Source organism: Syngnathus scovelli, chromosome 1 (assembly GCF_024217435.2).
Source record: "Syngnathus scovelli strain Florida chromosome 1, RoL_Ssco_1.2, whole genome shotgun sequence".
Classification (NCBI taxonomy): Eukaryota; Metazoa; Chordata; class Actinopteri; order Syngnathiformes; family Syngnathidae; genus Syngnathus; species Syngnathus scovelli.
Genome location: NC_090847.1, coordinates 1,350,861 through 1,492,887, shown reverse-complemented (window position 1 = coordinate 1,492,887; position 142,027 = coordinate 1,350,861). Strand labels below are relative to the sequence as shown.

The following is a 142,027-nucleotide window of genomic DNA, read 5'->3' as shown; positions in this document are numbered from 1 at the left end:
GCACTCCGACAGTTAAGTGCAAAATCTACATATAAGGAGTTAGAATTAATAATATAAAGTGCATTAATTTTCTTCTTAAATGCTATTATTGTCACACTTTTATTAATTCGATTCTCTTTCGAATAAAAAAGTTGGTCGGCTCGCTGCATGAGCGACCAAGTGGAACGGACCCATATCAACATTTACTTCGGCAAAACTAGTGCTTGGGTGCGCTATACAAACGAATCCCTGAGGTCTTAACAAAGACATCTAAAAATATCCGTAACATAATAAGAACTTCAAACATTAGCGGGGAGCCATCAATACGATGCGGTCACTTCGAAGTCTTGCCTCGAATTGAGTTACTCGGCTCGAGCTTCGGGTGACTTGAGAGGGATTGGCGTCGTACAGAAATTAGATTGATTCCGGTGGAGTTAATTTAACTCGGGTGGTTAGATTACGGACGAATCTCCGAACCCGGCTAAGACAAACCCGTGACCGGGTAGCCGGGGGCACCTTATGGAAAGAGGTGCATTTGACACATCTTATCAGCGTGATTGGGGTGCAATGACTTCATAAGTGCCACCTTAATTTATTTGGCTTCATACTGTCCGCTTCATACATTGTAAGGTACAGTAAACACACCGGTGTCTTTCCTCGTCTCCCATCGTAGTCACACTGAAGCCGAGCGCTACGTACGCTTCGTCATAGTATTGCCTTGCCTTAGCTTTCGTGTGACTCTCAATTCTCGTATCTCCGTCTCTTTCTGCCGTTTTTTTCAACCCTCTTAAATATTTTTCCATGGTGTCCCACTGCACTTTTTATCACCTGCTTTGTGCTGTGAGTGCTTATGTTCCAAGCACTCTACGTGCGCTCTACACTGTCGAGCAGTGGTCACCAACATGGTGCCCACGGGCACCAGGTCGCCCGTGAGGACCGCATGAGTCGCCCGCAGGACTGCTCTAAAATGATCTCAAATAGCAACACTTGTCAGTGAACTGCATCTATTTATTTTACAATCAAACCTCGGTTTTCGAACGTCCCGGTTCTCGAACAAATCGGAATTCGAAAAAAAAAAAAATTGAGATTCTTTTGCTTCGGTTGTCGAAAAAAATTCGGAGGTCGAACCTCGCGAGATGAGCCGGGAGGACCCGAGAAAACTCGACCGTGTGGCCCGGATGCCGACTGACTTCGTTGTTATTGTATTTTCGTTACTTTGAGTAATATATAACCCCTAATCATGCCTCCAAAGAAAGCAAGTGGGAGCGGTAAAGCCATCCTAAAACACAAAGACGCTCTTAAAGCAACGCGACAGCGAGCGCCTGGCGCGCTGCGGTTGCGCGATTGGACCAAATTAAGCTCCCTGCGCACTGAGGTCCACTTAAATTTTGGAAAGTCCATCAGAACTTCAAAAATATTTTCTAAATTTCAGCGACGGCTCTGTCACATTATTGCAACAAGCGCGGTGCAGTTGCGCGGTGGGCGACGCTCTACGGTTGCGCCTTCGGCGGTGCGTTGCAGTTGCGCGATCAGACAAATATGCGCAAATGAAAAAATGCTTTAAACAAAGGCGTGGGTTTTTGTCTTGAAACGAAATTTATTTTTTTCCATTATTTTTAATGGGAAAAATAGATTCGGAATTTGACCGATTCGCTATTCGAACCGCCTTCTGGAACGGATTGTTGTCAAAAACCAAGGTTTGACTGTATTTTTGCTATTCTTGTTAAAATCACACTTACATGTGAACTGGAAATGACAATAATAACACATGGTGAAAGCCAAATTGAACAAATTGGCTATTTCAGAAGTGTGCTTCAAACTGGTAGCCCTTTGCCATAATCAGTACCCAGGAAGTAGCTCTCGGTTTAAGAAAGGCTGGTGACCCCTGCGCTAGGCCAACGAGCCACGTAGTAAATTAGCTGACTCCGTTACATTCCGATTGGTAGCGAATATGACATGGACCTGAGGACTGCATTTTAGTGATTAATGAATTCAGATTGATATAGCCAGTTTGGGCGTGTCCTTTCAGGATCATAATTTTGTGTCTACCGCTGCCTCGTGGAAGACAGGCCTAAAAAAAGATGGGAACACTTGCGGGAGTTTCACCAAGATGAATTTGGACGAACTTTATGAAATAATGTTGATGTTAAAACATAGGTGGACGTGTCTGGAAGTCTGTGTTCAACAGAAGGCTGTTTGGCAACAGTGAACAACGGACAAATTCAGCAAGGTAATTTACTTACGCCATGACCCAGATTCGTTCCAGTGATGCTACGGCCACAACGCTATACGATCATGACCAATATGCAATCGCATACAATAAGTTTAGGGTCTTTTCTTTAGGATCTTCAGCCAAGACACCCAGGCAGACCATGAAAGAATGTTGATGTTAAAATGTTGGTGGAACTATTCAACTGTGCAGATCCGATGATCCCAAAGATTTGGGGTGAGACAACATTGAAAAAACGTTTTTCTTTGTTTACAGTGTCACTTATTTTGTGGCTTACCTTTTCTTCATTACACAGCCAAAGTATCGTATCATTTTACCTTGCGGCATATACTACACCGTACATACCATATCATGTCGCCTATTCAACTCATGCATGAGATGCGATGGCTGAGATATTTAGGCGATGGGTTGCTACTCCATTGTGCTCTCCACTCATCATTTCATATCACATCCTCGTCGGATTTTCACAAGCTTCACATCCAAAGTATCTTGGCACAACGTACGTAACATGACTTGTCAACACAAGATGAGGTGGCTGAGAGGTTAAGGTGATGGATTGCTAATCCATTGTGCTCTGCACGCATGGGTTCAAATCCCATTCTCATCGAAGGTTTGCTTTAAATTGTTTTGGAGTGGTACAACTGTTTTCCAACATCCCGGTTCTCGAACAAATCGTTATTTGAACAAAAAATTCCGGAATTTTTTGCTTCGGATGTGGGACAAAATTCGGTTGTCGAACCTCGCGAGATGAACCGAGAGGACCCGCATGCCAAGATTCAAGATTCAAGAGTTTTTTATTCGCCATGTTTGAGCGTGCCAAACAAGGAATTTGACTTCGGTAAATCACAGCCTCTGTTCAACATTTGGATGACTAACAACAACACTCAGGACATGTGAAGAACGAAAGATATTCTCAAACACCAACTGATCTTAAACTCCCAAGAGGGCAAGGAAAAACTCAAAACTCCAGCTAGGGGAAATGAGAAACCTTGAGAAGAGACCACCGATGGGAGGGTCCCTCATCTAGGATGACCAGGCTGCAATGGATGCAGAGAGGACACATAGTACAAACAGTGTAGACAAAAAAAGTGTGGCAAGCGGGATGTTATTGCACAGTAATGACTCTGACACTCTAAGAGTGGTGTGAGTTCATCAGAGCGACAGCCTGGGGGAAGAAGCTGTCTCTGTGTCTGCTGGTTTTAGTGTACAGAGCTCTATAACGGCGTCCGGAGGGGAGTAGTTCAAACAGGCTGCAACCTGGGTGCGAAGGGTCTGTTGAGATGTTACTTGCACGTTTCCTGGTCCTGGACAGGTACAAGTCTTGGATAGATGGGAGGTTGATTCCAATTATCTTTTCTGCAGAATTGACTCAGTTTGTTATTAACGTATTTGCTGGTGTATAAGTCGACTCGGTGAATAAGTCGACCCCCTAAAATTCGACGGAAATTTACGATTTTATGATATATCCTTTGTATAAGTCGAGCTCAATTGTTGCATTATATTAAACTTCAAAATTCAATCAGAAATATGCGAAATTTATTGACGAAATGTGTTCAAATTTGCGAGTTTGTAGCGAGCGATCTATACGCCATTTTAAATTTACTTCATGACCCTGTGATTTTACGCGCCGAGAGAGACTAACAACAATGAACACTCTTAGAAACTGTTTTATTTTTAGTTAAGAAACAACAAATTATAATTATAAAGTGATTGCCGGTACATCGAGTTCAAAATTCGTCTTCATCGTCGCTATTTCCGAAAAGCTCGTTCCATTCGTTTTCGTTTAGTTTGTCGTCATAAAGGGCATCTTCTTGGTCTTCTCTATCCTCAGTTTCCTCCTCCTCCTCCCAGATAAGGTCGTCTTCTGTCCCATCGAGAGCGTTTGGCGAATATTTTCTAAGTGCCAACGGCTCTTGCGCCATAAAGAGTTCGCCTCGGCTGGTTCCCCATGTCGGCCAGAACAAGTGAAAATTCGGCCTCTTCCCCTGGAAGTCTGGCCAAGTTTGGCAAATATTTTCAAAGTGCGAACGACTCAACCGCCTTAAAGTGTCCGCCTCGGCTGGTTCCCCGTGTCGGCCACCACAAGTGAAAATTTGGCCTCTTCCCCTGCAAGTCCGGCCAAGTTTGGCGAATATTTTCAAAGTGCGAACGACTCAACCGCCGTAAAGTGTCCGTCTCGGCTGGTCCCCCGTGTCGGCCACCACAAGTGAAAATTCGGCCTCTTCCCCTGGAAGTCCGGCCAAGTTTGGCGAATATTTTCTAAGTGCCAACGACTCAACCGCCGTAAAGTGTCCGCCTCGGCTGGTTCCCCGTGTCGGCCACCACAAGTGAAAATTTGGCCTCTTCCCCTGCAAGTCCGGCCAAGTTTGGCGAATATTTTCAAAGTGCGAACGACTCAACCGCCGTAAAGTGTCCGTCTCGGCTGGTCCCCCGTGTCGGCCACCACAAGTGAAAATTCGGCCTCTTCCCCTGGAAGTCCGGCCAAGTTTGGCGAATATTTTCTAAGTGCCAACGACTCAACCGCCGTAAAGTGTCCGCCTCGGCTGGTTCCCCATGTCGGCCACCACAAGTGAAAATTCGGCCTCTTCCCCTGGAAGTCTGGCCAAGTTTGGCAAATATTTTCAAAGTGCGAACGACTCAACCGCCGTAAAGTGTCCGCCTCGGCTGGTTCCCTGTGTCGGCCACCACAAGTGAAAATTCGGCCTCTTCCCCTGCAAGTCCGGCCAAGTTTGGCGAATATTTTCTAAGTGCCAACGACTCAACCGCCGTAATGTGTCCGCCTCGGCTGGTTCCTCCGGTCGGCCAGAACAAGTGAAAATTCGGTCTCTTCCCCTGGAAGTCTGGCCAAGTTTGCCGAATATTTTCAAAGTGCCAATGACATTCATTTAGACATGGCGATTGAATGTTTACGTACCGGTAGTTATTGTCGTTGCTTGACGCGCGATGACTCGCACATTCGCTCAATACCCAGTACTTCCCCCTAGCAGTCATCGTCGCTGCCTGGCTTTCGATGTCCATTATTGAGGTGAGAATATTTGAAATTGTTGCTGAGGATGCGTGTTAATGCAACAAACGCTTTATAATGATTCAGTTTCTCGCTGTTTGATGAGCCTGACGGACGCACACCCACGCACAATGAGATGCATGAGAAACGGCCTTGGTTACCATCACATTTGAAGTGATGAATACGAAGTTAAATTTTATGACTCGGTGTATAAGTCGAGGTCGATTTTTTTCAGTCGATTTTGGATCGAAAAAGGTCGACTAATACACCGGCAAATACGGTACATTCTCGTTACTCTGAGGATTGCATCAACTCTAATCATGCCTCCAAAGGAAGCAAGTGGGAGCAGTAAAAACATCCCAAAACACAAAGACGCTCCTAAAGCAATGCGACAGTGAGCGCCCGGTGAGTTGCAGTTGCGCGATCCGACCAAATTAAGCTCCCTGCGCACTGAGGTCCACTTAAATTTTGGAAAGTACATCAGGACTTTCAAACTATATTCTAAATTTTAGTGACAGCTCTGTCACAATAATGCGACCATCAGTTGTGCAGTCGGCGACACGCTGCAGTTACGTGATCGGACAAAAATGTGCGAATGAAAAAATGCTTAAAAAGGGCGTTTTTTTTTTTTTTCTTGGAATGGATTTTTGTTTTTTTCATTATTTGTAATGAGAGAACATGATTCGGAATTCGAACGATTCACTTCTCGAACAGCCTTCTGGAACGGATTGTGCTCGAAAACCAAGGCTCCCCTGTATCTGTAATCTGGTTTGTATTTGACTCAATATAGTAATATTTATATTCTTTGGCGGCTCGTTGGTGAATTGGTTAGCATATCCGCTTCACAGTTAAGAAAGTGCGGGTTCGATTCCACCAACGGCTGTTGCGTGTTGATGATGTCCGTTGTTGGGTCAGGAAAACTAAGATGTGGGGTAACGGTTGGTTCTTTATTGGCAAATCTTGGGTTGTTTAATGGCGGTCAGTACACATGGAACTTCAGCAGATGTAACTCACCCCCATCTCCAGGTCAGAAGGTTTTATACTGTCCGGAAAAGGCGGGAAAGCGTCACCTGATCATTTGGTATCGATGTGTATTGGAGAGTCACTGCTGTGTGTGTGTGTGTGTGTGTGTGTGTGTGTGTGTGTGTGTGTGTGTGTTTGTGTGTGTATTTGTGTGCGTGTATGCGTGTACGTGTGTGTACGTGTGTGTACGTGTGTATGTGTATGCGTATGTGTGTGTCGTTGTAAGGCGGACGTAGTTGAGAGCGTGGGCGTGGATTGTATATATAAAACACGCGCCCTATGATGCGGTGCGCCCTATGTGTGTTAAACCCAGTCATGGCACACATAACTGAGACTGCGCCTTTCATTACGGTGCACGTTTTAATCGTGAAAATGCGGTAACTCGTCAGCGTTGGTTTACTGCAATTTGACGACAAACCGCAAAACTATTGGGCATGGAAAGTATCATTTATTGGCGCAACTAAAGACTTAAATTTATCAGAAACAGAGGAGTTCGACCTACTAACAAGGTGGCTAGGTCCAAGATCTGCAGAACAGACAAAAAGGGTTCATGCACTACCCGCTGGAGGCGTAAAGATGATTTGGGAACGGTTTGAAGAGTGTCACCGTTTCTCAGAAGCAATTGAGGACACACTGCTAAACAAAATAGAGGAGTTTCCAAGGCTAACAAACAAAGATACGAGCCAGCTAAGAGACATCTTGTAGGAGCTATTGTGGGAGCTAAGTCAGATGATTGATTGATTGATTGATTGATTGATTCTTTCGTTCATTGGTTGATTCATTGATTGATTCATTGATTGATTCATTGATTGATTGATTCATTCATTGATTCATTGAAACTATAGATCCCGGGGGTGGGGATATTCAGGCCCCAGCAATATTCATACCACAGAGCGGGTATATAAAAGACACAAAGATGACATGAGCGCAACTCAATAGGCTCCTATAAGGCTGCCACACAACGGCGCCACAAAGAAAGCCAGTAAGTGCGAAAGTTAAAAGCCATCAAAGCAAAGCAACAAGACAAAGGAAAAAAATAACAGCGGCTGTTAGGTTCAGATTCAGCAAAAGGATCAGCAGACAAAACCAGTGAGACAGAATGTTGAGTCTTTTCTCGCGAGGAGTGCATCCAGACTTACAGCAATCCAAAATACACTAAAGGTCTTGTTTACACTCCTCTCTTTTTATTTAGGAATGCCCTACCTACAATGTGAGACTAGCCCCTGATAGGTGGGGGGGAAAGCGTGGGCTTTGTCTCATGAGAGAAGAAACGAGATTCTATGTGAAACTAGAAGTCGCAGACAGGATCCCATGAGAAACGAAAAGTGTGCAAGGACAAAATACAATGGGAAACAAAGTAGTCATGTGAAAAGAGTGCATAAACAAAATGACATGTGCAGACATCAACAACTTTCTTGGAGAAGGTCAGGAAGCTCCAGACAGCATCGTTTGACTTGTTGTGGACTGGGTGATGTCTGCAAGAAGAAACAGCAAGCATTCTGCGCAATAACTTTATTAATAAGTACTCATTAGGGAACGCATGATAACATATATATACAATTTATCTAACAATTCCCCCCTGTCTTATCATAAGTACCCGGAGAACAACCCATCACCCATATGGCCACTTCAAAAAGATTTTCAGCCAAGGGATCACATTTCGCAAGAACTAACTTACACTCAGGAGGAAACTGAGTCATAATCGGCAAAGCTAGGGTCAAGAAACAAACCGGACAGGTTTACCACAATAGAGTCGCCGACCGGGTCGTCACTAGAGAAGGAACCCGCGTCGATCGAAAGGTCATCCCTTTGGAGCAATGGGAAAGTCTCAGCTGGTGGAGAGATAGCAGTTGTAATTAGTCTGTTAATTAGGGATCGGAGACAAGGGATGCAACAACATCCACACAAGGTCAAAATGGCAGAGAAAACGGCTATGGAGATGTCATGTAACATGGGGGTAGAGATGGTGCAAATGGTAGAATATGGATTGTTCACAGGAATAAATTGGCAGAGCTGAAATTCCAAATTTGTCCAAAAGATGGCGCCAGACCAAAACGTGAGACCAAAAGAGGGCCCAGAATAAGCTGAACCGGTTAAAATAGATATAAAAAAGGAACACGGTGTCAGAGTGTGAGTCACGCATGGAAGCACAAATGTGATTTTTATTTATTTTTTTATTTCCTTGCTTGGCTAAAAATTTATTCTGTAACCGCTTTAAGCAATATTATTTGTCAATTCGATCAAGAGACCCGTCACTATGAGAATAGGGGCGTGACATAAATTGTTTGGAGAAGCACAAATGTGATTTTTATTTTTTTATTTCTTTGCTTGGCTAAAAATGTATTCTGTAACCGCTTTAAACAATATTATTTGTCAATTCGATCAAGAAACCCGTCACTATGAGAATAGTGGCGTGACTTAAATTGTTTAGAAAAGTAGGTCAAGGGTTTGGATTTTTATTTCAGAGTTAATTGAAGCGTAACTTTAAAAAGTTATTTTCATGTAACAGAAAGAGAAGAAAAGGGGAAGTGAAAGGTTTTACCACTAGCTGTGCATTTGGTGGAAAGTACTGCGTGGTCAGGGCGGAAACAGCTGCTGAAGGCCACAGATAACCAAGCGTGGGGAAACTGGCCAGTTCCCTCTATGGGCGTGGGAAAACTGGCCAGTTCCCTCTATAGGCGTGAGAAAGCTTGCCAGTCCCTTCTATAGGCGTGGGAAAACTGGGCAGTCTTACCCTATAGGGAAAGTACAGGAGAAAAGAAAGGGGAGGGGGGGGACGGAGAGGTCTATAAAAGGTCCTGCAGGAGCAGCTTCAGGGCTTTTTCCCCCAAAAGAGCGCTCATACGTGAAGAGGCCCGGAGGAGTTTCAAGATTTTTTTTCCAAAGTCCCAAAGATCTTTGTGTGAGACGCAGGATCGCTGGACTGAAATTAACTTGGATTTACTCCCAAAAATTGGACTGGACAACTTTAAACGAGGAATTAGGTGAGGATGACCGTTTTTATGTATTTTAGCGAGAGGGGGGAATAGTCATCGGGCCGCCGGCTTCCTCGTGGCCAGCCTGTTTCTCTAATTTGGATTTTAGAAGCAAGATCGAACTGATCACTCGACTTTGCTTCCACCAAAAATAGCACGCAGCTGGTATTTACCTCTTCCCTTTTTTATGAACTGTGTTTTGCAATCGAATTGTTCTGGGATTGAATGATTTTATTAACACGGGTATCAGTGAGTGAAATTGTTCAGTTTCTGGAGTAATTGAGATTTGTAATTCTATTCCATGTTTCTACAATAAATGTGTTTTGTATATTACTTACTTCGTTGTGCGCGGATTTGTACTGAATATGCAACCGAAGGCTCAGGCCCGCTTCCCCTTTTAGACGGGCCGCGTAAAAAGGAACTCCGAACAAGTTAGAGACTTAAATAACTTCCGTAGTTATCTGAGCCACAAGTGAATTTCGATCCGTTCGAAAGTTGTTTCGTCTGAATAAATTAAAGGAAGTGTTTAAATCAGATTATTGGTTTTGTGTAGAACGGAAAGTTATTTAACTATTTGAAAGGCTCAGGCCCGCTTCCCCTTTTAGACGGGCCGCGTAAAAAGTAACTCCGAGCAAGTTAGAGGATTAAATAACTTTCGGAAGAGTGGATTTCGTTAAAAGTAAATTCGGTTGAAAATTCATTTTTTTTTTTTTTAAATAACATAACGACGACGGTTAAAATAAATCATTGGAGTTGGAGGAGGATAAAAGTATTTGGATTGTCCGTCGGGCGCGGCCCAGTTCCTAAATTTGTCGGACCGCGTCAAAAAGTTAAACGGGACACGATCAAAAAATAGACTTGCCTTCTAAAGTAATTATTGGGCAAATCTAAATAGAGCACGACATTTTTATCCGGTTTAAGAAAGTTGTTATTCTTTTTAAAGCAATTAAGAGGGGTGAAGAACTCCGACGGTTAAGTGCTAGATCTACGTGTACGAAGTTAGAATTAATCATATAAAGTGCATTAATTTTCTTCTTAAATGCTATTATTGTCACACTTTTATTAATTCGATTCTCTTTCGAATAAAAAAGTTGGTCGGCTCGCTGCATGAGCGACCAAGTGGAACGGACCCGTATCAACATTTACTTCGGCAAAACTAGTGCTTGGGTGCGCTATACAAACGAATCCCTGAGGTCTTAACAAAGACATCTAAAAAATATCCGTAACGAATAAGAACTTCAAACATTAGCGGGGAGCCATCAATACGATGCGGTCACTTCGAAGTCCTGCCTCGAATTGAGTTACTCGGCACGAGCTTCGGGTGACTTGAGAGGGATTGGCGTCGTACAGAAATTAGATTGATTCCGGTGGAGTTAATTTAACTCGGGTGGTTAGATTACGGACGACTCTCCGAACCCGGCTAAAACAAACCCGTTACCGGGAAGCCGGGGGCACCTTAATCCGAGAGGTGCGTTTGACATTTTGGCGCCCAACGAGTAGGAGGGGGGTTGTGATTAAAAGTTTAGAAAAAAAATAAAAATAAGACAATAGAAGAACATTTATTTTTTTGTTTTGCTCACAGCTCCAAAACGAACCTGTGTGGAGTTTTTCAGTTTTTTCTTCCCAGAAACTGTCTTAATTCCGCTCACTGATACAAATAAATGTCAGAACGGCCTTGAGTGACATAAGTACAGTCTCTTTAAGGAATAGAGTTTCCTAGAAAAGAACCTTGATAGCACGGGAGGATTAGAACTGTATTGTGTCATGGTAAACGGTGACCGTCACCCCTCAGCACATTACTTTAAGCATGAGTAAGGAGGAGATCCTTCACAGCTTGTACTTGTATGGGGTGCTAAAAGTAATGTTTGTAGTATATGCAGAGTATGCGGCAGAACTTGCAAAAGAAAGAGGGGCCGGTACATGGGCACGGATATTGGGTATAAATAAAGAAGATGAACCAGTCGACGAGGAGCCTGCAAATGTTTTAGATTTCATGCCAAAACCAAGGCCAAAGAGAAGGCAACCAATTAGGAGACCGACTGAAGAGAGGCCTTTTTATTTTGAAAGATAAAAAGAGAAGACTTGTCTCCCCTCTTCCTTTTCCTTTTTCTTTCTCAATTTAACTTTATAATAAACCTTCATTTCTCCCTTGCAAGATTTCGTTGTCCCTGGACACATTGTGTGGATTACAATTTTTTTTTGTTGTTGTTCCCGGACACCTGTGTGGATTACAAATTTTTTGTTCCCGAACACCTGTGTGGATTACAATTTTTTTGTTCCCGGACACTTGTGTGGATTACAAATTTTTTGTTCCCGGACACCTGTGTGGATTACAAATTTTTTGTTCCCGGACACCTGTGTGGATTACAATTTTTTTTCCCGGACACCTGTGTGGATTACAAATTCTCTTGTTCCCGGACACCTGTGTGGATTACAAATTTTTTGTTCCCGGACACTTGTGTGGATTACAAATTTTTTGTTCCCGGACACCTGTGTGGATTACAAATTTTTTTTTTGTTGTTGTTCCCGGACACCTGTGTGGATTACAAATTTTTTGTTCCCGGACACCTGTGTGGATTACAATTTTTTTTCCCGGACACCTGTGTGGATTACAAATTCTCTTGTTCCCGGACACCTGTGTGGATTACAATTTTTTTGTTCCCGGATGTTAGAGATTTGCTCACTCCAACTTATTTTGCAAGAACCAAACAGGAGACAAGCAAGTTCTTTTAGACACCTGCAGGTGGAGAGTCCATTCGTCGCTGTCTGAACAGCGATTATCGAATGAAGTCTGAAAAGTCTCCTTCCTGCAAGGGCATATTTATTAGGAGGAATAGAGTGGGGGTGAGAGTGGACAGGTTTGGTGAACCCCCGGCCTCTGGTAAAATCAGAGCAGGGGGTGTTTTACGATGTTGTGGGAAACAGAACAACTTTGATTGCTTCCTCTGCAGCTGGTCACTCAAGCAGAGGAAGCAACCACTTTACTTTACTACGTTGTGAGAGCAAGACAAGATTGGTTAATCATTATAGTCTACATTCCAACATAATCCTACGATAAAGATAACCTGGAAAACCCTAACACCGGACACCTGTGTGGATTACAAATTTTTTGTTCCCGGACACCTGTGTGGATTACAAATTTTTTGTTCCCGAACACCTGTGTGGATTACAAATTTTTTGTTCCCGGACACTTGTGTGGATTACAATTTTTTTGTTCCCGGACACCTGTGTGGATTACAATTTTTTTTTTTGTTGTTCCCGGACACCTGTGTGGATTACAAATTTTTTGTTCCCGGACACCTGTGTGGATTACAATTTTTTTTCCCGGACACCTGTGTGGATTACAAATTCTCTTGTTCCCGGACACCTGTGTGGATTACAAATTTTTTGTTCCCGGACACCTATGTGGATTACAAATTTTTTGTTCCCGGACACCTGTGTGGATTACAAATTTTTTGTTCCCGGACACCTGTGTGGATTACAAATTCTCTTGTTCCCGGACACCTGTGTGGATTACAAAGATTTTTGTTCCCGGACGCATCAGAGGATTACAGATTTTTGACCGCTGAACTCACAAAAGGATTTTTCTTCTTTCTGCCCTTTTCTCTTTTTTTTTTTTTTTTTTCCTGCTGTTGAAGACTACAATAAAGGCTGACCAGGAGTAGTAACTGTACTTACTCTCCAGGCAGAAGAAAAACAGCCAAGATAATTCTTCTAAGGCTTGTATGGTACATGATTCTTAACTGTTGGAGACCTTCTGTGACTTACAGGTTCCCAAGAATTGAAAGGCTGAGTGGCTTCGGGCTGATGATTAGTCGTCATTTCCTGTTCGCTACAATAACGTTTGAATTAGAATTTGCAATTGAATGTACCCTTGTTAGAATTTCCTGTCAGTAGAAAACCTGGTGGGGAAAAAAGAAAAAGAAAAAGAAGTGCATCCCGCCGTTGAGAGCATCAATAAGCGAGGCAAAAGTTCTCATATTGGTGTTCTGAGTAGAGGCGACGCAAAGGGTGCCGCTGAGTAACTAAGAGCTGAATCGACCCTGTTCCGAGTGCACACGGAAAGGCTTCGAAAGGAGACAGCTCGACCCTACAACTAGAGAAACTGCTATTCATTGAAAAGATGGCTAGCGGTGGAAGGAGATCGGATCCCGAACCTGGAAATCCTATGAAAGGAACCGGAAAGGAGGGGTCTAATCCAGACTCTCCAAGACGACATGAAGAACCAGCATGTGTAATATTGTATGGAGGAGGCTTAGAGAAGTGGCCTCAGAAATGGACTGAGTACATAGTGGGATCAAACCCGTCGATAGAGGCGGGATGCCTCTCGACGCGGATGAAAGAAGCCATCGAAAGGGATGGAAGATTTTTTGCCGAGCAACCAGGAGAAGATGGACTATCAATAATAGTGTCAGCCCACCCTGAAAGGGGCTACACTCGAAGAGAAGCACCTGACTGGTGTGAATGGGGGGCAAAAATGGTGGAGGAATGTAATATGAGAAAATTAATAAGCACAAGTACAGATTTGGACTCAATAGTGAAAATGCTGACCAACGAAGCTGGCATCGAGAGCGAGCTTGCAACCCCATTACCTGGAGAAGTGAAGGCAGTGCCTCGCTATTACGAGTGCCTGCAGCACCTGGCGAAGATGAGAAGTATTTTGGAGAAAAAGACTGATCAACCGGTATTCTCCAGTGAAGAAGAAGAGGAAGTGCCTAACGGAGAAGAAGGACTTGGCACTAGCAAGGACACAGAGGAGGTGTGGGAGGCCAAGGACACCAGGCGCGGAGGCGCCCTTGCACCGAAGCTTAATCTCCTCTTTAGAAAAGACCCCCTACCGTCTTTGCCGGAAGAATCAACCAAGAAAGTGATTGTGGGTAATGGAGTGTGGATGTGCCAGTTTGTCGGAGATATTTGGTCACTGACAGGAGACGCCCTCATTGTTTTCACCAACGACAAATTCCGTGCATGGAACCAGACCTTTGATTCACGACTGAGATTGATGGCCGGTGAAAAATATATTGAGGACCTACAGGATGCAAGACGACAAATGGAGCATGACCCGGAGGATCTTACTTTCATCTTCACAAGTGGGGGAAGATCAAAATACCACATGATAATACATGCCGTCGTGCAAAAGTGGAGGGCAGACCTGGACCAGCAGGACTATCTGAAGATGATGACAAGAATTCTGGAGAAAGCGGTGGATGCTGCCATCGAAAGAGGAGCCAGAAGAATAGTTACGGAAGTGAATGGCGTCAGATCTGGACGGATGTCATGGAAAATTGCAGAAACAGCAATTGCAGGGGCTTATAAGCTGCAGATAGCCACCCCGATCACAGCAGTGGAAGGGCTGGAGTTTGTGTTGGCAATATCAGCCTCTCAAAGAAGAGAGAGGGAATTAGTAGCTCTGGAAGCCACATATGACCAAGCGCTACTGGTGGCTCGGAAAGAGCAGAATATGGAACAGCAAACACAACAGAAGTTGACAGTCCTGCCCCATCCATCGGTCAAAGCAATTCGAACAGAAGAGGAAAAAGTGGCAGCCTCAAGTTCTACTCCAGTATTGCAAGTGAGGACCGTACGGTCAAGGACACCATCCCCAACAACAGGGGATGAGGACGAGACCGTGGCCAACGAAATCAACCCAGAGATAACCAAACCAGGGGGGCCGGATCCGGCACCAACCGAGGTCCCGGCTCCAGGGAAACCACCTCAGGAAAGAGGGAGAAGAATTGAAAGGGAGAGGAGAGTGGTTTTAAAATCAAACCGAGAAGTGGCTGGTACCTCTTACCGAGCACGCCTGACGTCTACTCCCAAAATTAGACCCTCCACAGTTCAGGGCCCACGTCAACAAATAGAATCAAGGAACACCGAAGTTGGGGCCACTGAACATGCTCATACATCCAACGAGGAAGAGGGTGATAATGATGAAGAGGGAGAAGACAGGGAGGCGGCCACCTCAAGTGATGACGTGGTTTCCGAAGAGGAAAATCAGGCTTCGGTGATGTCGGCAGTGGTCCCTCCTGATCTTAATGACCCCCCACCGAGAGTTGTGCTAGGAGCAACCCGGAAAGGAGCCAAGAAGCAACAGCCAGTGCTAAGCATCTTCCGGGCTTCGGAAAGGCTGGCAAGGGAAGTTCAATTAGGATGGGTGGAAACCAAGGATGGAAGGAAAACTTACATCCCAGAAGTCAGACAGAAAGAATACCCTTTCCCGCCAGCCTGGTGGGAAAAAATAGAAAGAAATATAGATATCCCGGTGAAACTAACTTACAGGGAGGCAATGAATGTGTTAAACACACCAGCCTACCACACCCTGGTAAGTTACACAGATTTGACAAAAAATTTTAGGGAAGGCTTTGTGACCGTAATGTATGACGTATTGTTGCGGAGGATGATGCAGGGTGTGTATGATGCCGCTCAAGCAGAACTGAGAGCGTGTGAAGATTTGGACACACACACTGTTAATCCCGCAATGTCCACACAAACCAACATAATTGGAAACTTCACCCAACAAGCTCAGCCGAGCACCACGCAACTGGGAGCGACTTATCTGGAAAATACAGGGATGCCCGGAAATGACCTGGAAAGAGAGACACGAGCCTTTAAAACTCTAAAAGGAATGGTACGCGTAAAGTACCAAAAGGAAAGCATCAAAGAATATTTATTGGCAACCTGGCTGGTAATCAAAGACAGTCCGGGCGGATAGTTGTCAAAGAAGTTGTGGCTGCAATATATTACAGCCGAGCCCATTGGAAGGGATGAGACAGCCCAGGATGCCTACCAGAGGTGGGTGGATGATGAAGAAGATGACGAAGATGCACATATAACCAGAGCTAAAGAAGCATTAAAGCAGGGTCTCACCTTGCTGAATGTGTGGCATAAGTTGAAGCAAGTGATAAGCCCGAACAGATACGTGCGAGTATTGAGAGCAGTTACCGAGGACAAGGACACCACTTTTGTGAAGCTGGGTGCGGAGGCAACTCTGGCACGAATCGAAGAATCCATAAAGAAATGGGACAGAGTAACAAAACACTACATGGAGAGACAAAAGCCGAATCCATCGGGCAGCACTCGCACTCGCACAGAAGATACACAAGCAGGTCGGAAACCACCACCACGACCAACTTATGAGAAGGGGCAAAAATCTAATGAAAATAAGAGACAAAACACCCAAGATAATCCCAAACCACTTTATGGCAAAGTGAATTCAACTGGTTATGTGGCAAAAGATGTGTATGACAAAATGTCACCAGAAGAAAGAAAGGCCCTGGCAGAGGCTCGCAAGGCTGCGGCCCCTGCTGGGCCCAGAAAATAAGTAAAAAGGAGGCGCGGGTCACCCTGTCGGGCGTGTACAGAGAGGGAGACAATCTCTACACTGATATTGATGGAGCTCCGTATTTAGTAGATACCGGAGCCGAGGTGTCGATGACCCGCAAAGCCTTGAAAGTGATAGGACTGTTATGATGGCAGATGGATCAGTGACCAGCATGCCGATTGGAGTCTGGAAAAGAATCGTTTGGGTGAAAGGGCCCCGCAATTTACTGACATTGAGAGACGCCGAAGATCTGACAAAACCAGCACATCAGCGTCAGCCAGTAAAAGCAAGATTGGAAAACATCAAAGCAAAAACAGTCCGAGTGGGTCCAACTAAAACCATGCCACTGAATGAATGGTACAAACCTGTGGATGTGGATTCCGTCCGGATCCAATTGGTCCAAAACAGCGACCTGTCTCCAGATGGGAAGCAGAAACTGACCGCTATATTGGAGAAGGCAACTGTGGCGCATTTCAAGAACGACTGTGGTGACCTTGGATCAAAATACATCCACACAATTGAAGGAGGAGTGCATCCACCGGTGAGACAATATCCCTTGAATCCCGAGGCAGTGGCTGAAATGGAAACAATCGTGAAGGAACTTCTACAGCTTGGCATCATTCGGGAAGAATCAAATCCAGTGACCAACAGCCCAATTCAGGCAGTGAAAAAACCAGAGGCGTCTGGGGGAGGATGGAGGCCAGTTATAAACTTTAAAGCTCTTAACCGCCGGACGGTGGCTAATCGAGCGAGCCTCATGAATCCCCAGGCATCCCTAAAGACTCTAAGAGTGAAGAAATACAAATCATGCATTGATTTAGCAAACGGGTTCTTTTCACTACGACTGGCCAAAACATCACAAGGAAAAACAGCATTCACGCACAAAGGGAAATCATACGTGTGGCAAAGATTGCCACAAGGATACAAAAACTCCCCAAATGTGTTTCAATCAGCGGTTTTACAAGTTCTGAGTGGTTTGGATGTTACGGTGTACATCGATGATGTGTTTGTTTCAAATGACGAAGAGGAGGAACATTTGGACTTGCTGCAGAAAGTGGTGGAACGAGTCTCCGCTGCCGGTCTCAAGCTGAATCTCAAGAAATGCCAACTAGCCCGATTCTAAGTGGATTACTTGGGATTCCAAGTGACTGAGAACTTAGGAATCTCAGAAGGATTTCGACAGAAAATCGAACAGATCTCGCCCCCGAGATCAGAAACAGAGTTGCAGCGAATACTTGGACAGTGCAATTATGTGCGGGATCATGTTCCTCACTATCAGAAGCATGCAAGGCCACTGTACGGCCGCTTGAAGAAAACTCCGGAGGGCCAAAAACCAACCAAGTGGCAGTGGTCAGACAGTGACAATCAGAACTTGAATAATTTGAAACAGGCCGTCCGAGAAGCCGTGCGGCTTGAGCCACGAAGTTTGACAGTAAGACTGGTCGCAAAGGTGCAGTGCGAAGAAAATGATGCAATGGTGTCGGTCAGCAACGAAGGTGCCGGTTTGGTGGCCTTGTGGACCTACACCCTGTCCAGCGTCGAGAAAAAATTCCCCCAGGAGGAGAAAGAACTTGCAGTGTTGGCAAGGTACTGGAGTAATTTAAAAGACCTGGCCCAAGGACAAGGTATCAAAGTCCAGACGGGAAGTAACGTGCATCGTTTTCTAAGAAAGACTACAATCGAGAGCACTAAAGCGACCAACATTCGATGGGGCAGATGGGAAGACATCCTACTGGACCCCGACTTGGAAATTGGACCAACTACAACCTCCACAAAGAAGCCGATACTCAAAAAGAGTATGGATGAAGAGAAGCCCTACGAATGGACTCTATACACCGATGGGTCAAAAAAGGAAGGAGAGCAGAATGCCCACTGGGGTTTTATTCTGAAGCAAAATGGAGTGGAGCGTTGCCGCCGCAAAGGAAAGACACCCGGCAGCGCGCAAGCAGGAGAGGCCACGGCAGTGCTGGAAGGACTGTTAGAAGCGGAAAAAAGTCACGCTGGACGCGTAAGACTTATAACTGACAGTCATTATTGCACGCAAGCTCTCAAATTCGACCTAGCCATTTGGGAAGAGAATGGCTTTGAGGGCGCGAAAGGAAAACTAGTGGCCCACTATGAAGTGTGGAAAAAGATAGCCGAGTTACGGCTAAATTTGAGTCTGGATGTGGTTCACCAGAAATCTCATGTGAAGGAAGGAGCTCATTGGAGAGGTAATAACGAAGTTGATCGATACGTCCAGGAAAGAAGAATAATAGTTGTAGGAGCAGAAAAATGGGACAAGACCCCACGCGGAAAAGTGGTCCCAGATGAGAGCGTGAGGCAAGTCGTGTCGGCAGTGCATGAAGCACTAGGCCACGCGGTTCCACTGCCTACGCGAAAAAAGTTAGAGATGCTGGAACTCTGGGTCCCTGACCGGACGATTCGTGCGGTCCTGCGGGATTGTAATCCGTGCAACAAATACAACGCAGGGCGAAGAGGACGATGCACGGATGGATTGACGATTAGGAGTACTGTGCCGTGGGGCTCGGTTTGTATGGACGTGGCTGGCCCCATGGGAATAAGTGGCGCAAAGGGTGAGAAATACCTGGTTGTGCTGGTAGACTCGATGTCAGGACACGTCGGGCTGAAAGCAGTGAGAAAAGCCAATGCAAACAGTGTGATCAAGACACTGGAAGATGGGTGCATGTGGCTAGGAATCCCAAAAGAGTTGAGAACAGACAATGGAACACATTTCAAAAACGCCCAGGTGGACGAATGGTGTCGTAGGTGGGGAATAGTCAGAGTCTATTCGCCTCCTTATACACCACAAGCAAATGGGGTGGCAGAAAGAACTATTGGTCTGGTCAAAACCTGGTTGGGAAAAAATGCTAACGGAAAAGAGTGGAGTACTAAACTGCTTGATTTGGTTGCGGACCTGAACGGGAGGAGCAGAAGCAGCCGGCCCTCCCCGTCCGAAGAGCTGAACCAACGACTCTTTGTGTCACAAGAAGTGGGCAGAACCCAAGACGGCTCGTCCCAGAATAAGGAGAAGTGTCGGTTCAGCGTTGGACAGAAGGTGTGGATCAAGTCGAGGGACCTGAACAGCAACACGGCAGTGAAGGCCAAGTACGACTGCTCGGACATCGTTAGTGAAGTTTTGGATAGAAACACAGTACGACTAAAGAAGAAAGGTATCCAAGGAGTTGAACAGCTGAAGCCGTTATCGGCTGACCCGAATCAAGCCAAGAAGTAATTCAAATAACATATGGCAACGGACCACGGAACAATCCCGGCCTTCGTGCGCATGGCCGCACACAAAGGTGCGGTCATCGTAAGAAGAACACTAAATGGGATCCAGACCGGAAGGGCCCTAAATCTGGTGAGATTGGCCAAGCGGGGTTGCACACCCAGTGGACCAGAACATTTTCACTGGACATGGGTCGACGAAGCTTGTGTCATTTGTTTGACACCCAACCTGTTGCCTACTATGTGGTCGGGAGTAGGCTTCATGATGCCATCTGTACTGACCACCGAAGTAAGAGAGCTGGAATTTGCCCAGAGAAATGAGGACAAGCTTCCAGTCAAAGTATTGGATGCCATGGTGTGCCACCAGTGTCGAATTACCATTTTGACACGAATGGTGTTCTTTTCACAATGGGAGATCGGACCAACCATGGATGTACGGGCTGGACAAATTAGCTCGTGCACGTGTGTTTGGGACGGGAGTGAGCGCTCCTCATCGCTTTCTCTCGGCTGACTTTTACACGCACCCAAACGCAGGATATGGATTACACCGACCTATGGAGATGCCCAGCGAGGCCCCTGTGGGGCTTGTCCGGCCTGCGCGTCGGGGAGGAGGACGGTGTGTTGGACATTGGACCCTGGATGGGTCTTACGTCCGGTGCAGAGAGCCATGCGAGGGTTGCATGGGGCGTCGGGATCCAGACGGCAGCCGTGCGTATGGAGGGCCTGGCTACAATGACGATCCTCCCCTCGACTCACCCATCAGCCCCGTACGGCTGATAAGCCCGCTGGATGTGGATGCAGCTCCTTCTGAGTCTGAGGACGACGATGAGGCTCGAGACGGAGGACGCAGGAGCGAGGCTGAAAATGAGGATGCAGATGTCAAGAGTGTGGCCACAGGGGGTTCAACACCACCGGAGCTGAGAGCCCTCGCCGTGGAGAACCACGCTGACGACGACAACGCTGCTGGTCGGTTGTCGCGCCTGATCAACGCCCTCGCAGAGATCGCCCGACAGGGAGACATGGCAGCGGCCTGCCCTACTTCAACGACCGCTGAGGTTGTGAATATCTCAGACGAAGACGACGACATGGCTGTGTCGCTCTTGGGGATCAGGGATAATTTATACCTGTTTTCAATCCAAAGAGGGGGTGTCATGTAACATGGGGGTAGAGATGGTGCAAATGGTAGAATATGGATTGTTCACAGGAATAAATTGGCAGAGCTGAAATTCCAAATTTGTCCAAAAGATGGCGCCAGACCAAAACGTGAGCCCAAAAGAGGGGCCAGAATAAGCTGAACCGGTTAAAATAGATATAAAAAAGGAACACGGTGTCAGAGTGTGAGTCACGCATGGAAGCACAAATGTGATTTTTATTTTTTTTTTATTTCCTTGCTTGGCTAAAAATTTATTCTGTAACCGCTTTAAGCAATATTATTTGTCAATTCGATCAAGAGACCCGTCACTATGAGAATAGGGGCGTGACATAAATTGTTTGGAGAAGCACAAATGTGATTCTTATTTTTTTATTTCTTTGCTTGGCTAAAAATGTATTCTGTAACCGCTTTAAGCAATATTATTTGTCAATTCGATCAAGAAACCCGTCACTATGAGAATAGTGGCGTGACATAAATTGTTTAGAAAAGTAGGTCAAGGGTTTGGATTTTTATTTCAGAGTTAATTGAAGCGTAACTTTAAAAAGTTATTTTCATGTAACAGAAAGAGAAGAAAAGGGGAAGTGAAAGGTTTTACCACTAGCTGTGCATTTGGTGGAAAGTACTGCGTGGTCAGGGCGGAAACAGCTGCTGAAGGCCACAGATAACCAAGCGTGGGGAAACTGGCCAGTTCCCTCTATGGGCGTGGGAAAACTGGCCAGTTCCCTCTATAGGCGTGAGAAAGCTGGCCAGTCCCTTCTATAGGCGTGGGAAAACTGGGCAGTCTTACCCTATAGGGAAAGTACAGGAGAAAAGAAAGGGGAGGGGGGGGACGGAGAGGTCTATAAAAGGTCCTGCAGGAGCAGCTTCAGGGCTTTTTCCCCCAAAAGAGCGCTCATACGTGAAGAGGCCCGGAGGAGTTTCAAGATTTTTTTTCCAAAGTCCCAAAGATCTTTGTGTGAGACGCAGGATCGCTGGACTGAAATTAACTTGGATTTACTCCCAAAAATTGGACTGGACAACTTTATAGGAGAAATCGGTGAGGATGACCGTTTTTATGTATTTTAGCGAGAGGGGGGAATAGTCATCGGGCCGCCGGCTTCCTCGTGGCCAGCCTGTTTCTCTAATTTGGATTTTAGAAGCAAGATCGAACTGATCACTCGATTTTGCTTCCACCAAAAATAGCACGCAGCTGGTATTTACCTCTTCCCTTTTTTATGAACTGTGTTTTGCAATCGAATTGTTCTGGGATTGAATGATTTTATTAACACGGGTATCAGTGAGTGAAATTGTTCAGTTTCTGGAGTAATTGAGATTTGTAATTCTATTCCATGTTACTACAATAAATGTGTTTTGTATATTACTTACTTCGTTGTGCGCGGATTTGTACTGAATATGCAACCGAAGGCTCAGGCCCGCTTCCCCTTTTAGACGGGCCGCGTAAAAAGGAACTCCGAACAAGTTAGAGACTTAAATAACTTCCGTAGTTATCTGAGCCACGAGTGAATTTCGATCCGTTCGAAAGTTGTTTCGACTGAATAAATTAAAGGAAGTGTTTAAATCAGATTGAATGATTTTATTAACACGGGTATCAGTGGGTGAAATTGTTCGGTTTCTGGAGTGATTAAGATTTGTAATTCTATTTCATGTTTCTTCAATAAATGTGTTGTGTATATTCATCTACTTTGTTGTGCGCTGATTTGTACTGAATGTACAATCGATGGTTCGGGGTTGATTTGACAATTTGATTAATGTGCGGGGGGTTATTATGGTATAACATAGGACCGTAATAAATAAAAGTAACATCAGACAATTTTAGAGAATTGAATAACTTTCGTAGTTATTTGAGACACGAGTGAATTTCAATCCGTTTGAAAGTTTGCTTCGTCTGAATAAATTAACGGAAGTGTTTGAATCGGATTATTGGTTTGGTGTAGAACTGAAAGTAATTTAATTATTTGAAGGGCGCAGGCCCGTTTCCCCTTTTGACGGGCCGCGTAAAAAGTAACTCCGAACATGTTAGAGAATTAAATAACTTTCGTAGATATTTAAGGGAAGAGTGAATTTCGTCAAAAGTGAATTCGTTTGAAAATTTACTTCCTCTAAATAAAATAACGACGATGGTTAAAATAGATCATTTGAGTTGGTGAAGGATAAAAGTATTTCGATTGTCCGTCGGGCGCGGCCCAGTTCTTAATTTTGTCGGGCCGCGTCAAAAGTTAAACAGGACACGATCGAAAAATAGACTTGCCTTCCAAATTAATTACTGGGCAAATCTAAATAGAGTAAGACATTTTTATTCGTTTTAAGAAAGTTGTTATTCTTTTTAAAGCAATCAAGTGGGGTGAAGCACTCCGACAGTTAAGTGCTAGATCTACATATAAGAAGTTAGAATTAATAACGTAAAGTGCATTCATTTTCTCCTTAAATGCTATTATTGTCAGACTTTTATTAATTCGATTCTCTTTCGAATAAACAAGTTGGTCGGCTCGCTGCTTGAGCGACCAAGTAGAACGGACCCATATCAACATTTACTTCGGCAAAACTAGTGCTAGGGTGCGCTATACAAACGAATCCCTGAGGTCTTAACAAAGACATCTAAAAATATCCGTAACATAATAAGAACTTCAAACATTAGCGGGGAGCCATCAATACGATGCGGTCACTTCGAAGTCTTGCCTCGAATTGAGTTACTCGGCTAAGACAAACCCGTTACCGGGAAGCCGGGGGCACCTTATTGAAAGAGGTGCGTTTGACACTACCATCAGCTTTTCTCTGGTCTGAAAGGAGGAGGAGGGAGGCTCCTCCTCCTCCTTTCAGACCAGAGAACACCCGAGGCTGGGTGAGAACGGGGAGGCTGCGACCCGGCCGGGGGTTGCGGGAAGGGGCGCCACCTTGATCTCCTTCTCGGCGTCGTAGTCCCCTCCGCTGGTCTGGGCTAGCAGAGCGTAGGCTCGTTGCAGCGCTTGATATTCTTGCGTCAGCTGGCGGTAGCGAAGCTCCGCCTCCTCATGCACACACCAATGCAACACAGCACTAGTACCAGAATCAGTCAGACCGGCGACAAAGCACCCGCGACGCAAAGACGAGTCCGATTCCAGGCTGAAGAGGAATGTTTGGCGCCAATACGCTGGCAGAAATGGCGGGCTACCTCTTCGGGTTCCGTGTCGGGGGTTCTGTCGGTGTGAAAAGACAAGGACGATCCGTCCGAGTCCACCAACACGTCTTCGTCGTAGCCGTAAAATGTTTCGATGACCTGCGGGCGCGGAAGCAAACATCTCTCTGAACAAACTGAAGCGACACCTCACGATGAATCGACGAGAGGAACGATAGCGAGAAAAAGGCCATTTCATCTTGCGCAACACCAAGCAGCCGCAAACAAACAGACTCACCTTGCAGGACCTCACGCTTTGTTCCTCCTCAGAGATTCTCGACGTCGGTATCGTAGCAGCAAATCTCTCTCCTGTCGACACAAATAATCCGCCTTTGAGATTCTTTGGATGCAAAGGGAACGAACGGCTCCGGCGCAGAAACAAACGCGACTCACGATGACATTTCTGACATGAGCTCCTGTCTCCAGAGCCTGAAAAACCCGTCACCGGCGATGATTGGAGGGACGCTCGTCTTTTCCAAAAGTGACAACTACAGGGTGTGTCAGGGTTTTCCAGATTATCTTTATCGTACGATTATGTTGCTTTGACTTTGACTGCAACCTGTAATAAATAATATTATTTATCCCTTATTTATCCCTATCGCTTATCCCTTCCTACACAAAGTCGTAAAACATCCCTTGCTATGTTTTGACTAGAGGTCAAGGGCTTTCTCTATTCAATCCACTCTTACACCCACCCTGTTTCTCTTAATAAAAATGCTCGTGCAGGAGCCGAGAGTCAGACTTCATTCGTACAACGGATGGACTCTCCACCTGCAGGTGTCCAAAAGAACTTACTTGTCTCCCGTGTGGTTCTTGCAAAATAAGTTGGAGCGAGCGCAACTCTAACAGGGTGCATTTTGCCACTAGCTGCTTACGGACAATGACGTCGCGCTCGCGGCTCATGGTTGACGGGCTGAGCAGCCGGGCGAGTCCGTCGTTTTCAGCGCACAGCGAGTGGCAAAGGCGCTGACAAAACGGGAGCTTTGAGCTGCTGAAAACGGCAAAACAAGTCTAAAGCGTGTTCAAACGCGTGCGCACAATGCTCCTGCTTGAAAGGTCGGAATTTAAGGGGCCAATCTTTTGGATGGCGGCCGCCGGCCAAGCTTTGGACGGAAAAGGTTTCCTGGCGACAGCGAGCGAGCGCGGCGCTGCCGTACGTGCACCGAGTCACCTGCCTGAAGACCTTGGACAAGTCGTCGATGATGTGCCGCTGCTCCACAACTTGAAGGAACTCCATTTCACCGTCCTGCTGGCCGCAACCGCGCTCCAGGTCATTGAGCAAACTAGGCCTTCTCTGTGGAACACAAATGCAGTGGACTCTGTTGGCACGCCGCCGTTGTCCGCGTCGACTTACCAAGCTTGCCATCTCCTCGTTCTCCTGGGTGACAAAGCGCACTTTGTTTTCAAGGCGACACAGCACCAGTGAGAGTTCTTCATTCTTCCTGCTCAGGCGTTTGTTTTTGTACAGGAGTGGCAGAAACTGGCTTTCTGTTTCTCTCAGTCGCTTAAGCTGCAAGCATGAAGTGCGGGATGCGAAAGACGCACAACACGCGGGCCAGAACGTATCCATTCCTTTTGCATCGGTTTGAACGGAATCGTGGCTTTGGCTCCCAATAAAAGACATCTACCAGGCAACCGACTCGCCGCGCCGCTCAACTAATAAGCAAGCGCAATGGGTGCCTCGCTGGATGGCGCGCATCAAACGTAGCGCAAACCTTCAAGCGTGCCGTCAATAAATTACCAGTTCATTGCGCTCTTCAGAAAGCAGGGCGTTTCGATCCTCCAGTTTCCTGATGACTGCGCTGAGCTCAGCGATTTTCAGATGAAACCTTCGCGTGTCCCGATCCTCCTGAGACTGAAAACGCCCCGCAACACACACACACAACCACTCGTTCAAAGTTCAAAACTGTTTTTGTGCTACCTTCCTCCAGCAACGAACTAAGTCATGCGTACTGCAAGTGTGTGATGAGGTGGCTTACGCTATGAAGAGGATTGCTAGTAGCGCCGTTGACCCCACTTCCAGGGTAGTTTAGGCCCGCCCTTTGGGAATCCCTCAGGGCAGCGATCTGCTGCTCGGCAGCCTGAGTCTGCAGCTGAAGGCGGTGGACGTGGCCGGCCCCAGGGATTTATCCAAAACACTAACCGCTCTGTCTTTCAGCTTGATCTCATCCATCTGGATGTACAAACGGGGAGCGCTCAGGCAGGCGGGCAAACTCATTTGCCAGAATTGTGACAAAAACAAAGAGAGCAACCGGCCAATTTTTATCTTGAATCGACTAGAACACCATTGCTGTGACAAAAGCGAAGCGAGCAACCGGACGTTTTCTTCTTGTGAAATAGAATAGAATAGAATGCCTTAGGTGTCATTGCACTGCAGGTATACAACGAAATTGGGAACATAGCCACGCACCGCGCATCTGATCAGTCCTACCAGTCGGCGGATCTCCCTCTCGCAGTCTCTCTTGGTTCGGCTCAGCTCCTCCCGATGCTGGTGATGAGCCGATCGGAGCTCGGCCGCTCGGGACTGCCAGGCCTGCTGGGCCGCTGCCAGGGCTTCTTCCGCGCTCCTGGTGGAGGCGACACCGCTCGGTCTCCCGACACCGCCGCGTCTCCTCCACTTCCGCCAGCAAAGCGCCCCCGCTCCTCACCTGAGCAGACATTGCGCCACATCGGGCCGTTGAGACCGCAACGGAGCGCCGCGACGCTTACTGAGGACAAGCTACACAATACGGTAGCGGCCGCATCGGAGCCCGACGTGGCGTGCGGATAGTCAGACACGGATTGAGCGGATCACCTTGTCCATGGAGCCGTCCCTCAGGCTGAGGACCAAGGCATTCAGTCGCTGGATCTCTCCATCTTTGATTTTGATCACTCTCATCAGCTCCATTTCATGCTGCCGCAGTAATGTCTCCCTGGTAACGGCTAACTCTTTCTGCTTCTCCTCATGGAGTTTGCTTTTGAGTTCCGTCATGGCGGCGGTGGCACGGTGGTGCTCCGCCCGCAGGTCCTGACTTCTCTCTCTCTCCAGACAGCTGACCTGACATGACTTAGACAAACTTTATTGTCATCTTGTCTGCACATGGTGCATACAAAACGAAATTTCGTTGCACACGGCTTACAACAAAGTAGTGATATTGCAGTTGAATAGAAGTAACATATCCTATGAAAATATATATATACATATACTGTATATATATATATATATATATTACAAATAAGTATAAAGTGCAGCAGTGCTAATTATGCAATAGTGCAAGTAGGCAAAACAGTATTCAAGAGTGTGCAGAGGAATGCTAAACCATGTATTAAACTTCTATTTAAAGGGTTTACACAAGTTCAGTAAAGTTGGTAGTGCGAGATAGTGCAAGATAGAGGTCCGTAGTGTCATAAAGTACAGTTCTGTGAATGTGTGATGCAGAGTTCAGTTTAGAGCTCAACAGTTCTAATGTTCAACAGTCTGATGACAGCAGGGAAAAAGCTGTTGCAGAACCTGGTGGACCTGCAGCGGATTGTGCGAAACCTCTTCCCAGAGGGCAGCAGGGAGAACAGTCCATGGTGGGGGTGTGATGGGTCATTGATGATGTTACGGGCACGGGACATGCAGCGCTGAGATGAAATGTCCTGAATGGAGGGAAGAGGAGCCCCTATGATCCTCTCTGCTGTCCTCACCACTCTCCTCACGTTCTTCCAATCGGAGGCGGTGCAGCCTCCACACCACACAGAGAGTCAGCTTGTCAGAATGCTCTCTATGGTGCTCCTGTAGAACGTCCTCATGATGGGTGGGGGCAGGTGGGCTCTCCTCATCCTCCGCAGGAAGTACAAGCGCTTCTGTGCCCTCTTGATCAGTGCCGTAGTGTTCATAGTCCAGGTGAGGTCTTCTGTGATGTGGACCCCCAGGAATTTGGTGCTGCTGACCACCTTGTCGTGTAACATGGGGGTAGAGATGGTCCAAATGGTAGAATATGGATTGTTCACAGGGATAAATTGACAGAGCTAAAATTCCAAATTTGTCCAAAAGATGGCGCCAGACCAAAACATGAGACCAAAGGAGGGGCCAGAATAAGCTAAACCGGTTAAAATGGATATAAAAAAGGAACACGGTGTCAGAGTGTGAGTCACGCATGGAAGCACAAATGTGATTTTTATTTTTATTTCTTTGCTTGGCTAAAAATGTATTCTGTAACCGCTTTAAGCAATATTATTTGTCAATTTGATCAAGAGACCCGTCACTGAGAATAGTGGCTTCTCAGTGGCGTGACATAAATTGTTTGGAGAAGCACAAATGAAATGTTTATTATGTGATTTTTAATTTTTGATTTCTTTGCTTGGCTAAAAATGTATTCTGTAACCGCTTTAAGCAATATTATTTGTCAATTTGATCAAGAGACCCGTCACAGAGAATAGTGGCTTCTCAGTGGCGTGACATAAATTGTTTGGAGAAGCACAAATGAAATGTTTATTATGTGATTTTTATTTTTTGATTTTTTTGCTTGGCAAAGAATGTATTTTGTAACCGCTTTAAAGCAATATTATTTGTCAATTCGATCAATTCATGTAACAGAAAGTAGGTCAAAGGTGAAAAGGGGAAGTGAAAGGTTTTACCACTAGCTGTGCATTTGGTGGAAAGTACTGCGTGGTCAGGGCGGAAACAGCGGCTGAAGGCCACAGATAACAAAGCGTGGGGAGGCAGGCCAGTTCCCCCTATGGGGCGTGGGAAACTGGCCTGTTCCCTGCTATAGGCGTGGGAACTGGGCAGTTTTACCCTATAGGGAAAGTACCGGAGAAAAGAAAGGGGAGGGGGGGGACGGAGAGGTCTATAAAAGGTCCTGCTGGAGAAGCTTCAGGGCTTTTCCCCCCAAAAGAGCTCTGATACGTGAAGAGGCCCGGAGGAGTTTCAAGATTTTTTCCAAAGTCCCAAAGATCTTTGTGTGAGACGCAGGATCACTGGACTGAAATTAACTTGGATTTACTCCTAAAAATTGGACTGGACAACTTTAAACGAGAAATTGGTGAGGATGACCGTTTTTATGTATTTTAGCGAGAGGGGGGAATAGTCATCGGGCCGCCGGCTTCCTCGTGGCCAGCCTGTTTCTCTAATTTGGATTTTAGAAGCAAGATCGAACTGATCACTCGACTTTGCTTCCACCAAAAATAGCACGCAACTGGTATTTACCTCTTCCCTTTTTTATGAACTGTGTTTTGCAATCGAATTGTTCTGGGATTGAATGATTTTATTAACACGGGTATCAGTGAGTGAAGTTGTTCAGTTTCTGGAGTAATTGAGATTTGTAATTCTATTCCATGTTTCTTTAATAAATGTGTTTTGTATATTACTTACTTCGTTGTGCGCGGATTTGTACTAAATATGCAACCGAAGGCTCAGGCCCGCTTCCCCTTTTTGACGGGCCGCGTAAAAAGGAACTCCGAACAAGTTAGAGACTTAAATAACTTCCGTAGTTATCTGAGCCACGAGTGAATTTCGATCTGTTCGAAAGTTGTTTCGTCTGAATAAAATTAAAGGAAGTGTTTAAATCAGATTATTGGTTTTGTGTAGAACGGAAAGTTATTTAACTATTTGAAAGGCTTAGGCCCGCTTCCCCTTTTTGACGGGTCGCGGAAAAAGTAACTCCGAGGAAGTTGGAGAATTAAATAACTTTCGCAAATATTTAAGGGAAGAGTTGAGTTCGTTGAAAGTGAATTCGGTTGAGAATTTACTTCCTTTAAATAACATAACGATGATGATTAAAATAAATCAGTGAAGTTGGTGGAGGATAAAAGTATTTCGATTGTCCGTCGGACGCGGCCCAGTTCCCCTTTTTGTCGGGCCGCGTCAAAAGTTAAATAGGACACGATCAAAAAATAGACTTGCCTTCCAAATTAATTATTGGGCAAATCTAAATACAGCACGACATTTTTATTCGGTTTAAGAGAGTCGCTATTCTTTTCAAAGCAATTAAGTGGGGTGAAGAACTCCGACAGTCAAGTGCTAGATCTACGTATACGAAGTTAGAATTAATCATATAGGGTGCATTAATTTTCTTCTTAAATGCTATTATTGTCACACTTTTATTAATTCGATTCTCTTTCGAATAAAAAAGTTGGTCGGCTCGCTGCATGAGCGACCAAGTGGAACGGACCCATATTAACATTTACTTCGGCAAAACTAGTGCTTGGGTGCGCTATACAAACGAATCCCTGAGGTCTTAACAAAGACATCTAAAAAATATCCGTAACGAATAAGAACTTCAAACATTAGCGGGGAGCCATCAATACGATGCGGTCACTTCGAAGTCCTGCCTCGAATTGAGTTACTCGGCACGCGCTTCGGGTGACTTGAGAGGGATTGGCGTCGTACAGAAATTAGATTGATTCCGGAGGAGTTAATTTAACTCGGGTGGTTAGATTACGGACGAATCTCCGAACCCGGCTAAAATAAACCCGTTACTGGGAAGCCTGGGGCACCTTAATACGAGAGGTGCGTTTGACAACCTCCACAGCTGAGCTGTTGATGATCAGTGGAGCGTGGTGAGGCTGGTTTTTCCTGAAGTCGACGATGATCTCCTTCATCTTCTCCACATTCAGGATCAGGCTGTTGTCTCTGCACCAGCCCACCAGCTGCTCCACCTCCTCTCTGTAGTCCAGGTCGTTGTTGTCTCTGATGAGCCCCACCACCGTTGTGTCGTCTGCGAACTTCACGATGTGATTGGTGGTGAACCTGGGGACGCAGTCGTGTGTCATCAGGGTGAACAGCAGGGGGCTCAGGACGCAGCCCTGAGGGGAGCCTGTGCTGAGGGTGATGACATCAGAGGTGTTCTGTCCGACCCGGACTGACTGAGGTCTGTTGGTGAGGAAGTCTAGCAGCCAGTTGCGAAGGGGGGTGTTGAAGCCCAGGTGTTCCAATTTTCCTACTAGATGCTGTGGGATGATGGTGTTAAACGCTGAGCTGAAGTCCAGGAACAGCATCCGAACATGGGTGTTCTTCTCCTCCAGGTGAGCCAGGCTCAGGTGAAGAACGGAGGAGATGGCGTCCTGAGTGGAGCGGTTTTGCCGGTCGGCAAACTGGAACGGGTCAAATAATGGGGGGAGTCTGGAAACGATGTGATCTTTAAGCAGCCTTTCGAAGCACTTCATCATGACCGGAGTCAGTGCAACAGGCCGGTAATCATTAAATGAGGTGATTTGAGGTTTCTTCGGCACCGGAATGATGGAGGCAGTCTTAAAGCACGCTGGCACTGTGGCTTGGCCCAGCGAGGTGTTAAAAATGTCTGTGATGACCCCAGCCAGCTGACTTGCACATTCCCTGAACACACGCCCAGGAATGTTGTCGGGGCCAGGGGCCTTACGGGGGTTGACTCTCCTCAGGGTCTTCAACACATCGGCGGAGTCAAGGCAGAGTACCTCCTCTTCCTGATGGGGGACAGTTTTAACTGCTGGAGTGCCGTTTAGTGCCTCAAACCTCCCAAAGAAGTTATTTAGACCATTTAGAAAGTCAGCATCAACTTCACCCACCGGGGGGGGAGGGTGAGTTGTAGTCTGTAATCGCCCGTATGCCTTGCCACATACTCCTGGTGTTGTTGGCGTCGTGGAAACGATCCTGAATTTTTCGACTGTGGTCTCGCTTCGCTACCCTGATGGTACGGTTCAAGTTGGCTCTCGCTGTCCTCAGTGTCTCCTTGTCGCCAGACTTGAAGGCAGAGTTCCGTGCTCGTAGCGTTTGACGTACCTCCTCAGTCATCCAGGGTCGTTGGTTGCCCCGGGTGATGATATTCTTAGTGGTGCTGACGTCCTCGGTGCATTTGTTGACGTAGGCTGACACAGTCATGGCACACGCATGTCAAATCTACATCGGGGAAACTGGGAGGGAGGGAGGGAGGGAGGGAGGGAGGGAGGGAGGGAGGGAGGGAGGGAGGGAGGGCGGGAGGAAGGCAAGCAGGGAGGCAGGCAGGCAGGGAGGCAGGCAGGGAGGCAGGCAGGGAAGCAGGCAGGGAGGAAGGCAGTGTCTGTCTGTTGAGGTTTTCACCTTGTTCTTCTCCTGCTGAAGTTCTAACTGGACGTCCATCAGTTTGGCTCTCAGCTCGTCATTGGCGGCCTGAAAGGCGTCCGTTCGCTCCGCCTTGACCCGCCCTGCCGGAGCTCGTTTGGACATCTCTTACTCGAGTCTCGCCCGGTCGTCAGTCAGAGATCACAACATTTGTACCTGGAGAGCACAAACGCAGCGCTGTTTTCCACTGGCTTCGGACTCAACTTCAATCGGTACCGTAACGTACAACATCATAAACATAGATCTAGCTTGACTTATTCATTGAATAAATGCATTTGGTTCTTCAAAACTGCATCACGCAACATAGCGTGACCGAGACGGCCGTTATCCACCTGCGTGAAGTTATTTGGTGAAATGAATGAGATGTTTAAGACACCATCGTTCTGTCTCTATGTAGATGAAGGGAAATAATCGATTGCTGAAGGTCCAAAGGTGTTGTGATAAACAAATAAACATGTTAGTTACATATTTGTGATAAACATATTAGGCAGGATAATCACATATGTTAACTTGACTGCCCACACTGTATTTATTTATGGTTATTTGTTAAATCGAGTACTGTTAGACATGAAACAGGAAGTGTTTAACATAAATGGACGACGAAAGGGGTACTCACCATTGTAGCTCCTGCTGGTCAATGATACGAGCCTCTTCTTGCAGTGGAAAACATACAGCCAACTAACACCGTGGAACCTAAAGGAAGGAAATTAAACATTAACATTTAGCCTCAACCAACATTCACATATACAACGCAACGCAAACTACACAAACGTAAATCTTTTTAAACACAATGAGTTGTACTTACCGTGTACGCTCTAGACGGTCCACTTGCAAGCAGAAAATAAAGATATTTCTGTTGATAATCGTCGTGTTTGTATCCGTTGTCTCGCTCAAGGCCATTGCGCCCACAGATTTGAATTTTGGCCAGAGTTCAGCCTATTGACGTCATTTCCGCGGTGTAATACCCGCATATCTGAAACGGCAAAGTTAAGAGTAGAGTTAAATAAAGTTTTTAATCAACGCAATAATTTACAAACGTTGACCAGTCGAAATAATCGTCGAAATTTGGCGTCTGTGGCTGGAAGCAGACGCCGAGTTCGACGTTCCTCCCAAATGCCACACTGCCTCGCTTTTCAGGCCAACAAAAAAACATATTTTTCAAAACAATGAGTTGTAATTACCTTGTACGCTCTAGACCAGGGGTCTCAAACTCATGGCCCGCGTGCCAATTGCGGCCCTCGGGACAATATTTTGCGGCCCCCTGCGTGACATCTAAGCTGTGTGTTAGTGCGGCCCGCGAATTTCTTTTCGCACATGCATCTGGCCGTTTTACTTTTTTTGACACGTATGGACTCCCGTAGCTCAGGCTCGTGACAACTGGGCGAATTAGCAATTGGCTAATTGGCGAATTAGCACTTTGACATGTATGAATGAACGAGTGGAGGGAAATATCTTGTCACTATCACCTAGTGCTGTACATTGTCAGCCCCCGTCATGTCTGTTTCAAAACCTGCCGTGAAGAGAAAAGTTGCGGATGAGCACAGGCAATTTCAGGAGAAGTGGGAGGCGGAATATTTTTTTGTTGAGCACAGGAACGTCGCAACCTGTCTAATATGCATGGGTAAAGTTGCTGTTAACAAAGAGTTTAACATCAGACGTCATTACTCAACTAAACATGCTGAGGAGTATGCAAAATACCTGGGAGATGAGCGAGAGGATCTGGTCGCCAAACTTAAATCATCTCTACTGAGGCAACAAGTTTTTTTCAAAAAAACAAGCAAAGAGAACGAAGCGGCTGTGAAAGCTAGCTATGTTGTGAGTGAAATGATAGCAAAAGCTGGAAAGCCCTTCAAAGACGGCGAGTTTGTAAAACAGTGCATGATCCAAGCTGCAAGTATTGTCTGCCCGGAAAAAAAGGAGCTGTTTGGTAACATCAGTATTTCCGCCAACACAGTGGCAGAGCGTATTTCTGATTTGTCGGGTAACATTTACGATCAACTGCGTGAGAAAGCTAAACATTTCCACTCATACTCGCTGGCTCTTGATGAGAGCACAGACGTCACTGACACGGCGCAGCTTGCAATATATCTCCGTGGTGTTGACAACATTTTTGAAGTTACGGAGGAGTTGCTCTCAGTGATTCCAATGCATGGCCAGACCACCGGTCAGGAGATATTCCGACAGCTGTGTGATTCCATTGAGGATGCCGGCTTACAATGGAAACGTCTGGCCGGAATAACTACCGACGGAGCGCCATCAATGACGGGGAGAAAAAACGGACTTGTAGCACTTGTTCAAAGAAAACTAGAAGAGGAGGGTGTGGAGGATGCCATTGCTCTGCACTGCATTATCCATCAGCAGGCGCTTTGCAGCAAAATCCTGGGGTTTGACAAGGTCATGTCTAACGTCGTGAAAATGATCAACCATATCAGATCCAGGGCTTTAAAGCACCGACAGTTCCGCGACTTTTTGGCAGAAATAGAGTCGGAATATGAGGACGTGCTCTACTTCACCGAGGTACGTTGGCTCAGCAGGGGGAAAGTCTTGAAGAGGTTTTTTGAGTTGAGAGAAGAGGTGAAAGCCTTCATCGAGAAGGATGGGATGCCTGTTCCTATGCTAAGTGATCCTAAATGGCTGATGGACTTAGCTTTTCTTGTTGACATCACACAGGAGTTGAATGTACTGAATAAGAAGTTACAAGGCCAGGGCCAGCTTGTCAGTGCTGCATATGACAATGTCAGAGCATTCTCCAGGAAACTTGTGTTATGGAAAGCCCACCTTTCTCAGAAAAACCTCTGCCATTTCCCAGCTTGCAAGACACTCATGGATTCAGGCACAGCATTCAGTGGTGAGAAGTATGCTGATACCATTGGGAAGCTACAAGAAGAATTTGATCACAGGTTTGCAGACTTCAAGACACACAGAGCCACTTTTAACATTTTTGCTGACCCCTTCTCCTTTGATGTTGAGGATGCCCCCCCTGTTCTGCAGATGGAGCTAATTGACCTGCAGTGCAATACTGAACTCAAAGCCAAGTTCAGGGAAGTGAGTGGAAGAACAGTGGAGCTTGGACAATTTTTGAGAGAACTGCCCCCCAGCTTCCCTGAGCTTTCCAGGATGTTCAAGCGGACCATGTGCCTTTTTGGCAGCACCTATCTGTGTGAAAAGCTCTTCTCCACAATGAACTTCAATAAGTCAAAGTACAGGTCCAGAATTAAAGATGAGCATCTTAAAGCCATACTGAGGGTCTCAGTTGCCTCCTCCCTCAAGCCAAATGTGGCTCAGCTGTGTGAGAGGAAGCGTTGCCAAGTCTCTGGCAGCAAGGAGTAGGAGGAAGTAGAAATGAAGCCTATGTTCTGAAGAACTTTTCCTGTTCTGCATGTTCTAACTGTTAATTTGTTCAAATTGAGAAGATTGGATCGGTTGACCTTTTTTATGGATTACTTTTGTGGATTACGATTTGATGCGGCCCAGCCTCACCCAGACTCTACCTCCAGCGGCCCCCAGGTAAATTGAGTTTGAGACCCCTGCTCTAGACGGTCAAGTTGCAAGCTGAAAACAAAAATATTTGTCTTGTTAGTCGTCGTGTTACTAACCGCTGTGTCTTGTTTGCCAGCATTGCCGCTTTCCTACTTCCTGTTGCAAGCCACGCCCACGGATTATAATTTTGCCATGAGTTCCGCCTATTGACGTCATGTCCGCGTCGCATGACTGCGACGTAATATTATCTAAAACTGTTTGTGCGGCATGGTGTTGTTCTGTGCGGTATTGTGTTATTCTGTGCGGCGTCGTGTTGTTCTGTGCGGCGTAGTGTTGTTCAGTGCGGCGTCGTGTTGTTCAGTGCGGCATGTTGTTGTTCAGTGCGGCATGTTGTTGTTCAGTGCGGCATGGTGTTGTTCAGTGCGGCATGGTGTTGTTCAGTGCGGCATGGTGTTGTTCAGTGCGGCATGGTGTTGTTCAGTGCGGCATGGTGTTGTTCAGTGCGGCATGGTGTTGTTCAGTGCGGGATGGTGTTGTTCAGTGCGGCATGGTGTTGTTCAGTGCGGCATGGTGTTGTTCAGTGCGGCATGGTGTTGTTCAGTGCGGCATAATATTGTTCAGTGCGGCGTAATGTTGTTCAGTGGGGCATGGTGTTGTTCAGTGCGGCATGGTGTTGTTCAGTGCGACATGATGTTGTTCAGTGCGGCATGGTGTTGTTCAGTGCGGCATGGTGTTGTTCAGTGCGGCATGGTGTTGTTCAGTGCGGCATGGTGTTGTTCAGTGCGGCATGGTGTTGTTCAGTGCGGCATGGTGTTGTTCAGTGCGGCATGGTGTTGTTCAGTGCGGCATGGTGTTGTTCAGTGCGGCATGGTGTTGTTCAGTGCGGCATGGTGTTGTTCAGTGCGGCATGGTGTTGTTCAGTGCGGCATGGTGTTGTTCAGTGCGGCATGGTGTTGTTCAGTGCGGCATGGTGTTGTTCAGTGCGGCATGGTGTTGTTCAGTGCGGCATGGTGTTGTTCAGTGCGGCATGGTGTTCAGTGCGGCATGGTGTTGTTCAGTGCGGCATAATGTTGTTCAGTGCGGCATGGTGTTGTTCAGTGCGGCATAATGTTGTTCAGTGCGGCATAATGTTGTTCAGTGCGGTATATTGTTGTTCAGTGGGGCATGGTGTTGTTCAGTGCGGGATGGTGTTGTTCAGTGCGGGATGGTGTTGTTCAGTGCGGCATGGTGTTGTTCAGTGCGGCATGGTGTTGTTCAGTGCGGCATGGTGTTGTTCAGTGCGGCATGGTGTTGTTCAGTGCGGCATGGTGTTGTTCAGTGCGGCATGGTGTTGTTCAGTGCGGCATGGTGTTGTTCAGTGCGGCATGGTGTTGTTCAGTGTGGCGTCGTGTTGTTCAGTGCAGCATGGTGTTGTTCAGTGCGGAATGGTGTTGTTCAGTGCGGCATGGTGTTGTTCAGTGCGGCATGGTGTTGTTCAGTGCGGCATGGTGTTAAGTGCGGCATGGTGTTGTTCAGTGCGGCGTAATGTTGTTCAGTGCGGCGTAATGTTGTTCAGTGGGGCATGGTGTTGTTCAGTGCGGCATGGTGTTGTTCAGTGCGGCATGGTGCTGTTCAGTGCGGCATGGTGCTGTTCAGTGCGGCATGGTGCTGTTCAGTGCGGCATGGTGTTGTTCAGTGCGGCATGGTGTTGTTCAGTGCGGCATGGTGTTGTTCAGTGCGGCATGGTGTTGTTCAGTGCGGCATGGTGTTGTTCAGTGTGGCATGGTGTTGTTCAGTGCGGCATGGTGTTGTTCAGTGCGGCATGGTGTTGTTCAGTGCGGCATGGTGTTTTTCAGTGCGGCATAATGTTGTTCAGTGCGGCATAATGTTGTTCAGTGCGGCATAATGTTGTTCAGTGCGGCATAATGTTGTTCAGTGCGGCATGGTGTTGTTCAGTGCGGGATGGTGTTGTTCAGTGCGGCATGGTGTTGTTCAGTGCGGCATGGTGTTGTTCAGTGCGGCATGGTGTTGTTCAGTGCGGCATGGTGTTGTTCAGTGCGGCATGGTGTTGTTCAGTGCGGGATGGTGTTGTTCAGTGCGGGATGGTGTTGTTCAGTGCGGGATGGTGTTGTTCAGTGCGGCATGGTGTTCAGTGCGGCATAATGTTGTTCAGTGCGGCATGGTGTTGTTCAGTGCGGCATGGTGTTGTTCAGTGCGGCATAATGTTGTTCAGTGCGGCATAATGTTGTTCAGTGCAGCACCTATCACCTAGAAGGTAAATAAATAGGAAGGAAGGACTCACCGGTGACGTCGTCGCCCACGTCCAAGCGTTGTACTTTGTATTTTCATCCTTCTGACAGTGGAAAACATATAGCCAACAAACACCGTGGAACCTAAACGAATGAAAGAAAACTATCATTTGGCCACAACCAACATTCACAGATACAACACAATGTGATGTGCGGTGTTGAGGTTAAAGGTTGAGTGAAGGGCCCTCGTTTTAAACTACTTTTTTGAAAAGGAGTGGGAACAAGTAAGACGTATTTAATTTATTTATTGGGAAGTAGTAAGACTTATTAAATTTATTTAATCTACTTTTCTTCCCAGGCAAAATTTGACGTGCTGCAATTCCAAATTTCCAAAGTGAATGAAGGAATGAAATCCTTTAAATTATGATTTTGTATAAATACTAGGCATAAACACAAAATCTACGGCACAAAATGGGCAGACTTTACTTGTTTGAAAAGGACTGGTTACAAGACAGACTTTTTTAATTTATTTAATGGGAAGAAGACTTATTTAGTTTAATTGATCTATTTTTGTTCCCTGGCAAAATTCGATTTGCTGCAATTCCAAATTTCCAAAGTGAATGAAGGAATGAAGTCGTTTAAATTATGATTTTGTATAAATACTAGGCATAGACACAAAATCTACGGCACAAAACGGGCAGACTTTACTTGTTTGAAGAGGACTGGTTGCAAGACAGACTTTTCTGATTTATTTAATGGGAAGAAGACTTATTTAGTTTATTTAATCTCTTTTTGTTGCCTGGCAAAATTGGATTTGCTGAAATTGTATTTTGCCAAATCTTGACTTGAGACCTGATAGGAAGTATTAAACGCTCAGTTAAATCGATACAAGTTGGTAATAAGAGCGAGTAATGTTGGTTGAAGCGATGAATGAAGGTTAAAAGCAATTTAAATTATGACTTTGTATAAATACTAGATATTAACAGAACATCTACTGCGCAAAATGGGCAGAGTTTACTTGTTTGAGAAGGAGTGGCTTATTTAAGTCTAAGATTTATTTAATCTGTTTGTTCCCAGGCAAAATTGGATGTGATGCAATTCCAAATTTCACCACATGATGGTGCCAAATTTTGACTTCATAGGACATATTCAACACTTAACTATTATGTTCAAGGTAATCAGATTTGTTTATTATTCTAATGGCCTTTTCAAAACTATTCTGGATTACTACTTTGGATCTATTCTACATTACTTGGCAACAACATACTCTGTAACAGATTAGGCAGTATAATCACATATGTTAACTTGAGAGTGCCCACACTCAATCTACTTATCGTGATGTGTTAAATCAATTACTGTTAGACATTATTATTCTGATAATCTACCAAATCTTTGAATTGAAGAATTTGTGATTTAATTAATAGCTTGTTGTTATGTTCAGGGTAATCAGACTTGCATATAATTCTAATGGCCTTCTTTTGAAAACTATTCTGAATTACAACTTTGGATCTTATATTACTTTGCAACAATATACTCGGTGACAGATTAGGCAGTATAATCACATATGTTAACTTCAGTGCCCACACTGTATTTATTTATGGTTATTTGTTAAATCAAGTACTGTTAGACATGAAATAGGAAGTGTTTAACATAAATGTTATGGCTACTCACCGTTGTAGCTCGCTCCTGGTCAATGATACGAGCCTCTTCTTGCAGTGGAAAACTTGCAGCCAACAAACACCGTGGAACCTAAAGGAATGAAATTAAACATTAACATTTCGCCTGGACCAATATTCACACGTACAACGCAACGCGGCTACACTTCTGCTAGCGCCTCAGCTACACGTTGCTATTACAAACGTAAATCTCTTTAAACACAATGAGTGTTACTTACCGTGTACGCTGTAGACGGTCCAGTTGCAAGCAGAAAATAAAGATATTTCTGTTGATATTCGTCGTTGCTCAGTGGCTCACGGCCATCGCGCCAACAGATTTGAATTTTGGTGGAAGGTCAGCCAATTACGTCATATCCGCGGCACATGACTGCGACGTAATACCCGCTTATCTGAAACGGCAGTTAAAAGTAGAGTTACATCAAGTTTTCTTTTTTAATCAACGCAATCATTTACAACCGTTGACCAGAAAGAATCGTCGAAATTCGACGTTCCCCCCAAACGCCACACTCACTCGCTTTTCAGGGCAACAAAAGTACTTCTTTTTAAAAACGATGAGTTGTACTTACCGTGTACGCTCTGGACGGTCCAGTTGCAAGCAGAAAATAAAAATATTTCTCTCGTTAGTCGTATGTTACCATCCGCTGTGTCTTTGTCAACATCGCCATTTTCCTACTTCCTGTTGCGAGCCACGCCCACGGATTTAAATTCTGGCGGAAGAGCCCGCCCATTGGCGTCGTTTTCGCGTATAGCAAATCCGATTGGTTGGGAAGGGGGCGCGGTTATGCAGCCGAGGGGTCCTGTGATCGGTGGGATGTAAAGTAGGCGTCGACGTCACGTCCGCGTCACGTGACCACGACGTGGCAGACGTCATATAGCAACCGCTGTTTTGTTTAGTAGACTTACAGTTGTTATGCATTGACATAATGGCGCACACTCCAAATAGATTTAAATAAATTAAATAATTCTTCTGCCCACTCCCTTTTAAACAAGTTAACTCTCCCCGCGGATTTGAATTCCGGCGGAAGTTCTTACAGTTGTTATGCGTTGACATAATGGCGCACTGGTTAGCATGTCCACCTCTTAAGCATGATGTTGCGGGTTCGACGCCTGATCAATGTTAGCATGGAGTGAGCTGAAGTGCATGGCGCTGAAGATTTGAATCTTTGAAATGCGCTGAGGTCTGACGTATCAGGCAGAATGGTTTGCCATCACGTTCAACAAAAAATAGAAACTTTCCCACTCTGATAAAAACGTCCTGTGTTCATCTACATATTTTCGTTTTGCTGTGCATCTTTTCCCTGCCATTTCGAGAGCCCAATTGACACTAATAGTTTACTGGAATGTGTTTGCCCATCCTACTTTGTGGAATTTCACCACATGCGCTTTTGACGAAAATACTAAATTGAACTCAAGTGAAGCCAACACGCACAACCCCCCCCCCCCCACACACACACACACCTACACACACACACACAAATGTTGATATGAACATAAAAGAGCCGCATGCGGTTCGGGAGTTGCGGCTTGGCCAAACCTGTACTATACAACTTTATTTGTGTAAAATTTTCACAACAGCTGTCACACAAACAAAGCGGGAAAAACCGAAGACGTGCGTGTTCCGCCCACGCTGGATTTATTTGCACCTTTGAAAAGACACCGTATTGCCGCAGATGTGGCAAAGAGTACTTTTGGGCATCTGAGACGGAAGGATGTCCAAAGCATCACGTCACCTGCTCTGGTAGGAATGGTGGTGGGACGTTGAGGTCAACCGCTTTGGGGTTGGCTGAATCTTTGGTCGCAGGATGCCACACACTTGAAGACAGAAGCAGAAAAGCAGAGCTAAATGCAAAATGTACTCACCGGTGACTCCAATTTTTTCCCCCCCTGAAGAAATGGATGGACGGGTGGCCCCGGCTGGCCGGTGGGTCTCTTGTTATTCTGACCCTTTTTAGTGCGCGTTTGGGGCAACAACCGTTTTTTGTGGCGCTCTCTTCTGGTTCAAGAGTGCCCTGCATGTGAATTTGCCTTTCCTGCCTTCTGATTGGATGAGCGCCGGTGTGACGCGGTGCCTCTGTCACCGTGGCGGGGGGTATACGTCGGCATCGGAGCGTCTGCCAACGTCTGAGACCGGCTGGCAGTGTATCGGAGGTGTCGAGTGCGGTGCCGCTGGAGCTCACTCACCAGCTGGTGTTAGGGCCACAGAATGAAGGCCAAGGAGAAGACTAGAAAGAGAAACAGAAACTTCTCCTCCAATTGTTTGATTTGTCTCTTCTGAGCTTCGATGAATTCTTTCAGCTCTTTGTTCCTCTAGGACGGACAAATGGAAAGTAGCCTTCAAAAGCCAGTAAGCGTGCAAGTAAGTGCCGGGCTGGCTTTGGGCCCTTACCTGTTGCGCGCTGTGCAGCAGATCCATTCTCTCTTGGAGGATGCAAGCGTCGCGCTCCCTCAACTCCCACATCAGGGCTCGCTTCCATTGGTCCACGGCGCTCCTAAGCTCTTGTCTCTGATCCGCCGTCAGCACGTCATTCACGCCAGCGTGGCTGGCTTTTTCGCCGTCCGTGGCGGGGCAGTCCCGCTGCGGTAGCGCCTCGTACAACATGGCCTCCAGCTCCATGATCCTCTGGGCCGCAATCCTCGTCCATCAGTGGTCCGGCGGGAGATTTGAGGGCGGCTTACCTTATGACCTGGGTGACTGAAGAATGTAGCTATTTTGTCTGAGAAAAAGGTGTGCTCATTGATAAGCTTACCTGTCCTTGTTGCTTCAGCGCTGACTCCAGATCTGCTACTCTGCTTTGATAGTGACCCATTTCTACTGTCATGTAACATGGGGGGAAGAGATGGTGCAAATGGTAAAATATGGATTGTTCACAGGAATAAATTGGCAGAGCTGAAATTCCAAATTTGTCCAAAAGATGGCGCCAGACCAAAACATGAGACCAAAAAAGGGGCCAAAATAAGCTAAGCAAGTTAAAATAGAAATAAAACAGGAACACGGTGTCGGATTGTGAGTCACGCATGGACGCACAAATGTGATTTTTACTTTTTGATTTCTTTGCTTGGCTAAAAATGTATTCTGTAACAGCTTAAAGCAATATTGTTAGTCAATTCGATCAAGGGACCCGTCACTATGAGAATAGTGGCGTGACATAAATTGTTTGGAGAAGCACAAATGTGATTTTTACTTCTTGATTTCTTTGCTTGGCTAAAAATTGATTCCCTCTTTCATGAACTGTGTTTTGCAATCGAATTGTTCTGGGATTGAATGATTTTATTAACACGGGTATCAGTGGGTGAAATTGTTCGGTTTCTGGAGTGATTAAGATTTGTAATTCTATTTCATGTTTCTTCAATAAATGTGTTGTGTATATTCATCTACTTTGTTGTGCGCTGATTTGTACTGAATGTACAATCGATGGTTCGGGGTTGATTTGACAATTTGATTAATGTGCGGGGGGTTATTATGGTATAACATAGGACCGTAATAAATAAAAGTAACATCAGACAATTTTAGAGAATTGAATAACTTTCGTAGTTATTTGAGACACGAGTGAATTTCAATCCGTTTGAAAGTTTGCTTCGTCTGAATAAATTAACGGAAGTGTTTGAATCGGATTATCGGTTTGGTGTAGAACTGAAAGTAATTTAATTATTTGAAGGGCGCAGGCCCGTTTCCCCTTTTGACGGGCCGCGTAAAAAGTAACTCCGAACATGTTAGAGAATTAAATAACTTTCGTAGATATTTAAGGGAAGAGTGATTATTGAAAGAGGTGCGTTTGACACTACCATCAGCTTTTCTCTGGTCTGAAAGGAGGAGGAGGGAGGCTCCTCCTCCTCCTTTCAGACCAGAGAACACCCGAGGCTGGGTGAGAACGGGGAGGCTGCGACCCGGCCGGGGGTTGCGGGAAGGGGCGCCACCTTGATCTCCTTCTCGGCGTCGTAGTCCCCTCCGCTGGTCTGGGCTAGCAGAGCGTAGGCTCGTTGCAGCGCTTGATATTCTTGCGTCAGCTGGCGGTAGCGAAGCTCCGCCTCCTCATGCACACACCAATGCAACACAGCACTAGTACCAGAATCAGTCAGACCGGCGACAAAGCACCCGCGACGCAAAGACGAGTCCGATTCCAGGCTGAAGAGGAATGTTTGGCGCCAATACGCTGGCAGAAATGGCGGGCTACCTCTTCGGGTTCCGTGTCGGGGGTTCTGTCGGTGTGAAAAGACAAGGACGATCCGTCCGAGTCCACCAACACGTCTTCGTCGTAGCCGTAAAATGTTTCGATGACCTGCGGGCGCGGAAGCAAACATCTCTCTGAACAAACTGAAGCGACACCTCACGATGAATCGACGAGAGGAACGATAGCGAGAAAAAGGCCATTTCATCTTGCGCAACACCAAGCAGCCGCAAACAAACAGACTCACCTTGCAGGACCTCACGCTTTGTTCCTCCTCAGAGATTCTCGACGTCGGTATCGTAGCAGCAAATCTCTCTCCTGTCGACACAAATAATCCGCCTTTGAGATTCTTTGGATGCAAAGGGAACGAACGGCTCCGGCGCAGAAACAAACGCGACTCACGATGACATTTCTGACATGAGCTCCTGTCTCCAGAGCCTGAAAAACCCGTCACCGGCGATGATTGGAGGGACGCTCGTCTTTTCCAAAAGTGACAACTACAGGGTGTGTCAGGGTTTTCCAGATTATCTTTATCGTATGATTATGTTGCTTTGACTTTGACTGCAACCTGTAATAAATAATATTATTTATCCCTTATTTATCCCTATCGCTTATCCCTTCCTACACAAAGTCGTAAAACATCCCTTGCTATGTTTTGACTAGAGGTCAAGGGCTTTCTCTATTCAATCCACTCTTACACCCACCCTGTTTCTCTTAATAAAAATGCTCGTGCGGGAGCCGAGAGTCAGACTTCATTCGTACAACGGATGGACTCTCCACCTGCAGGTGTCCAAAAGAACTTACTTGTCTCCCGTGTGGTTCTTGCAAAATAAGTTGGAGCGAGCGCAACTCTAACAGGGTGCATTTTGCCACTAGCTGCCTACGGACAATGACGTCGCGCTCGCGGCTCATGGTTGACGGGCTGAGCAGCCGGGCGAGTCCGTCGTTTTCAGCGCACAGCGAGTGGCAAAGGCGCTGACAAAACGGGAGCTTTGAGCTGCTGAAAACGGCAAAACAAGTCTAAAGCGTGTTCAAACGCGTGCGCACAATGCTCCTGCTTGAAAGGTCGGAATTTAAGGGGCCAATCTTTTGGATGGCGGCCGCCGGCCAAGCTTTGGACGGAAAAGGTTTCCTGGCGACAGCGAGCGAGCGCGGCGCTGCCGTACGTGCACCGAGTCACCTGCCTGAAGACCTTGGACAAGTCGTCGATGATGTGCCGCTGCTCCACAACTTGAAGGAACTCCATTTCACCGTCCTGCTGGCCGCAACCGCGCTCCAGGTCATTGAGCGAACTAGGCCTTCTCTGTGGAACACAAATGCAGTGGACTCTGTTGGCACGCCGCCGTTGTCCGCGTCGACTTACCAAGCTTGCCATCTCCTCGTTCTCCTGGGTGACAAAGCGCACTTTGTTTTCAAGGCGACACAGCACCAGTGAGAGTTCTTCATTCTTCCTGCTCAGGCGTTTGTTTTTGTCCAGGAGTGGCAGAAACTGGCTTTCTGTTTCTCTCAGTCGCTTAAGCTGCAAGCATGAAGTGCGGGATGCGAAAGACGCACAACACGCGGGCCAGAACGTATCCATTCCTTTTGCATCGGTTTGAACGGAATCGTGGCTTTGGCTCCCAATAAAAGACATCTACCAGGCAACCGACTCGCCGCGCCGCTCAACTAATAAGCAAGCGCAATGGGTGCCTCGCTGGATGGCGCGCATCAAACGTAGCGCAAACCTTCAAGCGTGCCGTCAATAAATTACCAGTTCATTGCGCTCTTCAGAAAGCAGGGCGTTTCGATCCTCCAGTTTCCTGATGACTGCGCTGAGCTCAGCGATTTTCAGATGAAACCTTCGCGTGTCCCGATCCTCCTGAGACTGAAAACGCCCCGCAACACACACACACAACCACTCGTTCAAAGTTCAAAACTGTTTTTGTGCTACCTTCCTCCAGCAACGAACTAAGTCATGCGTACTGCAAGTGTGTGATGAGGTGGCTTACGCTATGAAGAGGATTGCTAGTAGCGCCGTTGACCCCACTTCCAGGGTAGTTTAGGCCCGCCCTTTGGGAATCCCTCAGGGCAGCGATCTGCTGCTCGGCAGCCTGAGTCTGCAGCTGAAGGCGGTGGACGTGGCCGGCCCCAGGGATTTATCCAAAACAGTAACCGCTCTGTCTTTCAGCTTGATCTCATCCATCTGGATGTACAAACGGGGAGCGCTCAGGCAGGCGGGCAAACTCATTTGCCAGAATTGTGACAAAAACAAAGAGAGCAACCGGCCAATTTTTATCTTGAATCGACTAGAACACCATTGCTGTGACAAAAGCGAAGCGAGCAACCGGACGTTTTCTTCTTGTGAAATAGAATAGAATAGAATGCCTTAGGTGTCATTGCACTGCAGGTATACAACGAAATTGGGAACATAGCCACGCACCGCGCATCTGATCAGTCCTACCAGTCGGCGGATCTCCCTCTCGCAGTCTCTCTTGGTTCGGCTCAGCTCCTCCCGATGCTGGTGATGAGCCGATCGGAGCTCGGCCGCTCGGGACTGCCAGGCCTGCTGGGCCGCTGCCAGGGCTTCTTCCGCGCTCCTGGTGGAGGCGACACCGCTCGGTCTCCCGACACCGCCGCGTCTCCTCCACTTCCGCCAGCAAAGCGCCCCCGCTCCTCACCTGAGCAGACATTGCGCCACATCGGGCCGTTGAGACCGCAACGGAGCGCCGCGACGCTTACTGGGGACAAGCTACACAATACGGTAGCGGCCGCATCGGAGCCCGACGTGGCGTGCGGATAGTCAGACACGGATTGAGCGGATCACCTTGTCCATGGAGCCGTCCCTCAGGCTGAGGACCAAGGCATTCAGTCGCTGGATCTCTCCATCTTTGATTTTGATCACTCTCATCAGCTCCATTTCATGCTGCCGCAGTAATGTCTCCCTGGTAACGGCTAACTCTTTCTGCTTCTCCTCATGGAGTTTGCTTTTGAGTTCCGTCATGGCGGCGGTGGCACGGTGGTGCTCCGCCCGCAGGTCCTGACTTCTCTCTCTCTCCAGACAGCTGACCTGACATGACTTAGACAAACTTTATTGTCATCTTGTCTGCACATGGTGCATACAAAACGAAATTTCGTTGCACACGGCTTACAACAAAGTAGTGATATTGCAGTTGAATAGAAGTAACATATCCTATGAAAATATATATATACATATACTGTATATATATATATATTACAAATAAGTATAAAGTGCAGCAGTGCTAATTATGCAAGAGTGCAAGTAGGCAAAACAGTATTCAAGAGTGTGCAGAGGAATGCTAAACCATGTATTAAACTTCTATTTAAAGGGTTTACACAAGTTCAGTAAAGTTGGTAGTGCGAGATAGTGCAAGATAGAGGTCCGTAGTGTCATAAAGTACAGTTCTGTGAATGTGTGATGCAGAGTTCAGTTTAGAGCTCAACAGTTCTAATGTTCAACAGTCTGATGACAGCAGGGAAAAAGCTGTTGCAGAACCTGGTGGACCTGCAGCGGATTGTGCGAAACCTCTTCCCAGAGGGCAGCAGGGAGAACAGTCCATGGTGGGGGTGTGATGGGTCATTGATGATGTTACGGGCACGGGACATGCAGCGCTGAGATGAAATGTCCTGAATGGAGGGAAGAGGAGCCCCTATGATCCTCTCTGCTGTCCTCACCACTCTCCTCACGTTCTTCCAATCGGAGGCGGTGCAGCCTCCACACCACACAGAGAGTCAGCTTGTCAGAATGCTCTCTATGGTGCTCCTGTAGAACGTCCTCATGATGGGTGGGGGCAGGTGGGCTCTCCTCATCCTCCGCAGGAAGTACAAGCGCTTCTGTGCCCTCTTGATCAGTGCCGTAGTGTTCATAGTCCAGGTGAGGTCTTCTGTGATGTGGACCCCCAAGAATTTGGTGCTGCTGACCACCTCCACAGCTGAGCTTTTGATGATCAGTGGAGCGTGGTGAGGCTGGTTTTTCCTGAAGTCGACGATGATCTCCTTCATCTTCTCCACATTCAGGATCAGGCTGTTGTCTCTGCACCAGCCCACCAGCTGCTCCACCTCCTCTCTGTAGTCCAGGTCGTTGTTGTCTCTGATGAGCCCCACCACCGTTGTGTCGTCTGCGAACTTCACGATGTGATTGGTGGTGAACCTGGGGACGCAGTCGTGTGTCATCAGGGTGAACAGCAGGGGGCTCAGGACGCAGCCCTGAGGGGAGCCTGTGCTGAGGGTGATGACATCAGAGGTGTTCTGTCCGACCCGGACTGACTGAGGTCTGTTGGTGAGGAAGTCTAGCAGCCAGTTGCGAAGGGGGGTGTTGAAGCCCAGGTGTTCCAATTTTCCTACTAGATGCTGTGGGATGATGGTGTTAAACGCTGAGCTGAAGTCCAGGAACAGCATCCGAACATGGGTGTTCTTCTCCTCCAGGTGAGCCAGGCTCAGGTGAAGAACGGAGGAGATGGCGTCCTGAGTGGAGCGGTTTTGCCGGTCGGCAAACTGGAACGGGTCAAATAATGGGGGGAGTCTGGAAACGATGTGATCTTTAAGCAGCCTTTCGAAGCACTTCATCATGACCGGAGTCAGTGCAACAGGCCGGTAATCATTAAATGAGGTGATTTGAGGTTTCTTCGGCACCGGAATGATGGAGGCAGTCTTAAAGCACGCTGGCACTGTGGCTTGGCCCAGCGAGGTGTTAAAAATGTCTGTGATGACCCCAGCCAGCTGACTTGCACATTCCCTGAACACACGCCCAGGAATGTTGTCGGGGCCAGGGGCCTTACGGGGGTTGACTCTCCTCAGGGTCTTCAACACATCGGCGGAGTCAAGGCAGAGTACCTCCTCTTCCTGATGGGGGACAGTTTTAACTGCTGGAGTGCCGTTTAGTGCCTCGAACCTCCCAAAGAAGTTATTTAGACCATTTAGAAAGTCAGAATCAACTTCACCCACCGGGGGGGGAGGGTGAGTTGTAGTCTGTAATCGCCCGTATGCCTTGCCACATACTCCTGGTGTTGTTGGCGTCGTGGAAACGATCCTGAATTTTTCGACTGTGGTCTCGCTTCGCTACCCTGATGGCACGGTTCAAGTTGGCTCTCGCTGTCCTCAGTGTCTCCTTGTCGCCAGACTTGAAGGCAGAGTTCCGCGCTCGTAGCGTTTGACGTACCTCCTCAGTCATCCAGGGTCGTTGGTTGCCCCGGGTGATGATATTCTTAGTGGTGCTGACGTCCTCGGTGCATTTGTTGACGTAGGCTGACACAGTCATGGCACACGCATGTCAAATCTACATCGGGGAAACTGGGAGGGAGGGAGGGAGTGGTTTAGGGAGGGAGGGAGGGAGGGAGGGAGGGCGGGAGGAAGGCAAGCAGGGAGGCAGGCAGGCAGGGAGGCAGGCAGGGAGGCAGGCAGGGAAGCAGGCAGGGAGGAAGGCAGTGTCTGTCTGTTGAGGTTTTCACCTTGTTCTTCTCCTGCTGAAGTTCTAACTGGACGTCCATCAGTTTGGCTCTCAGCTCGTCATTGGCGGCCTGAAAGGCGTCCGTTCGCTCCGCCTTGACCCGCCCTGCCGGAGCTCGTTTGGACATCTCTTACTCGAGTCTCGCCCGGTCGTCAGTCAGAGATCACAACATTTGTACCTGGAGAGCACAAACGCAGCGCTGTTTTCCACTGGCTTCGGACTCAACTTCAATCGGTACCGTAACGTACAACATCATAAACATAGATCTAGCTTGACTTATTCATTGAATAAATGCATTTGGTTCTTCAAAACTGCATCACGCAACATAGCGTGACCGAGACGGCCGTTATCCACCTGCGTGAAGTTATTTGGTGAATGAGATGTTTAAGACACCATCGTTCTGTCTCTATGTAGATGAAGGGAAATAATCGATTGCTGAAGGTCCAAAGGTGTTGTGATAAACAAATAAACATATTAGTGACATATTTGTGATAAACATATTAGGCAGGATAATCACATATGTTAACTTGACTGCCCACACTGTATTTATTTATGGTTATTTGTTAAATCGAGTACTGTTAGACATGAAACAGGAAGTGTTTAACATAAATGGACGACGAAAGGGGTACTCACCATTGTAGCTCCTGCTGGTCAATGATACGAGCCTCTTCTTGCAGTGGAAAACATACAGCCAACAAACACCGTGGAACCTAAAGGAAGGAAATTAAACATTAACATTTAGCCTCAACCAACATTCACAGATACAACGCAACGCAAACTACACAAACATAAATCTTTTTAAACACAATGAGTTGTACTTACCGTGTACGCTCTACACGGTCCACTTGCAAGCAGAAAATAAAGATATTTCTGTTGATAATCGTCGTGTTTGTATCCGTTGTCTCGCTCAAGGCCATTGCGCCCACAGATTTGAATTTTGGCCAGAGTTCAGCCTATTGACGTCATTTCCGCGGTGTAATACCCGCATATCTGAAACGGCAAAGTTAAGAGTAGAGTTAAATAAAGTTTTTAATCAACGCAATAATTTACAAACGTTGACCAGTCGAAATAATCGTCGAAATTTGGCGTCTGTGGCTGGAAGCAGACGCCGAGTTCGACGTTCCTCCCAAATGCCACACTGCCTCGCTTTTCAGGCCAACAAAAAAACATATTTTTCAAAACAATGAGTTGTAATTACCTTGTACGCTCTAGACCAGGGGTCTCAAACTCATGGCCCGCGTGCCAATTGCGGCCCTCGGGACAATATTTTGCGGCCCCCTGCGTGACATCTAAGCTGTGTGTTAGTGCGGCCCGCGAATTTCTTTTCGCACATGCATCTGGCCGTTTTACTTTTTTTGACACGTATGGACTCCCGTAGCTCAGGCTCGTGACAACTGGGCGAATTAGCAATTGGCTAATTGGCGAATTAGCACTTTGACATGTATGAATGAACGAGTGGAGGGAAATATCTTGTCACTATCACCTAGTGCTGTACATTGTCAGCCCCCGTCATGTCTGTTTCAAAACCTGCCGTGAAGAGAAAAGTTGCGGATGAGCACAGGCAATTTCAGGAGAAGTGGGAGGCGGAATATTTTTTTGTTGAGCACAGGAACGTCGCAACCTGTCTAATATGCATGGGTAAAGTTGCTGTTAACAAAGAGTTTAACATCAGACGTCATTACTCAACTAAACATGCTGAGGAGTATGCAAAATACCTGGGAGATGAGCGAGAGGATCTGGTCGCCAAACTTAAATCATCTCTACTGAGGCAACAAGTTTTTTTCAAAAAAACAAGCAAAGAGAACGAAGCGGCTGTGAAAGCTAGCTATGTTGTGAGTGAAATGATAGCAAAAGCTGGAAAGCCCTTCAAAGACGGCGAGTTTGTAAAACAGTGCATGATCCAAGCTGCAAGTATTGTCTGCCCGGAAAAAAAGGAGCTGTTTGGTAACATCAGTATTTCCGCCAACACAGTGGCAGAGCGTATTTCTGATTTGTCGGGTAACATTTACGATCAACTGCGTGAGAAAGCTAAACATTTCCACTCATACTCGCTGGCTCTTGATGAGAGCACAGACGTCACTGACACGGCGCAGCTTGCAATATATCTCCGTGGTGTTGACAACATTTTTGAAGTTACGGAGGAGTTGCTCTCAGTGATTCCAATGCATGGCCAGACCACCGGTCAGGAGATATTCCGACAGCTGTGTGATTCCATTGAGGATGCCGGCTTACAATGGAAACGTGTGGCCGGAATAACTACCGACGGAGCGCCATCAATGACGGGGAGAAAAAACGGACTTGTAGCACTTGTTCAAAGAAAACTAGAAGAGGAGGGTGTGGAGGATGCCATTGCTCTGCACTGCATTATCCATCAGCAGGCGCTTTGCAGCAAAATCCTGGGGTTTGACAAGGTCATGTCTAACGTCGTGAAAATGATCAACCATATCAGATCCAGGGCTTTAAAGCACCGACAGTTCCGCGACTTTTTGGCAGAAATAGAGTCGGAATATGAGGACGTGCTCTACTTCACCGAGGTACGTTGGCTCAGCAGGGGGAAAGTCTTGAAGAGGTTTTTTGAGTTGAGAGAAGAGGTGAAAGCCTTCATCGAGAAGGATGGGATGCCTGTTCCTATGCTAAGTGATCCTAAATGGCTGATGGACTTAGCTTTTCTTGTTGACATCACACAGGAGTTGAATGTACTGAATAAGAAGTTACAAGGCCAGGGCCAGCTTGTCAGTGCTGCATATGACAATGTCAGAGCATTCTCCAGGAAACTTGTGTTATGGAAAGCCCACCTTTCTCAGAAAAACCTCTGCCATTTCCCAGCTTGCAAGACACTCATGGATTCAGGCACAGCATTCAGTGGTGAGAAGTATGCTGATACCATTGGGAAGCTACAAGAAGAATTTGATCACAGGTTTGCAGACTTCAAGACACACAGAGCCACTTTTAACATTTTTGCTGACCCCTTCTCCTTTGATGTTGAGGATGCCCCCCCTGTTCTGCAGATGGAGCTAATTGACCTGCAGTGCAATACTGAACTCAAAGCCAAGTTCAGGGAAGTGAGTGGAAGAACAGTGGAGCTTGGACAATTTTTGAGAGAACTGCCCCCCAGCTTCCCTGAGCTTTCCAGGATGTTCAAGCGGACCATGTGCCTTTTTGGCAGCACCTATCTGTGTGAAAAGCTCTTCTCCACAATGAACTTCAATAAGTCAAAGTACAGGTCCAGAATTAAAGATGAGCATCTTAAAGCCATACTGAGGGTCTCAGTTGCCTCCTCCCTCAAGCCAAATGTGGCTCAGCTGTGTGAGAGGAAGCGTTGCCAAGTCTCTGGCAGCAAGGAGTAGGAGGAAGTAGAAATGAAGCCTATGTTCTGAAGAACTTTTCCTGTTCTGCATGTTCTAACTGTTAATTTGTTCAAATTGAGAAGATTGGATCGGTTGACCTTTTTTATGGATTACTTTTGTGGATTACGATTTGATGCGGCCCAGCCTCACCCAGACTCTACCTCCAGCGGCCCCCAGGTAAATTGAGTTTGAGACCCCTGCTCTAGACGGTCAAGTTGCAAGCTGAAAACAAAAATATTTGTCTTGTTAGTCGTCGTGTTACTAACCGCTGTGTCTTGTTTGCCAGCATTGCCGCTTTCCTACTTCCTGTTGCAAGCCACGCCCACGGATTATAATTTTGCCATGAGTTCCGCCTATTGACGTCATGTCCGCGTCGCATGACTGCGACGTAATATTATCTAAAACTGTTTGTGCGGCATGGTGTTGTTCTGTGCGGTATTGTGTTATTCTGTGCGGCGTCGTGTTGTTCTGTGCGGCGTAGTGTTGTTCAGTGCGGCGTCGTGTTGTTCAGTGCGGCATGTTGTTGTTCAGTGCGGCATGTTGTTGTTCAGTGCGGCATGGTGTTGTTCAGTGCGGCATGGTGTTGTTCAGTGCGGCATGGTGTTGTTCAGTGCGGCATGGTGTTGTTCAGTGCGGCATGGTGTTGTTCAGTGCGGCATGGTGTTGTTCAGTGCGGGATGGTGTTGTTCAGTGCGGCATGGTGTTGTTCAGTGCGGCATGGTGTTGTTCAGTGCGGCATGGTGTTGTTCAGTGCGGCATAATATTGTTCAGTGCGGCGTAATGTTGTTCAGTGGGGCATGGTGTTGTTCAGTGCGGCATGGTGTTGTTCAGTGCGACATGATGTTGTTCAGTGCGGCATGGTGTTGTTCAGTGCGGCATAGTGTTGTTCAGTGCGGCATGGTGTTGTTCAGTGCGGCATGGTGTTGTTCAGTGCGGCATGGTGTTGTTCAGTGCGGCATGGTGTTGTTCAGTGCGGCATGGTGTTGTTCAGTGCGGCATGGTGTTGTTCAGTGCGGCATGGTGTTGTTCAGTGCGGCATGGTGTTGTTCAGTGCGGCATGGTGTTGTTCAGTGCGGCATGGTGTTGTTCAGTGCGGCATGGTGTTGTTCAGTGCGGCATGGTGTTGTTCAGTGCGGCATGGTGTTGTTCAGTGCGGCATGGTGTTGTTCAGTGCGGCATGGTGTTCAGTGCGGCATGGTGTTGTTCAGTGCGGCATAATGTTGTTCAGTGCGGCATGGTGTTGTTCAGTGCGGCATAATGTTGTTCAGTGCGGCATAATGTTGTTCAGTGCGGTATATTGTTGTTCAGTGGGGCATGGTGTTGTTCAGTGCGGGATGGTGTTGTTCAGTGCGGGATGGTGTTGTTCAGTGCGGCATGGTGTTGTTCAGTGCGGCATGGTGTTGTTCAGTGCGGCATGGTGTTGTTCAGTGCGGCATGGTGTTGTTCAGTGCGGCATGGTGTTGTTCAGTGCGGCATGGTGTTGTTCAGTGCGGCATGGTGTTGTTCAGTGCGGCATGGTGTTGTTCAGTGCGGCGTCGTGTTGTTCAGTGCAGCATGGTGTTGTTCAGTGCGGAATGGTGTTGTTCAGTGCGGCATGGTGTTGTTCAGTGCGGCATGGTGTTGTTCAGTGCGGCATGGTGTTAAGTGCGGCATGGTGTTGTTCAGTGCGGCGTAATGTTGTTCAGTGCGGCGTAATGTTGTTCAGTGGGGCATGGTGTTGTTCAGTGCGGCATGGTGTTGTTCAGTGCGGCATGGTGCTGTTCAGTGCGGCATGGTGCTGTTCAGTGCGGCATGGTGCTGTTCAGTGCGGCATGGTGTTGTTCAGTGCGGCATGGTGTTGTTCAGTGCGGCATGGTGTTGTTCAGTGCGGCATGGTGTTGTTCAGTGCGGCATGGTGTTGTTCAGTGCGGCATGGTGTTGTTCAGTGCGGCATGGTGTTGTTCAGTGCGGCATGGTGTTGTTCAGTGCGGCATGGTGTTTTTCAGTGCGGCATAATGTTGTTCAGTGCGGCATAATGTTGTTCAGTGCGGCATAATGTTGTTCAGTGCGGCATAATGTTGTTCAGTGCGGCATGGTGTTGTTCAGTGCGGGATGGTGTTGTTCAGTGCGGCATGGTGTTGTTCAGTGCGGCATGGTGTTGTTCAGTGCGGCATGGTGTTGTTCAGTGCGGCATGGTGTTGTTCAGTGCGGCATGGTGTTGTTCAGTGCGGGATGGTGTTGTTCAGTGCGGGATGGTGTTGTTCAGTGCGGGATGGTGTTGTTCAGTGCGGCATGGTGTTCAGTGCGGCATAATGTTGTTCAGTGCGGCATGGTGTTGTTCAGTGCGGCATGGTGTTGTTCAGTGCGGCATAATGTTGTTCAGTGCGGCATAATGTTGTTCAGTGCAGCACCTATCACCTAGAAGGTAAATAAATAGGAAGGAAGGACTCACCGGTGACGTCGTCGCCCACGTCCAAGCGTTGTACTTTGTATTTTCATCCTTCTGACAGTGGAAAACATATAGCCAACAAACACCGTGGAACCTAAACGAATGAAAGAAAACTATCATTTGGCCACAACCAACATTCACAGATACAACACAATGTGATGTGCGGTGTTGAGGTTAAAGGTTGAGTGAAGGGCCCTCGTTTTAAACTACTTTTTTGAAAAGGAGTGGGAACAAGTAAGACGTATTTAATTTATTTATTGGGAAGTAGTAAGACTTATTAAATTTATTTAATCTACTTTTCTTCCCAGGCAAAATTTGACGTGCTGCAATTCCAAATTTCCAAAGTGAATGAAGGAATGAAGTCGTTTAAATTATGATTTTGTATAAATACTAGGCATAGACACAAAATCTACGGCACAAAACGGGCAGACTTTACTTGTTTGAAGAGGACTGGTTGCAAGACAGACTTTTCTGATTTATTTAATGGGAAGAAGACTTATTTAGTTTATTTAATCTCTTTTTGTTGCCTGGCAAAATTGGATTTGCTGAAATTGTATTTTGCCAAATCTTGACTTGAGACCTGATAGGAAGTATTAAACGCTCAGTTAAATCGATACAAGTTGGTAATAAGAGCGAGTAATGTTGGTTGAAGCGATGAATGAAGGTTAAAAGCAATTTAAATTATGACTTTGTATAAATACTAGATATTAACAGAACATCTACTGCGCAAAATGGGCAGAGTTTACTTGTTTGAGAAGGAGTGGCTTATTTAAGTCTAAGATTTATTTAATCTGTTTGTTCCCAGGCAAAATTGGATGTGATGCAATTCCAAATTTCACCACATGATGGTGCCAAATTTTGACTTCATAGGACATATTCAACACTTAACTATTATGTTCAAGGTAATCAGATTTGTTTATTATTCTAATGGCCTTTTCAAAACTATTCTGGATTACTACTTTGGATCTATTCTACATTACTTGGCAACAACATACTCTGTAACAGATTAGGCAGTATAATCACATATGTTAACTTGAGAGTGCCCACACTCAATCTACTTATCGTGATGTGTTAAATCAATTACTGTTAGACATTATTATTCTGATAATCTACCAAATCTTTGAATTGAAGAATTTGTGATTTAATTAATAGCTTGTTGTTATGTTCAGGGTAATCAGACTTGTATATAATTCTAATGGCCTTCTTTTGAAAACTATTCTGAATTACAACTTTGGATCTTATATTACTTTGCAACAATATACTCGGTGACAGATTAGGCAGTATAATCACATATGTTAACTTCAGTGCCCACACTGTATTTATTTATGGTTATTTGTTAAATCAAGTACTGTTAGACATGAAATAGGAAGTGTTTAACATAAATGTTATGGCTACTCACCGTTGTAGCTCGCTCCTGGTCAATGATACGAGCCTCTTCTTGCAGTGGAAAACTTGCAGCCAACAAACACCGTGGAACCTAAAGGAATGAAATTAAACATTAACATTTCGCCTGGACCAATATTCACACGTACAACGCAACGCGGCTACACTTCTGCTAGCGCCTCAGCTACACGTTGCTATTACAAACGTAAATCTCTTTAAACACAATGAGTGTTACTTACCGTGTACGCTGTAGACGGTCCAGTTGCAAGCAGAAAATAAAGATATTTCTGTTGATATTCGTCGTTGCTCAGTGGCTCACGGCCATCGCGCCAACAGATTTGAATTTTGGTGGAAGGTCAGCCAATTACGTCATATCCGCGGCACATGACTGCGACGTAATACCCGCTTATCTGAAACGGCAGTTAAAAGTAGAGTTACATCAAGTTTTCTTTTTTAATCAACGCAATCATTTACAACCGTTGACCAGAAAGAATCGTCGAAATTCGACGTTCCCCCCAAACGCCACACTCACTCGCTTTTCAGGGCAACAAAAGTACTTCTTTTTAAAAACGATGAGTTGTACTTACCGTGTACGCTCTGGACGGTCCAGTTGCAAGCAGAAAATAAAAATATTTCTCTCGTTAGTCGTATGTTACCATCCGCTGTGTCTTTGTCAACATCGCCATTTTCCTACTTCCTGTTGCGAGCCACGCCCACGGATTTAAATTCTGGCGGAAGAGCCCGCCCATTGGCGTCGTTTTCGCGTATAGCAAATCCGATTGGTTGGGAAGGGGGCGCGGTTATGCAGCCGAGGGGTCCTGTGATCGGTGGGATGTAAAGTAGGCGTCGACGTCACGTCCGCGTCACGTGACCACGACGTGGCAGACGTCATATAGCAACCGCTGTTTTGTTTAGTAGACTTACAGTTGTTATGCATTGACATAATGGCGCACACTCCAAATAGATTTAAATAAATTAAATAATTCTTCTGCCCACTCCCTTTTAAACAAGTTAACTCTCCCCGCGGATTTGAATTCCGGCGGAAGTTCTTACAGTTGTTATGCGTTGACATAATGGCGCACTGGTTAGCATGTCCACCTCTTAAGCATGATGTTGCGGGTTCGACGCCTGATCAATGTTAGCATGGAGTGAGCTGAAGTGCATGGCGCTGAAGATTTGAATCTTTGAAATGCGCTGAGGTCTGACGTATCAGGCAGAATGGTTTGCCATCACGTTCAACAAAAAATAGAAACTTTCCCACTCTGATAAAAACGTCCTGTGTTCATCTACATATTTTCATTTTGCTGTGCATCTTTTCCCTGCCATTTCGAGAGCCCAATTGACACTAATAGTTTACTGGAATGTGTTTGCCCATCCTACTTTGTGGAATTTCACCACATGCGCTTTTGACGAAAATACTAAATTGAACTCAAGTGAAGCCAACACGCACAACCCCCCCCCCACACACACACACACACACACCTACACACACACACACACACACAAATGTTGATATGAACATAAAAGAGCCGCATGCGGTTCGGGAGTTGCGGCTTGGCCAAACCTGTACTATACAACTTTATTTGTGTAAAATTTTCACAACAGCTGTCACACAAACAAAGCGGGAAAAACCGAAGACGTGCGTGTTCCGCCCACGCTGGATTTATTTGCACCTTTGAAAAGACACCGTATTGCCGCAGATGTGGCAAAGAGTACTTTTGGGCATCTGAGACGGAAGGATGTCCAAAGCATCACGTCACCTGCTCTGGTAGGAATGGTGGTGGGACGTTGAGGTCAACCGCTTTGGGGTTGGCTGAATCTTTGGTCGCAGGATGCCACACACTTGAAGACAGAAGCAGAAAAGCAGAGCTAAATGCAAAATGTACTCACCGGTGACTCCAATTTTTTCCCCCCCTGAAGAAATGGATGGACGGGTGGCCCCGGCTGGCCGGTGGGACTCTTGTTATTCTGACCCTTTTTAGTGCGCGTTTGGGGCAACAACCGTTTTTTGTGGCGCTCTCTTCTGGTTCAAGAGTGCCCTGCATGTGAATTTGCCTTTCCTGCCTTCTGATTGGATGAGCGCCGGTGTGACGCGGTGCCTCTGTCACCGTGGCGGGGGGGTATACGTCGGCATCGGAGCGTCTGCCAACGTCTGAGACCGGCTGGCAGTGTATCGGAGGTGTCGAGTGCGGTGCCGCTGGAGCTCACTCACCAGCTGGTGTTAGGGCCACAGAATGAAGGCCAAGGAGAAGACTAGAAAGAGAAACAGAAACTTCTCCTCCAATTGTTTGATTTGTCTCTTCTGAGCTTCGATGAATTCTTTCAGCTCTTTGTTCCTCTAGGACGGACAAATGGAAAGTAGCCTTCAAAAGCCAGTAAGCGTGCAAGTAAGTGCCGGGCTGGCTTTGGGCCCTTACCTGTTGCGCGCTGTGCAGCAGATCCATTCTCTCTTGGAGGATGCAAGCGTCGCGCTCCCTCAACTCCCACATCAGGGCTCGCTTCCATTGGTCCACGGCGCTCCTAAGCTCTTGTCTCTGATCCGCCGTCAGCACGTCATTCACGCCAGCGTGGCTGGCTTTTTCGCCGTCCGTGGCGGGGCAGTCCCGCTGCGGTAGCGCCTCGTACAACATGGCCTCCAGCTCCATGATCCTCTGGGCCGCAATCCTCGTCCATCAGTAGTCCGGCGGGAGATTTGAGGGCGGCTTACCTTATGAGCCTGGTCCATGGAACGCTTCCTGAAGTCCAACTCTTCATCCAGGTAGCCCTTCTGGTTGCAGAACATATCCTAGCACAGCTCAAGGTCAGAATTGTTGGGGCACATTGCCCCGAGTTCCCCTTGGCTGATGTCGCGTGTCTGTCTACCTTCTCACTTTCAATGTCCAACATCTTCTGTTGAAGTGCTGACTTGGTCACTTTGATGTATTCTAACCACTGAGGAAAGGCTGCTGTCACATAAGCAGAATGCGAGAGCGTGCGTGGACGTGCGCGTTACCTTCTCGGCTAGGGTGGGAAGGGTCCTGGCGTGAATCACGACCACCTGCTCCTCGTTGGTGAGATTCTGCAAGAGCCCAAAGGCACAGCGTCAACAAGGTTCTTTCAGCGCAAAGCCTTCCAAAAGTCACATTTGAGCCGCCGAGTCTCGTGGAGTGCGAACATAAGGAGTTCGACATACACTTACGGCGTTATCGCCCAGGATGTCCAGCTTCTTCATCAGATCACTGATGACGATGTCCTGGGGAAAGGCGCAAGGAGCAATGTAAGGTGTTCTGGGACCTCAGGTTAAGGTTAGGGTTGCGAGGGACGCCTTACGTACGCTCACGCCGTCGGCCTCGCAGTAGATCTGCAAAGGGCTGAGGCCGTCTGGGAAACGGACTTGCAGAAACTTCAAGACGGGGGAGCGCCACTCCCTCTCCTGAAAGGCAGAGGCATGCATCCGTCCGTCCGTCCGTCCGTCCGTCCGTCACATCTCTGGCCTCAACACGCTTGTGCGAGTCTTCCCACCTCCAGCTCCAGGATGCGGAACTCAAGCAGTTCGTTTTGGTCTCGGATATCCTGGATGTGCTCTTTCAGACGCGCTTCTTCCGCCTCCATCCGCCTGACCTGAAAAGACAGTCAGACCTCATCTGCGGGGCTTCCGGACGGGTGTGACGCCAAGCGACTCCGCCCAGCGCCTTTCTTTCCGTCACCTTTTCGGCCAACTGCTGATTGCTCTGACGCAGCAGCTGCTTCTCCTCCACCCACTTGACATTCTAGAAGAGACAAACGCGTGGACAGCTTTGGAATGTTGTGTCATTTTCATCCACAAATTCTTTGGTTGACTGGAAAATGACATTTGCTTTTCTCCACATTTTCCCAGCCACGTTCGGGGGGGGGGTTGGTCCAGTAATGCCAGACGAATGAGTGACTGAAGAATGTAGCTATTTTGTCTGAGAAAAAGGTGTGCTCATTGATAAGCTTACCTGTCCTTGTTGCTTCAGCGCTGACTCCAGATCTGCTACTCTGCTTTGATAGTGACCCATTTCTACTGTCATGTAACATGGGGGGAAGAGATGGTGCAAATGGTAAAATATGGATTGTTCACAGGAATAAATTGGCAGAGCTGAAATTCCAAATGTGTCCAAAAGATGGCGCCAGACCAAAACATGAGACCAAAAAAGGGGCCAAAATAAGCTAAGCAAGTTAAAATAGAAATAAAACAGGAACACGGTGTCGGATTGTGAGTCACGCATGGACGCACAAATGTGATTTTTACTTTTTGATTTCTTTGCTTGGCTAAAAATGTATTCTGTAACAGCTTAAAGCAATATTGTTAGTCAATTCGATCAAGGGACCCGTCACTATGAGAATAGTGGCGTGACATAAATTGTTTGGAGAAGCACAAATGTGATTTTTACTTCTTGATTTCTTTGCTTGGCTAAAAATTGATTCCCTCTTTCATGAACTGTGTTTTGCAATCGAATTGTTCTGGGATTGAATTATTTTATTAACACGGGTATCAGTGGGTGAAATTGTTCGGTTTCTGGAGTGATTAAGATTTGTAATTCTATTTCATGTTTCTTCAATAAATGTGTTGTGTATATTCATCTACTTTGTTGTGCGCTGATTTGTACTGAATGTACAATCGATGGTTCGGGGTTGATTTGACAATTTGATTAATGTGCGGGGGGTTATTATGGTATAACATAGGACCGTAATAAATAAAAGTAACATCAGACAATTTTAGAGAATTGAATAACTTTCGTAGTTATTTGAGACACGAGTGAATTTCAATCCGTTTGAAAGTTTGCTTCGTCTGAATAAATTAACGGAAGTGTTTGAATCGGATTATCGGTTTGGTGTAGAACTGAAAGTAATTTAATTATTTGAAGGGCGCAGGCCCGTTTCCCCTTTTGACGGGCCGCGTAAAAAGTAACTCCGAACATGTTAGAGAATTAAATAACTTTCGTAGATATTTAAGGGAAGAGTGATTATTGAAAGAGGTGCGTTTGACACTACCATCAGCTTTTCTCTGGTCTGAAAGGAGGAGGAGGGAGGCTCCTCCTCCTCCTTTCAGACCAGAGAACACCCGAGGCTGGGTGAGAACGGGGAGGCTGCGACCCGGCCGGGGGTTGCGGGAAGGGGCGCCACCTTGATCTCCTTCTCGGCGTCGTAGTCCCCTCCGCTGGTCTGGGCTAGCAGAGCGTAGGCTCGTTGCAGCGCTTGATATTCTTGCGTCAGCTGGCGGTAGCGAAGCTCCGCCTCCTCATGCACACACCAATGCAACACAGCACTAGTACCAGAATCAGTCAGACCGGCGACAAAGCACCCGCGACGCAAAGACGAGTCCGATTCCAGGCTGAAGAGGAATGTTTGGCGCCAATACGCTGGCAGAAATGGCGGGCTACCTCTTCGGGTTCCGTGTCAGGGGTTCTGTCGGTGTGAAAAGACAAGGACGATCCGTCCGAGTCCACCAACACGTCTTCGTCGTAGCCGTAAAATGTTTCGATGACCTGCGGGCGCGGAAGCAAACATCTCTCTGAACAAACTGAAGCGACACCTCACGATGAATCGACGAGAGGAACGATAGCGAGAAAAAGGCCATTTCATCTTGCGCAACACCAAGCAGCCGCAAACAAACAGACTCACCTTGCAGGACCTCACGCTTTGTTCCTCCTCAGAGATTCTCGACGTCGGTATCGTAGCAGCAAATCTCTCTCCTGTCGACACAAATAATCCGCCTTTGAGATTCTTTGGATGCAAAGGGAACGAACGGCTCCGGGGCAGAAACAAACGTGACTCACGATGACATTTCTGACATGAGCTCCTGTCTCCAGAGCCTGAAAAACCCGTCACCGGCGATGATTGGAGGGACGCTCGTCTTTTCCAAAAGTGACAACTACAGGGTGTGTCAGGGTTTTCCAGATTATCTTTATCGTATGATTATGTTGCTTTGACTTTGACTGCAACCTGTAATAAATAATATTATTTATCCCTTATTTATCCCTATCGCTTATCCCTTCCTACACAAAGTCGTAAAACATCCCTTGCTATGTTTTGACTAGAGGTCAAGGGCTTTCTCTATTCAATCCACTCTTACACCCACCCTGTTTCTCTTAATAAAAATGCTCGTGCAGGAGCCGAGAGTCAGACTTCATTCGTACAACGGATGGACTCTCCACCTGCAGGTGTCCAAAAGAACTTACTTGTCTCCCGTGTGGTTCTTGCAAAATAAGTTGGAGCGAGCGCAACTCTAACAGGGTGCATTTTGCCACTAGCTGCCTACGGACAATGACGTCGCGCTCGCGGCTCATGGTTGACGGGCTGAGCAGCCGGGCGAGTCCGTCGTTTTCAGCGCACAGCGAGTGGCAAAGGTGCTGACAAAACGGGAGCTTTGAGCTGCTGAAAACGGCAAAACAAGTCTAAAGCGTGTTCAAACGCGTGCGCACAATGCTCCTGCTTGAAAGGTCGGAATTTAAGGGGCCAATTTTTTGGATGGCGGCCGCCGGCCAAGCTTTGGACGGAAAAGGTTTCCTGGCGACAGCGAGCGAGCGCGGCGCTGCCGTACGTGCACCGAGTCACCTGCCTGAAGACCTTGGACAAGTCGTCGATGATGTGCCGCTGCTCCACAACTTGAAGGAACTCCATTTCACCGTCCTGCTGGCCGCAACCGCGCTCCAGGTCATTGAGCGAACTAGGCCTTCTCTGTGGAACACAAATGCAGTGGACTCTGTTGGCACGCCGCCGTTGTCCGCGTCGACTTACCAAGCTTGCCATCTCCTCGTTCTCCTGGGTGACAAAGCGCACTTTGTTTTCAAGGCGACACAGCACCAGTGAGAGTTCTTCATTCTTCCTGCTCAGGCGTTTGTTTTTGTACAGGAGTGGCAGAAACTGGCTTTCTGTTTCTCTCAGTCGCTTAAGCTGCAAGCATGAAGTGCGGGATGCGAAAGACGCACAACACGCGGGCCAGAACGTATCCATTCCTTTTGCATCGGTTTGAACGGAATCGTGGCTTTGGCTCCCAATAAAAGACATCTACCAGGCAACCGACTCGCCGCGCCGCTCAACTAATAAGCAAGCGCAATGGGTGCCTCGCTGGATGGCGCGCATCAAACGTAGCGCAAACCTTCAAGCGTGCCGTCAATAAATTACCAGTTCATTGCGCTCTTCAGAAAGCAGGGCGTTTCGATCCTCCAGTTTCCTGATGACTGCGCTGAGCTCAGCGATTTTCAGATGAAACCTTCGCGTGTCCCGATCCTCCTGAGACTGAAAACGCCCCGCAACACACACACACAACCACTCGTTCAAAGTTCAAAACTGTTTTTGTGCTACCTTCCTCCAGCAACGAACTAAGTCATGCGTACTGCAAGTGTGTGATGAGGTGGCTTACGCTATGAAGAGGATTGCTAGTAGCGCCGTTGACCCCACTTCCAGGGTAGTTTAGGCCCGCCCTTTGGGAATCCCTCAGGGCAGCGATCTGCTGCTCGGCAGCCTGAGTCTGCAGCTGAAGGCGGTGGACGTGGCCGGCCCCAGGGATTTATCCAAAACACTAACCGCTCTGTCTTTCAGCTTGATCTCATCCATCTGGATGTACAAACGGGGAGCGCTCAGGCAGGCGGGCAAACTCATTTGCCAGAATTGTGACAAAAACAAAGAGAGCAACCGGCCAATTTTTATCTTGAATCGACTAGAACACCATTGCTGTGACAAAAGCGAAGCGAGCAACCGGACGTTTTCTTCTTGTGAAATAGAATAGAATAGAATGCCTTAGGTGTCATTGCACTGCAGGTATACAACGAAATTGGGAACATAGCCACGCACCGCGCATCTGATCAGTCCTACCAGTCGGCGGATCTCCCTCTCGCAGTCTCTCTTAGTTCGGCTCAGCTCCTCCCGATGCTGGTGATGAGCCGATCGGAGCTGGGCCGCTCGGGACTGCCAGGCCTGCTGGGCCGCTGCCAGGGCTTCTTCCGCGCTCCTGGTGGAGGCAACACCGCTCGGTCTCCCGACACCGCCGCGTCTCCTCCACTTCCGCCAGCAAAGCGCCCCCGCTCCTCACCTGAGCAGACATTGCGCCACATCGGGCCGTTGAGACCGCAACGGAGCGCCGCGACGCTTACTGGGGACAAGCTACACAATACGGTAGCGGCCGCATCGGAGCCCGACGTGGCGTGCGGATAGTCAGACACGGATTGAGCGGATCACCTTGTCCATGGAGCCGTCCCTCAGGCTGAGGACCAAGGCATTCAGTCGCTGGATCTCTCCATCTTTGATTTTGATCACTCTCATCAGCTCCATTTCATGCTGCCGCAGTAATGTCTCCCTGGTAACGGCTAACTCTTTCTGCTTCTCCTCATGGAGTGTGCTTTTGAGTTCCGTCATGGCGGCGGTGGCACGGTGGTGCTCCGCCCGCAGGTCCTGACTTCTCTCTCTCTCCAGACAGCTGACCTGACATGACTTAGACAAACTTTATTGTCATCTTGTCTGCACATGGTGCATACAAAACGAAATTTCGTTGCACACGGCTTACAACAAAGTAGTGATATTGCAGTTGAATAGAAGTAACATATCCTATGAAAATATATATATATACATATACTGTATATATATATATATATATTACAAATAAGTATAAAGTGCAGCAGTGCTAATTATGCAATAGTGCAAGTAGGCAAAACAGTATTCAAGAGTGTGCAGAGGAATGCTAAACCATGTATTAAACTTCTATTTAAAGGGTTTACACAAGTTCAGTAAAGTTGGTAGTGCGAGATAGTGCAAGATAGAGGTCCGTAGTGTCATAAAGTACAGTTCTGTGAATGTGTGATGCAGAGTTCAGTTTAGAGCTCAACAGTTCTAATGTTCAATAGTCTGATGACAGCAGGGAAAAAGCTGTTGCAGAACCTGGTGGACCTGCAGCGGATTGTGCGAAACCTCTTCCCAGAGGGCAGCAGGGAGAACAGTCCATGGTGGGGGTGTGATGGGTCATTGATGATGTTACGGGCACGGGACATGCAGCGCTGAGATGAAATGTCCTGAATGGAGGGAAGAGGAGCCCCTATGATCCTCTCTGCTGTCCTCACCACTCTCCTCACGTTCTTCCAATCGGAGGCGGTGCAGCCTCCACACCACACAGAGAGTCAGCTTGTCAGAATGCTCTCTATGGTGCTCCTGTAGAACGTCCTCATGATGGGTGGGGGCAGGTGGGCTCTCCTCATCCTCCGCAGGAAGTACAAGCGCTTCTGTGCCCTCTTGATCAGTGCCGTAGTGTTCATAGTCCAGGTGAGGTCTTCTGTGATGTGGACCCCCAGGAATTTGGTGCTGCTGACCACCTCCACAGCTGAGCTGTTGATGATCAGTGGAGCGTGGTGAGGCTGGTTTTTCCTGAAGTCGACGATGATCTCCTTCATCTTCTCCACATTCAGGATCAGGCTGTTGTCTCTGCACCAGCCCACCAGCTGCTCCACCTCCTCTCTGTAGTCCAGGTCGTTGTTGTCTCTGATGAGCCCCACCACCGTTGTGTCGTCTGCGAACTTCACGATGTGATTGGTGGTGAACCTGGGGACGCAGTCGTGTGTCATCAGGGTGAACAGCAGGGGGCTCAGGACGCAGCCCTGAGGGGAGCCTGTGCTGAGGGTGATGACATCAGAGGTGTTCTGTCCGACCCGGACTGACTGAGGTCTGTTGGTGAGGAAGTCTAGCAGCCAGTTGCGAAGGGGGGTGTTGAAGCCCAGGTGTTCCAATTTTCCTACTAGATGCTGTGGGATGATGGTGTTAAACGCTGAGCTGAAGTCCAGGAACAGCATCCGAACATGGGTGTTCTTCTCCTCCAGGTGAGCCAGGCTCAGGTGAAGAACGGAGGAGATGGCGTCCTGAGTGGAGCGGTTTTGCCGGTCGGCAAACTGGAACGGGTCAAATAATGGGGGGAGTCTGGAAACGATGTGATCTTTAAGCAGCCTTTCGAAGCACTTCATCATGACCGGAGTCAGTGCAACAGGCCGGTAATCATTAAATGAGGTGATTTGAGGTTTCTTCGGCACCGGAATGATGGAGGCAGTCTTAAAGCACGCTGGCACTGTGGCTTGGCCCAGCGAGGTGTTAAAAATGTCTGTGATGACCCCAGCCAGCTGACTTGCACATTCCCTGAACACACGCCCAGGAATGTTGTCGGGGCCAGGGGCCTTACGGGGGTTGACTCTCCTCAGGGTCTTCAACACATCGGCGGAGTCAAGGCAGAGTACCTCCTCTTCCTGATGGGGGACAGTTTTAACTGCTGGAGTGCCGTTTAGTGCCTCGAACCTCCCAAAGAAGTTATTTAGACCATTTAGAAAGTCAGAATCAACTTCACCCACCGGGGGGGGAGGGTGAGTTGTAGTCTGTAATCGCCCGTATGCCTTGCCACATACTCCTGGTGTTGTTGGCGTCGTGGAAACGATCCTGAATTTTTCGACTGTGGTCTCGCTTCGCTACCCTGATGGCACGGTTCAAGTTGGCTCTCGCTGTCCTCAGTGTCTCCTTGTCGCCAGACTTGAAGGCAGAGTTCCGCGCTCGTAGCGTTTGACGTACCTCCTCAGTCATCCAGGGTCGTTGGTTGCCCCGGGTGATGATATTCTTAGTGGTGCTGACGTCCTCGGTGCATTTGTTGACGTAGGCTGACACAGTCATGGCACACGCATGTCAAATCTACATCGGGGAAACTGGGAGGGAGGGAGGGAGTGGTTTAGGGAGGGAGGGAGGGAGGGAGGGAGGGCGGGAGGAAGGCAAGCAGGGAGGCAGGCAGGCAGGGAGGCAGGCAGGGAGGCAGGCAGGGAAGCAGGCAGGGAGGAAGGCAGTGTCTGTCTGTTGAGGTTTTCACCTTGTTCTTCTCCTGCTGAAGTTCTAACTGGACGTCCATCAGTTTGGCTCTCAGCTCGTCATTGGCGGCCTGAAAGGCGTCCGTTCGCTCCGCCTTGACCCGCCCTGCCGGAGCTCGTTTGGACATCTCTTACTCGAGTCTCGCCCGGTCGTCAGTCAGAGATCACAACATTTGTACCTGGAGAGCACAAACGCAGCGCTGTTTTCCACTGGCTTCGGACTCAACTTCAATCGGTACCGTAACGTACAACATCATAAACATAGATCTAGCTTGACTTATTCATTGAATAAATGCATTTGGTTCTTCAAAACTGCATCACGCAACATAGCGTGACCGAGACGGCCGTTATCCACCTGCGTGAAGTTATTTGGTGAATGAGATGTTTAAGACACCATCGTTCTGTCTCTATGTAGATGAAGGGAAATAATCGATTGCTGAAGGTCCAAAGGTGTTGTGATAAACAAATAAACATATTAGTGACATATTTGTGATAAACATATTAGGCAGGATAATCACATATGTTAACTTGACTGCCCACACTGTATTTATTTATGGTTATTTGTTAAATCGAGTACTGTTAGACATGAAACAGGAAGTGTTTAACATAAATGGACGACGAAAGGGGTACTCACCATTGTAGCTCCTGCTGGTCAATGATACGAGCCTCTTCTTGCAGTGGAAAACATACAGCCAACAAACACCGTGGAACCTAAAGGAAGGAAATTAAACATTAACATTTAGCCTCAACCAACATTCACAGATACAACGCAACGCAAACTACACAAACATAAATCTTTTTAAACACAATGAGTTGTACTTACCGTGTACGCTCTAGACGGTCCACTTGCAAGCAGAAAATAAAGATATTTCTGTTGATAATCGTCGTGTTTGTATCCGTTGTCTCGCTCAAGGCCATTGCGCCCACAGATTTGAATTTTGGCCAGAGTTCAGCCTATTGACGTCATTTCCGCGGTGTAATACCCGCATATCTGAAACGGCAAAGTTAAGAGTAGAGTTAAATAAAGTTTTTAATCAACGCAATAATTTACAAACGTTGACCAGTCGAAATAATCGTCGAAATTTGGCGTCTGTGGCTGGAAGCAGACGCCGAGTTCGACGTTCCTCCCAAATGCCACACTGCCTCGCTTTTCAGGCCAACAAAAAAACATATTTTTCAAAACAATGAGTTGTAATTACCTTGTACGCTCTAGACGGTCAAGTTGCAAGCTGAAAACAAAAATATTTGTCTTGTTAGTCGTCGTGTTACTAACCGCTGTGTCTTGTTTGCCAGCATTGCCGCTTTCCTACTTCCTGTTGCAAGCCACGCCCACGGATTATAATTTTGCCATGAGTTCCGCCTATTGACGTCATGTCCGCGTCGCATGACTGCGACGTAATATTATCTAAAACTGTTTGTGCGGCATGGTGTTGTTCTGTGCGGTATTGTGTTATTCTGTGCGGCGTCGTGTTGTTCTGTGCGGCGTAGTGTTGTTCAGTGCGGCGTCGTGTTGTTCAGTGCGGCATGTTGTTGTTCAGTGCGGCATGTTGTTGTTCAGTGCGGCATGGTGTTGTTCAGTGCGGCATGGTGTTGTTCAGTGCGGCATGGTGTTGTTCAGTGCGGCATGGTGTTGTTCAGTGCGGCATGGTGTTGTTCAGTGCGGGATGGTGTTGTTCAGTGCGGCATGGTGTTGTTCAGTGCGGCATGGTGTTGTTCAGTGCGGCATGGTGTTGTTCAGTGCGGCATAATATTGTTCAGTGCGGCGTAATGTTGTTCAGTGGGGCATGGTGTTGTTCAGTGCGGCATGGTGTTGTTCAGTGCGACATGATGTTGTTCAGTGCGGCATAATGTTGTTCAGTGCGGCATAATGTTGTTCAGTGCGGCATAATGTTGTTCAGTGCGGCATAATGTTGTTCAGTGCGGGATGGTGTTGTTCAGTGCGGCATGGTGTTGTTCAGTGCGGCATGGTGTTGTTCAGTGCGGCATGGTGTTGTTCAGTGCGGCATGGTGTTGTTCAGTGCGGCATGGTGTTGTTCAGTGCGGGATGGTGTTGTTCAGTGCGGCATGGTGTTCAGTGCGGCATAATGTTGTTCAGTGCGGCATAATGTTGTTCAGTGCGGCATAATGTTGTTCAGTGCGGCATAATGTTGTTCAGTGCGGCATGGTGTTGTTCAGTGCGGCATAATGTTGTTCAGTGCGGCATAATGTTGTTCAGTGCGGTATATTGTTGTTCAGTGGGGCATAATGTTGTTCAGTGCGGCATGGTGTAGTTCAGTGCGGCATGGTGTAGTTCAGTGCGGCATGGTGTTGTTCAGTGCGGAATGGTGTTGTTCAGTGCGGGATGGTGTTGTTCAGTGCGGGATGGTGTTGTTCAGTGCGGGATGGTGTTGTTCAGTGCGGGATGGTGTTGTTCAGTTTGGCATGGTGTTGTTCAGTGCGGCATGGTGTTGTTCAGTGCGGCATGGTGTTGTTCAGTGCGGCATGGTGTTGTTCAGTGCGGGATGGTGTTGTTCAGTGCGGGATGGTGTTGTTCAGTGCGGGATGGTGTTGTTCAGTGCGGGATGGTGTTGTTCAGTGCGGCATGGTGTTGTTCAGTGCGGCATGGTGTTGTTCAGTGCGGCATGGTGTTGTTCGGCATGGTGTTGTTCAGTGCGGCATGGTGTTGTTCAGTGCGGCATGGTGTTGTTCAGTGCGGCATGGTGTTGTTCAGTGCGGGATGGTGTTCAGTGCGGGATGGTGTTGTTCAGTGCGGGATGGTGTTGTTCAGTGCGGCATGGTGTTGTTAAGTGCGGCATGGTGTTGTTCAGTGCGGCGTAATGTTGTTCAGTGGGGCATGGTGTTGTTCAGTGCGGCATGGTGTTGTTCAGTGCGGCATGGTGTTGTTCAGTGCGGCATGGTGTTGTTCAGTGCGGCATGGTGCTGTTCAGTGCGGCATGGTGCTGTTCAGTGCGGCATGGTGCTGTTCAGTGCGGCATGGTGTTGTTCAGTGCGGCATGGTGTTGTTCAGTGCGGCATGGTGTTGTTCAGTGCGGCATGGTGTTGTTCAGTGCGGCATGGTGTTGTTCAGTGCGGCATGGTGTTGTTCAGTGCGGCATGGTGTTTTTAAGTGCGGCATGGTGTTTTTAAGTGCGGCATAATGTTGTTCAGTGCGGCATAATGTTGTTCAGTGCGGCATAATGTTGTTCAGTGCGGCATAATGTTGTTCAGTGCGGCATGGTGTTGTTCAGTGCGGCATGGTGTTGTTCAGTGCGGCATGGTGTTGTTCAGTGCGGGATGGTGTTGTTCAGTGCGGGATGGTGTTGTTCAGTGCGGCATGGTGTTCAGTGCGGCATAATGTTGTTCAGTGCGGCATAATGTTGTTCAGTGCGGCATGGTGTTGTTCAGTGCGGCATAATGTTGTTCAGTGCGGCATAATGTTGTTCAGTGCGGCATAATGTTGTTCAGTGCGGTATAATGTTGTTCAGTGCGGGATGGTGTTGTTCAGTGCTGCATGGTGTTGTTCAGTGCGGCATGGTGCTGTTCAGTGCGGCATGGTGTTGTTCAGTGCGGCATGGTGTTGTTCAGTGCGGCATGGTGTTGTTCAGTGCGGCATGGTGTTGTTCAGTGCGGCATGGTGTTGTTCAGTGCGGCATGGTGTTGTTCAGTGCGGCATGGTGTTGTTCAGTGCGGCATGGTGTTGTTCAGTGCGGCATGGTGTTGTTCAGTGCGGCATGGTGTTGTTCAGTGCGGGATGGTGTTGTTCAGTGCGGCATGGTGTTGTTCAGTGCGGCATGGTGTTGTTCAGTGCGACATGATGTTGTTCAGTGCGACATGATGTTGTTCAGTGCGGCGTAATGTTGTTCAGTGCGGCGTAATGTTGTTCAGTGCGGCGTAATGTTGTTCAGTGCGGGATGATGGTGTTCAGTGCGGCATGGTGTTGTTCAGTGCGGCATGGTGTTGTTCAGTGCGGCATGGTGTTGTTCAGTGCGGCATGGTGTTGTTCAGTGCGGCATGGTGTTGTTCAGTGCGGCATGGTGTTGTTCAGTGCGGCATGGTGTTGTTCAGTGCGGCATGGTGTTGTTCAGTGCGGCATGGTGTTGTTCAGTGCGGCATGGTGTTGTTCAGTGCGGCATGGTGTTGTTCAGTGCGGCATGGTGTTGTTCAGTGCGGCATGGTGTTGTTCAGTGCGGCATGGTGTTCAGTGCGGCATAATGTTGTTCAGTGCGGCATAATGTTGTTCAGTGCGGCATGGTGTTGTTCAGTGCGGCATAATGTTGTTCAGTGCGGCATAATGTTGTTCAGTGCGGTATGGTGTTGTTCAGTGGGGCATAATGTTGTTCAGTGCGGCATGGTGTTGTTCAGTGCGGGATGGTGTTGTTCAGTGCGGCATGGTGTTGTTCAGTGCGGCATGGTGTTGTTCAGTGCGGCATGGTGTTGTTCAGTGCGGCATGGTGTTGTTCAGTGCGGCATGGTGTTGTTCAGTGCGGCATGGTGTTGTTCAGTGCGGCATGGTGTAGTTCAGTGCGGCATGGTGTTGTTCAGTGCGGCATGGTGTAGTTCAGTGCGGCATGGTGTTGTTCAGTGCGGCATGGTGTTGTTCAGTGCGGCATGGTGTTGTTCAGTGCGGCATGGTGTTGTTCAGTGCGGCATGGTGTTGTTCAGTGCGACATGGTGTTGTTCAGTGCGGCATAATGTTGTTCAGTGCGGCATAATGTTGTTCAGTGCGGCATAATGTTGTTCAGTGCGGCATGGTGTTGTTTAGTGCGGGATGGTGTTGTTCAGTGCGGCATGGTGTTGTTCAGTGCGGCATGGTGTTGTTCAGTGCGGCATGGTGTTGTTCAGTGCGGCATGGTGTTGTTCAGTGCGGCATGGTGTTGTTCAGTGCGGCATGGTGTTGTTCAGTGCGGAATGGTGTTGTTCAGTGCGGCATGGTGTTGTTCAGTGCGGCATGGTGTTGTTAAGTGCGGCATGGTGTTGTTCAGTGCGGCGTAATGTTGTTCAGTGGGGCATTGTGTTGTTCAGTGCGGCATGGTGTTGTTCAGTGCGGCATGGTGTTGTTCAGTGCGGCATGGTGCTGTTCAGTGCGGCATGGTGCTGTTCAGTGCGGCATGGTGTTGTTCAGTGCGGCATGGTGTTGTTCAGTGCGGCATGGTGTTGTTCAGTGCGGCATGGTGTTGTTCAGTGCGGCATGGTGTTGTTCAGTGCGGCATGGTGTTGTTCAGTGCGGCATGGTGTTGTTCAGTGCGGCATGGTGTTTTTCAGTGCGGCATAATGTTGTTCAGTGCGGCATAATGTTGTTCAGTGCGGCATAATGTTGTTCAGTGCGGCATAATGTTGTTCAGTGCGGCATAATGTTGTTCAGTGCGGCATGGTGTTGTTCAGTGCGGCATGGTGTTGTTCAGTGCGGCATGGTGTTGTTCAGTGCGGGATGGTGTTGTTCAGTGCGGGATGGTGTTGTTCAGTGCGGCATGGTGTTCAGTGCGGCATAATGTTGTTCAGTGCGGCATGGTGTTGTTCAGTGCGGCATGGTGTTGTTCAGTGCGGCATGGTGTTGTTCAGTGCGGCATGGTGTTGTTCAGTGCGGCATGGTGTTGTTCAGTGCGGCATGGTGTTGTTCAGTGCGGCATGGTGTTGTTCAGTGCGGCATGGTGTTGTTCAGTGCGGCATGGTGTTGTTCAGTGCGGCATGGTGTTGTTCAGTGCGGCATGGTGTAGTTCAGTGCGGCATGGTGTAGTTCAGTGCGGCATGGTGTAGTTCAGTGCGGCATGGTGTTGTTCAGTGCGGGATGGTGTTGTTCAGTGCGGCATGGTGTTGTTCAGTGCGGCATGGTGTTGTTCAGTGCGACATGATGTTGTTCAGTGCGGCATAATGTTGTTCAGTGCGGCATAATGTTGTTCAGTGCGGCATAATGTTGTTCAGTGCGGCATAATGTTGTTTAGTGCGGCATGGTGTTGTTCAGTGCGGCATGGTGTTGTTCAGTGCGGCATGGTGTTGTTCAGTGCGGCATGGTGTTGTTCAGTGCGGCATGGTGTTGTTCAGTGCGGCATGGTGTTGTTCAGTGCGGGATGGTGTTGTTCAGTGCGGGATGGTGTTGTTCAGTGCGGGATGGTGTTGTTCAGTGCGGCATGGTGTTCAGTGCGGCATAATGTTGTTCAGTGCGGCATAATGTTGTTCAGTGCGGCATGGTGTTGTTCAGTGCGGCATGGTGTTGTTCAGTGCGGCATGGTGTTGTTCAGTGCGGCATGGTGTTGTTCAGTGCGGCATGGTGTTGTTCAGTGCGGCATGGTGTTGTTCAGTGCGGCATGGTGTTGTTCAGTGCGGCATGGTGTTGTTCAGTGCGGCATGGTGTTGTTCAGTGCGGCATGGTGTTCAGTGCGGCATAATGTTGTTCAGTGCGGCATAATGTTGTTCAGTGCGGCATGGTGTTGTTCAGTGCGGCATAATGTTGTTCAGTGCGGCATAATGTTGTTCAGTGCGGTATGGTGTTGTTCAGTGGGGCATAATGTTGTTCAGTGCGGCATGGTGTTGTTCAGTGCGGGATGGTGTTGTTCAGTGCGGCATGGTGTTGTTCAGTGCGGCATGGTGTTGTTCAGTGCGGCATGGTGTTGTTCAGTGCGGCATGGTGTTGTTCAGTGCGGCATGGTGTTGTTCAGTGCGGCATGGTGTTGTTCAGTGCGGCATGGTGTAGTTCAGTGCGGCATGGTGTTGTTCAGTGCGGCATGGTGTAGTTCAGTGCGGCATGGTGTTGTTCAGTGCGGCATGGTGTTGTTCAGTGCGGCATGGTGTTGTTCAGTGCGGCATGGTGTTGTTCAGTGCGGCATGGTGTTGTTCAGTGCGACATGATGTTGTTCAGTGCGGCATAATGTTGTTCAGTGCGGCATAATGTTGTTCAGTGCGGCATAATGTTGTTCAGTGCGGCATGGTGTTGTTTAGTGCGGGATGGTGTTGTTCAGTGCGGCATGGTGTTGTTCAGTGCGGCATGGTGTTGTTCAGTGCGGCATGGTGTTGTTCAGTGCGGCATGGTGTTGTTCAGTGCGGCATGGTGTTGTTCAGTGCGGCATGGTGTTGTTCAGTGCGGAATGGTGTTGTTCAGTGCGGCATGGTGTTGTTCAGTGCGGCATGGTGTTGTTAAGTGCGGCATGGTGTTGTTCAGTGCGGCGTAATGTTGTTCAGTGGGGCATTGTGTTGTTCAGTGCGGCATGGTGTTGTTCAGTGCGGCATGGTGTTGTTCAGTGCGGCATGGTGCTGTTCAGTGCGGCATGGTGCTGTTCAGTGCGGCATGGTGTTGTTCAGTGCGGCATGGTGTTGTTCAGTGCGGCATGGTGTTGTTCAGTGCGGCATGGTGTTGTTCAGTGCGGCATGGTGTTGTTCAGTGCGGCATGGTGTTGTTCAGTGCGGCATGGTGTTGTTCAGTGCGGCATGGTGTTTTTCAGTGCGGCATAATGTTGTTCAGTGCGGCATAATGTTGTTCAGTGCGGCATAATGTTGTTCAGTGCGGCATAATGTTGTTCAGTGCGGCATAATGTTGTTCAGTGCGGCATGGTGTTGTTCAGTGCGGCATGGTGTTGTTCAGTGCGGCATGGTGTTGTTCAGTGCGGGATGGTGTTGTTCAGTGCGGGATGGTGTTGTTCAGTGCGGCATGGTGTTCAGTGCGGCATAATGTTGTTCAGTGCGGCATGGTGTTGTTCAGTGCGGCATGGTGTTGTTCAGTGCGGCATGGTGTTGTTCAGTGCGGCATGGTGTTGTTCAGTGCGGCATGGTGTTGTTCAGTGCGGCATGGTGTTGTTCAGTGCGGCATGGTGTTGTTCAGTGCGGCATGGTGTTGTTCAGTGCGGCATGGTGTTGTTCAGTGCGGCATGGTGTTGTTCAGTGCGGCATGGTGTAGTTCAGTGCGGCATGGTGTAGTTCAGTGCGGCATGGTGTAGTTCAGTGCGGCATGGTGTTGTTCAGTGCGGGATGGTGTTGTTCAGTGCGGCATGGTGTTGTTCAGTGCGGCATGGTGTTGTTCAGTGCGACATGATGTTGTTCAGTGCGGCATAATGTTGTTCAGTGCGGCATAATGTTGTTCAGTGCGGCATAATGTTGTTCAGTGCGGCATAATGTTGTTTAGTGCGGCATGGTGTTGTTCAGTGCGGCATGGTGTTGTTCAGTGCGGCATGGTGTTGTTCAGTGCGGCATGGTGTTGTTCAGTGCGGCATGGTGTTGTTCAGTGCGGCATGGTGTTGTTCAGTGCGGGATGGTGTTGTTCAGTGCGGGATGGTGTTGTTCAGTGCGGGATGGTGTTGTTCAGTGCGGCATGGTGTTCAGTGCGGCATAATGTTGTTCAGTGCGGCATAATGTTGTTCAGTGCGGCATGGTGTTGTTCAGTGCGGCATAATGTTGTTCAGTGCGGCATAATGTTGTTCAGTGCGGTATATTGTTGTTCAGTGGGGCTTAATGTTGTTCAGTGCGGCATGGTGTTGTTCAGTGCGGGATGGTGTTGTTCAGTGCGACATGGTGTTGTTCAGTGCGGCATGGTGTTGTTCAGTGCGGCATTGTGTTGTTCAGTGCGGCATGGTGTTGTTCAGTGCGGCATTGTGTTGTTCAGTGCGGCATGGTGTTGTTCAGTGCGGCATGGTGTAGTTCAGTGCGGCATGGTGTAGTTCAGTGCGGCATGGTGTAGTTCAGTGCGGCATGGTGTTGTTCAGTGCGGGATGGTGTTGTTCAGTGCGGGATGGTGTTGTTCAGTGCGGGATGGTGTTGTTCAGTGCGGGATGGTGTTGTTCAGTGCGGGATGGTGTTGTTCAGTTTGGCATGGTGTTGTTCAGTGCGGCATGGTGTTGTTCAGTGCGGCATGGTGTTGTTCAGTGCGGCATGGTGTTGTTCAGTGCGGGATGGTGTTGTTCAGTGCGGGATGGTGTTGTTCAGTGCGGGATGGTGTTGTTCAGTGCGGCATGGTGTTCAGTGCGGCATAATGTTGTTCAGTGCGGCATGGTGTTGTTCAGTGCGGCATGGTGTTGTTCAGTGCGGCATAATGTTGTTCAGTGCGGCATAATGTTGTTCAGTGCAGCACCTATCACCTAGAAGGTAAATAAATAGGAAGGAAGGACTCACCGGTGACGTCGTCGCCCACGTCCAAGCGTTGTACTTTGTATTTTCATCCTTCTGACAGTGGAAAACATATAGCCAACAAACACCGTGGAACCTAAACGAATGAAAGAAAACTATCATTTGGCCACAACCAACATTCACAGATACAACACAATGTGACGTGCGGTGTTGAGGTTAAAGGTTGAGTGAAGGGCCCTCGTTTTAAACTACTTTTTTGAAAAGGAGTGGGAACAAGTAAGACGTATTTAATTTATTTATTGGGAAGTAGTAAGACTTATTAAATTTATTTAATCTACTTTTCTTCCCAGGCAAAATTTGACGTGCTGCAATTCCAAATTTCCAAAGTGAATGAAGGAATGAAATCCTTTAAATTATGATTTTGTATAAATACTAGGCATAAACACAAAATCTACGGCACAAAATGGGCAGACTTTACTTGTTTGAAAAGGACTGGTTACAAGACAGACTTTTTTAATTTATTTAATGGGAAGAAGACTTATTTAGTTTAATTGATCTATTTTTGTTCCCTGGCAAAATTCGATTTGCTGCAATTCCAAATTTCCAAAGTGAATGAAGGAATGAAGTCGTTTAAATTATGATTTTGTATAAATACTAGGCATAGACACAAAATCTACGGCACAAAACGGGCAGACTTTACTTGTTTGAAGAGGACTGGTTGCAAGACAGACTTTTCTGATTTATTTAATGGGAAGAAGACTTATTTAGTTTATTTAATCTCTTTTTGTTGCCTGGCAAAATTGGATTTGCTGAAATTGTATTTTGCCAAATCTTGACTTGAGACCTGATAGGAAGTATTAAACGCTCAGTTAAATCGATACAAGTTGGTAATAAGAGCGAGTAATGTTGGTTGAAGCGATGAATGAAGGTTAAAAGCAATTTAAATTATGACTTTGTATAAATACTAGATATTAACAGAACATCTACTGCGCAAAATGGGCAGAGTTTACTTGTTTGAGAAGGAGTGGCTTATTTAAGTCTAAGATTTATTTAATCTGTTTGTTCCCAGGCAAAATTGGATGTGATGCAATTCCAAATTTCACCACATGATGGTGCCAAATTTTGACTTCATAGGACATATTCAACACTTAACTATTATGTTCAAGGTAATCAGATTTGTTTATTATTCTAATGGCCTTTTCAAAACTATTCTGGATTACTACTTTGGATCTATTCTACATTACTTGGCAACAACATACTCTGTAACAGATTAGGCAGTATAATCACATATGTTAACTTGAGAGTGCCCACACTCAATCTACTTATCGTGATGTGTTAAATCAATTACTGTTAGACATTATTATTCTGATAATCTACCAAATCTTTGAATTGAAGAATTTGTGATTTAATTAATAGCTTGTTGTTATGTTCAGGGTAATCAGACTTGTATATAATTCTAATGGCCTTCTTTTGAAAACTATTCTGAATTACAACTTTGGATCTTATATTACTTTGCAACATTATACTCGGTGACAGATTAGGCAGTATAATCACATATGTTAACTTCAGTGCCCACACTGTATTTATTTATGGTTATTTGTTAAATCAAGTACTGTTAGACATGAAATAGGAAGTGTTTAACATAAATGTTATGGCTACTCACCGTTGTAGCTCGCTCCTGGTCAATGATACGAGCCTCTTCTTGCAGTGGAAAACTTGCAGCCAACAAACACCGTGGAACCTAAAGGAATGAAATTAAACATTAACATTTCGCCTGGACCAATATTCACACGTACAACGCAACGCGGCTACACTTCTGCTAGCGCCTCAGCTACACGTTGCTATTACAAACGTAAATCTCTTTAAACACAATGAGTGTTACTTACCGTGTACGCTGTAGACGGTCCAGTTGCAAGCAGAAAGTAAAGATATTTCTGTTGATATTCGTCGTTGCTCAGTGGCTCACGGCCATCGCGCCAACAGATTTGAATTTTGGTGGAAGTTCAGCCAATTACGTCATATCCGCGGCACATGACTGCGACGTAATACCCGCTTATCTGAAACGGCAGTTAAAAGTAGAGTTACATCAAGTTTTCTTTTTTAATCAACGCAATCATTTACAACCGTTGACCAGAAAGAATCGTCGAAATTCGACGTTCCCCCCAAACGCCACACTCACTCGCTTTTCAGGGCAACAAAAGTACTTCTTTTTAAAAACGATGAGTTGTACTTACCGTGTACGCTCTGGACGGTCCAGTTGCAAGCAGAAAATAAAAATATTTCTCTCGTTAGTCGTATGTTACCATCCGCTGTGTCTTTGTCAACATCGCCATTTTCCTACTTCCTGTTGCGAGCCACGCCCACGGATTTAAATTCTGGCGGAAGAGCCCGCCCATTGGCGTCGTTTTCGCGTATAGCAAATCCGATTGGTTGGGAAGGGGGCGCGGTTATGCAGCCGAGGGGTCCTGTGATCGGTGGGATGTAAAGTAGGCGTCGACGTCACGTCCGCGTCACGTGACCACGACGTGGCAGACGTCATATAGCAACCGCTGTTTTGTTTAGTAGACTTACAGTTGTTATGCATTGACATAATGGCGCACACTCCAAATAGATTTAAATAAATTAAATAATTCTTCTGCCCACTCCCTTTTAAACAAGTTAACTCTCCCCGCGGATTTGAATTCCGGCGGAAGTTCTTACAGTTGTTATGCGTTGACATAATGGCGCACTGGTTAGCATGTCCACCTCTTAAGCATGATGTTGCGGGTTCGACGCCTGATCAATGTTAGCATGGAGTGAGCTGAAGTGCATGGCGCTGAAGATTTGAATCTTTGAAATGCGCTGAGGTCTGACGTATCAGGCAGAATGGTTTGCCATCACGTTCAACAAAAAATAGAAACTTTCCCACTCTGATAAAAACGTCCTGTGTTCATCTACATATTTTCGTTTTGCTGTGCATCTTTTCCCTGCCATTTCGAGAGCCCAATTGACACTAATAGTTTACTGGAATGTGTTTGCCCATCCTACTTTGTGGAATTTCACCACATGCGCTTTTGACGAAAATACTAAATTGAACTCAAGTGAAGCCAACACGCACAACCCCCCCCCCCCACACACACACACACCTACACACACACACACAAATGTTGATATGAACATAAAAGAGCCGCATGCGGTTCGGGAGTTGCGGCTTGGCCAAACCTGTACTATACAACTTTATTTGTGTAAAATTTTCACAACAGCTGTCACACAAACAAAGCGGGAAAAACCGAAGACGTGCGTGTTCCGCCCACGCTGGATTTATTTGCACCTTTGAAAAGACACCGTATTGCCGCAGATGTGGCAAAGAGTACTTTTGGGCATCTGAGACGGAAGGATGTCCAAAGCATCACGTCACCTGCTCTGGTAGGAATGGTGGTGGGACGTTGAGGTCGTTGTGGCTGAATCTTTGGTCGCAGGATGCCACACACTTGAAGACAGAAGCAGAAAAGCAGAGCTAAATGCAAAATGTACTCCAATTTTTTCCCCCCCTGAAGAAATGGATGGACGGGTGGCCCCGGCTGGCCGGTGGGACTCTTGTTATTCTGACCCTTTTTAGTGCGCGTTTGGGGCAACAACCGTTTTTTGTGGCGCTCTCTTCTGGTTCAAGAGTGCCCTGCATGTGAATTTGCCTTTCCTGCCTTCTGATTGGATGAGCGCCGGTGTGACGCGGTGCCTCTGTCACCGTGGCGGGGGGTATACGTCGGCATCGGAGCGTCTGCCAACGTCTGAGACCGGCTGGCAGTGTATCGGAGGTGTCGAGTGCGGTGCCGCTGGAGCTCACTCACCAGCTGGTGTTAGGGCCACAGAATGAAGGCCAAGGAGAAGACTAGAAAGAGAAACAGAAACTTCTCCTCCAATTGTTTGATTTGTCTCTTCTGAGCTTCGATGAATTCTTTCAGCTCTTTGTTCCTCTAGGACGGACAAATGGAAAGTAGCCTTCAAAAGCCAGTAAGCGTGCAAGTAAGTGCCGGGCTGGCTTTGGGCCCTTACCTGTTGCGCGCTGTGCAGCAGATCCATTCTCTCTTGGAGGATGCAAGCGTCGCGCTCCCTCAACTCCCACATCAGGGCTCGCTTCCATTGGTCCACGGCGCTCCTAAGCTCTTGTCTCTGATCCGCCGTCAGCACGTCATTCACGCCAGCGTGGCTGGCTTTTTCGCCGTCCGTGGCGGGGCAGTCCCGCTGCGGTAGCGCCTCGTACAACATGGCCTCCAGCTCCATGATCCTCTGGGCCGCAATCCTCGTCCATCAGTAGTCCGGCGGGAGATTTGAGGGCGGCTTACCTTATGAGCCTGGTCCATGGAACGCTTCCTGAAGTCCAACTCTTCATCCAGGTAGCCCTTCTGGTTGCAGAACATATCCTAGCACAGCTCAAGGTCAGAATTGTTGGGGCACATTGCCCCGAGTTCCCCTTGGCTGATGTCGCGTGTCTGTCTACCTTCTCACTTTCAATGTCCAACATCTTCTGTTGAAGTGCTGACTTGGTCACTTTGATGTATTCTAACCACTGAGGAAAGGCTGCTGTCACATAAGCAGAATGCGAGAGCGTGCGTGGACGTGCGCGTTACCTTCTCGGCTAGGGTGGGAAGGGTCCTGGCGTGGATCACGACCACCTGCTCCTCGTTGGTGAGATTCTGCAAGAGCCCAAAGGCACAGCGTCAACAAGGTTCTTTCAGCGCAAAGCCTTCCAAAAGTCACATTTGAGCCGCCGAGTCTCGTGGAGTGCGAACATAAGGAGTTCGACATACACTTACGGCGTTATCGCCCAGGATGTCCAGCTTCTTCATCAGATCACTGATGACGATGTCCTGGGGAAAGGCGCAAGGAGCAATGTAAGGTGTTCTGGGACCTCAGGTTAAGGTTAGGGTTGCGAGGGACGCCTTACGTACGCTCACGCCGTCGGCCTCGCAGTAGATCTGCAAAGGGCTGAGGCCGTCTGGGAAACGGACTTGCAGAAACTTCAAGACGGGGGAGCGCCACTCCCTCTCCTGAAAGGCAGAGGCATGCATCCGTCCGTCCGTCCGTCCGTCCGTCACATCTCTGGCCTCAACACGCTTGTGCGAGTCTTCCCACCTCCAGCTCCAGGATGCGGAACTCAAGCAGTTCGTTTTGGTCTCGGATATCCTGGATGTGCTCTTTCAGACGCGCTTCTTCCGCCTCCATCCGCCTGACCTGAAAAGACAGTCAGACCTCATCTGCGGGGCTTCCGGACGGGTGTGACGCCAAGCGACTCCGCCCAGCGCCTTTCTTTCCGTCACCTTTTCGGCCAACTGCTGATTGCTCTGACGCAGCAGCTGCTTCTCCTCCACCCACTTGACATTCTAGAAGAGACAAACGCGTGGACAGCTTTGGAATGTTGTGTCATTTTCATCCACAAATTCTTTGGTTGACTGGAAAATGACATTTGCTTTTCTCCACATTTTCCCAGCCACGTTCAGGGGGGGGGGGGGGGTTGGTCCAGTAATGCCAGACGAATGAGTGACTGAAGAATGTAGCTATTTTGTCTGAGAAAAAGGTGTGCTCATTGATAAGCTTACCTGTCCTTGTTGCTTCAGCGCTGACTCCAGATCTGCTACTCTGCTTTGATAGTGACCCATTTCTACTGTCATGTAACATGGGGGGAAGAGATGGTGCAAATGGTAAAATATGGATTGTTCACAGGAATAAATTGGCAGAGCTGAAATTCCAAATTTGTCCAAAAGATGGCGCCAGACCAAAACATGAGACCAAAAAAGGGGCCAAAATAAGCTAAGCAAGTTAAAATAGAAATAAAACAGGAACACGGTGTCGGATTGTGAGTCACGCATGGACGCACAAATGTGATTTTTACTTTTTGATTTCTTTGCTTGGCTAAAAATGTATTCTGTAACAGCTTAAAGCAATATTGTTAGTCAATTCGATCAAGGGACCCGTCACTATGAGAATAGTGGCGTGACATAAATTGTTTGGAGAAGCACAAATGTGATTTTTACTTCTTGATTTCTTTGCTTGGCTAAAAATTGATTCCCTCTTTCATGAACTGTGTTTTGCAATCGAATTGTTCTGGGATTGAATGATTTTATTAACACGGGTACCAGTGGGTGAAATTGTTCGGTTTCTGGAGTGATTAAGATTTGTAATTCTATTTCATGTTTCTTCAATAAATGTGTTGTGTATATTCATCTACTTTGTTGTGCGCTGATTTGTACTGAATGTACAATCGATGGTTCGGGGTTGATTTGACAATTTGATTAATGTGCGGGGGGTTATTATGGTATAACATAGGACCGTAATAAATAAAAGTAACATCAGACAATTTTAGAGAATTGAATAACTTTCGTAGTTATTTGAGACACGAGTGAATTTCAATCCGTTTGAAAGTTTGCTTCGTCTGAATAAATTAACGGAAGTGTTTGAATCGGATTATCGGTTTGGTGTAGAACTGAAAGTAATTTAATTATTTGAAGGGCGCAGGCCCGTTTCCCCTTTTGACGGGCCGCGTAAAAAGTAACTCCGAACATGTTAGAGAATTAAATAACTTTCGTAGATATTTAAGGGAAGAGTGAATTTCGTCAAAAGTGAATTCGTTTGAAAATTTACTTCCTCTAAATAAAATAACGACGATGGTTAAAATAGATCATTTGAGTTGGTGAAGGATAAAAGTATTTCGATTGTCTGTCGGGCGCGGCCCAGTTCTTAATTTTGTCGGGCCGCGTCAAAATTTAAACAGGACACGATCGAAAAATAGACTTGCCTTCCAAATTAATTACTGGGCAAATCTAAATAGAGTAAGACATTTTTATTCGTTTTAAGAAAGTTGTTATTCTTTTTAAAGCAATCAAGTGGGGTGAAGCACGCTGTTAGGGTTTTCCAGGTTATCTTTATCGTAGGATTATGTTGGAATGTAGACTGTAATGATTAAATCAATCTTGTCTTGCCCTCACAATGCAATGATTAAATCAATCACGTCTTGCCCTCACAATGCAGAGTAAGATGAAGTGGTTGCTTCCTCTGCTTGATTGACCAGCTGCAGGGGAAGCAATCAAAGTTGTTCTGTTTCCCACAACAGTGTAAAACACCCCCTGCTCTGATCTTATCAGAGGCCGGGGGTTCACCAAACCTGTCCACTCCCACCCCCACTCTGTTCCTCCTAATAAATATGCCCTTGCAGGGAGGAGACTTTTAGACTTCATTCGATCATCGCTGTTCAGACAGCGACGAATGGACTCTCCACCTGCAGGTGTCTAAAAGAACTTGCCTGTCTCCTGTTTGGTTCTTGCAAAATAAGTTGGAGTGAGCAAATCTCTAACAGTTATTATGGTATAACATAGGACCGTAATAAATAAAAGTAACATCAGACAATTGTAGAGAATTGAATAACTTTCGTAGTTATTTGAGACATGAGTGAATTTCAATTCGTTTGAAAGTTTGCTTCGTCTGAATAAATTAACGGAAGTGTTTAAATTGGATTATTAGTTTGGTGTAGAACTGAAAGTAATTTAATTATTTGAAGGGCGCAGGCCCGTTCCCCCTTTTGACGGGCCGCGTAAAACGTAACTCCGAACATGTTAGAGAATTAAATAACTTTCGTAGATATTTAAGGGAAGAGTGAATTTCGTTAAAAGTGAATTCGTTTGAAAATTTACTTCCTCTAAATAAAATAACGACGATGGTTAAAATAGATTATTCGAATTGGTGAAGGATAAAAGTATTTCGATTGTCGGTAGGGCGCGGCCCAGTTCCTAAATTTGTCGGGCCGCGTCAAAAGTTAAACAGGACACGATCGAAAAATAGACTTGCCTTCCAACTTAATTACTGGGCAAATCTAAATAGAGTAAGACATTTTTATTCGTTTTAAGAAAGTTGTTACTCTTTTTAAAGCAATCAAGTGGGGTGAAGCACTCCGACAGTTAAGTGCTAGATTTACATATAAGAAGTTAGAATTAATAATATAAAGTGCATTAATTTTCTTCTTAAATGCTATTATTGTCACACTTTTATTAATTCGATTCTCTTTTGAATAAACAAGTTGGTCGGCTCGCTGCATGAGCGACCAAGTGGAACGGATCCATATCAACATTTACTTCGGCAAAACTAGTGCTTGGGTGCGCTATAAAAACGAATCCCTGAGGCCTTAACAAAGACATCTAAAAATATCCGTAACATCATAAGAACTTCAAACATTAGCGGGGAGCCATCAATACGATGCGGTCACTTCGAAGTCTTGCCTCGAATTGAGTTACTCGGCTCGAGCTTCGGGTGACTTGAGAGGGATTGGCGTCGTACAGAAATTAGATTGATTCCGGTGGAGTTAATTTAACTCGGGTGGTTAGATTACGGACGAATCTCCGAACCCGGCTAAGACAAACCCGTTACCGGGAAGCCGGGGGCACCTTATTGAAAGAGATGCGTTTGACAATATATTTTCATAGGATATGTTACTTCTATTCAACTGCAATATCACTACTTTGTTGTAAGACGTATGCAACGAAATTTCGTTTTGTATGCACCGTGTGCAGACAAGATGACAATAAAGTTTGTCTAAGTCTAAGTCATGTCAGGTCAGCTGTCTGGAGAGAGAGAGAAGTCAGGACCTGCGGGCGGAGCACCACCGTGCCACCGCCGCTATGACGGAACTCAAAAGCAAACTCCATGAGGAGAAGCAGAAAGAGTTAGCCGTTACCAGGGAGACATTACTGCGGCAGTATGAAATGGAGCTGATGAGAGTGATCAAAATCAAAGATGGAGAGATCCAGCGACTGAATGCCTTGGTCCTCAGCCTGAGGGACGACTCCATGGACAAGGTGATCCGCTCAATCCGTGTCTGACTATCCGCACGCCACGTCGGGCTCCGATGCGGCCGTTACCGTATTGTGTAGCTTGTCCCAAGTAAGCGGCGCTCCGTTGCGGTCTCAACGGCCCGGTGTGGCGCAATGTCTGCTCAGGTGAGGAGCGGGGGCGCTTTGCTGGCGGAGGTGGAGGAGACGCGGCGGTGTTGGGAGACCGAGCGGTGTCGCCTCCACCGGGAGCGCGGAAGAAACCCTGGCAGCGGCCCAGCAGGCCTGGCAGTCCCGAGCGGACGAGCTCCGATCGGCTCATCACCAGCATCGGGAGGAGCTGAGCCGAACCATGAGAGACTGCGAGAGGGAGATCCGCTGACTGGTAGGACTGATCAGATGCGCGGTGCGTGGCTATGTTCCCAATTTCGTCGTATACCTGCAGTGCAATGACACCTAAGGCATTCTATTCTATTTCACAAGAAGAAAATGTCCGGTTGCTCGCTTCGCTTTTGTCACAGCAAAGGTGTTCTAGTCGATTCAAGAAAAAAATTGGCCGGTTGCTCTCTTTGTTTTTGTCACAATTCTGGCAAATGAGTTTGCCCGCCTGCCTGAACGCTCCCCGTTTGTACATCCAGATGGATGAGATCAAGCTGAAAGACAGAGCGGTTAGTGTTTTGGATAAAGCCCTGGGGCCGGCCACGTCCACCGCCTTCAGCTGCAGACTCAGGCTGCCGAGCAGCAGATCGCTGCCCTGAGGGATTCCCAAAGGGCGGGCCTAAACTACCCTGGAAGTGGGGTCAACGCCGCTACTAGCAATCCTCTTCATAGCGTAAGCCACCTCATCACACACTTGCAGTACGCATGACTTAGTTCGTTGCTGGGGGAAGGTAGCACAAAAACAGTTTTGAACTTTGAACGAGTGGTTGTGTGTGTGTGTTGCGGGGCGTTTTCAGTCTCAGGAGGATCGGGACACGCGACGGTTTCATCTGAAAATCGCTGAGCTCAGCGCAGTCATCAGGAAACTGGAGGATCGAAACGCCCTGCTTTCTGAAGAGCGCGATGAACTGGTAATTTATTGACGGCACGCTTGAAGGTTTGCGCTACGTTTGATGCGCGCCATCCAGCGAGGCACCCATTGCGCTTGCTTATTAGTTGAGCGGCGCGGCGAGTCGGTTGCCTGGTAGATGTCTTTTATTGGGAGCCAATGCCACGATTCCGTTCAAACCGATGCAAAAGGAATGGATACGTTCTGGCCCGCGTGTTGTGCGTCTTTCACATCCTGCACTTCATGCTTGCAGCTAAAGCGACTGAGAGAAACAGAAAGCCAGTTTCTGCCACTCCTGTGCAAAAACAAACGCCTGAGCAGGAAGAATGAAGAACTCTCGCTGGTGCTGTGTCGCCTTGAAAACAAAGTGCGCTTTGTCACCCAGGAGAACGAGGAGATGGCAAGCTTGGTAAGTCGACGTGAACAACGGCGGCGTGCCAACAGAGTCCACTGCATTTGTGTTCCACAGAGAAGGCCTAGTTCGCTCAATGACCTGGACCGCGGTTGCGGCCAGCAGGACGGTGAAATGGAGTTCCTTCAAGTTGTGGAGCAGCGGCACATCATCGACGATTTGTCCAAGGTCTTCAGGCAGGCGACTCGGTGCACGTACGGCTGCGCCGCGCTCGCTCGCTGTCGCCAGGAAACCTTTTCCGTCCAAAGCTTGGCCGGCGGCCGCCATCCAAAAAATTGGCCCCTTAAATTCCGACCTTTCAAGCAGGAGCATTGTGCGCACGCGTTTGAACACGCTTTAGACTTGTTTTGCCGTTTTCAGCAGCTCAAAGCTCCCGTTTTGTCAGCGCCTTTGCGCCTCTGTTGAAAGTAATTTAATTATTTGAAGGGCGCAGGCCCGTTCCCCCTTTTGACGGGCCGCGTAAAACGTAACTCCGAACATGTTAGAGAATTAAATAACTTTCGTAGATATTTAAGGGAAGAGTGAATTTCGTTAAAAGTGAATTCGTTTGAAAATTTACTTCCTCTAAATAAAATAACGACAATAGTTAAAATATATTATTAGAATTGGTGAAGGATAAAAGTATTTCGATTGTCGGTCGGGCGCGGCCCAGTTCCTAAATTTGTCGGGCCGCGTCAAAAGTTAAACAGGACACGATCGAAAAATAGACTTGCCTTCCAACTTAATTACTGGGCAAATCTAAATAGAGTAAGACATTTTTATTCGTTTTAAGAAAGTTGTTACTCTTTTTAAAGCAATCAAGTGGGGTGAAGCACTCCGACAGTTAAGTGCTAGATTTACATATAAGAAGTTAGAATTAATAATATAAAGTGCATTAATTTTCTTCTTAAATGCTATTATTGTCACACTTTTATTAATTCGATTCTCTTTCGAATAAACAAGTTGGTCGGCTCGCTGCATGAGCGACCAAGTGGAACGGACCCATATCAACATTTACTTCGGCAAAACTAGTGCTTGGGTGCGCTATACAAACAAATCCCTGAGGTCTTAACAAAGACATCTAAAAATATCCGTAACATAATAAGAACTTCAAACATTAGCGGGGAGCCATCAATACGATGCGGTCACTTCGAAGTCTTGCCTCGAATTGAGTTACTCGGCTCGAGCTTCGGGTGACTTGAGAGGGATTGGCGTCGTACAGAAATTAGATTGATTCCGGTGGAGTTAATTTAACTCGGGTGGTTAGATTACGGACGAATCTCCGAACCCGGCTAAGACAAACCCGTTACCGGGAAGCCGGGGGCATCTTATTGAAAGAGGTGCGTTTGACAATATATTTTCATAGGATATGTTACTTCTATTCAACTGCAATATCACTACTTTGTTGTAAGACGTATGCAACGAAATTTCGTTTTGTATGCACCATGTGCAGACAAGATGACAATAAAGTTTGTCTAAGTCTAAGTCATGTCAGGTCAGCTGTCTGGAGAGAGAGAGAAGTCAGGACCTGCGGGCGGAGCACCACCGTGCCACCGCCGCTGTTAGGGTTTTCCAGGTTATCTTTATCGTAGGATTATGTTGGAATGTAGACTATAATGATTAAATCAATCTTGTCTTGCCCTCACAATGCAGAGTAAGATGAAGTGGTTGCTTCCTCTGCTTGATTGACCAGCTGCAGGGGAAGCAATCAAAGTTGTTCTGTTTCCCACAACAGTGTAAAACACCCCCTGCTCTGATCTTATCAGAGGCCGGGGGTTCACCAAACCTGTCCACTCTCACCCCCACTCTGTTCTTCCTAATAAATATGCCCTTGCAGGGAGGAGACTTTTAGATTTCATTCCTGTAGCGAGTGATCTCTCCACCTGCAGGTGTCTAAAAGAACTTGCCTTGTCTCCCGTGTGGTTCTTGCAAAATAAGTTGGAGTGAGCAAATCTCTAACATTTTGGTGCCGAAACCCGGGACCCTCATACCCATCATCGGAGGACGACGCGCTGTACACCGTCGACGGGCCAGCGTCCATTAGCCGGACCTGGTAAAGAAAGACCTGGGAAGGAAATTCTTCGCTGGGCCAGCATCTTAGGTCTGCCTTCGTCTGACAGAGGTGGATTGACGGGACCCGGCAGTACAACGAACCAGGGGACAAGTAAGTTAAAGGCCTAAAGTTGTGTTGTGTTGTTAAACGCCTAACACGTAGAGGTGCACGGGAACCAGCTTGGGTTCAAGTCCCAGTGGAAGAAACAGGCTAAGAAAGGCAGAGCTTCTTTTTCGTTCATCGAAGAAGTGTGTAGACTCTTCTTGGTCTGTTTTTCCGAGCTGAGGGATCTGGCTTGGGTTAAAGTCCCAGTGGAAGGAACGTGCTAAGAAACACGGAGCTTCTTTTTTGTTAATCAAAGAAGGGCGTAGATTTTTCTTTGTATGTTTTTCCAAGCCAAAGAACAGCTTGGGTTCAAGTCCCAGTGGAAGAAACGGGCTAAGAAAAACAGAGCTTCTTTTTCTTAATTGAAGAAGGGCGTAGATTTTTTCTTTTGTCCGTTTTTCCAAAGCTGTTTGGGAGGGTTTTACACCCATCCCTGGATAGACCTAAAAAAGCGCTGGAGTTTGTGTGATTGAGTGTGTGACTGGTAGGATAAATTGACTAAGAAGCAGTTCTAGCGTTGATCCATGGCAATAAAACAGGCTAGTAATTTGTTGAAAGGTCAATTTAAACCTGCATTGAGGATCCTCAAAGAAATAAATAAGTAATAATAATAATAATAATAATAATAATATTTTTGAGAAAAAGAAATTGTAAAACCTAAAACTACTAGAATTAAGATGGGAAATAAAAACGGTAAATCTTTACCTCTTGACGGAGATGAGAAGTACATGGCGAGTAGATTTCTTAATTGTATGCAATATATGCCGAAGTGGAAGAAAAAGTATGGAGTAGAAAGGAAGTTGAGAGTTCAAGTGGTAAAGAAATGCAACTTGCTTCTAGAAAATAAATAAATAAAATTAGAATGTGCTGTCCTCGTGTGCATGGGAGGGACCAGCTCATGATCGACCACAGGAAATGGCCAGCCTGTGACGAATCATTGGTGCTGGGAACTACCTTTTGCGTGCGAGAGCTGTGCATGTGTGTGCGTATATGTTAAAATGATGAACATTGGCTAAAGTTTTAGTATAAAAAAAATTGCTAGACTGTGGTCTATCCAATTTGCACCGCAGAACAGAAATGATTTTGAAAGATAAAAATGAGAGGAAAAAGAGAGAAATCTGTTTGCAAGCAGAAACTAATCCACACTAGTGCATGTTAAGTGTCGAGCCCACATGAGAAATTCGAAGAAAAAAAAAAAGACAGAACATGCTTTCAGGAATTGGAAGAAGCTAAATTGTGAATTTAAGATTTTGCAATGCTACATTTAATAGGAATAATTGATTGGTTGTGTTATAAGATTATACAAAATTCTAAATGCAAGCTAAATCTGAGAGATTGAGTTCTTCAAATTTAAAAACAAAGAAAAAATTCAGATTAATTTGCCAATTATTTGTTTTAGTTAAGTTTTTTTTGAATTGGTGGATTGTTCTACCAGGAAACCTGAGTTGAAAATGATATATGAATGTTGTGTGGTGAGCTTGGATGAATTGGGACCAATGTGATAGAAAGACTCCTTTTTGGAGACTGTGTGTGAGATGCAAATGAACATTGATGAATGATAGCCTGAATGAAAAGAAATTACAGGTTGAATGGTTGAAGTTGTTGGCGACTACTATGGAAAATTAGTAGAGCGACTTTGATGAAAGAGTGATTTTGAGCAGGTTGAATGTTAGAAAGAAACACGTAGCTTTTGGATTGATAATTAACTACAGAAAAAAAAAACTGGAGAACCAGTAACACATGTAGAAGATGTGTGAACTGGGAAATTGAGAAGCGTTTTGGACAGAAAGTCAAATTAAATGATGATGGAATCGTATGTAGTAAAGAACGCATTCTCCCAAAAAGTTTGTCAAGGTCTGAGGCATGGGCGTTGCCAAGCCTCAAAAGGAGGGAGTGAGTAGGACAGATAGTGGAAGATAGTAATAATACAACACTTTATGACAATGAATTTTCGAATACATTTGGTGTTATACTGTGGTAATTTTTTTTATTCTGGTGTAGATAGGTTAGCAACACGAGAGATTTAGAGGTTCAAAAGAAAGACAGTTAAAAGAAAACATTTTTGAATTGGACAATTGCAGGCTAACAGGAACATAAGAACGATAAGAACTACGAGAGTTGCAAACAACAGATGAAGAGCAGTCCTTGACAGATTATATGATCAGGACGCTCAAACTGTGTCAAAGACAAATTTACTGCCGCCTGATCTTTCCTCCTCACAGGTCGACAACCCCATCAATCCAAGAGACTGGGTCTACATCAAGGTCATCAAAAGAAAGAACTGGGCCAGCCCGCGGTGGGAGGGACCGTTCCAAGTTTTTCTTGCTACTCCCACGGCGGTAAAAATTTCTCAACGGCCCAGCTGGATTCACCTCAGCCACTGCAAGTTGCAGAGAGTGCTGGACCCCTAATTCGGAGTGGTGGGGAAGGCTGACTACAAAGGGGCCCCATCGTTTAGGGTGAGGCGTCTCAATGTTGGTGAAGAATTCATCGATCCCCACTCCGCTAGGCGAGGGGATGTCCCGGTGTCTCTGCTATCCTAGTAGCAACGGGGCTCCATATGCCAGATGGATCCTCTGCTGCGTTGTGGTTGGAGCGTGCTATGGTCTATTGACTCATCTGAACAGACCAAATGACAATGTTGCCCGTGGTAAACGATGGTCACATGATGAGAACTTTGAAGACTGGTCATGGGACCCCAGAAACCCATACGAAACCAACACTTGGTACCGGTATGTCAGGTTCACTGTGAGAGCTCACACACAGGAGGGATGCTATGTGTGTTCGAAACTCCCCCCTTCCTCCACGCAAGTTCGCTTGGAGGCCAGAGAAATGAATGTCACTGAAGCGAAACGTATGGCATCCATGGGAGGAGTTGGATATCAACGCCGAGCAGTCACAATCAGTGATGCCGACCCATCCCACTCTGGACTTGCAGACGGTGCCTATGATGAACACTTCTGGGCAAATCTCAATGTGACTGTTAGAGGATGAACAATACCACAAGTGGCCTACACGGAGAGACCAGCTGGAGTGAATTACACATGTTACATCCAAGGTAACAAGAGCCACGTCTGCATTAACGACGACTGCTCTCCAGGAGGAAACTGGATGGGAGCTTTGGACATCACCAGGATGAGAGAGCCGTTTTCAAGGTGTAAGGGCTCTACTACCGACATGGCTGCACCATCGGACGGGACCTACTTCATCCAGAGTTTCAGAAGCACTGCCTCACCTGCATCCTATGAGTGCACGTGCCTGTTCAGAAGGGATCGTGGTTTTGTGGTCACCAGAGTTGTCCGATGCAGCCTGCCAACTGGACACGAGTGTGTGCGCCAGTGTGTGTGACAGAACACACCTACAGACTAGAACATCATCAGCTGACGAAAACACGAGCACATATACAACTTCTTAGGCGTGGCAGATGTGATAATGATAATGAGACGTGGATTGCGTAGATGCTGTTCTGTTGAGCATGTTTTACGGAAACTTGTTGATTTGACCATCAAATATGCTTCGCAAGTGATGGATACAATGATGTACTGTTTCTGTGTTTTTCTTTTTCTTTTTTATTGATAGCATTCTGGTCGCCTGTGGCAACGGGGCCGTGTAAGAATTTTCCTGCTAATGACATCTGGCCAGCAGGTTTTTCGCTTACACAATAAGTTGATCTGGGGTATTGAGGTAATGCCTCATCTTCACTGGAAAGTGTTGCTATCATTGTTTGTTGTTTTTATTTTTGCTGTTCTTCTTTCTTCATTATACATATATATATGTTTTTTTCTTACTTGTCTTTGTTGTTTGGGGTGACATAATCATATGATAAAACAGGAGGGAGATGTTAGGGTTTTCCAGGTTATCTTTATCGTAGGATTATGTTGGAATGTAGACTATAATGATTAAATCAATCTTGTCTTGCCCTCACAATGCAGAGTAAGATGAAGTGGTTGCTTCCTCTGCTTGATTGACCAGCTGCAGGGGAAGCAATCAAAGTTGTTCTGTTTCCCACAACAGTGTAAAACACCCCCTGGTCTGATCTTATCAGAGGCCGGGGGTTCACCAAACCTGTCCACTCTCACCCCCACTCTGTTCTTCCTAATAAATATGCCCTTGCAGGGAGGAGACTTTTAGATTTCATTCCTGTAGCGAGTGATCTCTCCACCTGCAGGTGTCTAAAAGAACTTGCCTTGTCTCCCGTGTGGTTCTTGCAAAATAAGTTGGAGTGAGCAAATCTCTAACAGCCGCCATGACGGAACTCAAAAGCAAACTCCATGAGGAGAAGCAGAAAGAGTTAGCCGTTACCAGGGAGACATTACTGCGGCAGTATGAAATGGAGCTGATGAGAGTGATCAAAATCAAAGATGGAGAGATCCAGCGACTGAATGCCTTGGTCCTCAGCCTGAGGGACGACTCCATGGACAAGGTGATCCGCTCAATCCGTGTCTGACTATCCGCACGCCACGTCGGGCTCCGATGCGGCCGCTACCGTATTGTGTAGCTTGTCCCCAGTAAGCGTCGCGGCGCTCCGTTGCGGTCTCAACGGCCCGGTGTGGCGCAATGTCTGCTCAGGTGAGGAGCGGGGGCGCTTTGCTGGCGGAGGTGGAGGAGACGCGGCGGTGTTGGGAGACCGAGCGGTGTCGCCTCCGCCAGGAGCGCGGAAGAAACCCTGGCAGCGGCCCAGCAGGCCTGGCAGTCCCGAGCGGACGAGCTCCGATCGGCTCATCACCAGCATCGGGAGGAGCTGAGCCGAACCAAGAGAGACTGCGAGAGGGAGATCCGCTGACTTGTAGGACTGATCAGATGCGCGGTGCATGGCTATGTTCCCAATTTCGTCGTATACCTGCAGTGCAATGACACCTAAGGCATTCTATTCTATTTCACAAGAAGAAAATGTCCGGTTGCTCGCTTCGCTTTTGTCACAGCAAAGGTGTTCTAGTCGATTCAAGAAAAAAATTGGCCGGTTGCTCTCTTTGTTTTTGTCACAATTCTGGCAAATGAGTTTGCCCGCCTGCCTGAACGCTCCCCGTTTGTACATCCAGATGGATGAGATCAAGCTGAAAGACAGAGCGGTTAGTGTTTTGGATAAAGCCCTGGGGCCGGCCACGTCCACCGCCTTCAGCTGCAGACTCAGGCTGCCGAGCAGCAGATCGCTGCCCTGAGGGATTCCCAAAGGGCGGGCCTAAACTACCCTGGAAGTGGGGTCAACGCCGCTACTAGCAATCCTCTTCATAGCGTAAGCCACCTCATCACACACTTGCAGTACGCATGACTTAGTTCGTTGCTGGAGGAAGGTAGCACAAAAACAGTTTTGAACTTTGAACGAGTGGTTGTGTGTGTGTGTTGCGGGGCGTTTTCAGTCTCAGGAGGATCGGGACACGCGACGGTTTCATCTGAAAATCGCTGAGCTCAGCGCAGTCATCAGGAAACTGGAGGATCGAAACGCCCTGCTTTCTGAAGAGCGCGATGAACTGGTAATTTATTGACGGCACGCTTGAAGGTTTGCGCTACCTTTGATGCGCGCCATCCAGCGAGGCACCCATTGCGCTTGCTTATTAGTTGAGCGGCGCGGCGAGTCGGTTGCCTGGTAGATGTCTTTTATTGGGAGCCAATGCCACGATTCCGTTCAAACCGATGCAAAAGGAATGGATACGTTCTGGCCCGCGTGTTGTGCGTCTTTCACATCCTGCACTTCATGCTTGCAGCTAAAGCGACTGAGAGAAACAGAAAGCCAGTTTCTGCCACTCCTGTACAAAAACAAACGCCTGAGCAGGAAGAATGAAGAACTCTCGCTGGTGCTGTGTCGCCTTGAAAACAAAGTGCGCTTTGTCACCCAGGAGAACGAGGAGATGGCAAGCTTGGTAAGTCGACGTGGACAACGGCGGCGTGCCAACAGAGTCCACTGCATTTGTGTTCCACAGAGAAGGCCTAGTTCGCTCAATGACCTGGACCGCGGTTGCGGCCAGCAGGACGGTGAAATGGAGTTCCTTCAAGTTGTGGAGCAGCGGCACATCATCGACGACTTGTCCAAGGTCTTCAGGCAGGCGACTCGGTGCACGTACGGCAGCGCCGCGCTCGCTCGCTGTCGCCAGGAAACCTTTTCCGTCCAAAGCTTGGCCGGCGGCCACCATCCAAAAAATTGGCCCCTTAAATTCCGACCTTTCAAGCAGGAGCATTGTGCGCACGCGTTTGAACACGCTTTAGACTTGTTTTGCCGTTTTCAGCAGCTCAAAGCTCCCGTTTTGTCAGCGCCTTTGCCACTCGCTGTGCGCTGAAAACGACGGACTCGCCCGGCTGCTCAGCCCGTCAACCATTAGCCGCGAGCGCGACGTCATTGTCCGTAGGCAGCTAGCGGCAAAATGCACCCTGTTAGAGTTGCGCTCGCTCCAACTTATTTTGGAAGAACCACATGGGAGACAAGTAAGTTCTTTTGGACACCTGCAGGTGGAGAGTCCATCCGTTGTACGAATGAAGTCTGACTCTCGGCTCCTGCACGAGCATTTTTATTAAGAGAAACAGGGTGGGTGTAAGCGTGGATTGAATGGAGAAAGCCCTTGACCTCTAGTCAAAACATAGCAAGGGGTGTTTTACAACTTTGTGTAGGAAGTTGCTATCGCTTATGATAGGGATAAATAAGGGATAAATAATATTATTTATTACAGGTTGCAGTCAAAGTCAAAGCAACATAATCATACGATAAAGATAATCTGGAAAACCCTGACACACCCTGTAGTTGTCACTTTTGGAAAAGACGAGCGTCCCTCCAATCATCGCCGGTGACGTGTTTTTCAGGCTCTGGAGACAGGAGCTCATGTCAGAAATGTCATTGTGAGTCGCGTTTGTTTCTGCGCCGGAGCCGTTCGTTCCCTTTGCATCCAAAGAATCTCAAAGGCGGATTATTTGTGTCGACAGGAGAGAGATTTGCTGCTACGATACCGACGTCGAGAATCTCTGAGGAGGAACAAAGCGTGAGGTCCTGCAAGGTGAGTCTGTTTGTTTGCGGCTGCTTGGTGTTGCGCAAGATGAAATGGCCTTTTTCTCGCTATCGTTCCTCTCGTCGATTCATCGTGAGGTGTCGCTTCAGTTTGTTCAGAGAGATGTTTGCTTCCGCGCCCGCAGGTCATCGAAACATTTTACGGCTATGACGAAGACGTGTTGGTGGACTCGGACGGATCGTCCTTGTCTTTTCACACCGACAGAACCCCCGACACGGAACCCGAAGAGGTAGCCCGCCATTTCTGCCAGCGTATTGGCGCCAAACATTCCTCTTCAGCCTGGAATCGGACTCGTCTTTGCGTCGCGGGTGCTTTGTCGCCGGTCTGACTGATTCTGGTACTAGTGCTGTGTTGCATTGGTGTGTGCATGAGGAGGCGGAGCTTCGCTACCGCCAGCTGACGCAAGAATATCAAGCGCTGCAACGAGCCTACGCTCTGCTCGCCCAGACCAGCGGAGGGGACTACGACGCCGAGAAGGAGATCAAGGTGGCGCCCCTTCCCGCAACCCCCGGCCGGGTCGCAGCCTCCCCGTTCTCACCCAGCCTCGGGTGTTCTCTGGTCTGAAAGGAGGAGGAGGAGCCTCCCTCCTCCTCCTTTCAGACCAGAGAAAAGCTGATGGTAGAAATGGGTCACTATCAAAGCAGAGTAGCAGATCTGGAGTCAGCGCTGAAGCAACAAGGACAGGTAAGCTCATCAATGAGCACACCTTTTTCTCAGACAAAATAGCTACATTCTTCAGTCACTCATTCGTCTGGCATTACTGGACCAACCCCCCCCCCCCCCCCCCCCCCCCTCCTGAACGTGGCTGGGAAAATGCGGAGAAAAGCAAATGTCATTTTCCAGTCAACCAAAGAATTTGTGGATGAAAATGACACAACATTCCAAAGCTGTCCACGCGTTTGTCTCTTCTAGAATGTCAAGTGGGTGGAGGAGAAGCAGCTGCTGCGTCAGAGCAATCAGCAGTTGGCCGAAAAGGTGACGGAAAGAAAGGTGCTGGGCGGAGTCGCTTGGCGTCACACCCGTCGGGAAGCCCCGCAGATGAGGTCTGACTGTCTTTTCAGGTCAGGCGGATGGAGGCGGAAGAAGCGCGTCTGAAAGAGCACATCCAGGATATCCGAGACCAAAACGAACTGCTTGAGTTCCGCATCCTGGAGCTGGAGGTGGGAAGACTCGCACAAGCGTGTTGAGGCCAGAGATGTGACAGACGGACGGACGGACGGATGCATGCCTCTGCCTTTCAGGAGAGGGAGTGGCGCTCCCCCGTCTTGAAGTTTCTGCAAGTCCGTTTCCCAGACGGCCTCAGCCCTTTGCAGATCTACTGCGAGGCCGAGGGCGTGAGCGTACGTAAGGCGTCCCTCGCAACCCTAACCTTAACCCGAGGTCCCAGAACACCTTACATTGCTCCTTGCGCCTTTCCCCCGGACATCGTCATCAGTGATCTGATGAAGAAGCTGGACATCCTGGGCGATAACGCCGTAAGTGTATGTCGAACTCCTTATGTTCGCACTCCACGAGACTCGGCGGCTCAAATGTGACTTTTGGAAGGCTTTGCGCTGAAAGAAGCTTGTTGACGCTGTGCCTTTGGGCTCTTGCAGAATCTCACCAACGAGGAGCAGGTGGTCGTGATTCACGCCAGGACCCTTCTCACCCTAGCCGAGAAGGTAACGCGCACGTCCACGCACGCTCTCGCATTCTGCTTATGTGACAGCAGCCTTTCCTCAGTGGTTAGAATACATCAAAGTGACCAAGTCAGCACTTCAACAGTAGATGTTGGACATTGAAAGTGAGAAGGTAGACAAACACGCGACATCAGCCAAGGGGAACTCCGGCAATGTGCCCCAACAATTCTGACTTTGAGCTGTGCTAGGATATGTTCTGTAAGCAGAAGGGCTACCTGGATGAAGAGTTGGACTTCAGGAAGCGTTCCATGGACCAGGCTCATAAGGTAAGCCGCCCTCAAATCTCCCGCCGGACCACTGATGGACGAGGATTGCGGCCCAGAGGATCCTGGAGCTGGAGGCCATGTTGTACAAGGCGCTACCGCAGCGGGACTGCCCTGCCACGGACGGCGAAAAAGCCAGCCACGCTGGCGTGAATGACGTGCTGACGGCGGATCAGAGAGAAGAGCTTAGGAGCGCCGTGGACCAATGGAAGCGAGCCCTGATGTGCGAGTTGAGGGAGCGCGACGCTTGCATCCTCCAAGAGAGAATTGATCTGCTGCACAGCGCGCAACAGTTAAGGGCCCAAAGCCAGCCCGGCACTTACTTGCACGCTTACTGGCTTTTGAAGGCCACTTTCCATTTGTCCGTCCTAGAGGAACAAAGAGCTGAAAGAATCCATCGAAGCTCAGAAGAGACAAATCAAACAATTGGAGGAGAAGTTTCTGGTTCTCTTTCTATTCTTCTCCTTGGCCTTCATTCTGTGGCCCTAACACCAGCTGGTGAGTGAGCTCCAGCGGCACCGCACTCGACACCTCCGATACACTGTGATACTCGTCTCTCTCAGACGTTGGCAGACGCTCCGATGCCGACGTATACCCCCCGCCACGGTGACAGAGGCACCGCGTCACACCGGCGCTCATCCAATCAGAAGGCAGGAAAGGCAAATTCACATGCAGGGCACTCTTGAACCAGAAGAGAGCGCCACAAAAAACGGTTGTTGCCCCAAACGCGCACTAAAAAGGGTCAGAATAACAAGAGTCTCACCGGCCAGCCGGGGCCACCCGTCCATCCATTTCTTCAGGGGGGGAAAAAATTGGAGTCACCGGTGAGTACATTTTGCATTTAGCTCTGCTTTTCTGCTTCTGTCTTCAAGTGTGTGGCATCCTGCGACCAAAGATTCAGCCAACCCCAAAGCGGTTGACCTCAACGTCCCACCACCATGCCGACCAGAGCAGGTGACGTGATGCTTTGGACATCCTTCCGTCTCAGATGCCCAAAAGTACTCTTTGCCACATCTGCGGCAATACAGTGTCTTTTCAAAGGTGCAAATAAATCCAGCGTGGGCGGAACACGCACGTCTTCGTTTTTTCCCGCTTTGTTTGTGTGACAGCTGTTGTGAAAATTTTATACAAATAAAGTTGTATAGTACAGGTTTGGCCAAGCCGCAATTCCTGAACCGCATGCGGCTCTTTGCTTGGATTCATGCGGCCCTTTTATGTTCATATCAACATTTGTGTGTGTGTGTGTGTGTGGGGGGGGGGGTTGTGCGTGTTGGCTTCACTTGAGTTCAATTTGGTATTTTGGTCTAAAGCGCATGTGGTGAAATTCCACAAAGTAGGATGGGCAAACACATTCCAGTAAACTATTAGTGTCAATTGGGCTCTCGAAATGGCAGGGAAAAGATGCACAGCAAAACGGAAATATGTAGATGAACACAGGACGTTTTTATCAGAGTGGGAAAGTTTCTATTTTTTGTTGAACGTGATGGCAAACCATTCTGCCTGATATGTCAGACCTCAGGGCATTTCAAAGATTCAAATCTTCAGCGCCATGCACTTCAGCTCACTCCATTGATCAGGCGTCGAACCCGCAACATCATGCTTAAGAGGTGGACATGCTAACCAGTGCGCCATTATGTCAACGCATAATAACTAAGTCTACTGATCAAAACAGCGGTTACTATATGACGTCGCTACGTCGTGGTCAAGTGACGCAGACAAGACATCAATGGACGGACCTTCCTCCGAAATTAGAATCCGTGGGCAGAGTTAACTTGTTTAAAAGGGAGTGGGCAGAAGAAATATTTAATTTATTTAAATCTATTTTGAGTGCACACCATTATGCCAATGCATAACAACTGTAAATCTACTAAACAAAACAGCGGTTGCTATATGACATCTGCCACGTTGTGGTCACGTGACAGACGTGACGTCGATGGGCGAAACTTCCGCCGGAATTCAAATCCGCGGGGAGCGTTAACTTGTTTAAAAGGGAGTGGGCAGAAGAATTATTTAATTTATTCAAATCCATTTGGAGTGTGCACCATTATGTCAATGCATAACAACTGTAAGTCTACTAAACAAAACGGCGGTTGCTATATGACGTCTGCCACGTCGTGGTCACGTGACGCGGACGTGACGTCGACGCCTACTTTACATCCCACCGATCACAGGACCCCTTGGCTGCATAACCGCGCCCCCTTCCCAACCAATCGGATTTGCTATACACGAAAACGACGCCAATGGGCGGGCTCTTCCGCCGGAATTTAAATCCGTGGGCGTGGCTCGCAACAGGAAGTAGGAAAATGGCGATGTTGACAAAGACACAGCGGATGGTAACATACGACTAACGAGAGAAATATTTTTATTTTCTGCTTGCAACTGGACCGTCCAGAGCGTACACGGTAAGTACAACTCATCGTTTTTAAAAATAAGTACTTTTCTGTCACGTGCTGGTGCCACCTGCGACGGGACCACGCCCCCCCTGTCAGTGGAATCACCATCACCTGCCACGGGTTCATGGACAGCGCTATATCAGCGCCGCAAGCGCAGAACCGAGTGCCAGTCTGTCCCTTGATGCTGCTTCGCTCATCAATCCCAGAGAGAATTGACTCACTTGACTACTCGAAACCCTCGCAGAACCGTTGTCCTCTCCAGCCCGATCGCCGCTCCAGCGCCAGCTGTTCCCATCATCCCCTTCAAATAAAGTCCGTCGTTACGCACTTGGCTGTACTGTCCGATCCTTAACAGTACAGACTGGCCAACACGATGCAGTCAGCGAACGACGAGACGGCATTGGGCCGACTGGAGCAAGCCGAGACCGCCATCAGCAGCCTGTCCGCCGACATCCGGAACCTGATCGAGGTTGGTCAGCAACAACAGCTGCAGCAGCAGGAGATGGCCCAAGCCCTCCAGAGACTGTCGGTGGCTGCGTCCCCGGCTGTCACGGCACCCCCGCACCGCCCGTCTGCCGAGGCCAGGAGGCTCGTGGACGTCCCGGAGCCCCGCCTCGGCAACATCGAAAAGTTCAACGGCGATCCCAAGCACGTGAGGGCGTTTGTGACCAACTGTCGCATAATGTTCAGCCTCCAGCCCGTCACGTTTGCGTCAGAATCAGCCAAGGTCGGTTTCGTTCTAACCCACCTCACGGGCGAGGCGCGGCTATGGGGTTTGGCAGAGTATGAACGGATGGCCCCGGCATGCGATTCCTTCGACGCCTTCGCAGAGGAATTGCTCTTCCTGTTCGACCTGGGATCCGCCGCCGAGGCGAGGAACTGGCGACGCTGCGTCAGGGTAGCCGATCGGTCGCGGAGTACGCCCTTAAATTCCAGACGTTGGCCGGCAGAAGCGGATGGAACGCGCCAGCGCTCGTTAGCACGTTCCTAAACGGCCTCGCGGATTATATGAAGGACGAACTGGTGTCTTACGATCGCCCGCGAACCCTGAGGGGCGCGATGGACTTGGCGGCCCGAGTAGACCGGCGGATCCGGACGCGGCGGCGCGATCGGGAGAGGAGGTCCCCGCGGAATCCGCGTGGCCACATTCCTCCGTCTGCTGGGGACCCGCCCACCACTCCACCCGCCGAGCCCATGGATCTGGGAGGGGCTCGGGTCTCCTCGGAGGAGCACCGTCGACGCCTCTCGCTGGGCTTGTGTTTTTACTGTGGGGAGGGGGGCCATCGGGTGGCGGGGTGCCCGCTAAAAGGCCGGAGCTCACGCGGCGTCGGGGGGATCCGCCTGATTGGCGAGGTGGCTTTCGTGACAGAACCGGTTAAGGTACTGCTCTCCGGCAATCACCACGAGACCATCCAGTTTTTTCTTCTTTCCCTCCCAGGACAGCAGCTCATCCTGGGGCACCCTTGGTTGCGGCAGCACAACCCGGTGCTGGACTGGGAGGTGGGGTTTGTACGGCAGTGGAGCGAACGCTGCCATCGAGTGTGCCTGAAGGCGGCCACCAGCCCACTCGGCAGAGCCCCGCCCAGGTACAGTCCCGACATCTCCAATGTCCCAGCAGTTTATCACGAACTCAAGGAGGTTTTTAGTAAAGCCAGGGCCGCTTCTCTTCCTCCACACCGGTCCTACGATTGCGCCATCGACCTGTTGCCCGGCACCTTCCCTCCCAAGGGGCGCGTCTACTCCCTGTCCGCTCCTGAGCGCCGGGCTATGGAGGAGTACATCCGGGAGTCCCTGGCAGCCGGCATCATACGGCCGTCCTCTTCACCTGCGGGAGCGGGGGTTTTCTTCGTGAAGAAGAAGGAGGGCACGCTCCGCCCGTGTATCGACTACCGGGGAATAAACGCAATCACCGTAAAGAACCGATGCCCTCTGCCTCTTCTTTCTTCCGCCTTTGAGAGCCTTCAGGGTGCCACCATCTTCACCAAGCTGGATCTCCGCAACGCCTACCACCTGATCCGCATCCGGGAGGGAGACGAGTGGAAGACGGCTTTCAACACCCCGAGCGGACACTACGAGTACTTGGTGGTTCCGTTTGGGCTCACCAACGCCCCAGCAGTTTTCCAGGCACTGATAAACGACGTGTTACGAGACATGCTGGACAAATTTGTGTTCGTTTATTTGGACGACGTCCTCATCTTCTCCCGCTCGCTTCCTGAGCACATCAAGCATGTTCGGGCGGGGCTGCGACGCCTCCTAGAAAATTCGCTCTACGTGAAGGCAGAGAAGTGCGAGTTCCACGCCCCCTCTGTCAAATTCCTCGGCTACGTGGTGCGTGAGGGATCCATCGAAATGGACCCTGGGAAGGTGGAGGCGGTCACATCATGGCCTGTTCCCGAGACACGCAAGCGGCTGCAACAATTCTTAGGTTTCGCGAACTTTTATCGACGTTTTATCCGTGGATACAGCACGGTGGCCGCGCCACTCACCGCCCTTACCAGCCCCGCCTCCCCATACAAATGGACAGAACGGGCGGAACAGGCATTTCAGGAGCTTAAGAGGAGGTGCACATCCGCTCCCATCCTCAGAGTTCCCGATCCCGACAGACAGTTCGTGGTCGAAGTGGACGCCTCGGACGTGGGTGTCGGGGCGGTGTTGTCTCAACGTAGCCGCCAAGACGATCGTCTCCATCCGTGCGCCTTCTTTTCTCGCCGTTTGTCAGCCTCAGAAAGGAACTATGACATCGGTAATCGGGAGCTCCTCGCCGTCAAGTTGGCTTTGGAGGAGTGGCGACATTGGCTGGAGGGCGCCACCACTCCGTTCATTGTCTGGACCGACCACCGCAACTTGGAGTATCTGAGATCGGCCAAGAGACTGAACGCGAGACAAGCACGGTGGGCTCTGTTCTTTGACCGGTTTGAGTTCTCTCTTTCCTACAGACCGGGTTCCCGTAACGCGAAGGCGGACGCCCTGTCGCGTTTGTTTCCTTGTGGGGAGGAGGGACAGGGTCCGCCTCCCACTATCCTCCCGAGCTCGGAGGGTCGCCTGTTCGTCCCTGAAGGCCTGCGATCGGCCGTGCTGCAATGGGCGCACGACTCACGCCTGGCCTGTCATCCCGGCGCTGCACGCACGAGGTACGTGGTGGCACAGCGTTTCTGGTGGCCCACCTGGCAAGTGGACACCAGCGATTACGTCAGGGCCTGCTCAATCTGTAACCGCTACAAGACGTTTACTCGTCCTCCGGCCGGGCTGCTTCAACCCTTGCCGGTTCCCCAGCGTCCCTGGTCTCACCTGTCAATTGACTTTGTCACAGGCCTCCCCCCCTCAGAGGGAAACACGGTGGTCCTCACGGTGGTAGACCGTTTTAGCAAGATGACGCATTTCATCCCTCTGCCTAAGCTCCCATCTGCGAAGCAGACGGCGTCCATCATGGTGCGGGAGGTGTTTCGTCACCACGGTCTTCCACAAGACATCGTGTCAGACCGAGGACCTCAATTCGCGTCCACCTTCTGGATGGAGTTCTGCCGACTCCTCGGCGCCACGCCCAGCCTCTCCTCGGGGTTTCACCCTCAGTCCAACGGTCAAGCGGAGCGCCTGAACCAGGAACTGGCTAGGGCTCTCCGATGCATGGCCGCCGGGGACCAGCGCGGGTGGGTTCAACAGCTTCCCTGGGTAGAGTATGCTCACAATTCCCTTCCCAGCTCGGCCACGGGACTTTTGCCTTTCCACTGCGTCTTCGGGTACCAGCCACCCTTGTTTGCCCACCAGGAGCGTGGTGCGGCGTGCCCGTCGGCCCAGGCTTGTGTCCGCCGTTGTCATCGTGCCTGGGCGAGGGGCCGGGTCACTCTTCTCCGCTCTGTTTCAGGCTACGCCCGCCAGGCGAACAAGCACCGGACGCCGGCTCCGGAGTACAGAGTGGGGCAGCGTGTGTGGCTCTCGACGCGGGATTTGCCGCTGCGAGCGGGATCCCGCAAACTGGCGCCCCGCTTTGTTGGACCGTTCCCTATCCAGAAGGTGATTGGCCCGGCCGCAGTCCGTCTGCTCCTTCCAGACTCCATGAAGGTTCATCCCACGTTCCACGTGTCCCGTGTGCGGCCCATCCATGAGAGCGCGTTGGCGCCGGCGCCCGTTCCGCCGCCGCCGCCCCTGCTCGTCGATGGGGGCCCGGCTTACGCTGTCCGCTCCCTGCTCCGATCGCGGCGGCGTGGTCGGGGCCTACAATATCTCGTGGACTGGGAGGGTTATGACGACGCGCACCGCTCCTGGGTTCCGAGCCGCTGGATACTCGACCGTTCGCTCATCACGGAGTTCCATCGCTGTCATCCGGACCAACCGGGTCCTCGGCGCGGGCGCCCGTGGAGGGACGAGGGGACCAGGGGTGAGGGTCCGGGGAGGTCTTGCCCACCGGTACCGGGGTCTTCTGCCCCCGCGCCCGTCGAGCCTGCGTCTGGCGAGATGTCGGACGTTTCAGCGGTGTGCTGACCCCTCCACCTGGCCGCCCGGGGTATTGCCTTCCTTTTTTTGTTTTTTTTGTTTGTTTTTTGTTGTTGTTTTGTTGTTTTCGGTTCCTGGGGACGTCGGGAGCCGTCCCTTGTGGGGGGGGTTCTGTCACGTGCTGGTGCCACCTGCGACGGGACCACGCCCCCCCTGTCAGTGGAATCACCGTCACCTGCCACGGGTTCATGGACAGCGCTATATCAGCGCCGCAAGCGCAGAACCGAGTGCCAGTCTGTCCCTTGATGCTGCTTCGCTCATCAATCCCAGAGAGAATTGACTCACTTGACTACTCGAAACCCTCGCAGAACCGTTGTCCTCTCCAGCCCGATCGCCAGCTGTTCCCATCATCCCCTTCAAATAAAGTCCATCGTTACGCACTTGGCTGTACTGTCCGATCCTTAACACTTTTGTTGCCCTGAAAAGCGAGTGAGTGTGGCGTTTGGGGGGAACGTCGAATTTCGACGATTATTTCGACTGGTCAATGGTTGTAAATGATTGCGTTGATTAAAAACTTTATTTAACTCTACTCTTAACTTTGCCGTTTCAGATATGCGGGTATTACACCGCGGAAATGACGTCAATAGGCTGAACTGTCGCCAAAATTCAAATCTGTGGGCGCAATGGCCTTGAGCGAGACAACGGATACAAACACGACGACTATCAACAGAAATATCTTTATTTTCTGCTTGCAAGTGGACCGTCTAGAGCGTACACGGTAAGTACAACTCATTAGGTTTAAAAAGATTTACGTTTGTGTAGTTTGCGTTGCGTTACATCTGTGAATGTTGGTTGAGGCTAAATGTTAATGTTTAATTTCCTTCCTTTAGGTTCCACGGTGTTTGTTGGCTGTAAGTTTTCCACTGCAAGAAGAGGCTCGTATCATTGACCAGGAGCGAGCTACAATTGTGAGTAGCCATAACATTTATCTTAAACACTTCCTATTTCATGTCTAACAGTACTTGATTTAACAAATAACCATAAATAAATACAGTGTGGGCACTGAAGTTAACATATGTGATTATACTGCCTAATCTGTCACCGAGTATATTGTTGCAAAGTAATATAAGATCCAAAGTTGTAATTCAGAATAGTTTTCAAAAGAAGGCCATTAGAATTATATACAAGTCTGATTACCCTGAACATAATAGCAAGCTATTAATAAAAATCACAAATTCTTCAATTCAAAGATTTGGTAGATTATCAGACAAATAATGTCTAACAGTAATTGATTTAACACATCACGATAAATAGATTGAGTGTGGGCACTCTCAAGTTAACATATGTGATTATACTGCCTAATCTGTTACAGAGTATGTTGTTGCCAAGTAATGTAGAATAGATCCAAAGTAGTAATCCAGAATAGTTTTGAAAAGGCCATTAGAATAATAAACAAATCTGATTACCTTGAAGATAATAACAAGCTAAGTGTTTAATATTAAGTTTTAAGTAATATTAAATATTAAGTTAGTATTAAAGTAGTTTAAAACGAGGGCCCTTCACTCAACCTTTAACCCTATTTATTCACCTTCTAGGCTAAGTGTTAAAGGCTAAATGTTAAAGGGTAAGTGTTAGAGGCTAAGTGCCAGAGGCTAGGCGCCAGAGGCGAGTTTTTGTGGGCTGAAGTTTTAGTGGGGTTAGTGTGAATACAATCCAAAAGAATACAACAGAATACAATACAATAGAATATAATACATAGATTAAATTCAATAGCTCTTACTACTTCCCATTAAATAAATTAAATACGTCTTACTTGTTCCCAATCCTTTTCAAAAAAGTTGTTTAAAACGAGGGCCCTTCACTCAACCTTTAACCTCTACCACCGCACGTCACATTGTGTTGTATCTGTGAATGTTGGTTGTGGCCAAATGATAGTTTTCTTTCATTCGTTTAGGTTCCACGGTGTTTGTTGGCTATATGTTTTCCAATGTCAGAAGGATGAAAATACAAAGTACAACGCTTGGACGTGGGCAAAGACGTCACCGGTGAGTCCTTCCTTCCTATTTATTTACCTTCTAGGTGCTAGAGGCTAAGTGTTAGAGGCTAAGTGTTAGAGGCTAAGTGTTAAAGGCAACACAATACGAACAACACAACACAATACGAACAACTCAACACAATACGAACAACTCAACACAATACGAACAACACAATATGAACAACACAACACAATACGAACAACACAACACAATACGAACAACACAACACAATACAAACAACACAACACATTACTAACAACACAACACATTACTAACAACACAACACAATACGGACAACACAACGTTACTGCACTGAACAACACGATACCGCACTGAACAACATGATACCGCACTGAACAACACGATACCGCACTGAACAACACCATGCCGCACTGAACAACACCATGCCGCACTGAACAACACCATCCCGCAATGAACAACACCATGCCGCACTGAACAACACCATGCCGCACTGAACGACACCATGCCGCACTGAACGACACCATGCCGCACTGAACGACACCATGCCGCACTGAACGACACCATGCCGCACTGAAAGACACCATCCCGCACTGAAAAACACCATGCCGCACTGAACAACACCATCCTGCACTGAACAACACCATCCCGCACTGAACAACATTATGCCGCACTGAAAAAAATCCAAACCTTTGATGTATTTCTTTAAACAATTTATGTCACGCCACTATTCTCATAGTGGCGGGCCTCTTGACCAAATTGACTAACAATATTGCTTTAAGCTGTTACAGAATACATTTTTAGCCAAGCAAAGAAATCAAAAAGTAAAAATCACATTTGTGCTTCTCCAAACAATTTATGTCACGCCACTATTCTCATAGTGGTGGGCCTCTTGATCAAATTGACTAACAATATTGCTTTAAGCTGTTACAGAATACATTTTTAGCCAAGCAAAGAAATCAAAAAGTAAAAATCACATTTGTGCTTCCATGCGTGACTCACAATCCGACACCGTGTTCCTGTTTTATTTCTATTTTAACTAATTTAGCTTATTGTGGCCCCTTTTTGGTCTCATGTTTTGGTCTGGCGCCATCTTTTGGACAAATTTGGAATTTCAGCTCTGCCAATTTATTCCTGTGAACAATCCATATTTTACCATTTGCACCACCTTTACCATTAACCCCCATGTTACATGACAATATATATACATATACTATATATATATATATATATATATATATATATATATATATATATATATATATATATATAGTATATGTATATATATTGTCATGTATATGTATATATATTGTCATGTAACATGGGGGTTAATGGTAAAGGTGGTGCTATATATATATATATATATATATAAATAAGTATAAAGTGCAGCAGTGATAATTATGCAATAGTGCAAGTAGGCATAACAGTATTCAAGAGTGTGCAGAGGAATGCTAAACCATGTATTAAACTTCTATTTAAAGGGTTTATACAAGTTCAGTAAAGTTGGTAGTGCGAGATAGTGCAAGATAGAGGTCCGTAGTGTCATAAAGTACAGTTCTGTGAATGTGTGATGCAGAGTTCAGTTTAGAGCTCAACAGTTCTAGTGTTCAACAGTCTGATGACAGCAGGGAAAAAGTTGTTGCAGAACCTGGTGGACCTGCAGCGGATGCTGCGAAACCTCTTCCCAGAGGGCAGCAGGGAGAACAGTCCATGGTGGGGGTGTGATGGGTCATGGATGATGTTACGGGCACGGGACATGCAGCGCTGAGATGAAATGTCCTCAATGGAGGGAAGAGGAACCCCTATGATCCTCTCTGCTGTCCTCACCACTCTCCTCACGTTCTTCCAATCGGAGGCGGTGCAGCCTCCACACCACACAGAGAGACAGCTTGTCAGAATGCTCTCTATGGTGCTCCTGTAGAACGTCCTCATGATGGGTGGGGGCAGGTGGGCTCTCCTCATCCTCCGCAGGAAGTACAAGCGCTTCTGTGCCCTATTGACCAGTGCCGTAGTGTTCATAGTGCAGGTGAGGTCTTCTGTGATGTGGACCCCCAGGAATTTGGTGTTGCTGACCACCTCCACAGCTGAGCTGTTGATGATCAGTGGAGCGTGGTGAGGCTGTTTTTTCCTGAAGTCGACGATGATCTCCTTCATCTTCTCCACATTCAGGATCAGGCTGTTGTCTCTGCACCAGCCCACCAGCTGCTCCACCTCCTCTCTGTAGTCCAGGTCGTTGTTTTCTCTGATGAGCCCCACCAGCGTTGTGTCGTCTGCGAACTTCACGATGTGATTGGTGGTGAACCTGGGGACGCAGTCGTGTGTCATCAGGGTGAACAGCAGGGGGCTCAGGACGCAGCCCTGAGGGGAGCCTGTGCTGAGGGTGATGACATCAGAGGTGTTCTGTCCGACCCGGACTGACTGAGGACTGTTGGTGAGGAAGTCTAGCAGCCCAGTTGCGAAGGGGGGTGTTGAAGCCCAGGTGTTCCAATTTTCCTACCAGATGCTGTGGGATGATGGTGTTAAACGCTGAGCTGAAGTCCAGGAACAGCATCCGCACATGGGTGTTCTTCTCCTCCAGGTGAGCCAGGCTCAGGTGAAGAACGGAGGAGATGGCGTCCTGAGTGGAGCGGTTTTGCCGGTCGGCAAACTGGAACGGGTCAAATAATGGGGGGAGTCTGGAAACGATGTGACCTTTAAGCAGCCTTTCGAAGCACTTCATCATGACCGGAGTCAGTGCAACAGGTCATTAAATGAGGTGATTTGAAGTTTCTTCGGCACCGGAATGATGGAGGCAGTCTTAAAGCACGCTGGCACTGTGGCTTGGCCCAGCGAGGTGTTAAAAATGTCTGTGATGACCCCAGCCAGCTGACTTGCACATTCCCTGAACACACGCCCAGGAATGTTGTCGGGGCCAGGGGCCTTACGGGGGTTGACTCTCCTCAGGGTCTTACACATCGGCGGAGTCAAGGCAGAGTACCTCCTCTTCCTGATGGGGGACAGTTTTAACTGCTGGAGTGCCGTTTAGTGCCTCGAACCTCCCAAAGAAGTTATTTAGACCATTTAGAAAGTCAGCATCAACTTCACCCACCGGGGGGGGTTAGGGGGGGGGGGGGGGTTGGTGGGGGGGTGATTTGTAGTCTGTAATCGCCCGTATGCCTTGCCACATACTCCTGTTGTTGTTGGCATCGTGGAAACAATCCTGAATTTTTCGACTGTGGTCTCGCTTCGCTACCCTGATGGCACGGTTCAAGTTGGCTCTCGCTGTCCTCAGTGTCTCCTTGTCGCCAGACTTGAAGGCAGAGTTCCGCGCTCGTAGCGTTTGACGTACCTCCTCAGTCATCCAGGGTCGTTGGTTGCCCCGGGTGATGATATTCTTAGTGGTGCTGACGTCCTCGGTGCATTTGTTGATGTAGGCTGACACAGTCATGGCACACGCATGTCAAATCTACATCGGGAAAACTGGGAGGGAGGGAGGGAGGGAGGGAGGGAGGGAGGGAGGGAGGCAGGCAGGCAGGCAGGGAGGCAGGCAGGGAGGCAGGCAGGGAGGCAGGCAGGCAGGCAGGCAGGCAGGCAGGCAGGCACGCAGGCAGGGAGGCAGGCAGTGTCTGTCTGTTGAGGTTTTCACCTTGTTCTTCTCCTGCTGAAGTTCTAACTGGACGTCCATCAGTTTGGCTCTCAGCTCGTCATTGGCGGCCTGAAGGGCGCCCGTTCACTCCGCCTTGGCCCGCCCTGCCGGAGCTCGTTTGGACATCTCTTACTCGAGTCTCGCCCGGTCGTCAGTCAGAGATCACAACATTTGTACCTGGAGCGCACAAACGCAGTGCTGTTTTCCACTGGCTTCAGACTCAACTTCAATCGGTACCGTAACTTACAACATCATAAACATAGATCTAGCTTGACTTATTCATTGAATAAATGCATTTAGTTCTTCAAAACTGCATCACACAACATAGCGTGACCGAGACGGCCGTTATCCACCTGCGTGAAGTTATTTGGTGAAATGAATGAGATGTTTAAGACACCATCGTTTTGTCTCTATGTAGATGAAGGGAAATAATCGATTGCTGAAGGTCCAAAGGTGTTGTGATAAACAAATAAACATTTTAGTGATTAGTGACATATTTGTGATAAACATATTAGGCAGGATAATCACATATGTTAACTTGACTGCCCACACTGTATTTATTTATGGTTATTTGTTAAATCGAGTACTGTTAGACATGAAATAGGAAGTGTTTCACATAAATGGACGACGAAAGGGGTACTCACCATTGTAGCTCCTGCTGGTCAATGATACGAGCCTCTTCTTGCAGTGGAAAACATACAGCCAACAAACACCGTGGAACCTAAAGGAATGAAATTAAACATTAACATTTAGCCTCAACCAACATTCACAAACGTAAATCTTTTTAAACACAATGAGTTGTACTTACCGTGTACGCTCTAGACGGTCCACTTGCAAGCAGAAAATAAAGATATTTCTGTTGATAATCGTCGTGTTTGTATCCGTTGTCTCGCTCTAGGCCATTGCGCCCACAGATTTGAATTTTGGCGAGAGTTCAGCCTATTGACGTCATTTCCGCGGTGTAATACCCGCATATCTGAAACGGCAAAGTTAAGATAGGATAAGCGGATTCAGGGGGGAGGTGGCTACATGCAGTCTTACTAGTTCATGATGAGTGCCAAACGACAATGAGAGGGGTTCGGTTATATAGGATACGTCAAAAAGGGCTTGTCCGTTAAGTGCCTTAGCCTTTATGGTCGTGTTCAAGGGTTCGGTCTTTACACCTATGCTGCGAGCAAAAGCCCAGTCAATCAGATTCTCGTCGGCCCCTGAGTCAATCAACACCCCGAGCTCGATTTCCTTGCCTTGGCAGGTTAGCGTCCCGACGGGTAGAACCCTATTCTTCTGCCGGACCACGGAGAAGGTGCTTACCCTCAGCGCACTCCGCTCCGGGCAGGAGAGGAAGAGATGACCAAGCGCCCCGCAGTAGTAGCATCTGCCCTCCTGGCGTCGACGCTGTCTTTCCTCTTCGCTCAATTTGGCCCTGCCGAGCTGCATGGGTTCCCTCCCCGCGAGTGGCCCTGCCGGGATCGATCTTTGGTGGTGCGTCTCGTGGGATGACCGCCCGCCCAATGATGCGGAAGGAGTAACGATCGCACCCCGGCTTGCCCGCTGCTTCCTCCACTCCTGTAGTCAGTTGTCAGTTCGGACGGCCAACGCAATGAGAGTGTCGAGTTCCACAGGAAGATCAAGGGGAATGAGTTGGTCCTGGATGGTCCCGGAAAGACCCCGGAGAAAAGCATCGTACAGAGCCGTCGAGTTCCATCCGCTTTCCGCGGCCAGAGTGCGGAAGCGGATCGCGTAGTCGCTGACCGTCTCTCGACCCTGGGTGATATGGGACAGCTCTCGTGCCTTCTCTCGGTCCGTGGGAACTGGATCGAACACCATGCGCAGGGCCTCGATGAATCCGGAAAACGAGTGACAGGTAGCGGAATTCCTGGCCCATTCTGCGGTCGCCCACGTCCGGGCTCTTCCCGTCAAATAGGAGATCGTGTATGCCACCCGGGAGCGTTCCGTTGGGAAGTCGCCGGGAGCTCGCTCGAACTGCATCTCACAATTCGTTATAAAGGCTCGACTCAGCCCGGGTTCACCTGCATATCGTTCCGGGGAAGCCAGTCTGATCCCCCTCGCCATAGGCGCGGGCGCCGGGTGGTCCACAGGGGGCGCCGCTGTGGAACAAGGCGTCACAGCTCGCCCCGTGGTCAGCAGAGCGAGGACGTCTTGCATCTGACGACTCAGCGAATCCACCTGGGCGGCCACCGCCTCTCTGAAGCCTTCCTGGTTCTTCACCAGTTCCTGAACCCCAACACTCAGAGCGTCTACCTGCTTCTGCTGTTGGCCCAGTTGCGAAGTCTGGGAGCGTACTTGGGCGACCAGCTGCGCTGTCTCTGCCGAGTCCATGTCTGGCCAGTGCGCAATGTCAGGTGCAGAGCAGGGAGAGGACTCGAATGCAGAGATTTCAATGTCCAAAAAGGCTTTTATTGTCTCCACTGATAGTCGAACAAAAAACGCCTCAAAAGGGAAAACTAAGGCGCCTCGAACCGAGGGAGAAAAAGGGGAAATCAAAGCGCCTCGAACCGAGGGAAATACAAAAACAAGATAGTGATGTAACCAAGTTAACATCGGGGATCAAAGTCGCTCAAACAAGGCTTCTACGTGGAACTCGAGGGTTTCGTGATCGCTAGTGTTCTTACAAGGCAAGACACACTGGCACTGGATACTGGGAAAGACGCGGGTTATATGGACACAGGAGGGGAACACAGGTGAAGACAGTTGGTCATTGACGCAGGTGCACACACTTGGAATCAGGGGTTCACGTGACCGGACGCACAGGGGAAGGACACACCGACTGGAACGAGAGGAAAATCACACAATAAAACAGGAAGTGATCCGGACGACACATGACAGCATGACAGTTTATATTCAATTTTGTGTTTGTGTGCAAATTTTTGACTTCTTAATTTCCATTTTTTGACTTGCAGGTTGAATTTTTTTTCATAATGGGAGTCAGGGAGGGATTTGGATTAGGGTTAGGGTTGGGGTTAGGGTTAGGGTTAGGGGTTAGGTTAGGGTTAGGGTAGGATCGGTTTAGGGGACAGCGCACAGACGCAGCAGGAGCTCAATGGAAATTGGAAACGTGGGGTGGCAGTGGAGGTGGCACAGGCCAGTTAGGATTAAGAAGGGAGTTCCTCCAGCAATTTGCATTTCGTTCCGGATAATTTTCCATCTACTCATTTTAGCTTATTAACTTGTTGTTTTTGCTCTTTTCTTGCAGGTACCGATTGGGTGTGAATATGTGAACTCGGCATAGGTAAGTATAACTGTGTGTTTTTCTGTTTCAGGTTATCCAGGTAAGTATTGTTTCTTTTGATAGTGTAAATTTTTACTTTCAACCACTTTTTAGTTTATATTCAATTTTTTGTTTGTGTTCAAATTTTTGACTTCTTAATTTCCATTTTTTGACTTGCAGGTTGAATTTTTTTTCATAATCGGAGTCAGGGAGGGATTTGGATTAGGGTTAGGGTTGGGGTTAGGGTTAGGGTTTGGGGTTAGGTTAGGGTTAGGGTAGGATCGGTTTAGGGGACAGCGCACAGACGCAGCAGGAGCTCAATGGAAACTGGAAACGTGGGGTGGCAGTGGAGGTGGCACAGGGCAGTTAGGATTAAGAAGGGAGTTCCTCCCCCGAAGGAGAGGAGCAAAGGCACGGTCCTACCATCCACGCCCACATCCCACATCCAGCCCCAGAGCACCCTGTCCGTCGTGGCTGCGCCAGCCATGCTGGTCAGGCCAAGTTGGGCTTAATAAACATGTATTTGCTTTGTATTTGTTGTTTGTTTTTGTGTTTGCGCTTTGCCTATCCGGTCGCCTTTGTTATATATGTAATAAATGAGTCTCGACTTGGCATGATAGATTGACAGCTGCATTTGCGGTCAAATTAGTCGTACCTCGCACTTAATTCATCGACTCCCCTATCTGGGTGGAGCGAGAGCATCTTGCTCTGTGCGGCATCCATGCGCTCTCCTATCTGGGTAAAGCGTGGGTAAATTATAATTTTGCGTCTAATTTTTTATTTTATTAAATTTAATTTAATTTAATTTAATTAATTTTTAATTAAATTTTATTTAATTTTTATTTAATTTTGCGAGCGCTGAAGGACTGCGCTGGGGAGCTGTCGGGTGTCTTCACGGACATCTTTAACGTTTCCCTGCAGCAGGCCATCGTCCCCTCGTGTTTCAAGGCTGCCACCATCGTTCCTGTGCCGAAGAAACCTGCACCGTCCTGCTTCAATGACTACCGCCCTGTGGCACTGACGCCCATCATCATGAAGTGCTTTCAGCGGCTGGTCATGGAGCACATCAAGTCCGTTCTCCCCCCCACCATTGACCCTTTCCAGTTTGCGTACCGTGCCAAGCGGTCCTCTGAGGATGCCATCTGATCTGCCCTCCACTCGGCCCTCACCCACCTGGAGAGAAAGGACTCATATGTGAGGTTGCTGTTTGTGGACTTCAGCTCTGCCTTCAACACCATTGTGCCGCAGCGACTCATCTGCAAACTCGACGAGCTGGGCCTCAGTACCTCCCTCTGCAACTGGATACTGGACTTCCTCTGTCAGAGGCCTCAGGCGGTGCGTGTTGGCGACAAAATCTCCGCCAGCATCACGCTGAGCACGGGGGCCCCCCAGGGCTACGTGCTCAGTCCATTGCTCTTCACCCTGCTGACGCATGACTGCACTGCGACCTACAGCGACAACCGCATAGTGAAGTTTGCTGACGACACGACTCTGCTGGGTCTCATCACGAAGGGCGACGAGACTCGGTACAGGTCGGAAGTTGACCTTCTGACCACGTGGTGCAGGGACAACAACCTCCCGCTGAACGTCAATAAGACCAAGGAAATCATTGTTGACTTCCGGAAGGGTCACACAACACACCTGCCGCTGATCATCGATGGTGCTGTGGTGGAGAGGGTGAGCTGCACCAAGTTCCTGGGGGTGCACATCAGTGAGGACCTCTCCTGGTCCGCAAACACCTCGTCACTGGCAAAGAAAGCTCAGCGCCGCCTGTACTTCCTGCGGAAGCTCAGGCGTGCATGTGCTCCTCAGGCAGTCCTGTCTACATTCTACCGTGGCACCATTGAGAGCATCCTCACCAGTTGCATCGCTGTCTGGGGTGGTAACTGCACTGAACAGAACTTGAAGGCCCTGCAGCGCATAGTGAATACGGCTGGTAAGATTATTGGTGCTTCACTCCCCTCCCTGAAGGACATTTACACCTCCCATCTCGCCCGCAAGGCAACCTCGATTGCCAGAGATGTGAGTCACCCGGCTCACTCTTTGTTTGACCTTCTGCCCTCTGGGAAGAGGTACAGGAGCCTGCGCTCCCGCACCACCAGACTCGCCAACAGCTTCTTTCTCCAGGCTGTTAGGGCCCTGAACTCGCTACCCCCTTCTGCGTAGCGTGCGGCACTGTTGCGCTATTTTCGGGAATGTCTGCTGTACGCGCACTTGCTCCTTTTTGTTCTGCTCCTCTTATTTATTTATTTATTGTTGTGTTATTGTCACGTCCCTGCGTCACCGGACTCCCAGCCAAGCCCCAATCAAGGAATTGCCAGCACCTGCTACAGCTCGTTAGGTCCACTACTTAACCTCTATGCATTCTGCCAGTGGTTGTCAGTTCGTCTCCTTACCCTGCCCTTGACACCACTGCCTTTTGGTCACCTGAACGATCTCTGTTGCCAACTGTTTCCGTAAACTGACCGACCACGCCTGATCGCCGCCTATCTTGACAACCTGCCTGCCTCCGACTACGACTACGCGCTGTGCTCTGCTGCTCAGCCACGCCAGACCGCAAGTCCAGTGTTCCACTTCCCCTTTTCCCCCTTTTCAATAAAGGATCGTGTGCACTTGGTTGTCCTGTCTCTGATCCGTGACAGTTATTCATTCATTATTTATTCAGCACGCTTTTGTTATACTTGTTTACTTGTTTGTCTGTTGTGAGCCATATCTTGTCACCGTGGGATAGGGGGGAACGAAATTTCGGTTTCTTTGTGTGTCTTTGGCATGTGGAGAAATTGACAATAAAGCTGACTTTGACTTTGACTTTGACTAATTGTTTTCCTATCGGCGCTAGTTTGCGCTCCCTTTTATTTCCTCCGTGTGGCCATCGACAACGTTTCGGCATCTTTTGTGCCTTCCTCAGGTCTGGCACACGGGAATTGCAGCTAAATTTAGTTTTGTTGCATGTGGTACTGTTTCCTCCTTCATGGCCGCATCGAGACTGAATTTCCTGCTCCGAGCGGACCTTATATGTGTTTCATGTCAGCAATTTGCGTTTCGTTCCGGAAAATTTTCCATCTACTCATTTTAGCTTATTAACTTGTTGTTTTTGCTCTTTTCTTGCAGGTACCGATTGGGTGTGAATATGTGAACTCGGCATAGGTAAGTATAACTGTGTGTTTTTCCGTTTCAGGTTATCCAGGTAAGTATTGTTTTTTTGATAGTGTAAATTTTTACTTTCAACCACTTTTTAGTTTATATTCAGTTTTGTGTTTGTGTTCAAATTTTTGACTTCTTAAGTTCCATTTTTTGACTTGCAGGTTGAAATTTTTTTCATAATGGGAGTCAGGGAGGGATTTGGATTAGCGTTAGGGTTAGGGTTAGGGTTGGGGTTGGGGTTGGGGTTAGGGTTAGGGTTTGGGGTTAGGGTTAGGGTTAGGGTTAGGATTAGGTAAAGAGTTCCTCCCCCGAAGGAGAGGAACAAAGGCACGGTCCTACCATCCTGGCCCGCACCCCACAACCAGCTCCAGAGCATCCTGCCCGTTGCGGCCGCGCCCGCCATGCTGGCCAGGACTAATTAGGGCTTAATAAAGATCGTTTTTGACCTTGAACACGTGTTTGTGCTTATTGTATGTTTGTTTTTGATTGCTCTTTACCTATCCGGTCGCCTTTGTTATATAATTAATAAGTGAGTCTCGATTTGGCATGTAAGATTGACAGCTGCGCTTGCGTTCAACTAAATATTCGTACCTCACACCTAATTCATCGACTCCCCTATCTGGGTGGAGCGAGAGCATCTTGCTCTGTGCGTTATCCATGCGCTCTCCTATCTGGGTAGAGCGTGGGTAAATTACCATTTGTTTCCAATTGGTTTTGTACCGGCGTCATTTTGCGCTAAATTTTGTTCATCTGTGTGGCCATCGACAACGTTTCGGCATCTTTTGTGCCTTCTTCAGGTCTGGCACACAGGAATTGCATCTAAATTTAGTTTAGTTTCATCACATGGGGAGCTGCTTCCTCCTCCACGGCCGCATCGAGACTGAGAGCTCCTGCTCCGAACGGTGCTTATATACACTCCTCCAAGTGGGCGGAGCCAGCGATTTGCGCTTGTTTCTTTAGCATAGTAACTTGTTTTCTTGCAGGCACCGATTGGGCGTGGATTTGTGATCTCCGGATTAGGTAAATATATTTTTGTTTTGGGTAAGTATTTACTTTTAACTGCTTTTTTTGCTTTTTTTGTCCCAAATAATGCTTATTTGCAATTGTTTACATTCAAATTTGATAGGTATGCACATTTTTTTTGTTTTGGGTGAGTATTGTGGTTTTATTTGAGGTAAGTATTTACTTTTAACTGCCTTTTGGTCTCAAATAGTGCTTATTTGCAATTATTGTTCAAATTTGTGTTTACGTTCAAATTTTGAGTTGTTTATTTTCAAATTTTAACTTGCAGGTTGACGTTTTTGTCTTATCGGGTTAGGGTTAGGGTTAGGGTTAGGGTTAGGATTAGGGTTAGGGTTAGGGGCTAGGTTAGGATGGGGGATAGGTTAGTATTAGGGCTGGGATATGACCAGTTTAGGGGACAGCACACGGACGTAACAGAGGCTCGATGGAAACCGGAAATGTGGGGGGGGGGGGGGGGGCGCACTGGAGGTGGCACAGGCGAGTTAGGATTAGGTAAAGAGTTCCTCCCCCGAAGGAGAGGAACAAAGGCACGGTCCTACCATCCTGGCCCGCACCCCACAACCAGCTCCAGAGCATCGTGCCCATTCCGGCCGCGCCCGCCATGCTGGCCAGTACTAATTAGGGCTTAATAAAGATCGTTTTTGACCTTGAACACGTGTTTGTGCTTATTGTATGTTTGTTTTTGATTGCTCTTTACCTATCCGGTCGCCTTTGTTATATAATTAATAAGTGAGTCTCGATTTGGCATGTAAGATTGACAGCTGCGCTTGCGTTCAACTAAATATTCGTACCTCGCACCTAATTCATCGACTCCCCTATCTGGGTGGAGCGAGAGCATCTTGCTCTGTGCGGCATCCATGCGCTCTCCTATCTGGGTAGAGCGTGGGTAAATTACTATTTGTTTCCAATTGGTTTTGTACCGGCGTCATTTTGCGCTGAATTTTGTTCATCTGTGTGGCCATCGACAAGGTTTCGGCATCTTTTGTGCTTTTTTCAGGTCTGGCACACAGGAATTGCATCTAAATTTAGTTTAGTTTCATCACATGGGGAGCTGCTTCCTCCTCCACGGCCACATCGAGACTGAGAGCTCCTGCTCCGGACGGTGCTTATATACACTCCTCCAAGTGGGCGGAGCCAGCGATTTGCGCTTGTTTCTTTAGCATAGTAACTTGTTTTCTTGCAGGCACCGATTGGGCGTGGATTTGTGATCTCCGGATTAGGTAAGTATATTTTTGTTTTGGGTAAGTATTTACTTTTAACAGCTTTTTTTGCTTTTTTTTGTCCCAAATAATGCTTATTTGCAATTGTTTACATTCAAATTTGATAGGTATGCACATTTTTTTGTTTTGGGTGAGTATTGTGGTTTTATTTGAGGTAAGTATTTACTTTTAACTGCCTTTTGGTCTCAAATAGCGCTTATTTGCAATTATTGTTCAAATTTATGTTTACGTTCAAATTTTGACTTGTTTATTTTCAAATTTTAACTTGCAGGTTGACGTTTTGGTCTTATCAGGTTAGGGTTAGGGTTAGGGTTAGGATTAGGGTTAGGGTTAGGGGTTAGGTTAGGATGGGGGACAGGTTAGGATTAGGGCTGGGATATGACCAGTTTAGGGGACAGCACACAGACGTAACAGGAGCTCGATGGAAACCGGAAACGTGGGGGGGGGGGGGGGGCGCACTGGAGGTGGCACAGGCGAGTTAGGATTCGGTAAAGAGTTCCTCCCCCGAAGGAGAGGAACAAAGGCACGGTCCTACCATCCTGGCCCGCACCCCACAACCAGCTCCAGAGCATCCTGCCCGTTGCGGCCGCGCCCGCCATGCTGGCCAGGACTAATTAGGGCTTAATAAAGATCGTTTTTGACCTTGAACACGTGTTTGTGCTTATTGTATGTTTGTTTTTTGATTGCTCTTTACCTATCCTGGTTAGGGTTAGGGTTAGGGTTAAGAAGGGAGTTCCTCCCCCGAAGGAGAGGAGCAAAGGCACGGTCCTACCATCCACGCCCACGTCCCACATCCAGCCCCAGAGCACCCTGTCCGTCGTGGCTGCGCCAGCCATGCTGGTCATGCTGGTCAAGTCTCGATGCGGCCGTGGAGGAGGAAGCAGCTCCCCATGTGATGAAACTAAACTAAATTTAGATGCAATTCCTGTGTGCCAGACCTGAAGAAGGCACAAAAGTGCCGAAACGTTGTCGATGGCCACACAGATGAACAAAATTCAGCGCAAAATGACGCCGGTACAAAACCAATTGGAAACAAATAGTAATTTACCCACGCTCTACCCAGATAGGAGAGCGCATGGATGCCGCACAGAGCAAGATGCTCTCGCTCCACCCAGATAGGGGAGTCGATGAATTAGGTGTGAGGTACGAATATTTAGTTGAACGCAAGCGCAGCTGTCAATCTTACATGCCAAATCGAGACTCACTTATTAATTATATAACAAAGGCGACCGGATAGGTAAAGAGCAATCAAAAACAAACATATAATAAGCACAAACACGTGTTAAAGGTCAAAAACGATCTTTATTAAGCCCTAATTAGTCCTGGCCAGCATGGCGGGCGCGGCCGCAACGGGCAGGATGCTCTGGAGCTGGTTGTGGGGTGCGGGCCAGGATGGTAGGACCGTGCCTTTGTTCCCCTCCTTTGGGGGAGGAACTCTTTAACCCTAATCCTAACTCGCCTGTGTCACCTCCAGTGGGCCCCCCCCCTCGTTTCCGGTTTCCATCGAGCTCCTGTTACGTCTGTGTGCTGTCCCCTAAACTGGTCCTATCCCATCCTAACCTAACCCCTAACCCTAACCCTAACCCTAACCTGACCCCATTTCCTGATAAGACAAAAAAGTCAACCTGCAAGTTAAAATTTGAAAATAAACAAGTCACAATTTGAACGTAAACACAAATTTGAATAATAATTGCAAATAAGCACTATTTGAGACCAAAAGGCAGTTAAAAGTAAATACTTACCTCAAATAAAATCACAATACTCACCCAAAACAAAAAAATGTGCATACCTATCAAATTTGAATGTAAACAATGGCAAATAAGCATTATTTGGGACAAAAAAAAGCAAAAAAAGCAGTTAAAAGTAAATACTTACCCAAAACAAAAATATACTTACCTAATCCGGAGATCACAAATCCACGCCCAATCGGTGCCTGCAAGGAAACAAGTTACTATGCTAAAGAAACAAGCGCAAATCGCTGGCTCCGCCCACTTGGAGGAGTGTATATAAGCACCGTTCGGAGCAGGAGCTCTCAGTCTCGATGCGGCCGTGGAGGAGGAAGCAGCTCCCCATGTGATGAAACTAAACTAAATTTAGATGCAATTCCTGTGTGCCAGACCTGAAGAAGGCACAAAAGTGCCGAAACGTTGTCGATGGCCACACAGATGAACAAAATTCAGCACAAAATGACGCCGGTACAAAACCAATTGGAAACAAATAGTAATTTACCCACGCTCTACCCAGATAGGAGAGCGCATGGATGCCGCACAGAGCAAGATGCTCTCGCTACACCCAGATAGGGGAGTCGATGAATTAGGTGCGAGGTACGAATATTTAGTTGAACGCAAGCGCAGCTGTCAATCTTACATGCCAAATCGAGACTCACTTATTAATTATATAACAAAGGCGACCGGATAGGTAAAGAGCAATCAAAAACAAACATATAATAAGCACAAACACGTGTTAAAGGTCAAAAACGATCTTTATTAAGCCCTAATTAGTCCTGGCCAGCATGGCGGGCGCGGCCGCAACGGGCACGATGCTCTGGAGCTGGTTGTGGGGTGCGGGCCAGGATGGTAGGACCGTGCCTTTGTTCCTCTCCTTTGGGGGAGGAACTCTTTAACCCTAACCCTAACCCTAACCCTAGCGGCCGAAACGTTGTCAAGGCACACTTACATTATATATTGGCCAAACAAAATCTAACAAAAGAAATTTTATTAAAAACTATTTCAATAAAAACAACCATATTAAAAACATTTTTTTTGATAAAAACAAATTTATTATATATATAACAAAGGTGAATTCCAGCCATGGAGCAAGGTTGGACCACAGTCCACTATGGCCGACGCCGCCGCTTTGCTCATCAGAACCCTGGGCTGGGAGCTGGGAGGTGTGCCGGATGGATGGACCGTGCTTTTGCCCCTGCTTCCAACAGGAAGGGGGGCTCCTACCGCAATCCTAACCAGCCAGTGCCTCCTCCGGTGCCCCCCAGCCACTCCGGCTTCAGGGTTCGCTCATATGCTACGGTGGTACGCCAAGGTGGTAGACGGCCCTCTGATGTGCATTCCACCCAAAGTAAGGCTCCGGCCAATGGGTGGCGACAAGCTGATGCTCATTTTGGCCTCCTAGTCCGGAAGTTGCACAGCATCATTAAGGTGACCCACCATCTGCGGAATGTGAACCCTGAGGGAGGAGCCCCGCAACTGCGAATGATTGCAAGGATGGTGGAGGTGTTGTCGACCATGGTCAGGTCAGCGTTCCCTACCGGGGATGCGTTGGACCTGATCATGGGCAATGCTCTGAATTGGGGTCACACAACATGCCAAATCCTCACCGACCATTACCTGACCTGCCTTACCCAATTATTGGATGACCTGCTGGTACTCATTACGCCGGAATGGGACGCTGCCTTTGCGGTGGCGACGAGGTGGGCCAAACGGAATTTTCCGCGGCTCTCGCAGGACACTTTGGACTATGTAGCGGGGCAGATCAGGGCAAGCATGGTGGATCTACCTCCTGATTCACCTAGCCCCACTTCCCCTCCAACACCACGTCCGGATCTGGAGCCCGTGACTCCAATGACGGAGCCCGTGACTCTATTGACGCCAATTCGGACCCAGTCGTCGCCGGCATCAAGTCGAGTTCCGGTGCCCGTGGCTCTGTTGACGCCAGTCCTGGCCCAGACTTCACCGACACCGAGTTCAGTTTCGGTGCCCTTGGCATCTTCCATGCCAGTCCAGGCCCAGAGGACGGTGGCTCGAGAGGGTGGGAAGAACCGAAAATCGGTCTTCTGTATGCCATCGCATTCGCGTAGCCCTACTGCACGTTGGGTTGACGGTCGAGGTCCGACTTCATATGAGGTCGGAGTGCTGAACCCGAACCCCAATCTGGACCCCATCATTGACCCATTGGGGGAACCTGAACTCGGGTCCTTCTCCGATGAGTCAACTGAATCCGATGATTCAACTGAATGGGAGGTCGAAGAACTCCCTGACATTCGGCCTCGATATAATCTTCGTTCTAAGCCCCACCCAAGGGGGACCTAGGCGTACTCCATGTCCTAACACCCAACCCTACCCCCAATCCTAACCCTAACCCTAACCCTAACCCTAACCCCAACCCTAACCCTAACCCCAACCCTAACCCTAACCCTAATCCTTACCTCAATCCAATTCCCTTTTTATGTCCTACTAGGAACAGAAATTCCAAACAGCAGGCTCAATTAACATAATTAGGACAAATTTATTAAAATCAATTCGGACTCACTTACCTTAGATACCTACCTTGGATACTTACCTCAAATTGGTACCACGCCTCTGGTCCCCGGACCATGCCCACCTAAAAAATTAGAAAAGACAAAAATCAAAAAAATATATACGTAAATACCTACCTCAACTAACCACTTACCTGCAGTAAGAAAAATGAGAAACAAAAATTAAAAAACAAAACAAAAACAAAAAAATAAAAAATTCAAAATTATAACTCACAAAATATATACGTAAATACCTACCTGAATAATCTACTTACCTGCAGTAAGAAAAATGAGAAACAAAAAATTAAAAAAACAAAAATTAAAAAAAAAAAAACAAAACAAAAAACAAAACAATAAAATATTCAAAATCATAATTCATAATATCAAATCGTAATTGGAAAACATTCAATGAGGCTAAAACCAATTTTATTTCCAAAAAAGAAAAAGTCAGAAACAAAAACTAAAATTTGAAAATAGAAACTCTAACCAAACAGAGACTATAAAAGGACGCGCGGCGCAACAGACGCTCAGTGCGTGGAGAGAGAGCAAAGAGAAAACAACTCAGCAGCAATTGCAAACAATGGATATCAGCATCAATTTCATTTTTGTTTGTTTGTGTGCCAGACCTGAGGAAGGCCCTAGCGGCCGAAACGTTGTCAAGGCACACTTACATTATATATTGGCCAAACAAAATCTAACAAAAGAAATTTTATTAAAAACTATTTCAATAAAAACAACCATATTAAAAACAACCATATTAAAAACATTTTTTTTTTGATAAAAACAAATTTATTATATATATAACAAAGGCGAATTCCAGCCATGGAGCAAGGTTGGACCACGGTCCACTATGGCCGATGCCGCCGCTTTGCTCATCAGAACCCTGGGCTGGGAGCTGGGAGGTGTGCCGGATGGATGGACCGTGCTTTTGCCCCTGCTTCCAACAGGAAGGGGGGCTCCTACCGCAATCCTAACCCTAACCCTAACCCTAAACCCTAACCCAAACCCAAACCCTAACCCAAACCCTAACCCTAACCCAAACCCTAACCCTAACCCTAACCCAACCATAACCCTAACCCTAATCTTCGTTCTAAGCCCCACCCAAGGGGGACCTAGGCGTACTCCATGTCCTAACACCCAACCCTACGCCCAATCCTAACCCTAACCCTAACCCCAACCCTAACCCTAACCCTAACCCCAACCCTAACCCTAACCCTAACCCTAACCCTAATCCTTACCTCAATCCAATTCCCTTTTTATGTCCTACTAGGAACAGAAATTCCGAACAGCAGGCTCAATTAACATAATTAGGACAAATTTATTAAAATCAATTCGGACTCACTTACCTTAGATACCTACCTTGGATACTTACCTCAAATTGGTACCACGCCTCTGGTCCCCGGACCATGCCCACCTAAAAAATTAGAAAAGACAAAAATCAAAAAAATATATACGTAAATACCTACCTCAACTAACCACTTACCTGCAGTACGAAAAATGAGAAACAAAAATTAAAAAACAAAACAAAAACAAAACAATAAAAAATTCAAAATTATAAATCACAAAATATATACGTAAATACCTACCTGAATAATCTACTTACCTGCAGTAAGAAAAATGAGAAACAAAAAATTAAAAAACAAAAATTAAAAAAAACAAAACAAAAAACAAAACAATAAAATATTCAAAATCATAATTCATAATATCAAATCGTAATTGGAAAACATTCAATGAGGCTAAAACCAATTTTATTTCCAAAAAAGAAAAAGTCAGAAACAAAAACTAAAATTTGAAAATAGAAACTCTAACTAAACAGAGACTATAATAGGACGCGCGGCGCAACAGACACTCAGTGCGTGGAGAGAGAGCAAAGAGAAAACAACTCAGCAGCAATTACAAACAGTGGATATCAGCATCAATTTCATTTTTTTTGTTTGTTTGTGTGCCAGACCTGAGGAAGGCCCTAGCGGCCGAAACGTTGTCAAGGCACACTTACATTATATATTGGCCAAACAAAATCTAACAAAAGAAATTTTATTAAAAACTATTTCAATAAAAACAACCATATTAAAAACATTTTTTTTTGATAAAAACAAATTTATTATATATATAACAAAGGCGAATTCCAGCCATGGAGCAAGGTTGGACCACGGTCCACTATGGCCGACGCCGCCGCTTTGCTCATCAGAACCCTGGGCTGGGAGCTGGGAGGTGTGCCGGATGGATGGACCGTGCTTTTGCCCCTGCTTCCAACAGGAAGGGGGGCTCCTAGCGCAATCCTAACCCTAACCCTAACCCTAACCCTAGCGGGACAGCGCCCTAAGGAGTGCATCCTCCGAAGGCCTTTGGTATTTGACGAGCACAGCCGAATGCAAGCGTGTCTCCAGTCGCGCCTCGAAGCTCCGGTTGAACACACTGCTGTACACCTGGACCGTGGACATGGACGCCCGGAGCGTGGTGTACACAGCCGGTGTTACCTGGGGGTCCATGCGGTTGCACACCCAGTGCGTTGCCGCGTCCAATATGTTGGTCCATAAGTGGCCTGCGTACATGAATGGCTCTACTGTGTCCGTGCAGCTTAGTGTGTCCCCGCTCCTACGTTGCACTTTGTCCACGTTCAGAGAATCTACAGTTGCTAGGTAAGTGTCAGGGTCGCTCAGATGAAAGGGCATAACAGGAGGTTCGATGCCTTCGGGTAATTTCTGTTGCAGAGCCATGACTCTGAGGTCCTGGGATATGGCTGCAGCCTCTCCATGTCTTTCCACAGATCTCAGCCTGGAATGTGCCTCAGCGGCGGCGGCGGGAGTCTGGCCGCACAGCCTAGCGGCGTAGGCCAGCATCTGATTCAGTAGCATATCCGCATTGTGTACGGCCCTTGCAGCAGACAAGTCTCTAACGCGACTCTTGAACAGATAGCGGCCCACCTCCTCGGGGCATCGGGCCACTTCGGCCGGGACCCTAGTTACATGTGCAGCCGGTGGGATGCCTGACAGCATGGCCTCGACCCTGTGCCGGGTGACATGGGGTACGGTGTCCAGGGGCAGTGTTAGGTTCAAAATCAGCAAAAGGATCAGCAGACAAAACCAGTGAGGCAGAATGTTAGGTTCAGAATCAGCAAAAGGATCAGCAGACAAAACCAGTGAGGCAGAATGTTGAGTCTTTTCTCGCGAGGAGTGCATTCAGACTTACATCAATCCAACTACACTAAAGGTCTTGTTTACACTCCTCTCTTTTTATTCAGGAATGCCCTACCTACAATGTGAGACTAGCCCCTGATAGGTGGGGGGAAAGCGTGGGCTTTGTCTCATGAGAGAAGAAACGAGATTCTATGTGAAACTCGAAGTCGCAGACAGGATCCCATGAGAAACGAAAAGTGTGCAAGGATAAAATGTTATGGGAAACAAAGTAGTCATGTGAAAAGAGTGCATAGACAAAATGACATGTGCAGACATCAACAACTTTCTTGGATTCCCAGATGTGTAGAAGGTCAGGAAGCTCCAGACAGCATCGTTTGACTTGTTGTGGACTGGGTGATGTCTGCAAGAAGAAACAGCAAGCATTCTGCGCAATAACTTTATTAATAAGTACTCATTAGGGAACGTATGATAACATATATATACAATTTATCTAACAATTCCCCCCTGTTTTATCATAAGTTCCCGGAGAACAACTCATCACCCATATGGCCACTTCAAAAAGATTTTCAGCCAAGGGATCACATTTCGCAAGAACTAACTTACACTCAGGAGGAAACTGAGTCATAATCGGCAAAGCTAGGGTCAAGAAACAAACCGGACAGGTTTACCACAATAGAGTCGCCGACCGGGTCGTCACTAGAGAAGGAACCCGCGTCGATCGAAAGGTCATCCCTTTGGAGCAACGGGAAAGTCTCAGCTGGTGGAGAGATAGCAGTTGTAATTAGTCTGTTAATTAGGGATCGGAGACAAGGGATGCAACAACATCCACACAAGGTCAAAATGGCAGAGAAAACGGCAATGGAGACCAGGGCAGAGGAAACCAGGGTGCGGTACTTTCCGAACACGTCCAACCCGTCGGTCCAAACCTCTGTGTTCACCCCACTGTGCCCCTTCATCTTTCCGTTCAAGGTCCGCAGGCCCTCAAGGGCCTGGGACAGGCTTCCGCCGGCTGCAGTATTATTCGGAATAAACGTGCAACATTGCTCACCGAACATGGCGCAGACACCGTCCTCCTTTGAGAGTAGCATGTCAAGGGCCATTCGATTCTGGAAAGCCATGAGGGAAGTAGCGGCCAGTTGGGAGTGGACCGCCTTGAAACCCGCCTCGGACCAGTTTCCAAGCCTCTGCACGTTGTAATGGACGTAGTTAATCCTGTCAACATTTTTGTTAATAGTACACCACCAACACAGGGCGGATTCAAAACCAGCTGCTATCTGATTCACCAGCTTATACTCATCCGGTACTCCTCTAGGAACACCAATGGCGTCAATGTAAGTTGGATTAGCCGCGCCCCGCCATTCGGCGTTTCGTTTCGTTCTCGGCCAGAATACGGGAACCACGGACTTAGCAAAAGATGTTAGATCATAAGAGGACATCGGTATCAAATGAACAGGTAGCAATAGGGTTACCAAAGCGCAAATTCCGGAGCTGTTGAAAGGCAACCTATCATAAAGTTTTTTACTATTACACCAAAACCAAATATCACTACGAGCAATGGGCAAAAAAGGGGCAGCGACATTGGTCATGGACCCACACCATGAAGTAGGTAGAGCGCCGAGCTTCTCACCGGTACCAGGTAATCTAATGCAAGTAAAATTACCCTTAGCTACATAGAACGAAAAAAAGGGGTTTATACTTTGTCATAGAGGCAACAGGGTAAACCTTATCACATTCAAAACAATCATGAGTGGGTGAAATGGATAGGCTTAACATTAAAGCAACAGCACACTTAGGAACTATATTTGCAGGTATGATTTTGAAAAGAGGTCTTGGACCCATGCATGCAATGCAACTGGTGTTAGCCATCTTCGCGGCCTGCTCAGCCATAAGAAGCCAGTTGTTGGTTTGACCGCTTATCCCTGTGGAGGCTACAAAATAGCTGTCTACATCAGTGAGGAGCATACTTGTGATTTTTGCTCCTGCTGACAGGGTGTAATTATTTGTAACGGGACGGTCTGCGACCGACATTGTTTTATTAATGCAAATAGCAATAGGAAAGTGAGGATCGATTCCAGAGGACCAAGCCCACAGTTGAAAACCCCAACAAGAAGTGTTAAACAAGGTGGCATTTGGAGGAAGAATTTGACCATCAGTGAGTGTAAGAGACAAAAGGAGGCTTTTGCCCTCATTTTTCAAAGTCACTCGTTTAGCAAAGAACACAGCCTTTTCACTGGAACCAGAGAGTGGGGTGACCATTTCGAAACCTTTCAAACTCTTCATAGGTAAAATAATAGAAGAAGATGTATTAGGAGCCACAGTAAACATTAATGACTTATTGTAAGTCCAAGACAAAAGCCATGGTACGCAAGTTGGAACGCAGACGGTTCCTGGAATACAAACAACCTGATCAAAAGGGGATTTAGTGTCGCGCTTATGTCTAGCAATTTTTCCCCCATGAGCCATATCAATTAGAATTAGCTTTGGTAGCTGCCTGAGAGAAGAATGTTCGAGGCTCATGGTACTCTATCCATACAAATAAAATAACCCCCGAAAAAAATATAATGGTAACACAAACCAGCAAAAGCAACCAAAAGCACATGGTAGACTTTGCGCAGGCTACAGCCCGATTAAAGCACTCACCAAATGACGCTCTAATGCTCATATTTTGGATCTCCTCAGAGTCAACACCCTGAGCTTCGGATTGGTGTCTTGGAAATTGGCTTCTGCTAGCTTTCGTGTCAACCCTGGATCTTGGCACCAGGATCAGGCACTATTACCAGACTTTGCTCACCTTCCGTACTTAGGTTGGGTCTGCAGAGATCACCTTTTTACAATGAGATAAATGAATCCACGTGTTGAGTTCGGCTAATTTCAAAGCATTAGGTGTCGTGAGTAGTACCAAAAAAGGACCTTCCCACTTGGGTGAATGCCAATTCTTCCTCTTGATACTCTTGATCAAGACCCAGTCTCCCGGTACCACTTTGGGGTCTTCCTGCGGAGAAATGGGTTCACCATCAGTGTTATTGGTTAGATTCTTTTGACGTTCCAAAATTTTTCTCATGTAATCAGCTAACGCGGCCTTCTCGGGGATCTCCCATGTGTTCTTGAACTGAGGAAGCCTGTAAGGTCTTCCAAACATAGTTTCATAGGGAGTTAGCCCTGTTGTACTTGTAATATTTATGTACATTTTGACCAGGTCTAAGCACTGAGTCCATGGTCGTTTGGTTTCTCCCATACATTTCTTTAATCTGTTTTTTATAGTCGCGTTAGATCTCTCAACAACTGATTGTGAACGATAGGAACAATGGTTCTTTAGATTTATGTGGAACATTCTCCCAATGTTATGCACTATCTGATTTACAAAATGTGGACCATTGTCGCTGTAATTTTTTTTTCTGGAATACCGTATCTTGGAATGATGTCTTTGCATAAGGCCTTTGCCACCGTGAGTGCATCAGCATGTTCGGTAGGAAATGTTTCTACCCATTTAGAAAATGCGTCTATTATGACCAAACAATATTCTTTCCCTTCACATTTATGTAATTGGATATAATCCATATGTATTGTCTGAAACGGATACAACGGAGTCGGGAATTTCCCTCTCTGAGGTCTTAAATTGCCTTGTGGGTTATGTTTAGCACAGATCAAACACGCTCTGCAAAATTGTTGTGAAAAAGCTGCAAAGCCGTATGTTGTATAAATAGCCTCAACTTGTTTCACCTTACCCCCCGTCGAGACATGGGTGACCCCATGACTCGAAATAGCAGCCCATTTGAACAAGTTATGAGGCAAGACAGGTTTGCCCAAAGGTCACACAAAAAGACCAACAGTGTTTTTAGTTGCACCCCGTTTTTCCCAAGAGAGCCGTTCCTGGGAGGGGCTCTGAGACTGCATGTCAAGCAACACATCAGGGGGGATGTGTGACATCGAATCATGAGCCGTGAGAGACGAGAGGACATGGAGCAGGCCTTCTGCAGCGGCCTTCGCGGATTTGTCAGCAAAAGCATTACCGAGAGAAACAGGATCAGAGCTCGCAGTGTGAGCAGCACACTTGCAAACCGCCGCCTTTAAAGGTAGCTGGACAGCGTCCAAAAGTTGAGTCAGTAATGTGGAATGGGTGACGGGCTTCCCTGCAGAAGTTATCATGCCACGGTTGCTCCACTGCTGAGCAAACACGTGCACTGTAGCAAAAGCATACATGACTATCAGCCCAGATAGTGACGGATTTGTTTACAAACAATTTGCTGGCCCCAGTCAAAGCAATGAGCTCAGCGGCCTGTGCAGACATATTGGATGGCAGTTTAGCAGCCTCCAAAACCATGTCGGCAGTAACAATGGCATACCCAGTGTCAAACGCACCTCTTGGATTAAGGTGCCCCCGGCTTCCCAGTAACGGGTTTGTTTTAGCCGGGTTCGGAGATTCGTCCGTAATCTAACCACCCGAGTTAAATTAACTCCTCCGGAATCAATCTAATTTCTGTACGACGCCAATCCCTCTCAAGTCACCCGAAGCTCGTGCCGAGTAACTCAATTCGAGGCAGGACTTCGAAGTGACCGCATCGTATTGATGGCTCCCCGCTAATGTTTGAAGTTCTTATTCGTTACGGATATTTTTTAGATGTCTTTGTTAAGACCTCAGGGATTCGTTTGTATAGCGCACCCAAGCACTAGTTTTGCCGAAGTAAATGTTAATATGGGTCCGTTCCACTTGGTCGCTCATGCAGCGAGCCGACCAACTTTTTTATTCGAAAGAGAATCAAATTAATAAAAGTGTGACAATAATAGCATTTAAGAAGAAAATTAATGCACCCTATATGATTAATTCTAACTTCGTATACGCGGATCTAGCTCTTAACCGTCGGAGTTCTTCACCCCTCTTAATTGCTTTAAAAAAAAAAAAAAAAAAAACTTATTCTAAACCGGATAAAAATGTCGTGCTCTGTTTAGATTTGCCCAATAATTAATTTGGAAGGCAAGTCTATTTTTTGATCGTGTCCCGTTCAACTTTTGACGCGGCCCGACAATTTTAGGAACTGGGCCGCGCCCGACGGACAATCGAAATACTTTTATTCTCCTCCAACTCCAATGATTTATTTTAACCGTCGTCGTTATTTTATTTAGAAGAAGTAAATTTCCAACAATTCACTTTTAACGAAATCCACTCCTCCTTTAAATATTTACGAAAGTTATTTAATTCTCCAACTTCCTCGGAGTTACTTTTTCCGCGACCCGTCAAAAAGGGGAAGCGGGCCTGAGCCTTTCAAATAGTTAAATAACTTTCCGTTCTACACAAACCAATAATCTGATTTAAACACTTCCTTTAATTTATTCAAACGAAACAACTTTCGAACGGATCGAAATTCACTCGTGGCTCAAATAACTACGGAAGTTATTTAAGTCTCTAACTTGTTCGGAGTTCCTTTTTACGCGGCCCGTCTAAAAGGGGAAGCGGGCCTGAGCCTTCGGTTGCATATTCAGTACAAATCCGCGCACAACGAAGTAAGTAATATACAAAACACATTTATTGAAGAAACATGGAATAGAATTACAAATCTCAATTACTCCAGAAACTGAACAACTTCACTCACTGATACCCGTGTTAATAAAATCATTCAATCCCAGAACAATTCGATTGCAAAACACAGTTCATAAAAAAGGGAAGAGGTAAATACCAGTTGCGTGCTATTTTTGGTGGAAGCAAAGTCGAGTGATCAGTTCGATCTTGCTTCTAAAATCCAAATTAGAGAAACAGGCTGGCCACGAGGAAGCCGGCGGCCCGATGACTATTCCCCCCTCTCGCTAAAATACATAAAAACGGTCATCTTCACCAATTTCTCGTTTAAAGTTGTCCAGTCCAATTTTTAGGAGTAAATCCAAGTTAATTTCAGTCCAGTGATCCTGCGTCTCACACAAAGATCTTTGGGACTTTGGAAAAAATCTTGAAACTCCTCCGGGCCTCTTCACGTATGAGAGCTCTTTTGGGGGGAAAAGCCCTGAAGCTGCTCCTGCAGGACCTTTTATAGACCTCTCCGTCCCCCCCCTCCCCTTTCTTTTCTCCGGTACTTTCCCTATAGGGTAAGACTGCCCAGTTTTCCCACGCCTATAGAAGGGACTGGCCAGCTTTCTCACGCCTATAGAGGGAACTGGCCAGTTTTCCCACGCCCATAGAGGGAACTGGCCAGCCTCCCCACGCTTTGTTATCTGTGGCCTTCAGCCGCTGTTTCCGCCCTGACCACGCAGTACTTTCCACCAAATGCACAGCTAGTGGTAAAACCTTTCACTTCCCCTTTTCACCCTTGACCTACTTTCTTAAACAATTTATGTCACGCCACTATTCTCATAGTGACGGGTTTCTTGATCGAATTGACAAATAATATTGCTTAAAGCGGTTACAGAATACATTTTTAGCCAAGCAAAGAAATAAAAATAAAAATCACATTTGTGCTTCTCCAAACAATTTATGTCACGCCACTATTCTCAGTGACGGGTCTCTTGATCGAATTGACAAATAATATTGCTTAAAGCGGTTACAGAATACATTTTTAGCCAAGCAAAGAAATAAAAATAAAAATCACATTTGTGCTTCTCCAAACAATTTATGTCACGCCACTATTCTCAGTGACGGGTCTCTTGATCGAATTGACAAATAATATTGCTTAAAGCGGTTACAGAATACATTTTTAGCCAAGCAAAGAAATAAAAATAAAAATCACATTTGTGCTTCCATGCGTGACTCACACTCTGACACCGTGTTCCTTTTTTATATCCATTTTAACCGGTTTAGCTTATTCTGGCCCCTCTATTGGTCTCCCGTTTTGGTCTGGCGCCATCTTTTGGACAAATTTGGAATTTCAGCTCTGCCAATTTATTCCTGTGAACAATCCATATTCTACCATTTGGACCATCTCTACCCCCATGTTACACGACACCCTCCCCTTGGATTGAAAACAGGTATAAATTATCCCTGATCCCCAAGAGCTACACAGCCATGTCGTCGTCTTCGTCTGAGATATTCACAACCTCAGCGGTCGTTGAAGTAGGGCAGGCCGCTGCCATGTCTCCCTGTCGGGCGATCTCTGCGAAGGCGTTGATCAGGCGCGACAACCGACTAGCAGCGTTGTCGTCCTCAGCGTGGTTCTCCACGGCGAGGGCTCTCAGCTCCGGTGTTGAACGCCCCGTGGCCACACTCTCGACATCTGCCTCCTCATTTTCAGCCTCACTCCCGCGTCCTCCGTCTCGAGCCTCATCGTCGTCCTCAGACTCAGAAGGAGCTGCATCCACATCCAGCGGGCTTATCAGCCGTACGGGGCTGGTGGGCGAGTCGAGGGGAGGATCATCATTGTAGCCAGGCCCTCCATACGTACGGCTGCCGTCTGGATCCCGACGCCCCATGCAACCCTCGCATGGCTCTCTGCACCGGACGTAAGACCCATCCAGGGTCCAATGTCCAACACACCGTCCTCCTCCCCGACGCGCAGGCCGGACAAGCCCCACAGGGGCCTCGCTGGGCATCCCCATAGGTCGGTGTAATCCATATCCTGCGTTTGGGTGCGTGTAAAAGTCAGCCGGGAGAAAGCGATGAGGAGCGCTCACTGTCAGACAGCGCCCACATTGCCAATGTGAAATGACGCATCGGGTGCCGTTCTGTTGACGCCAGGTCATGTGAATCAAAGGCCAGATAGTGCCGTGGGTTACTCCTGCTCCATGCATGAGAACCGTACGTGCCATCAGGGGCCCTGTAGTTGTCTCGAGCAGAGTCGCAGTGGTCATCAAATCCGCACATCCTTCCCATCCGAGATGGTCCAAGCTGGACTGCTCTCCCTCTTTTACATACAGACCGTCAGGGACCAGCCAAGCCAAACTAAAGCCGGCCTGATAACAACAGTTTCCCACATAAGATCTCCCGATCACCCAGGCCAATTTCATGTGGCTCATCCCGCATAGGATGCATTTAGGTGCATCCGTAATACGGTGTACAGTCTGTAACACATGGAAGCACAAATTTTAACATTTTTCATGTTACACATCAAACAATCACCCCTCTGCCAGCCCCTCGGTATACAATAGAGGGGCTTCTCGGCGGCTGCCCTCCCGCCTCTCGGGGCGGGAGGGGAAAAAAAACAGAGTATGTAAAAAACCAGGTTATCATTGCCAATTGGTCCACCACTTCGGTCCAAAGTAACACAGACAATGACCCCCATACCATGCACCAGAGTACGAGTTTGGCCGTACGCCATCTCCACGCGACAGAGGTGCGGGCATGCTGGTCAAGTCTGACTACCATCTTTATAACATACATGGCCATTCCTATCACTAATATTGCTTCTAATATGACAACCCCGAAAACAACATAATAAACAAAAATTGACACCACTTCCAAAACACTCCACAAAATAAGCAATACAATTTCGGCGATACCTCTGGGGGTATCAGGGTCAACATACATTCGGCCATGCATGTAGACTACAAAAAGACCCAAACCCATCGTGTGTCTTGTGTATAAAAATCTCAAAATCAAAACCTTGAATATTGATATGACCAAAATCACGGGGCGAGTGAGTTGTTGCAAATCCCAAGACCCAGAACAGCAGTAGGCTGTCCAGATACTGAATAAAACCCAATATTGAACTTCGTTACTCACTCTCATCGCTCCTGGCCTCCCTCTTGGATTTAAAAAGCCGCTTGAGCTGTTTGTTGCCATGATTAGTTCTTTTTTTTTTTCTCTCTCTTTTGTCTCTTGAAGTTCCAGTCTCTGAGCTGTCAGGCTCAAATGCCCGACGGCCGCCCGACTTCTCCTTTTAATAAGACGTTCCGACCACCCCTCTTGTGGGCCGTCATTTGCCTAACTAGAGACGCCTCTCTCTCGCGGGGGTAAAACAAAAGCCTCTTAATACTACCTTTTATGGCAATGCACAAAGTTGTTGCTATTCCTATCAACGCAAACCCTACTAGCACCCACGCCCAGATTGTCCCCAGTACCACCTCCAATGCACCGCTGATCACATCACCAAAAGCCTCAACCGCGGCACTTGTTGCTGACTGAAGCGCCGCCCCTATCTTCTCATACCAAGTGCAATCATGAATGTTTTCTCCATGGCCACATTTTATCCAATGCTCTGAAGGGGAGAAACATGTTCCATTATTGAAAATTCTATTGGGGCCAATCCAATCAAAACCTATGAACTGCCGCCCTTCACACAGACTCTTTCGGAACGCACATCCCTCAGCAATCTGCATCAGCGCAGGCAGCCGATAGGGGATAGACACTGGCTCGCCTAGATTTAGCAATCCTTCATTTTGTACCCAGGTAGTACAAGGCGCCCGGTCTCTAGCGGGCTGACGCCTCCACCTGTTTTGTGGCGAGACGTACTCCCATAAAGCCCCTTCTACACTCCTGTATCCTTCATCTTGATATTTATCTAAACAATATTCTTTCCAATTAGGCAGTGTAACACATTGTTCACGAGCTAAGGTAATTAAACATTTTGTTTTCTCAGTGTTACAAGTCATCGACCAGGGCCGGGGATTCACATAAATATATGGGGAGTAAATTCCTGTGGGCTTGATATCAGTCTCTTTTGAATATACCGTTGACATAAATTGGTATTGAACCCAGTAATTTGTTGTTACGTTTAAACAGGGTATAACCCATTGCTTCATCTCATACCCGTTAAATCCCCACCATGTCTTGGCGGGGTCCCGAACGTCTATTTCAGACCATGCCTGTAAAATTCCTTTCACTGTTTTGTTTACTAAGAGACTGGCACAGTTGTGAACCCACCTGGTGCCCAAGACGGATCGCTTGATCTCATCCAGGTCACATCTTGGTGACTTCCCAACTGTCCAATCCCTCCCATGCAATCCAGCATAAATTTTCCCCACTACGCATTGGTCAATTTTGTCAAATTCTCCCGGAGTTACCGTCAACAAATCGGCAGGAGTGGGTAACCGTTGAACCCATAAGTGCCTTGCTGACGGGTATAACCGGTGTCTGCCTTGGTAACTGCTGGGCACAGCAACCCATTTTTCTACCTGCCATAACCATGGAAATGAACTATTTAGCCAAAATTCAAAATCTACTGGTTCCTTATTTGGGTTGAACTTCCTCCCTCCCCTTGTTGACACCGCAACTTAATCTTTTGAAATTTATATGCCCACATTATCACATGATAATTATTTTCACAAAATTGTCCCACGTTAAAGTAACACGCATTTAACCTACTAAAAACTCGCTGACAGTCCCAAAATACTGACTTCTGGCTGTTGGGCAGGCTTCTCGGCATCCGGTTAAGGCGACGCTTACTTGAATAATCCTGAGTTTTTTCGCAAACCAACTCTAAACAACTCCAGCACGGCTCCCATCCGGGATAAGTGCCACGGCACGTGGAGTTCTTCATTGGGGCCGGGAATGAAAATTCATCCGGCCTTTTTCCACTTTTCTCCCAATACCCTCCTTTTGATTCGGGCAACGGGACACACGAGGCATTGCTATACCATTCCGCATGCTCCTCGCCCACTTTCAAAATCCAATTTCTTTTAACAATTTTCTCTTCACGTTTGTTCTTGCAAATCAAACTTATCGTTAGGTTAGCAAAGTTTTCTGGCGCTTTGAAATACCTCATATCACAAGCACTGATGTTACTCATTATTTGCCCTGTCCAATTCACGATACCCAAATTATCGGGAAAGTGAGTTACTTCACTCACTATTTCCCTTTTTGTCTTATACCGTCTTTCCTCCTCGTCTCCTGCGCGCGGAATTGCTCCTGGTTCCAGTGGCAAGGCGATCATCTTCTCTCGTCGTCGCAGCACCGATGTCCAATATTGTCTGGTAGCGATGTCTGGTGCTATGGATGTATTCCATTTCACGGTGACGCTTCCAAAGTCCACTGCCCAACAGGTTTGATTGAAGAGCTTCGTTCCATCGTACTCGATATTGATCATCTCCATCGGGTCATAGCGGGCCGCGCTCTTCCAAAGTGTGAAGCTGAGTAGGATGCCTGTCAAAATGACTGAAAGTATTATAGCTGTCAGCCAATCCGTCACCAGATTCTTCTTCCATGATATCGCCGGCTGAGGGAAAATAGATGGTCTCCATTCAATTGTACTCCAATCCATTGGAGGGTTGTCGGGTAGATTCGGTGGTTCGTTGCAGAAAGGCGAAGTGCTGGGAATCTCATACCCGCTGTCTGCAAATAAAGTTGCTCCTCGACTTTCAAAGTTCGGCTCTGGATCCTTTTTCACGGGAACTGCGTTCGCGTAGATTGGCTCCAGAGCTATCCATTCCTGATTTACATAAATATCTTGCTCTTCTTCCATGAAAAACGGATTCCTCCAGTTCTTCCCCTCGTTGTCTGTGGAAGCCCCGGTCCCGGGGCTTCGCCCAACCGCCGGTCCCGCTAGGTCGCCACCAGCGGGATCATCCGTGTAGCCTGGGAGGGTCATTGGTGACCCCCCCACTCTCCAGAGTCATTGTTCTCCTTCTCTTGGCTCCGCGCGGGTAGTTCATGGTGGGTCACTCCTCAGGCCTGAATGAAGATCTGTCTCTTCTCTCCTGGCTTTATAGGAGGTCTTCCAGCCCCTCCTCCTTCCCAAGCTCCTCCCTTGCGCCAAAGAAACCGTTCCCCTCTTCGGCTGGGCCCTTCCTCCGGCGGTCTCCGTCTGGTTTTCTTTCTGTTATTAGTTATGTACAGTCCATTAACAATACATTGTTATAGGACTTCTATATACACATGTATACACACACCGTTATATGCACACTCATTTTTATATACATGTATGTACACATTCTTCTCTTTTTTTTTCAGTCGTTCTCCCCCTGGGAATCTGGCTGGCTCCACAGCCTAGTCAATTCCTCTACTGCGGCCCGACCCCTCTTTTTCTTTTGAGGTTCTGTTTTTGTGGACCACACTGCATAATAGGAGGCCGTTCGAGCCAACGTTCCCAGCGGCCTATCGGATGCAGACGGACCTGGTTCCTCGGGCCTGGGGTCTACCGCATCATTCGACATGTTGTTCTCTTGGCTACCGGCTTGTTTCCTGGTTTCGGAGGCTTTGCGCTTCATTTCTGCCAGCACTGGACATGTCTTAAGGGTGCGGTGACGCTCCAGACCCCATCTGGTGTTCCCTTTTCCATCACATCCAGGCGTGGGACACACCTCGAGGCTCCCCACATACACCGGGCAAGCTCTAAATGAGCGGTGGTGTGTTGCCCCTGGTCGGGCGCTACCGCTTCCGTCGCAGCCAGGAGTAGGGCAATTTGCCGGATACAACTTCGTCCAATCAAAAGGGGTCCAGTCTTGTAGAATCCTCCTGGGTTGGTCACTTACGCCACCGCCCTCCGCTTTTGGACATGATAAGTTTCCCTCCTGGACTTTTGCTTCTGGCAGGAGTGAAGTGGGTTGACTTTCCACTTGGACTTCTGGTTCTGGCGGGAGAGAAGTTGTTTGAATTTCCACTTGGACTCCTACTTCTGCCAGGAGAGAAGTGGTTTGACTTTCCACTTGGACTCCTGCTTCTGGCGGGAGAGAAGTGGTTGAATTTTCCTACGTCACCACCGATTGGAACATGCTTCCTCCAGCTGGACATCCCTGTGCCAACTCCTGGCTGGGACCTTTATCCCATTCTCTTGCTTCCGACCGGTCAAGGTCATCTGTCTCCTTGGCCTTTTCTTGAGGTTCTATCTCCGCTACTGTGCCGTGCTCCTTTCTCGTTTGTATTTGTTCCCTAAGAATATCCCGTATCTGGGACCCGGTGTTTCTTATGGCTACAAATTGGCTAAGCCTTTTGGCCTCCAATTTGATTCCCAGTGAATATATTCCTTCGTAAGGAATGATGGCCATTTTCACTGTAATCCCTACCAGTGCTGCTTCACCCTCATTCACTATAAGGACTGATCCGACTTTATTCCCAGGGGCAAAACAGTATATTCCCTTTTTGGTCACATACTGGAAGTCTTTGTTACTCGTGTGCAAAACACTTCGATAGCAGTACATGTTGCTCACGGTCGGGCTTGTTTCCGCAGGGGCTGCCTCCACTTTGACCAATGGTGCGTCCTTGCACGCCAACAACTGGGCTACAGCCCGAGCCCAAGTCATGGGCCTCCAAGGTCCCTCAAGCAGGTCCCCAAGGACTGCGGTTCCTCCTGCGGAAAGAACCGACTCACGAGCAAACAAGGCCATTTCGTCGGCCTTTTCTGTATAACTGTCGGGGGCAGGCCGGCCGACTGGCCTTGGCCAAGGCCAACAATGGCCCAAGGCCAGATAAAGGTTCTTCATGGCCTGATTATTATCATATGCCGGCCAAGATGCTCCTCCCAACACTGGATAGAGGGTCGCCAGGGGGGTCATTGCCCTGGTGATTTGCCATCCCTCTGCTTCTCCGACTTTCAATAATTTTCCTCTTGCCATGCGATCTAAACACATGAGGCAATATTTCAGCTCATCGCCGTCCCACACATACGTGCACGAGTTAATTTGTCGAGCCCGTACATCCGTAGTTGGTCCGATCTCCCACTGTGAAAAAAACACCATTCGTGCCAAGATGGTAATTCGACACTGGTGGCATACCATGGCATCTAATACTTTGACTGGAAGCTTGTCCTCATTTCTCTGGGCAAATTCCAGCTCTCTTACTTCGGTGGTCAGTACAGGTGGCATCATGAAGCCTACTCCCGACCACATAGTAGGCAACAGGTTGGGTGTCAAACAAATGACACAAGCTTCGTTGACCCATGTCCAGTGAAAATGTTCTGGTCCACCGGGTGTGCAACCCCGCTTGGCCAATCTCACCAGATTTAGGGCCCTTCCGGTCTGGATCCCATTTGGTGTTCTTCTTACGATGACCGCACCTTTGTGTGCGGCCATGCGCACGAAGGCTGGGATTGTTCCGTGGTTCGTTGCCATATGTTATTTAAATTACTTCTTGGCTTGACTCGGGTCAACCGATAACGGCTTCAGCTGTTCAACTCCTTGGATATCTTTCTTCTTTAGTCGTACTGTGTTTCTATCCAAAACTCCACTAACTATGTCCGAGCAGTCGTACTTGGCCTTCACTGCCGTGTTGCTGTTCAGGTCCCTCGACTTGATCCACACCTTCTGTCCAACGCTGATCCGACACTTCTCTTTATTCTGGGACAGCCGTCTTGGGTTCTGCCCACTTCTTGTGACACAAAGAGTCGTTGGTTCAGTTCTTCGGACGGGGAGGGCCGGCTGCTTCTGCTCCTCCCGTTCAGGTCTGCAACCAAATCAAGCAATTTAGTACTCCACTCTTTTCCGTTTGCATTTTTTCCCAACCAGGTTTTGACCAGACCAATAGTACTTTCTGCCACCCCATTTGCTTGTGGTGTATAAGGAGGCGAATAGACTCTGACTATTCCCCACCTACGACACCATTCGTCCACCTGGGCGTTTTTGAAATGTGTTCCATTGTCTGTTCTCAACTCTTTTGGGATTCCTAGCCACATGCACCCATCTTCTAGTGTCTTGATCACACTGTTTGCATTGGCTTTTCTCACTGCTTTCAGCCCGACGTGTCCTGACATCGAGTCAACCAGCACAACAAGGTATTTCTCACCCTTTGCGCCACTTATTCCCATGGGGCCAGCTACGTCCATACAAACCGAGCCCCACGGCACAGTACTCCTAATCTTCAATCCATCCGTGCGTCGTCCTCTTCGCCCTGCGTTGTATTTGTTGCACGGATTACAATCCCGCAGGACCGCACGAATCGTCCGGTCAGGGACCCAGAGTTCCAGCATCTCTAACTTTTTTCGCGTAGGCAGTGGACCCGCGTGGCCTAGTGCTTCATGCACTGCCGACACGACTTGCCTCACGCTCTCATCTGGGACCACTTTTCCGCGAGGGGTCTTGTCCCATTTTTCTGCTCCTACAACTTTTATTCTTCTTTTCTGGACGTATCGATCAACTTCGTTATTACCTCTCCAATAAGCTCCTTCTTTCACATGAGATTTCTGGTGAACCACATCCAGACTCAAATTTAGCCGTAACTCGGCTATCTTTTTCCACACTTCATAGTGGGCCACTAGTTTTCCTTTCGCGCCCTCAAAGCCATTCTCTTCCCAAATGGCTAGATCGAATTTGAGAGCTTGCGCGCAATAATGACTGTCAGTTATAAGTCTTATGCGTCCAGCGTGATTTTTTTCCGCTTCTAACAGTCCTTCCAGCACTGCCGTGGCCTCTCCTGCTTGCGCGCTGCCGGGTGTCTTTCCTTTACGGCGGCAACGCTCCACTCCATTTTGCTTCAGAATAAAACCCCAGTGGGCATTCTGCTCTCCTTCCTTTTTTGACCCATCGGTGTAAAGAGTCCATTCATAGGGCTTCTCTTCATCCATAGTCAATCTTCTCCTGGTTGCTCGGCAAAAAATCTTCCATCCCTTTCGATGGCTTCTTTCATCCGCGTCGAGAGGCATCCCGCCTCTATCGACGGGTTTGATCCCACTATGTACTCAGTCCATTTCTGAGGCCACTTCTCTATGCCTCCTCCATACAATATTACACATGCTGGTCATGTCGTCTTGGAGAGTCTGGATTAGACCCCTCCTTTCCGGTTCCTTTCATAGGATTTCCAGGTTCGGGATCCGATCTCCTTCCACCACTAGCCATCTTTTCAATGAATAGCAGTTTCTCTAGTTGTAGGGTCGAGCTGTCTCCTTTCGAAGCCTTTCCGTGCGCATTCGGAACAGGGTCGATTCAGCTCTTAGTTACTCAGCGGCGCCCTTTGCGTCGCCTCTACTCAGAACACCAATATGAGAACTTTTGCCTCGCTTATTGATGCTCTCAATGGCGGGATGCACTTCTTTCTCTTTTTCTTTTTTCCCCACCAGGTTTTCTACTGACAGGAAATTCTAACAAGGGTACATTCAATTGCAAATTCTAATTCAAACGTTATTGTAGCGAACAGGAAATGACGACTAATCATCAGCCCGAAGCCACTCAGCCTTTCAATTCTTGGGAACCTGTAAGTCACAGAGGGTCGCCAACAGTTAAGAATCATGAACCATACAAGCCTTAGAAGTGTAGTCTTCAACAGCAGGAAAAAAAAGAGAAAAGGGCGGAAAGAAGAAAAATCCTTTTGTGAGTTCAGCGGACAAAAATCTGTAATCCT

At 47.7% G+C, this 142,027-nt stretch overlaps 3 protein-coding genes and 5 long non-coding RNA genes across 12 annotated transcripts; all 8 read right to left on the bottom strand.

The window, feature by feature from the left end:
* Positions 1-23,755: 23,755 nt before the first annotated feature.
* On the bottom strand, positions 23,756-24,834 carry LOC137840341 (uncharacterized). 2 transcript variants are annotated; one of them, XR_011086928.1, is made up of 3 exons: positions 24,303-24,834; positions 24,062-24,166; positions 23,756-23,918 (listed from the first exon to the last, which is right to left on the bottom strand). It is a non-coding gene; the product is annotated as an uncharacterized lncRNA (long non-coding RNA). The 2 variants fall into 2 exon arrangements; XR_011086930.1 differs by having other exon boundaries at positions 23,756-23,915; positions 24,303-24,832.
* A 13,032-nt stretch (positions 24,835-37,866) lies between these two features.
* LOC137840116 (uncharacterized) lies at positions 37,867-40,156 on the bottom strand. The gene is made up of 4 exons (XR_011086564.1): positions 40,056-40,156; positions 39,708-39,878; positions 39,485-39,562; positions 37,867-37,957 (listed from the first exon to the last, which is right to left on the bottom strand). It is a non-coding gene; the product is annotated as an uncharacterized lncRNA (long non-coding RNA).
* Positions 40,157-41,088: 932 nt separating this feature from the next.
* LOC137840892 (janus kinase and microtubule-interacting protein 3-like) lies at positions 41,089-42,184 on the bottom strand. Its single transcript, XM_068652893.1, has 3 exons — positions 41,876-42,184; positions 41,671-41,796; positions 41,089-41,301 (listed from the first exon to the last, which is right to left on the bottom strand). The coding sequence occupies exons 1-2, from the start codon at positions 42,101-42,103 to the stop codon at positions 41,680-41,682; spliced, it is 345 nt and encodes a 114-aa protein (XP_068508994.1). The 5' UTR covers positions 42,104-42,184; the 3' UTR covers positions 41,089-41,301; positions 41,671-41,679.
* Positions 42,185-43,355: 1,171 nt separating this feature from the next.
* On the bottom strand, positions 43,356-44,442 carry LOC125981216 (uncharacterized). Of its 2 annotated transcripts, none has more exons than XR_011087118.1 (3): positions 43,903-44,442; positions 43,662-43,766; positions 43,356-43,518 (listed from the first exon to the last, which is right to left on the bottom strand). It is a non-coding gene; the product is annotated as an uncharacterized lncRNA (long non-coding RNA). The 2 variants fall into 2 exon arrangements; XR_011087119.1 differs by having other exon boundaries at positions 43,356-43,515; positions 43,903-44,439.
* Positions 44,443-52,644: 8,202 nt separating this feature from the next.
* On the bottom strand, positions 52,645-56,944 carry LOC125981302 (uncharacterized). The gene is made up of 5 exons (XR_007485876.2): positions 56,844-56,944; positions 56,496-56,666; positions 56,273-56,350; positions 54,877-54,967; positions 52,645-52,667 (listed from the first exon to the last, which is right to left on the bottom strand). It is a non-coding gene; the product is annotated as an uncharacterized lncRNA (long non-coding RNA).
* Positions 56,945-57,801: 857 nt separating this feature from the next.
* LOC137840601 (janus kinase and microtubule-interacting protein 3-like) lies at positions 57,802-61,223 on the bottom strand. 3 transcript variants are annotated; one of them, XM_068651809.1, is made up of 9 exons: positions 59,943-61,223; positions 59,570-59,856; positions 59,435-59,488; positions 59,249-59,314; positions 59,119-59,187; positions 58,964-59,041; positions 58,674-58,907; positions 58,469-58,594; positions 57,802-58,098 (listed from the first exon to the last, which is right to left on the bottom strand). In XM_068651809.1, exons 2-8 carry the CDS (start codon positions 59,687-59,689, stop codon positions 58,478-58,480), a joined length of 738 nt encoding a protein of 245 aa, XP_068507910.1. In that variant the 5' UTR covers positions 59,690-59,856; positions 59,943-61,223; the 3' UTR covers positions 57,802-58,098; positions 58,469-58,477. The 3 variants fall into 3 exon arrangements, with proteins under 3 accessions (XP_068507910.1, XP_068507908.1, XP_068507907.1); XM_068651807.1 differs by having other exon boundaries at positions 57,802-58,594; positions 59,943-60,005; positions 60,216-61,223; XM_068651806.1 differs by having other exon boundaries at positions 57,802-58,594.
* A 7,055-nt stretch (positions 61,224-68,278) lies between these two features.
* LOC137840072 (uncharacterized) lies at positions 68,279-78,444 on the bottom strand. Its single transcript, XR_011086494.1, has 5 exons — positions 78,344-78,444; positions 77,996-78,166; positions 77,773-77,850; positions 76,155-76,245; positions 68,279-68,311 (listed from the first exon to the last, which is right to left on the bottom strand). It is a non-coding gene; the product is annotated as an uncharacterized lncRNA (long non-coding RNA).
* A 1,204-nt stretch (positions 78,445-79,648) lies between these two features.
* Positions 79,649-80,649, bottom strand: LOC125981002 (janus kinase and microtubule-interacting protein 3-like). The gene is made up of 4 exons (XM_049740791.2): positions 80,587-80,649; positions 80,432-80,509; positions 80,142-80,375; positions 79,649-80,062 (listed from the first exon to the last, which is right to left on the bottom strand). The coding sequence occupies exons 1-4, from the start codon at positions 80,608-80,610 to the stop codon at positions 79,946-79,948; spliced, it is 453 nt and encodes a 150-aa protein (XP_049596748.2). The 5' UTR covers positions 80,611-80,649; the 3' UTR covers positions 79,649-79,945.
* Between the last annotated feature and the right edge of the window lie 61,378 nt (positions 80,650-142,027).

Bases quoted from the DNA above. Each gene is read 5' to 3' on its own strand.
- LOC137840601 (XM_068651806.1), bottom strand. From the start codon at position 59,689: ATGCATGCCTCTGCCTTTCAGGAGAGGGAGTGGCGCTCCCCCGTCTTG. The intron at 59,188-59,248 runs GTAACGCGCACG...GCCTTTCCTCAG, and splicing joins TTCCCACCCTAGCCGAGAAG to TGGTTAGAATACATCAAAGT. The intron at 58,908-58,963 runs GTAAGCCGCCCT...ATTGCGGCCCAG, and splicing joins CCATGGACCAGGCTCATAAG to AGGATCATGGAGCTGGAGGC.
- LOC125981002 (XM_049740791.2), bottom strand. From the start codon at position 80,610: ATGTTGGACATTGAAAGTGAGAAG. The intron at 80,510-80,586 runs GTAGACAGACAC...GAGCTGTGCTAG, and splicing joins TGGACATTGAAAGTGAGAAG to GATATGTTCTGCAACCAGAA. The intron at 80,063-80,141 runs GTAAGGGCCCAA...TGTCCGTCCTAG, and splicing joins TGCTGCACAGCGCGCAACAG to AGGAACAAAGAGCTGAAAGA.
- LOC137840892 (XM_068652893.1), bottom strand. From the start codon at position 42,103: ATGGAGCTGGAGGCCATGTTGTACGAGGCGCTACCGCAGCGGGACTGC. The intron at 41,797-41,875 runs GTAAGGGCCCAA...TGTCCGTCCTAG, and splicing joins TGCTGCACAGCGCGCAACAG to AGGAACAAAGAGCTGAAAGA.